The 122,680-nt window shown below is 43.1% G+C and overlaps 3 protein-coding genes and 1 long non-coding RNA gene across 5 annotated transcripts; all 4 read right to left on the reverse strand.

Annotated features, from left to right (window-relative positions):
* Window positions 1-40,462: 40,462 nt before the first annotated feature.
* On the reverse strand, window positions 40,463-56,447 carry LOC126993948 (receptor-type tyrosine-protein phosphatase H-like). The gene is made up of 5 exons (XM_050853176.1): window positions 56,414-56,447; window positions 52,988-53,580; window positions 45,166-45,291; window positions 41,659-41,817; window positions 40,463-40,477 (listed from the first exon to the last, which is right to left on the reverse strand). Exons 1-5 carry the CDS (start codon window positions 56,445-56,447, stop codon window positions 40,463-40,465), a joined length of 927 nt encoding a protein of 308 aa, XP_050709133.1.
* Window positions 56,448-59,576: 3,129 nt separating this feature from the next.
* On the reverse strand, window positions 59,577-61,166 carry LOC126993949 (tyrosine-protein phosphatase non-receptor type 18-like). The gene is made up of 2 exons (XM_050853177.1): window positions 61,034-61,166; window positions 59,577-59,696 (listed from the first exon to the last, which is right to left on the reverse strand). Exons 1-2 carry the CDS (start codon window positions 61,160-61,162, stop codon window positions 59,577-59,579), a joined length of 249 nt encoding a protein of 82 aa, XP_050709134.1. The 5' UTR covers window positions 61,163-61,166.
* Window positions 61,167-61,794: 628 nt separating this feature from the next.
* Window positions 61,795-65,226, reverse strand: LOC126993940 (uncharacterized). The gene is made up of 3 exons (XR_007748588.1): window positions 65,116-65,226; window positions 63,799-63,886; window positions 61,795-61,872 (listed from the first exon to the last, which is right to left on the reverse strand). It is a non-coding gene; the product is annotated as an uncharacterized LOC126993940 (long non-coding RNA).
* Window positions 65,227-75,241: 10,015 nt separating this feature from the next.
* Window positions 75,242-121,654, reverse strand: LOC126993939 (angiopoietin-1 receptor-like). 2 transcript variants are annotated; one of them, XM_050853168.1, is made up of 22 exons: window positions 121,489-121,653; window positions 117,382-117,457; window positions 116,910-116,982; window positions 109,651-109,793; window positions 109,448-109,497; window positions 108,960-109,097; window positions 106,564-106,692; window positions 104,093-104,353; window positions 103,322-103,453; window positions 102,982-103,173; window positions 100,311-100,436; window positions 98,951-99,054; window positions 96,399-96,582; window positions 95,715-96,026; window positions 93,876-94,102; window positions 93,630-93,696; window positions 90,142-90,320; window positions 87,598-87,800; window positions 84,411-84,567; window positions 82,045-82,159; window positions 78,475-78,613; window positions 75,242-75,586 (listed from the first exon to the last, which is right to left on the reverse strand). In XM_050853168.1, exons 1-22 carry the CDS (start codon window positions 121,544-121,546, stop codon window positions 75,460-75,462), a joined length of 3,192 nt encoding a protein of 1,063 aa, XP_050709125.1. In that variant the 5' UTR covers window positions 121,547-121,653; the 3' UTR covers window positions 75,242-75,459. The 2 variants fall into 2 exon arrangements, with proteins under 2 accessions (XP_050709125.1, XP_050709126.1); XM_050853169.1 differs by lacking the exons at window positions 93,630-93,696; window positions 93,876-94,102 and having other exon boundaries at window positions 121,489-121,654.
* Window positions 121,655-122,680: the final 1,026 nt, after the last annotated feature.

A 122,680-nucleotide genomic window follows, 5' to 3' on the forward strand; every position in this document is an offset into this window, starting at 1 on the left:
ACCCTAAATCCTCTCCTAGGTTTACCACACAGCTACCAAGATATATTCTGGAAAACATGGCCCCCGCCAGCGATTCTCCCCACATTATCTATCTCAAAATAACATGCAGGGGGTTAAGTGATCGCTGAGAGTACCTCAACCCTCTGGAGTGCCTTGTGCACTCCATCCCTGGCGTACAAGGGATCCTCCCTGGAAACTTCATATCTCATCTCTTGCTAATTCTTCTTCTTCGAGGTTAGATGATCTGTATCGTTTCCACCAGTTTTTTTCCCTTCCAACTGCTATCCATACACAAGGGCCTGTCCGCCATCGTATGGAGTATACATCTCATGTGTGAAGGGTCCCCCACACACAGCCCTTTTGGATCGAGTCAAAGGCTCTTCGTTACACCAGCTCTCCTTCTCTTACTGACAGTCCTATATACGTCTTATACTCAGCCACAATGTTGCTTCTCTTTCCAACTCCTATCGATATTTTCATGCTGACTGCTCTTCTGAACTTACTAGCTGCATGGCTCCACCCGTCCCGTGGCTCCGTTGCACACGACTTTCTACTCTAGCTCAGCCCTATGCTATCCAAATCCTTTATTAAAGAGTTAACCAGCGTCCTTAATCTTTCATCACTTTTGCTGATAACCTCTGGAACAGCTCTCCTTTGTCTGTATTTCCACTTGCCTACGACTTTAACTCTTTCAAGAGGGGAATATCAAGACACGTCTCCACCCGAAATCGACCCACTCTTCCGGCCTCTCGGTTTATACTATTATTGCTGAAACAGCGATTTGCGGGCTTTTTTGTGCTTTTTTTGTATGCCCTTGAGCTGCTTCCATCGCTGTAAAAAAGAAGAGCCAGTTGTCAATGAAGAGCCGTCCAATGCGCCTGCAGTGGGAGAGCGATGGTTGAGAGGTCAGTGTGAGGCGGGCTTCAAGTCAAGTTTCAAGTTTTAAGCTGACAATATTAGGCATCGCCGAGTGGCCTATGACTACCCGCATCCTCTCCTGAAGACCACCTCTCGACCCAAACTCTAGATAAATTATCTTAAGAAGATCAAGCAAGATGGCACCACTACAAACACTTGCCTGCGCCATAACAGGCTGGGGCGGACCACCAGACCCCAACAAGAAAGCCTACTGGCGTCATAGGTAGAACGTAAAAAAAAAAAAAAAAATATGAGGTCCGGGAGCCAGCATGAGCCAAGCAAGATGACGCCACTATAAAACACTTGCCTACGCCATCATCAAAGAAGCCCCGACGACAAAAGCCGAACGTAAAGTCCCCCAGGTTTCCTCGGGGAGCTATTTATTGACCATCTCGAATATAAGGACGAACAAAAGACTGCAGGATGGAGGAAGAGTTACAAAACAAAGCAAAGAATAACGAAAAAAAGAAAAGGATGAGAAATAGAGGAAGGAAGGTGGAAAGGAGATGAGGAAGAAAGAAGTGACGGAGGAGATCTGCCATAATTGAGGGTGATAGGAAAGAGCAGGTGCTGGAGGCGAGAGAATGAGAGGAATGTTATGAAAGGAGGATATGAGACGAGAGATTCAGTGTGTCAGGGGAAGGTTTTAGGGGCCAATACGTCAGGGGAGGAACACGGAGGAGAAAGAGGAACACGAGGACGGGGAAGCTGAACAAGAAAAAGCAAGAGGAAAAGGAAGACGAGAAAAAAAAGAACCAAAGAAAAAGAAAAGGAAGAAGAAGAGAAAAAATATGAATGGAGAAAATTAGGACGAAAGAAAAAAAGAAAACCAGCAAAGAAAGGAAGTTGAGAAAAGAAAAAAAAAGTAGAAAAAGACAGAAATAGAAAAGGAAATGGAAAAAAGAACAGAGAAAAGAAGAAATGAAAAAAAGGAAGATGAAGAAAAGAGAGGAGGAGAAAGTGGAAGAGGAGAAGATGAAGAGAAGATAAAGAAAAGCGCAGGCAAGAACACAGACACAGACCCCGGCGAGACAAAGGTCATACATAATCTGTAAGCTGAGCCGAACATAAAAAGGACAAATAGACAAAACAGTCCACCAAAGTTACGGCGCCATTACATAAACATTCACTGTGTACAATACCACTGGGGGCAGGCACACACACACACACACACACACACACACACACACACACACACACACACACACACACACACACACACACACACACACACACGGCATTACTAATCAACAGGTACACGCACGAATATCACTAAACACATTGACTCGCCGGCCAGCCAACTTTTCATGGGAAATAGTTCGGTGGAGATAACATAAAACGGTTCATGCATGCCACGTTATTAGCACGGCCCGCTCGTGATGTGTGGCCGAGTGACGTAACCACCTGCAAAACTACTGCCTGCACACACACACACACACACACACACACACACACGTATTTTTATTGTGGTTTATCTTTTCAAACTTGCAAGTGTTTTTTTTGCCGACTCTTTCATTCTTCTTTCATTTCTTTTTTCTTCATCTACGTTTTCCTCTTCTTTTCCAAATTCATCTTCATTATCATGGTTTCATATTTATTTTCTCCGCAATTATTATCTTCTTTCCTTCCTCTCTCCATATTGCTAAATCTTCCTCCGTCCCCTTACCTGGCGGCTGCTTCCTGTCGTTCTTCCCTCTGGGCGGAGCGTCCCTGCGTCTGGAATGAGAGTGGAATGTTATAAGGAATGAAAAGAAACATAACACGTCAGGTCTCGTGTGTATGTGTGTGTGTGTGTGTGTGTGTGTGTGTGTGTGTGTTTGTGTAATTCACCACGGCCTGATCACGCGTTGGACTCGTAATCGCCAGCCGGTACCCGCCCGACATTAGCGAGTGTTCTTCAGGGGTACTGCCTCGTCATAATTTTGTTATTCATCTCTACCTTATGTTCGTCTGCCTCCCTCTCCTCGCTCTTTTTCCCCTTCCCGTTTTTACTCTTTTGCTCCCGTTAAGTAACCTCATCTTATCCGCTGATATATATACTTCTCCCTCCGTTTGTTTCTTAGCTTCGTTCTCTTACGATCTGCACCAATTGTTTTCTTCCTTTTCCTCCTCCTCCTCTTTCCTATACTCTTTCTTTTCCTCCTCCTCCTCTTTCCTCCTCTTTCTTTTCCTCCTCCTCCTCTTTCCTATACTCTTTCTTTTCCTCCTCCTCCTCTTTCCTACTCTTTCTTTTCCTCCTCCTCCTCTTTCCTCCTCTTTCTTTTCCTCCTCCTCCTCTTTCCTATACTCTTTCTTTTCCTCCTCCTCCTCTTTCCTCCTCTTTCTTTTCCTCCTCCTCCTCTTTCCTACTCTTTCTTTTCCTCCTCCTCCTCCTCTTTCCTATACTCTTTCTTTTCCTCCTCCTCCTCTTTCCTCCTCTTTCTTTTCCTCCTCCTCCTCTTTCTTTTCCTCCTCCTCCTCTTTCCTACTCTTTCTTTTCCTCCTCCTCCTCTTTCCTCCTCTTTCTTTTCCTCCTCCTCCTCTTTCCTACTCTTTTTTTCCTCCTCCTCCTCTTTCCTACTCTTTCTTTTCCTCCTCCTCCTCTTTCCTATACTCTTTCTTTCCTCCTCCTCCTCTTTCCTCCTCTTTCTTTTCCTCCTCCTCCTCTTTCCTACTCTTTCTTTTCCTCCTCCTCCTCCTCTTTCCTACTCTTTCTTTTCCTCCTCCTCCTCTTTCCTATACTCTTTCTTTTCCTCCTCCTCCTCTTTCCTACTCTTTCTTTTCCTCCTCCTCCTCTTTCCTCCTCTTTCTTTTCCTCCTCCTCCTCTTTCTTTTCCTCCTCCTCCTCTTTCCTACTCTTTCTTTTCCTCCTCCTCCTCTTTTTTTCCTCCTCCTCCTCTTTCCTATACTCTTTCTTTTCCTCCTCCTACTCTTTCCTACTCTTTCTTTTCCTCCTCCTCCTCTTTCCTACTCTTTCTTTTCCTCCTCCTCCTCTTTCCTCCTCTTTCTTTTCATCCTCCTCCTCTTTTCTCCTCTTTATTTTCCTCCGCGTGCTCTTTCCTCCTCTTTTCCTCCTCCTCCTCTTTCCTACTCTTTCTTTTCCTCCTCCTCCTCTTTCCTATACTCTTTCTTTTCCTCCTCCTCCTCTTTCCTCCTCTTTCTTTTCCTCCTCCTCCTCTTTCCCTATACTCTTTCTTTTCCTCCTCCTCCTCTTTCCTCCTCTTTCTTTCCTCCTCCTCTTTCCTCCTCTTTCTTTTCCTCCTCCTCCTCTTTCCTACAATTTCTTTTCCTCCTCCTCCTCTTTCCTCCTCTTTCTTTTCCTCCTCCTCCTCTTTCCTACTCTTTCTTTTACTCCTCCTCCTCTTTCCTACTCTTTCTTTTCCTCCTCCTCCTCTTTCCTCCTCTTTCTTTTCCTCCTCCTCCTCTTTCCTACTCTTTCTTTTCCTCCTCCTCCTCTTTCCTATACTCTTTCTTTTCCTCCTCCTCCTCTTTCCTACTCTTTCTTTTCATCCTCCTCCTCTTTCCTCCTCTTTCTTTTCATCCTCCTCCTCTTTCAAATACTCTTTCTTTTCCTCCTCCTCCTCTTTCCTACTCTTTCTTTTCCTCCTCCTCCTCTTTCCTACTCTTTCTTTCCTCCTCCTCCTCTTTCCTCCTCTTTCTTTTCCTCCTCTTCCTCTTTCCTCCTCTTTCTTTTCCTCCTCCTCCTCTTTCCTATACTCTTTCTTTTCCTCCTCCTCCTCTTTCCTACTTTCTTTTCCTCCTCCTCCTCTTTTTTTCCTCCTCCTCCTCTTTCCTATACTCTTTCTTTTCCTCCTCCTCCTCTTTCCTACTCTTTCTTTTCCTCCTCCTCCTCTTTCCTATACTCTTTCTTTTCCTCCTCCTCCTCTTTCCTACTCTTTCTTTTCCTCCTCCTCCTCTTTCCTATACTCTTTCTTTTCCTCCTCCTCCTCTTTCCTATACTCTTTCTTTTCCTCCTCCTCCTCTTTCCTCCTCTTTCTTTTCCTCCTCCTCCTCTTTCCTCCTCTTTCTTTTCCTCCTCCTCCTCTTTCCTCCTCTTTCTTTTCCTCCTCCTCCTCTTTTTTTCCTCCTCCTCCTCTTTCCTATACTCTTTCTTTTCCTCCTCCTCTTTCCTACTCTTTCTTTTCTTCCTCCTCCTCTTTCTTTTCCTCCTCCTCCTCTTTCCTCCTCTTTCTTTTCCTCCTCCTCCTCTTTCCTCCTCTTTCTTTTCCTCCTCCTCCTCTTTCCTCTTTCTTTTCCTCCTCCTCCTCTTTCCTCTTTCTTTTCCTCCTCCTCCTCTTTCCCTATACTCTTTCTTTTCCTCCTCCTCCTTTTTCCTATTCTTTCTTTTCCTCCTCCTCTTTCCTCCTCTTTCTTTTCTTCCTTCTCCTCTTTCCTCCTCTTTCTTTTCCTCCTCCTCCTCTTTCCTACTCTTTCTTTTCATCCTCCTCCTCTTTCCTCCTCTTTCTTTTCCTCCTCCTCCTCTTTCCTATACTCTTTCTTTTCCTCCTCCTCCTCTTTCCTACTCTTTCTTTTCATCCTCCTCCTCTTTCCTCCGCTTTCTTTTCCTCATCCTCTTTCCTATACTCTTTCTTTTCCTCCTCCTCCTCTTTCCTCCTCTTTCTTTTCCTCCTCCTCCTCTTTCCTCCTCTTTCTTTTCCTCCTCCTCCTCTTTCCTACTCTTTCTTTTCCTCCTCCTCCTCTTTCCTATACTCTTTCTTTTCCTCCTCCTCCTCTTTCCTCCTCTTTCTTTTCCTCCTCCTCCTCTTTCCTATACTCTTTCTTTTACTCCTCCTCTTTCTTTTTCCTCCTCCTCTCTTTCCTCCTCTTTCTTTTCCTCCTCCTCCTCTTTCCTACTCTTTCTTTTCCTCCTCCTCCTCTTTCCTCCTCTTTCTTTTCCTCCTCCTCCTCTTTCCTATACTCTTTCTTTTCCTCCTCCTCCTCTTTCCTCCTCTTTCTTTTCCTCCTCCTCCTCTTTCCTATACTCTTTCTTTTCCTCCTCCTCCTCTTTCCTCCTCTTTCTTTTCCTCCTCCTCCTCTTTCCTCCTCTTTCTTTTCCTCCTCCTCCTCTTTCCTATACTCTTTCTTTTCCTCCTCCTCCTCGTTCATACTCTTTCTTTTTCCTCTTCCTCTTTCCTCCTCTTTTCCTCCTCTCCTCTTTCCTATACTCTTTCTTTTCCTCCTCCTCCTCTTTCCTCCTCTTTCTTTTCCTCCTCCTCCTCTTTCCTCCTCTTTCTTTTCCTCCTCCTCCTCTTTCCTATACTCTTTCTTTTCCTCCTCCTCCTCTTTCCTACTTTCTTTTCCTCCTCCTCCTCTTTTTTTCCTCCTCCTCCTCTTTCCTATACTCTTTCTTTTCCTCCTCCTCCTCTTTCCTACTCTTTCTTTTCCTCCTCCTCCTCTTTCCTACTCTTTCTTTTCCTCCTCCTCCTCTTCCTCCTCCTCCTCCACTATTTTGACCTCCTCTTGCACCACCGGGCGACGCAGAAGTGTTGTTTTATAAAGTCTCCGCCTTGCAACCTCCTCCTCCACCCAGTGACCTTCCATCCAAAATTTCTGCTGCAGCCTTTTTCCGACAGATTATTGACGACAAAGTTCAATATTCCTGACATGCGTGCCGCTCTCTCTCTCTCTCTCTCTCTCTCTCTCTCTCTCTCTCTCTCTCTCTCTCTCTCTCTCTCTCTCTCTCTCTCTCTCTCTCCTGATATACAAGATAATCAGGTATTGGGTGAGGCGGTGGAGGTCATTTAGTTGGTAATTAGTGTCTCAAAGAGGTGCCACGCTCAGACGGGCGCCTGGTGAGCGGGAAGGAGGGAAAGGTGAAAGGGAGACGGCGGCGGCAGACGAAGGGGTGATGGGTGAGCGGTAGGACGCGGGGAGAGCAGAAGGGCGGAGGATGGGAGATCAACAGCAAGGAGGAGGAGGAAGGGGAGCACGAGACAGCGAAGGGAAGAGGGAAGATGGAAGCGGCGGAAGGAGAAGGAAGTGAAAATTAATGTCAGGGGTAAGGTGGAGGCGAAGGGAGAATAAGGAAAGGAGAAATAAGGAATAAGGAAAATAAGAAAAGAGGAAGAGGAAGCGGAACACGAAACAGCGAAGGGCAGAGAGAAGATGGAGGAGAAAGGGACTCGACAACAAGAAGGAAGGGAAAGGAGAACAGGAAACGGCAAAGGCCAGAGGGAAAATGGAGTAGTATATAATTATGGTAAAAGGCGGAACGAGAAGGAAGCGAAATTATGTAAGTTTAGGCGAAGGGAGAAGAGGAAAAGGGAAGGGTAGAAGATTGGAAGGATAGACTTGGAGAATAGTGAGGTGGGTGTATACGCTGTGGCTGCGCGTGGCCCCGGTGCTCATCTCTGAACCGCTGGCCTTTGTGACTGTTAGGTAAGAACTCATTACCCGGGCCAACACACACACACACACACACACACACACACACACACACACACACACACACACACTCATTGCGTAGATCTTATTTGTACTTTGAATGTTTTTAGCCTTATGGCTGCTAAGATATGAATAAACCATATATTATTATTATTATTATTATTATTATTATTATTATTATTATTATTATTATTATTATTATTATTATTTTTATCATTATTAATACACACACACACACACACACACACACACACACACACACACACACACACACACACACACATACACAAAGGCAATATATAAAAAAGCGAGGCATTCAGGTAAACAATAGACATTCTGATCCCATTGTGGGGCAGCGCAGGTGTGATGCTCAACCAGGTAACGACGTGTTATTGTATTATGCCTAGATAGGAGAAGAGAGAGAGAGAGAGAGAGAGAGAGAGAGATATACCCCCCCTCAAAAAAAAAAGAACTGCCTTTTTTTTGTTTGGGGGGGGGGGGAGGTAATGCCAATCCTGTTGACGAGGGGCCGACGACACAAAAATAGCCAGCAGAGTCACTACGACAATGGATAAAGAACACTTCCAAGCTGATCTCGAACGTTTAAGTGGTTGGGCACGAACATGGCAGATAAATTTCAATATTGAAAAGTGCAAGGTTATGCATATCATAATAAAAAACGATCGTATTCATTATCAAATTAACGGAGTGCGACTTTCTGAAGCCAGCAAAGAAAAAGATCTTGGAGTAATAATTTCGAACGATCTTAAACCGAGTCAACATTGCACAGAAGTAGTAAAAACTGCCAACAAACTGATCGGATTTATTGGTCGTACATTTGAACACAAATCAAAAAAAGTAATATTGACACTGAACAATTCGTTAGTTCGCCCACATCTTGAGTATTGCGTTCAGTTTTGGTCTCCCTATTACAGAAAATATATAGATAAACTCAAGAGGGCGCAGCGTCGAGCTACTAAAATGATCCCTAGACTGCGAAACAAACCGTACGGAGACAGACTTAAAGAACAGAACTTATTCAGCTTATCAAAGCGCAGGCTAAGAGGTGACCTTATAGAAGTGTTTAAAATTTTCAACGTTAATATTCGTGATTATTTTACAGTCTCTCAATCAAGTTTAACAAGAAACAATGGATACAAAACAACGAGGAAGCGTGTCAACTCAAATGAATCAAAACACTTCTTCAACCGTGTCGTCAATGTATGGAATGGTTTGCCTCAGAACGTCGTCGAAAGCGAAACTATTTGCACTTCCAAAAACCGACTTGACAAGTATTTAGAAGCTAAGCCGAACATCCGCTATTTTGCTCCGGTCTAACAGAAAGTAGTGTTAGCTTAGTTGTCGTGTATGATCTTCCTTCTGTCCATGTAAAATTCCATTGTAGGTTTTCTATACTACATGGTATTCTTCCTTTTCGTGCCGGCCTCGGCTGGAGGGACTGGTGGGAGGGGAGGAGCCTTCGCCTTTGCTGTCCTGTGTCACTGACTCGTAAATTAGAGTAGATGGTTAGCAACAACAAGCAGCCTATTTATAGTTAGGACCAAGAGGTTTGTTGCTGTTTGCTTTTCCTTTGTACTTCTTTGTCCTCCTCCTCCTCCTCCTCCTCCTCCTCCTCCTCCTCCTCCTCCGTGTATTCCTCCGTGTACTCCTCCTCCTCCTCCTCCGTGTACTCCTCCTCCTCGTCCTCCTCCGTGTACTCCTCCTCCTCCTCCGTGTTCTCCTCCTCCTCCTCCTCCTCCGTGTACTCCTCCTCCTCGTCCTCCTCCGTGTACTCCTCCTCCTCCTCCTCCTCCTCCTCCTCCGTGTATTCCTCCGTGTACTCCTCCTCCTCCTCCTCCGTGTACTCCTCCTCCTCGTCCTCCTCCGTGTACTCCTCCTCCTCCTCCGTGTTCTCCTCCTCCTCCTCCTCCTCCGTGTACTCCTCCTCCTCCTCCTCCTCCGTGTACTCCTCCTCCTACTCCTCCTCCGTGTACTCCTCCTCCTACTCCTCCTCCGTGTACTCCTCCTCCTCTTTCTCGTCGTCGTCGTCGTTTCCAGCACAGTATACCTGGAGGACACGAGAAACAAGTTAGCTCCGAAAGCCTTCAACTCTTGTTTGGACACCCGCTTGTCTCCTGTTTTATTTATCTCTTTCTTTGTTTGTCCCTTCCTCTTGTCTTCTCTCTTTTTGCTCTATTACTCTTTATTTATATGTTCTCTTTCTGTTCTCTATTACTCTGTTTTTTGCTAATAGTCAGTATTGTTTTTGTTTAGAGGTTTGGTTGTTTTCTAGTAATTTATTTTTTTCTACTCTTTCTTTTTTGTAATTACGTTGATACTCGCATGCTCTCTGTTTACACTCCTCGTCCGCTTTTTTTCCTTTTCTGTTCTTGTCTCCACACTCATTTTCTAGTTGTTCTTTCCTAGGCGTACTCTAGTTTTGTCCATTTCAATAGCCCTATATTTTCTTCCTTATTCCTCGTAGTACCCCTCCTTTTGAATTCTTTTGTTTCCATTTCTTCTCAGACAGTCGGTTTTCTATTTCATTTATCAGCTTTTTTAATGACGCGGACACGACTGCCCTTCCTTTCATTATTTTTTACAGCTGGTTTATCCCTCTCATGTTTTCCTTCTTCTTTATGAGCCCTCGCCTTTACCCTCTCCATTACATTCATCATCCTTTTGTTTTTTCCCTTACACCCCAAACACCGAGCCATTTTTCTTTCATCTGTTTTTGTTCTTCTGCATTTTCTTTTGCGCCGATCAAACCCTCACTTGAGTTTATTCTTTCTCTTTATTTTTCACCCCTGAGTTCTTTTTTTCTGGTGTCTTTTTTCCCCTTGGCACACATTGTTTGTTAAGCTTCTGATCCTCCTTCCCTCGTTCCATCGCCCTTGTATCAGAGAAAAAATAATTTGAAAGTGGGAAGAAAAAATGTTCCAGCTCGGCGTTTTTATCGTCGTCATTTTACTCTTGATACTCTTTAAAACCCACTAACTTAACCGGCTAATTCAACCCTCACAACCCACAAACACAACCCATTCACTTACCCCACTAATTCAACCCCCACTAACTCAACCCCCACTACCTCAACCCCCACTACCTCAATCACCAATAACTCAACCCCCACTAACTCAACCCCCACTAACTCAACCCCCACTAACTCAACCCCCACTAACTCAACCACCACTAACTCAACCCCCACTAACTCAACCCCCACTAACTCAACCCCCACTAACTCAACCCCCACTAACTCAACCCCCACTAACTCAACCCCCTCTAACTCAACCCCCACTAACTCAACCCCCTCTAACTCAACCCCCTCTAACTCAACCCTCACTAACTCACCCCACTAACTCCACCCCACTAACTCCACCCCCACTAATTCAACCCCCACTAACTCAACCCCCACTAACTCAACCACCACTAACTCACCCCCCACTAACTCAACCCCCACTAGCTCCACCCACAAACTCAAGCTTCAGTTTACCAATACTCGAAGCATTTTTCACATCTATGTCACTCTTTTCATGGTCTGCAACTTACCCAGCGAGTTTTTTTTATCTTTTTTATTTACCTTTTCCCTGGACACACTCGGCCCAGCCTTTATTACCTGTTATTTTACTTTTTTCATCCCTTCCGTGTCCGCCCCTTAACCCTCGCGGTGTAAATAACGTTGTAACATTTTTTTTTCCTTCCTCTCAGGTGTTACAGTTCCCACTCTCAGCCTACATCTCCCCCACTCTCTCCTCTCCCCGCCCTTCCCTCTCTACTTCCTTCCCTCTCTTCCATGTCTCCTAATCCTGCCGTCCTCCGTCCTTTCTCTTCCCTGTTCAAGCCTTCTGTTTCTAGTATTACCATTCTTACCCTCCTTCTCTCTCCCTCCCTTCTCCTTCCCTCTATCCATCTCCTATTCCTTGATTTTTTTATATTTATATTCTAGTTCTTTTTATTTGTTTTCTCAATTACACACATTAATCCAGTCAGTATATTTGGCTGTCTCGGTTTCCTGTCCTTCACAGTACAAACATTTCCTTCATCCATTTTGTTGTTGTTGTTGTTGTTCATTCTTTCCTGATTCGCGACTTTATTTTTTTTAATTTCTACTTTTTTTAATATTCCATTTTTTCTCCCATGTAATATATTAATCGTTAGGCGTTAACCGCCGATAATGTTTAATTTATTAGAAACGCTGACAGGACACTTCCGTCTCCTTCACGCCGAGGAACTGGGCGGTCCAGAACTACGCCCTACTTACGCCGAGTTTGGGAAGTCCCGCACTGAGCTTACGTCGGCACCGAGTGTGATTTACGGCCACTCGGCGATGCTCGAAGCAGTCAGCTGACAACACAGCTCGGACGGAGGACAACACGTTTATAATTTTGAACCCCTTCATGCTGCCGTAAAGGAGGCGGACGTAAAATTATGTTATTAGTGCAAGAAAAGGAAAACTAGGTTAGAATACTTATGGAGTAATGATGAGTTGAGGAGTTTATTTGGTTTACAGGAGTTACGTAGCACCGCAATTTATTACTGAAATAAGGAAGGAAAATAACTCACTTTTACCTGTTTATTAGAGTATGCTATAGTACGATATTCTTTATGGTATGTACTTGAGGCTATCAGACAGACGAATACATTTTTCCGGGGTTGCAATGGGGAGTAGACAAATTTTATGATCTCTGTGGAAAGGGAGAAGAAGCAAGCAGCAGAGGAGTCAATTTTTCACGAGGTAAGAGGCGAAAAAACGTTCTGGGTTTTGGTGAGGGAGTAAGAAAAATGTGAAGAACATTTTTCCTTGGTGGAACAACGATCGAAGGGATACATCTTATGGCTGGGAGGCCCGGCGAGGAGTGACACATGCATCTTTCAAGCTGAGGGAAGGAAGGTGAAAGTTGACGAGGAGGCAACAGAACTTAAATTGTTTGGGTAGGATTGTGATAGTTCAAAACTCTTAGGTATGTACACTAGGTCCAAAAGCCATTGGTGTACTTATTAGTCTGAACACTGAGACCATCGATGCTAGACACAGGGACGTGCGTGTGGTACAAAAAAAGTCATACCTATCACCGAAAGACGGCGCTCAGCCCGTGCAGTAATAGATTTTGGAAATGGTGTACAATCCCTCTGATCGTCTGTGTTCTTATTTCTTTAGGCTTTTCTAATACTGACGAGGGAAATGGAGAAAGCTGAGGATGAAGATTGTTAATGTTTTCCGGGAGAACACTTCCATTTGTTCGCTCAGATAAACTTGTCTGAGCTTTTAACATTCAAAACAAAGCAGAAAAAAATTCCACTCGGCTTCATGTTCTTGGGTAGAGCGACACGTTGCCTGGCATCAATATCCGCCCACTCCTGCAGCAGAGTAAGCTTCGCACCTCATAATCTGCTCCCAGTGACAATTTCCTATTTTGGTCAAATATATAAATTAAAAGGAGAATGACTAAGGACGAGGAGAGAGAGAGAGAGAGAGAGAGAGAGAGAGAGAGAGAGAGAGAGAGAGAGAGAGAGAGAGAGAGAGAGAGAGAGAGAGAGAGAGAGAGAGAGAGAGAGAGAGAGAGAGAGAGAGAGAGAGAGAGAGAGAGAGAGAGAGAGAGAGAGACCGCTCTCACCTGTTGATAAAAGGAGATAGACGAAGGTGCTTCAAGGTGCAGTGAGCGGTAGTATTCATAATTACAAGAGCAGGCAGCCCCTCTGTGATCACGAGCAAACATACAATATAATTATATTTACTGAACAAAGGGGACGAGTCAAAGCGATTAAGTGGGGGATTAAAGGCAGGCTGACTTAATTACAGGAGGCTTGGCGGTGGGGGTAAAGGAGGGGTGCCATCACTTTACCGGGAGCATATTCTTTAAAGATAAACGATTAATAATATACATGCATATATATATATATATATATATATATATATATATATATATATATATATATATATATATATATATATATATATATATATATATATATAGATAGAGAGAGAGAGAGAGAGAGAGAGAGAGAGAGAGAGAGAGAGAGAGAGAGAGAGAGAGAGAGAGAGAGAGAGAGAGAGAGAGAGAGAGAGAGAGAGAGAGAGAGAGAGAGAGAGAGAGAGAGAGAGAGAGAGAGAGAGAGAGAGAGAGAGAGAGAGAGAGAGACAGATAAATAAACATATATAGATAGATAGATAGATATAGATATAGATATTTGATGAGCCCATTGCGCCGGCAGGTCTCCAGCCGTTAGTATCGCCAGCAAGTCAAGTATTTTATTGCGTTGCAGTCCTCTCATGGTTCATGCCGTCACCCGGATCTCAATTTATCCAATTGAGAGAATTTCGCTGAAGTCCAGATTAACAGGTGCTTATCACGACAGCATTTGGTTTGTCTTCGGCCGCTAGGCGATGACCGAAAATTCTCAGTTTGTAGCGGGGGGCGGAATTTGAACCCAGGTCTCCGGGTCACTGCACCGCACGCTGACCACTCAGCCGCCTATGTGTACCTATATGAATGTACCGTCTTTTCCACTTGGCACTTTTGAAACTGAATAAAGATAGAACACTGACCTTGAAACAAGCTAATATTGTGCTGTTCATTTTATTTTACGGACACAGCAAAAGACATACGATTAAGTACTTTTCATTAGTCGCCAAAAATATTTGGCTACTCACAAGATAAACTTATGCGAGGAATTTTATTTTTTCTTGTACTTCCTTCAGCACCACTGCCAACAGGCTTCTTTGATCTGGACTGTTGACTCCTTATCGAGGATGTATATAGAAGGCAAATGAAGCAAGAGCGACACAGTACAAGCGTAAAGGCTCGACAGACTCACACGGCCCAATGCAGACACAAAATGTTAAGGAAGAGAAATCTATTGCACTAATTGTCGTGAGGCTTAGTAAATTTGTTTTCACTTTCCTTCCCTTGCATTTCGTTCATTACTCTCCCCCATCGCCTTTCCCTCACTCACTCACTCGGTATAGAAGGTTACAAATCATGTTTAACTGGACGTGCACACACCGTGGGATCAGCCGTGTGTCGATTACTCGGCCACAGTGTCAGTTCGGTAAAGCAGTCAGTCACTCACAGTCATTCATCCACTCAAACACCCAGACAGACCTGACATTCCTAATCCGACAATCAGTCTGTCTCTAACTTTCTCTCGCTCTATTCCATCACTCCCTCCCTCACTAACTTGTCCTCCGAGATTCTTCACTTCCCCTCTCATCCTTGATACTACCAACTGCCTTTCACGTCAACCCTTTCCCTTTCCCTCCCTCCCTCTATCCTTCCTATCACTATGTTCAATCTCCTCCGTCGGTTCAAACTGTTCACTCTCACTTTCTCTCCCTCTATCATCGCGATCACTCTGTTCTCCCTTTACTGTTTCAAACTTTCCACTCTCCCTCCAACCCTCTCTTCCTCAGAATATATCTATTTCTCCCTCTCTTGTTCAAAATATAGCTCCCCGCTGTTCTTTCAAACCCTCCACCCTTCTAACACTCCACTCTCAAGTCCTCCTTCCGTCTCTAGTACTAAGGTCATCTATTCCTTCCTCCCTCCCATCCCCTTCCAAACACCCTTCCTTCCTCCCCTCATCCATTACGTTTCTTTCTCCAACCCTTTCAAGTTCCCACCCACAAAATATAATGTATTATTAGTATCAGGCGGCCTTGTCATGTATCCGCATCCGCAATTGTGATGAAGTAAATATCCGCATCCGCATTCGCATCCGCACCACACACAATGAGGATGTGGCGGATATACTTTAAACATTACAGTCACAGACTCAGTGCAGTTTCTCCACCTATCAACTCGACACAATCTTCCAAACATCTATCCCCTATTCTTCGACAACACTCAGCTGTCACCTTCTTCAACACTAAATATCCTCGGTCTATCCTCAACTCAGAATCTTGACTGGAAACTTCACATTTCTCACTAAATGAGCTTCCTCGAGGTTATGAGTTCTGTATCGTCTCCGCCAGTTCTTCTCCCCCGCACAGTTGCTACCCATATAGAGGGGCCTTGTCCGCCCTCGTATGGAGTATGCATCTCACGTGTGGGGGGGCTCCACTCACACAGCTCTTTTGGATAGAGTGGAGTCTAAGGCTCTCTTCCTCTTACTGATAGTCTTCTGCCTTTTAAATTCCGCCGCTCCGTAGTCGGGTCGGAGGTAATTTCCATCGATACCCGTGGTTTTCGAGGTCCTCAGCAAGACCATATCATGCCTTTCCTTGTCTTTTCTCTCTCAAAAGCTCTAGTCCTACGCGATAGAGCCCTATTTTGTTCCTTAAATCCAGCAAGCTTGGCAGCGCGGCTCTTCTCGATATTCACAATAGTCTCCCCGAAAAAAGGCTACTCCCTTGGTCTCGGTCATTCTTTAAGCAAACCTCTGCAGCTCAGAGAGTTCGGCGGTTGAAGGCACCTCACAGTTCTACAAGGTCAACAAGAGTGCTGACCACATAAAACCAATTTGAAACTGTGCATACTGAGGAACAAACGACGCCATTCAATCTCTTGAGGTGGAACACACGTTGGTGGTATCTTGAGTCTTCTTGATCTGACACGAATCTTAACATAGATTTACATAGAAAATCAGACCACACAGACCCCATGGTCCAGACTTGGTGGTCTGTCCTTAAACCTAAGTGATTTTACATTAATCAGAAGACTCCAAAACGGTGCACTTCTACTCTAGTTGATATTAAGTTGAAGGAAGTGACGGTCGAGCTTATTTTTGAAGGAGTCAATCGTGTTACACTGGAACACTGATGGTGGAAGCTTATTCCATTCTCGCACTACAACGTTGGTGAAGAAAAATTTTGTGCAGTCTGAATTTACTTGTCTACATCTGAGTTTTACGCCATTGTTCCTCGTGCGCAGACTGTCATCGATCATAAACAATGTTGATCTGTCTACATTCGTGACACCATTAAGTATTTTAAAACATTCGATCAGTTTTCCTTGGAGGCGACGTTTCTCAAGAGAGAACATGTTAAGGGTAGAAAGCCTTTCTTCGTAGGATTTGTTGCGCAAGGAAGGGATCATTTTCGTTGCCCGACGCTGAACACCTTCTAATTTAGCAATATCCTTTGCATGGTGGGAGACCAAACTGTACCGCATATTCCAAGTGGGGTCTGACTAAACTGTTGTAGAGCGGGAGTATTACATCTTTATTCTTGAATACAAAGTTTCTTTTAATGAAGCCCAACATTCTGTTCGCTTTATTTGCTGCATCGATGCATTGCTGTGAGAATTTGAGGTTTGACGCGATTTTGACCCCCAAGTCTTTGACGCATTGAACGCTTTTGAGTTTAACGCCGCGCATTTCGTATTCGAACTTCTTATTCCTCGTTCCAACTTGAAGGACCTGGCACTTGTCTACGTTAAAGGGCATCTCCCATCTATCCGACCAAGCTGAAATTTTGTGCAAATCTTCTTGGAGGCTTTGCCTGTCTTCGTCAGTGAGAACCGAGTTACCAATCTTTGTGTCGTCTGCAAATTTACTAATGCGGTTAATGAGTCCAACATCCACGTCGTTGATGTAAATAATGAAGAGCACTGGGCCAAGGACCGAGCCCTGAGGGACGCCACTAGTGACAGGCGCCCACTCTGAGTTAAATCCGTCAATCACTACTCTTTGTTGTCTGTTGCTCAACCAATTCGCGATCCATTGGTTTACTTGACCGTCAATACCTATTTGCTTTAATTTGTAAAGTAATTTATGATGCGGGACTTTATCAAACGCTTTCTGGAAATCAAGATAGACTACGTCCAGTGATTTGGTTACGTCATAAACAGTGAAGAGGTCGTTATAAAAGGTTAATAGGTTTGATAGGCAGGATCTTTTGTTTCGGAAGCCATGTTGTGAGTCCCCAATCAATGAGTGGTTTTCAAGGTAACTCACAATTTTGTCTCTAATTATGCCCTCAAGTAGCTTACCTACAACCGAAGTTAGACTAATGGGCCTGTAATTACCTGGTACTTTTTTGTCTCCTTTCTTGAAAATCGGTGTCACGTTAGCCTTTTTCCAATCTGAAGGGACGATGCCTTGTCGCAAGGACATATTGAATACGGTTGTGAGGGAGGAGAGTATTTCGCTCTTCGTTTCTTTCAGCAGAGTTGGATATACTTTGTCAGGTCCAGGACTTTTATTTGTTTTAAGTGAATGGAGAGCTTTAAGGACTTCATCGGTTGTTATTTCAAAATTAGGCAATGCATGCTCGAGATTTACAATAGTACTGGTGTTGGTGGTAGCGAGAGGAAGACTGTTATTATTAAACACCGAGGAAAAGTAATTGTTTAAGAGGTTTGCAATGTGTTGGCTGTCAGTCACTAGTGCACCGTCGCTGTTTGTTAAAGGTCCAATACCACTTTTGATCGCCTTTCTGTTGTTTATGTAACTGAAGAAAGATTTCGGGTTATTTTTACAGTTAGCTGCAATATTTTCTTCATATCTACGCTTTGCCTGACCTACTAGTCTTTTTACTCGTCGCCTGGCATCATTATAAAGTCTAATGTTTTCGGGCGTGCTTTGTTCTTTCTTTAACCTGTAAAACAATTTTCTCTCATTGACTGATTGTTTAATTTCGCTATTAAACCACGGTGGGCTTTTATTAGTGTTAATTCGCTTCTCGCACAAGGGGACGAATGTGTTCTGCTGAGTGAGTAAGTGATTTTTAAGGCTTAGCCAGGCTTCCTCTACGTTGCCGTCATCTGTCGGATTTCTACGAAGTAAGCTCTTTTGAAATTGGGCACCTTTACTTTATTTTCAGTCACTGATGATTGAGCTTTAATGTCGACGCGCACTAATTTATGATCGCAAGAACCGAGGTGTTCTCCTACCGTGACACTACTGACAAGGTTATCTTGGGTCGTTATAACAAGGTCGAGTATATTATTTTGTCGAGTTGGCTCAGAAACCATTTGGCTTAGATAATTTTCTTCTAGAAATTCGATCATTCTATGTGACTCGCCTTCTGTACCTGACAGTGTCGCCCAGTCGATATGGGGGAGGTTAAAGTCTCCTAATATCAGTGAGTCGCTGTTATTAAGTGACTGCCTTAAGACGCTGTACATTTCAAGGTCGTCATCGAGTGATTGCCCGGGAGGTCTGTAGGTGACAGATATATTTAAATTGACTTTTGCAATGTTTACTCGCACGCACAAATGTTCAACGTTACTGTTTCCCGGTGTTTTGTCAGTGGGTTGCAAATAGCTTTTGACATAAAGGGCGACGCCACCGCCTCTACGGTTTACACGATCTTTGTTGAAGAGTCTGTAGCCATCTATGTTGTATTCGGAACTTAAATCAATATTTGTGGTGTCGATAAATGTTTCGGTTATAGCAATTATGTCAAAATTTTCTGTTAAAGCAAGGCATCTCAGTTCATCAAATTTGTTTCTTAGGCTATGCGCATTGAAACTAAGGATTTTTAAGTTATCTAGAGGCTTGGTAATAGAGGTGGTGGTACTTGCGGGATCACGGTTACGGGTTTGTTGTGATGCACGGCGTCTATTTACACGGGCGGGGTGGAGGGACGTGGCCGTGACGCGTTTTTTGCTCGGATGACACGCACTGCTTCGTTGAGGAAAACGCACTGCTTCGTTAAGAGTTATAACAACATGCAAACATCCAATAGAAAAGAATTCTGCACTCAAGTAAACCCTGCAGTTTTCAAGAGTCCTCCAACACACACACACACACACACACACACACACACACACTTTCTTCCTCTTCTGCGCGTTCCAACAGTTCCAACAGTTTCCTATATTTTTCATGTTGAAAGATGCATATTATTTTTTCACATAAAGAACAATTAGTATAATTAGTGAGCATATTGACAACTAATGGCCAGAATTTGCTAATCATTAATTGACGTTCTCAACAAAATAATTTAACTGTTCCATTCCTGGCTGAGTGTGCGTGTGCTTATGTGTGTGTGTGTGTGTGTAATTTACCACGCTCTGACCACGCACTGGACTTCCGATCACCAACACGATATTGCCCTTCTTTCCCATGTTGGCTCAATCGCAAGTTGATATGGGCGTGTCTCTTTTACGCCTGCACTTTTGGACTCATTAACTTTAAAATATTCAAATTACTTTAGCATCTTACGTCTGGTTTCCCTCACTGTACGGTATTGTTGGAGATTTTTTATGCTGTATAAGTGCCTTTTATATCGCCACCCAACGTTATGATTCGACAATAATAGAATGCTATCCTTAGGGCCGCTTTCACAGTCATTTTGTTTGTTTTGATCGTTGCCAATGGCGGCGATCGACGCTATAGTGTTTCCACGTCAAACTGGCCGATGGGGTAGTCGGCTGCGGGGTTAGCCTAGCTCTAAATCCCTGTTTCTACATTCTCTAGTTTGGCTCCAAGCAGTGTCACCCATAAACCACGCCTCGGCCGTGTCTCCTCCCACAAACCTGCGTATGACTTGACTGGGTGTATGTAGCCCAAAACTGCTTTCATCACCCAAATAACTGCCTACATATATGGTTATCGTTTAAATGGTTAATTATTGGTGCTTCTTGGCAACAGTTATGGGCCAGGAAACCGGCAAATATGCGGCTCTGAGTACGATAATCTGGCAACCGTGGCCTCGTCCCTTGTGTGGGCGCCCGTCAAGGCTGCCACACGACACACGCTAACCTGCAATGGCTCCCTCTAATCATTGCCATTTTTATCATTATTATTTTTTTCATTATATTACTATTGCTGTTGCTGGTCTTGATGTTGCTATCAGATCCAACCGCGAATCGAAATGGCATCGTTTTCAGATTGGTGTGGTCCTTGTATGTAGAAAAAAAAATCATAAATGATTTCTTATTTTTAATTATTTCAGTTTAATTATCATCACCATCAATACCAATAACACTACAACTATTCATCATATTTATGGTCAATCGTACCATCATATTCACCGTCATAGTCATCTTCATTATGAAAATGCCATAAAGCAACCAAAGCAACCGTAATGAGATGTATCATCGTCAGGGTCGTATTATAAGACATTTCGCCGCCCAAGAACACCTATTTAACAAGGCTTTCTTAGGAGTTGTGGGCATTTCCAGTAGTTTTATGACCCTGGTGGTAGTGTGACCCTTCCTCTGTACCGTGAACCTGAAGAAACGCTCATTTGACAAGGCTTTCTTAGGAGTTGTGGGCATTTCCAGTAGTTTTATGACCCTGGTGGTAGTGTGACCCTTCCTCTGTACCGTGAACCTGAAGAAACACTCATTAGAACCCGATTGACCCCCTCTTTGACCTTTAAAAATAGCTGATGTGAGAAGCGAAAGTGTCTTATGATACCGACCTCAGTGTCATCACCGCCATCATCATCATCATCACCATCATCATAAGAGGGTTGGGGTCATGGCAGCAGCAGCCTAAATGAGCCGCCGCCTCGTCTTGAACACCAAAGGCACCAAGACGGGCAAGGCTGGGCCACGTGCAGACACGGAGGCGGAGATCAAATGGCAAGCGTCACGTCGGGGAGTGCGGCGGTGTGAACACTCGCTGGTGGCCGCCGCGCGCGTCTGCTGTTTGATCTTGCCTTTGCCGCACCAATGCCAGATTCTCGTACTCAGAGCCCGTATTTACCGGTTTCTGAGCCACAGCTATTGCCAAAAAACACCAATAATTAGCCATTTTAACGATAAATATATATGAAGGCAGTTGCTGGGGTCGAGGAGGCAGTGTTTGGGGTCGGAAATTGGCAGACATAAGAGGCTGAGTACGACGATCTGGCAACGTTGCTTTGCCGCCAGAACTGAGCAAAGTGTCGACTAGATAGGAGTTGACGTGCACCAACCATCACTCAGCTCAGGTACAGAAGCCCAAACAAGCGCAAACTCCCACACATACCTACATTAACCCCACGGTCAACTATCTGCTTTGGTTTACAGTAATGATAGAGTAAATGAAGCAGTAGTGTAGTTAATTAAAATGCGAATGGAAGTTCCGGGCAGTGATTTCACAGATATAGGAATGAAAAGGGTGGATGGTGGATGAGTGCTTTTCAGGATATGCCGTGACTGCCTCGGATTGTTTCCTTATATATATTATCACTGTCTATCCTTCCGTATCACCTTCCACTTCTGAAAGGACACGTCTTTGTTTCCTCCGCTGGTTTATTATTATTTCCACCTTCACTTTGTGCCACGCTCTAGATCCTGAAGTGGTGATCGTTACAAGGGCGGAATTCTGTTGGAAGTAGAAAATACCAACGCCAGCAAATGACACCGATAATATTACAGGCATGAAATGAACGGAAGAAGAAGAAGACGAAGAAGAGGAAAAAGGAGAAGAGGAAAAAGAAGAAGAAAAGGAACAAGAGGAAGAAGAAGGAGGAAAAAGAAGAAAAGGAAAAAGAAGAAGAAGAAGAAGAAAAAGAAGAAGATGAAAAAGAAGAAAGAAAGAAAGAATGAATGAAATGGAAAATAAAAAAAATGAAAAACAAAACAAAACAAAACATAACAAAAAAACATCAGAGAAGAATAAAGAGACAAAAAAATTAACGCAGAAAAAAGCCATCACTAACCACAAAGAACAAACTAAGGGCACAATATGACACAGAGGAAGCGTCGGATATCGAACCCGGTTGACAAAGCAAAGAGAGAGAGTTCGCCGGCGTTACCACTCGAACCCTAAGTGTGATCGGCGCCCCAAAGAGACCTTCGTGGCGTGAGGAAAGGGAGAGGAAAGGTGAAAGAACGCATGAATGGGAGGCAGGAAAGTGGAGGCGCTGAATGAGGTAAAAGGGCAGAAGATCACCACCATCATTACCACCGTCATTGTTGTCTATATACTTCCTATTCGGTACCAACTCATTTTTTACTACTGCTACTGCTTCTACTTCTATACTCTATCGACTCGAACTTGAGCTTTTAGGCGAGGCTCAGGGAGGTCACACGTGGCAACACCCAGATGCACAGACGAGGAACCAGAGTTGTATGATATAGGTTGAACATAACATTAAATGACTAAAATTCAATATTGAAATGAAATAAAAAAGACACAACCACTCAACTTTCCAATCATGTCCAAGACCCAGGATTACGAAGTCGAACTGTGTAAACCCCTCGAGACCCTGATAGATGAACCGCTGATTCACTGTCTGTTTAACCCCTTGACTGCGACTTTCCAACCAGAAGACCTCACCAAGCTACAAGAATGGAACAAAAGTGGCTGTTACAATTCAATGAAGAAAAATGTAAAGTCCTGCATCTTGGGAGGGATATCTAGCACACCAATACCACATGGGAAACACTCCACTATCCACCACAGAGACAGAGAAAGACCTGGGACTATATGTTACCAGGCTACCAGAAAAGCCAAATCCGTGTCAATCGCAGCGGACGGGTAAACTACTTTGTCACCAACGAGCTGCGTGTACTCACAGTCAGCGTTACCAGATTGTCGTACTAGGCATACTTTTTTCGTCTGCTTGAGGCCCAAAACTGTCGAGCCTACACTGATAACAATATACATTTACAATTGGAGTTCAGATGGTTAATTGTCGATGTTTTTCTGCAATTGTTATGGGTCAGAAACAGGAAAATACGATGTTCTGAGTACGATAATTTGGTGACGCTGCTCACAGTACGGAGCGGCTTCTTTTACGGAGGGGACAGGCTCCGTGTGGCGACGAGGCTAATGAGGTACATCACCGACGCCCTCTCGTGCCCATCCTGCAAGGTTATAACCAACAAAGGTATAAGTTAACCCGTACGCTGCGAATGGCTCTGCCTCTGTGGTGGATAGTGGAGAGTTTCCCATGTGGTATTGGTACGCTGGATTTCCCCTCCCACGGTGCATGACTACATTTTTCTTCATTGAGTTGTAGCAGACACTTTTTGTTCCATCTCTGTAGCTTGGTGAGGTCTTCTTGTAGGAAATCCGCAATCAAGGGGTTAAGGAATCGACGTTTTCTGACGGACAAGTGACGATTATGACAAGGCAGCTGACACCAACATGACAGATGGCTCCCGGTGAACTGTCAATATTCTAATTTCAGGAATTCCCGGGCATTGACAGTTATTGGCCCCGTTCAGGTTTCAAAATACCAGGGGCCATTGTTCAGGTTCAGGTTCAGATAGATTGCGGAAGTCTTGCCTCCGAATCGGCACTTCCTGATGTGGTCTTGATATAATGGTCTCGTGGTCTGGGTCTTATATCTGATTTAGCTTCACTATATTGATTTTATCTTTTTCTCTCGTATTTCCCAGAATTTATAAATCGTTCTTTTACTTGTTCAATCACTTGCTCATGAAAAACTGTTGCAGGGGGCAATTTATTCAGTGAGTGGCGTGTGGGACTGGGGCCTGATGACTGCTGCGTTCTTCCTGTTCCTATAAGCTCCTGACAAAGACTGCCGCACCACCCTTTGAAATCATAATTGTGTCAACCACTGCATTTTTTTTTCATTCAGACGCTGCTACACTACTTACGTTACTCTGATGACCCACCATGAATAAATTACCTCTTTGCATTACTGAATATTTTTCCAACTGTCATTGCGTATCGTATAAAACAAGAACATGACAAAAGAAAACACGGGAACACCTGCTCACATATCCACGAAGAAAACAATAAGAAAATTAAAGAGAGGATACCAAGGTTCCCCGACCCATCATCATCTTAATCAATACTATCATCATCATCATCATCACCATCATCATCCACCCACTCACCCACCCACCATCTTTTCAATAAACTCAGGCAAATCTTAACCGTAAGATTCAAAAGCACCTTTCCACTTCTGACCTTCTATCTGATCGCCAGTATGGGTTCTGCAAGGGGCGTTCTACTGGTGATCTCCTAGCCTTCTTAACTGACTCTTGGTCATCCTCTCTTAGCCGTTTCGGTGAAACTTTTGCTATTGCGCTGGACATATCAAAAGCTTTTGATAGGGTCTGGCACAAATCTTTGCTTTCTAAACTACCCTCCTACGGTTTCTATCCTTCTCTCTGTACCTTTATCTCCAGTTTCCTTTCTGACCGTTCTATTTCTACCGTGGTAGACGGTCACTGTTCTTCCCCTAAATCTATTAACAGTGGTGTCCCACAGGGTTCTGTCCTATCTCCCACTCTTTTTCTGTTGTTCATTGATGATCTTCTTTCCAAAACGAACTGTCCTATCCATTCCTACGCCGATGATTCCACTCTGCATTACTCAACTTCTTTTAATAGAAGACCCACCCTTCAGGAACTTAACGACTCAAGGCTGGAGGCTGCAGAACGCTTAGCCTCAGACCTTACTATTATTTCCGATTGGGGCAAGAAGAACCTGGTGTCCTTCAACGCCTCAAAACACAGTTTCTCCACCTATCCACTGACACAATCTTCCAAACAACTATCCCTATTCTTTGACAACACCCAGCTATCACCTTCCTCAACACTAAACATCCTCGGTCTATCCTTAACTCAAAATCTCAACTGGAAACTTCATATCTCATCTCTTACTAAATCAGCTTCCTCGAGGCTGGGCGTTCTGTACTGTCTCCGCCAGTTCTTCTCCCCTGCACAGTTGCTGTCCATATACGGGGCCTTGTCCGCCCTTGTATGGAGTATGCATCTCATGTGTGGGGGCTCCACTCACACAGCTCTTCTGGACAGAGTGGAGGCAAAGGCTCTTCGTCTCATCAGCTCTCCTCCTCATACTGATAGTCTTCTACCTCTTAAATTCCGCCGCAATGTTGCCTCTCTTTCTATCTTCTATCGATATTTCCACGCTGACTGCTCTTCTGAACTTGCTAACTGCATGCCTCCCCTCACTCGACTTTCTACTCATGCTCATCCCTATACTGTCCAAACCCCTTATGCAAGAGTTAACCAGCATCTTCACTCTTTCATCCCTCACGCTGGTAAACTCTGGAACAATCTTCCTTCATCTGTATTTCCTCCTGCCTACGACTTGAACTCTTTCAAGAGGAGGGTATCCTCCCGAAACTGACTTATCTCTCGGCCACCTCTTTGGATTCTTTTTAGGAGCAGCGAGTAGCGGGCTTTTTTTTTTTATTAATGTTTACTTTTTTGTGCCCTTGAGCTGTCTCCTTTGCTGTAAAAAAAAAAAAAAAAAATTGTTCTTTAATATGCACTAACGAGAGGCAACACCAAGGTGGGTTTAAATTTTTTTTCACTTTCCTAAACCACTTTTTGCATGTTTTTCCATTATCTTACAATTGCTTAGGATTTTTTAAGCTCATAAAAAATAAAAAAAATCGGCCGGCACCACAGACGGGTCCGGGGTTGAAATGGCCGTCACCGCGCGGGTTAATCTTCGTTTAATCATCTCCAACAAGAAGGTATACTCAGGCTCTTTATCACTGCGCCGCTCTCTTAAGTCCCTTCGAGGTTCCTTCTTTTATAACCTGATTCTACGAAAGTTGAATTCCGCCTAATGCTCAGCGCTGATTGGTTCAAGGAGGGGTGAGGCGGGGCGGGGCGGGGAGCGGAGGGAGAGGAGTGGGGTGGGATGGAGTGGGATGGGGCAAGACTGGAGTTCGGTGGGGTGAGGAAGGAAGGGATGGAATAAAGTGGAGCTGAGGAGTGGGGTGAGATCAGATGGCGTGTGGTTCGGAAGGGAAGTTGTGGAAAGTCGGAGTAGGGTGGGAGGGGTGCCCCACCACAAATTCTTCTCATCTCACGGAGAGAAGCCACCATTAGCTTGTGACGTCATCAGGCTGTAGCGGAGTACAGCAGATGACAGTACCAGTATTTACCATGGTATTATTCTAGTGTTTGCCCATACTCACCCCTCGCAACCAAAATTGGCCTGGGGGCCATTGAGACTGCGGGGAATGTGGTGGTAAACATGAAATGCGTCACAAATGCATAGTTTTTGAGTTATGGGGGGGTGAAAAATAATCTAGATGTAGGGAAATTCCTTACAATTACTTAAATGTAGGGAAATTTCGTACATTTCGGGATTTTTTACAACGTACGGAAACCACGCAATTTTACTCACTCCATACCAAAGACGGTTCGAGGGGGGCGAAGCCCCCTGTTACAGTATTAAGGTCATAATGAAGCATCTAAACGGTAAGTAATTTACGTCATAAGAATCTTGCAACCGTCATATACGACTAGGTATTCACTTACTGGTAGCACGTACGAACATGTTAAGCAGGTTTGGTACCATGTACAAACGCATGAAGCAGGTTAGTGACGAAGCTTCTTCGGAGGAGGACGGGTCTGGTGAAGCCGTCGGACCATTTTGGTGTCATAAGAACGCAAGGAGTCTGCAAGAGACCGGTTGGCCTATACAAGGCAGCTCCTGTCGTCAGTAATGTAATAGCTATTGTTGAAGAAGGGGACGTAAGCACTTCTTTCAATGTCCCTCAGTTAGCTGTTAGGTCGTAAGGTTCGGTTGGGGTACTTTAAGAGGGCCCCCCCTTGGTTAGCAGGGGGGTCGAGGGTGGCAATGCCCCCCCCCCCCATTAGCAGGTCATAAAGTTTGGTTGGAGTAGTTTAAATATGCTCCCCCACCCAAATACCCCGACTTCCTGCGGGTCCCCCAAGATCGTTGGGGGAAGGGGCTGGATCTGGATCCGCTACTGGCGCCGCCTTCATATTATTGTTGAGGGACATTTATTTTGTTTTTAACTATGATATATGGAGGCGTATTATCGTATTCTGGAGGTGTGGAGTCAATATCCACAATCACCTTGTATACTGGGAACACGAATCCGTGAAGCAGATTCAAAATGCGGTCAGTCGGGATTCACGTGTTCGAACAGCACGGGCAGGAGGTTCGAGAGCCTGCACTTGCTTTAGAACCCACAGTACTGTTTAAGGCACGGCGTTAGATGGATCACGGCTAGCCGGTGGTTTTTCTTGTGTCGGTGATAAACAATGAAGATACACCGTGTTTGGTGCCACGGACTCTACTAGCAGGAAAGAAACCTTGCGATGAGGTGACAACCTAGTGGCACCAGTGCTAGAGAGAGGGCATGAGTATGGTGTTGGCGGTTTTTGTGGGCGCTGATGGCCTCTGGCGCCACGCCAGACCGGTAAGGTGAGAATCGTTTGGTGGGTTCACTACGCATCTCTCCCAAAACAAGCTTGGGGATCCAGTGAGAATGCGTGGTTTCCGTATGGGGGGCACTAAATTCGTCGCAAACATTCATTTTAGTGGCGGTAGGAGGAAATATCCCTAAAAGTAGGGAATTTCCCGTGATCATGTGTGACACACACCCAGAGAAGTTGGAGTTGTTTTCCTTCAGCACAGTTGGAGGAAAAAGGCCCAGTGTGACACCAGCTTGAGACCTCATTCCCATTGTTTTCTACTCTGAGCACTCTCATCTTGCGGTGAACAAAAGGAACCCATGTACGCATCTTTGAGTTCTACAAACAGGATGCTCCTTCACCAAGTCACCGCTCGTAAACCAAGGCATTTTTAGTGATTTTGTTTTGCTCATAAATCATAACACTTGTGAACTAAAGCACTCGTAAACCGAGGTATTACTGCATCTGAATCTATGTTATCACTGCTATTTTCTAAATATATTTTACTGGATACATAACTACTGCTTATTTCTTCCTTGTAGTGTTGGCAAGGACGATGTCAGGCCTGGGCTTCTGTTTTCTCACTCATCCAAACGGCAAGCCCAAATGGAGAAGAAAAAAAGTGTGAGAGATGGTACCAATCAACATAGGTTCAAGTCCATCAAAAAGGTACAAGAGGAGAGACTTGAGGAAGGATTGAGCACTGCTATCAGTCAGAACAACAAGGGCTTCTCTATGTTACAGAAGATGGGATATAAGCCAGGCACAAGCCTTGGCAAAGAAAGTAAGCTGCACTCATATGAAAGATGTATTGTATTTAAGGCGTCTGCTAAGATATTTTCTCTAGAAATTCTAAGCATGTGGTACACTGTATGGGCATCCCAAGCTAAAGTCTGGGAGTACCATGTATAATTTTGAAAGTAATATCCATTGTTTGTCTTGTTGTACAGGTTGGAAATAGCAGATATAAATTGTGAAGTGACAGAAAGATAAATATGGGAGGAAAAGTGATGTGGCTGTGAGGAACTTTATTAAGGTGGGTAATATAGAACTGGGAGAGGGTATGGCAGAATTACTCAGCATGAAACTAACAATGAGAGGGAGAGGCAAGAGAGACATCACAGTGGTGTATGCCCCTCCAAAGACAAAGGTATGTGGTGAAGTTCATCGTGACATGCTGACAGCCATTCTTAACACCTACCAGTATGAAAAGTTATAGGAACTAGTGAAGTTCATCGTGACATGCTGACAGCCATTCTTAACACCTACCAGTATGAAAAGTTATAGGAACTAGTGAAAAGATATTTTTTAGGGACTTAATTGTAAAAAGGTGTGCTGGGAGGAGTGGGATGTAGGAGTAAATGAAGATTTGTGGGGAACTACAGTAAATCTTCAAATAATGTTGCAGCATTCAGCATCATTTCATTTTAATGTCACTGAGAAAAAATACTTTGAAAAATAGAATAATTGTAAAATTAATGATAATCATACAAATTTACAACAATAAACAATGCGGGTTGAGAATCCCTCATCCAAAATTCCTGGGACCGAAGGTGTTGCGGATTTTGTGTTTTTGGGATTTCAGAATATATTTATTTGAATCAAAATAAAATGAAAGCTGATGATGTAATTACAACAGTTACGCCCACGCCCACATGTCCACGTAATCCTTCCTTGCCCACGTATGGATCTATAGGTGAACTTAGGAAATATGTATAATGCCGTAAAACAAGGAAAACATATACAATTGTCCCTCGCCATATCGCGGTTCACTTTTCGTGGTCTCACTGTATCGCGGATTTTTAAATTGTATATGTCTAATTTCATATCGCGAATTTTTCGCTATGTCGCGGGATTTTGCGGTACAGAGGTAATTTTATATATTTATTGTTTTAATTGTTTTTGCAGTAAAATAAGCATTTTCGAGCCTAAAATTTTGAAAACAATGTAAAAAAATAAAAATACTAATTAAACATATTAAAAGAATATTAAATCGAAATAAAATACGTAATGTACAGCAGATAAGTAGACAAAGACTCGCACGTATGGAAAACACAGCTACGGCCGCTTCCCCTTGAGCTAGTTTGCCCACGGGAGATCGTATACGGCACGCTATTGGCTGATGGATGGGAGGCGACCAACCGGAGCACTGTGTTCTGTATCCTGGGTGCTGATTGGCTCAGCGACTGTAGCATTTGTTGGTTCGTGAGTGGTTAGCTCGGAGACAAAGGGAGAGTATGTTACAGCTTGCTACCGTTAAATGCTATGAAAATTGGAGCTGCCAGGTTTGAAGCAGAATGCCTTTGTTTTGCAAGAAATAAAGCAATGTGAGCAATTTTTTCTTCGCAACTATATTTTCTTCCAGAATTATTTGAATTATATAAATTAAATATTGTAGTACTATGCCTCACAGACTCTCAGCAAATGAAAGCTATTGCATTTCTGTCTCCTTCATGCCAAGGGATTGGAAAGCTCAGTGCTGTAGTTTACTTAGAGCTTATAGAGTCCCTCCTTTTGCGAATATCTCTGGAGGGATTGGGCTTCGGGACTGGATTTATTTGGCCATATGCTAGGTTTATGGTCCTTTTCATGATTTTTATTGATGCACAATGATCAGTATTCTGCAACACTTTTGAAAAATTGAATAATTTACTACCTCAAAGTAGAATTAATTGTTGATCATTTAAACCAGAGTAAAATAAGCAGTTTATTTACTAAGTCTTATAAGGCACCGTTATCGCACGCAGGATTATCATCTGCCAAATAATATGGGTAGTGTGACTTTAAGAACATTACTTTAGGTAAATATATTTGTTAAGAGATTCTAATGGTGAAATAAGGGTCAAGGGACAGAGTCCACCTATTCGTATATCTTACATCACTAACTACACTTGTAAATACCATGAACACAGGTTAACATTAACACCTTAAACTAACATGCACACATGGCAATAAGTAGCACCAACAACATAGTAATTATTTCCACCCACACGGGGAAACACAAACTCCACCATTCCACACCTTAATTAATCCTAACCAAAACTAGTGAGTGTTTGCGCTTATCCGTAGGCTTATACGTAGGCGATACTTCTCAGTCCGAGTGATTGCTTTGTGGAATAGCCTGCCAGACAGTTATTTTGTCAACATCCTTAACTGCATTTAAGAGAAAACTAGCAGAGTACCTTGGTCAAAGATTATACGAATATTAACCCCTACATACTAATACCAATGTATTCTCATATATAATTTCATATGATCTCATTTTCAACTATAGCTCCTAAACACTCTTGTCAAAAAACATAACTCTAAATTACTTTATTTTACTTACAGAAATATAAATATAAATACTTATTTCACTTATATATGTGTTGCCTTCAGCTTCGATCCTCTGTTTTAATATATTATTATCAAGTGAGCTTCATAGTTGTTAGGGTGACAAGGTTAAATTATGAGGTTTATTCACATTACGTTGGTATATAATGGTACGTAGCGAGCTTATGGAAATTAAGTAATAATATTATGACAACTCATTATTCTGTTGGTAATGGTAGCGAGCTTATTGAAGTTAAGTAACTATTATTTACAATTCATCATTCTGTTGGTAATGGTAGCGAGCTTACTGAAGTTAAGTAACTATTATTTACAATTCATCATTCTGTTGGTAATGGTAGCGAGCTTATTGAAGTTAAGTATCAATCCTAATTAATAATTATCACTCATCACTCCTATTCACCTTAAAGGGCTCACTCATCTCTTCAGACTATTACAACTTTTTTTTTTTTTTTTTTTTTTTTACAGCTAAGGAGATAGCTCAAGGGCGCAAAGAAAAAAAAAGAAAAAAAGGCCCGCTACTCATTGCTCCCGAACAGAGGTTAAAGGAGTGTCCAAAATCAGAGGTTAATTTCGGGAGGAGAGGTGTCCTGATACCCTCCTCTTGAAAGAGTTCAAGTCGTAGGCAGGAGGAAATACAGATGGAGGAAGATCGTTCCAGAGTTTACCAGCGTGAGGGATGAAAGAGTGAAGATGCTGGTTAACTCTTGCATAAGGGGTTTGGACAGTATAGGGATGAGCATGAGTAGAAAGTCGAGTGCAGCGGGGCCGCCGCGGGAGGGGAGGCATGCAGTTAGCAAGTTCAGAAGAGCAGTCAGCGTGGAAATATCGATAGAAGATAGAAAGAGAGGCAACATTGCGGCGGAATTTAAGAGGTAGAAGACTATCAGTATGAGGAGGAGAGCTGATGAGACGAAGAGCCTTAGCCTTCACTCTGTCCAGAAGAGCTGTGTGAGTGGAGCCCCCCCACACATGAGATGCATACTCCATACGAGGGCGGACAAGGCCCCTGTATATGGACAGCAACTGTGCAGGGGAGAAGAACTGGCGGAGACGGTACAGAACGCCCAGCCTCGAGGAAGCTGATTTAGTAAGAGATGAGATATGAAGTTTCCAGTTAAGATTTTGAGTTAATTAAGATTTTGAGTTAACTATATAGTAGATATGGTACACTGGCCATAGCTTAAACACCTAACCGTTGCTAAATAACAAGCTACCCTAATCAGGGTTCCATGATACATAATTGTTGCTGAAAAATGTTTCCTACCACCAATATGTGTTCACAGGGATGATCATGGAAGCAAGGTAGTCGTGGGGGTTCAAGACACCAAGAAGGTGGTCATGAATCCACACAAACATTGGACTATACAAATGACACTAAATATTTCTCCTTTTCTATTACTGAGTTAATCATGGGATGAGACATTCGTGCGGGTCTAAGATACCAGAGGGTGATCATGGATCGGCACAACAAAGGGGAACTTTACATATTTTACTACACAACAAGGGGGTAACCGCCCAGTCAGTAGGGGACCTGCGTAAGGAGAGGCGAGAGCTCGACTCAGTTATCCATTATAGGTATAATAATAACATTGTAACACACTAAATAATCATGGTCTGTAGGAGTTAATTTCACACGTACCTGCGTAAGGAGAGGCGAGAGCTCGACTGATAGGCGGCTCTCAATGTTTTCCCTACTCGCCTCCTCCTCCCCCCTTTGGCGTGGCTGCCGGCTAAACAAGCTTACCGAATGGTGGTTGTAGTTACAGATACTCGGCCTGTTCCACTAACTCAGGAGTTCAGAGACAGCTGTTTCTCTCTCCCACGTGACTTAGGTGAAAAATTCCTCCTCGTCGTTCCCCGTGAAAGAAAAACCTAACTAACCATCATCGGCACCTTCACGCTGAGTCAGAACCATGGGATGCTGACCCATCACTGGTTCGTCTGTCTGTCTGAATGTCTGCCCTGCCGCACCATCACATGATTCACAGTTAATACCTTAATTATTTAAGATGATCGATTGTTCTGGGTTTCCCCGCATTACATATACATATGTCAATGTATTTTATAACTAGTCTTTACTTACTGCAATCAACACACATTCCAGCAGCGGCTTAATAGTTTTAGTGCTAAGAGTAATTATGCAAATATGCATTCTGCTGGCGTGTTGGCACTTGTGGGGTTCCCTTCTCGTAGAATCCATCTAGGTAAGATCCATTGTTACCCCTGAGAATGACACATATCACGTACCCTTTTGGCTCCTCCTTCCTTCCTCTCTTCACCCCCCCTCCCCCACCCCCCAGCCCCCTGGCTTGTATCTCTATGCGACCCAGGCCCACAGATTCGTAGCTAAGGATGTTAACCACAGCACCATGGAGGCAGGTCAAGGGCATAAACAAAAAAACAAAATCATAAAAGCTAACCAAGCACTGCTCCCTCATAAGAAAATAGAATGAGTGCCCAGAAGGTCAGGTTAGGTCAGGTCAGGTCAGAAATGTCTTAGTGATGATTTTTCTTCTGATATCTCATATCTTGCATGTCAAGCCTGCCTGGTGGGCAAAACGCTTTCATCATACTATTGCTAATCTGTCTTGGTTGTACATTGTCTATGGATGTAACCTTATGGAGTAGGTACCTCCTTATACAGAGAGCTGATGCTGGAAAAAAATATCTGGTAACTTTCTTGGTAATAAGGTTTACTAAATACGTATGTGCATATATATAATTCTGCAATGTAAAACTTTTTTCAAGAATGTTACATTTTCCTTGAGCTCCACTGTCATCTTACTTAATATTCTAAAATGAGCAGGTCTGGGTGTCAAAACTCACAATCATCGGGTATAGTCAGAACGTAATAAGATTAAGGAGCATATTTGGCGAGACTATTTGCAATGAAAGACCATTTATGTACGCACTGGTTCAACAACAGTCTGACAAATGCAATTCTCTTCTGCATTTCATTCATTCACCTGCATTCCAGAAGCACAATCAGGCACTCAAGCACATGCCTTAAGGATTCTCAGCTCTAGCCCTCAGTCTCCTAAACTGTTTGAACAAATACAGCTAAACCACAAATAGGGTGGGCAAAGGGGATGCAAATTCCTAGCACCATTATTTCAATCAGGGACACTATTCAATAATGTGATAGTATAAAATGAGTGAAATAGTACAATGAATCAGTAACATACATAATATTAGTGTAAACCAAACAGATGCAGGCAACCCTCGTTACTCCACTATTCGTTATTTGATATTTCATTCATTTGACATTTCAAAATACCTTCCCTTTTTAGCTGTTTCGACATTCAATCCCTGATATTTTGACAATTATTTTCAAATTCATCAGTAGATAATAATTTTTAAATTGCATGCCTGCCAGCCAGTCCTGCTGGTAACTAAGGTGCTGTTTGGTGTGGAAGACAGACCAAGCCTGTCTTGAACCCCTGTCGTGTGATTCACTAGAATACTTTGTCTTGCTCAGCTGACATGGGGGGATAGGGGAATAGATGGGCCAACGTTATTTATCAATTTGTAATAAGGACAACACATATTAATCTACTAAATGTCCTGTTCACTAAAAAAATAAGAAATGGCATCAACCAACTTTACTGTTGCTGCTGCTGATAAAGTGTACGTGTGTTTATAATATCTTAATGGGAGGCCACAAAGTAGACACCTATATATCTTCTTTTATCCTATTCTATTTATTTAAGATATACAAAACAAACAATAGTCTTAAACTTAAATGAAAGGTTAAGAAGATGGAGATACAGTAACCATACAGGGGGACCCTGTGTCCAGAATTTTTCTAAATAGCGATTTCAAGTCTAGTGATAGGATAGAAACGTTCCCGAGTTTCAGAGCTAACGAACAAAGGCGTGGAACTAGTAAATATTTTCAATGGCTGGGAAGAATGAGTGGGCATGTTGCATCAAGATGACTCGAGGAGACTTTGTGCGTTTAGTTGTTTGAGAAGGGTGGACACCTGATCCCCGAGTTCAATTAAGCTATTGGCCATACAATGTTGTGCAATGTTACACAACAGAGCTGACAAGTCTTACCAAGATGGCGTCAAACATCCCGCCAAATCGGACAGGGGAGGGAGGGTAGGCAGTGAATGTAAACAAAACAGACATAGTTATAAGTGTGGCCATTGTTACCTCTTCTGCATCTTTTAGCCTTCTATGAGTGTTTCGTTCAACTCTGAAGTAAAGGGTTGCCTATAAGAGCTGATGGGGAAATATTATGAAAAAGCTGTGGTGTGGGATGCCATATTTGTTGGGATGACCACAGGAGTGTGATGCTGATGCTGTTGCTCTGCTTAGCCCTGCCAGCCCTGAGGACTTTACTGGGTTTCAAGATCATGAGCTGCTGCAATGTGAGACGAGTGTGTTGCCGAGGAAGGCTGCTGCATCCGGCTGTGCAGGAGGGTGACGATGGTGTTGGGGGCGGGGCGGCCTCTCGGTAAGCCGATGCACAACTCCTAACTTCTTTTCAATAAGGAGCACAGGGAAAGCTTTTAATGGTGAATTTTTATCAACTTTGCCTATTCGTGGTAATGCTGATATGGAATTTAAATTTAGTTATTAAAAGCAGGTGAAATAGAGCAAAAAAGTCAGCTTTTGAGAAGTTCCAGCCTGTTTTTATTTTTTACCATTCAAAGTTTGCCCCCAACCAGCAGTTTCAGAACTAGCAAACTTTTGTCTCTTATTATCACTTGCAACAGGGCCCCACTATACATGGAAAACACGATGACATATTAGGAAAATTCTTATTCATGCAAAACCGTATAAATTGGAAAAGGAAATCAACATACAAAATATAGAAAACATGAGATGATAAAGGTGATTGCAGCACACAAGCAGTGAAGGTGAAGAATGCAGAAAGAAGTGAAAGGAGGAGCCTCCAACACTCATCTGATCTCATCTGGATCAATGTGATTTGCCAATATTTAAAGAGATATTCATAGGCATTGCTGGAGAACACAATGGCACTGAGTAACTCTGAAATTTTCCTGAAGTGTTGTAGACCTTGTAAATGTGTGTTGTATTTAATAACAAAGTGATAAATAAGGTTGATTCATCTCCCATCAACCTGTCAACAGAGCAACTTGCAAACTGGAAGTACAGATGAATGTATTGAATTTTTCTTTCTTATTATTATGCTACATATAGAGTATATTAAGAACATTCCTTCTGTCTAATGAAAAAAATTAATGTAAAAAAAATCATAAAAAAGAAGTTAGGTCAAAGAGAAAGTCAGCAACATAATCTCCAATATTTACATGAATTATTAAGAGAAAAACTGGGTTGTTATTGAAAATTTCCCTATTTCACCATTTTCATTGAAAAGCAACCCTGTTGAATAGCAGGGGTTGTCTGTACTAGTTTATTCAAACTGGGTATGCCAGTACTACCACCAGGAACTACCAAATACATCTACTATATACAGATATACAACCTCTACCATTTCTAAGCAACTAATTACACTTTAATGCATGCATAAATGTCTGTTGCTCATTGAAAGTTCCCATAGTTTGAAAACTCTCGCAGGTACATGGCAGCACTGGTGTACAGCATAGAAAACTGCTCCTGAAAAGGCAAGAAATGGCACTGATGTAAGTATAACAACACAAATTTTACCATCTTATTCAATATACATACATCTTAGGCTATATATGATGGAAATAGCTTCAGGAAAAATTATAGAGGTAATGTAAAGTACAAAGGGTAATATGTTACAGTCTCAAATATGCCAAGCCTTTCATGTCTTCACGGAGAGCATTAATTTTGGTTTGGAGCAGGAAGCCGTAAGAGAGGGAAGGAGCCAGTAAGGTCACTAATAAGTGACATTGTAAAGAAATGGATGAAATTGTTTATGATTTTCGTTCGTAGGGAAGTGACCTTCAAGGGGGGGGGGGGGGGGGCACCCCTGCCCTGTGAAACTCCCCCGGTCATTCTGGTAATGCTGGCTGACCCCAAACTAGCCATGTCATTTGTAATACCAACACCCGAAGATTCTTTTATCCTAAGCCCTTTGGGTTTGACTTGTAATATGGCCAAGAGAGAGGATAAACTAAACTGACAAAATGTTTGGCCTGGGTCATGTATGGTGGATCGGCACATGTCACCATAGAACCCAATTTACTCTAATTTGGGGTTGTGCAGGTTGGACAATACCGGCTGTACCAACCCAGTGACACTGGATGCATTTAGACATATATGGATATGCTGAAACGCACTGATTAATAGCATTTATATAGCTTACCTCTGAGATATACAGAGAAGAATACATGTTGCTGTATCCAAATGTGTCTTACTGGAAGCAACCAAAAAATATAAAGCTTCACTCTAAGATACACGAGATTGAGGCTAAGGACTGAGTTCCCTATAAGTAAATTTGTTAAAAATCACTCATTAGCATCGTCATAATCTGTCCCTACCTTTGCTGGAAATGGAGTCACTGATGATAATAATGATAAATGTAGATATAAGGTACTCAGATGTGTTAATACTGAAACCATTAAATATTTAAAGTCATCATGCAGCTATAAAAATGCATAGTGAGGTTGGTGAAACAGCTTAACGCACCTTACTGACAATGAACTGCTGTCTGGCTCTCTGCAGCTTCACCACCATCCTGTAGACATCCACCACTTGCTCCTCCTGAAGGTGTTTTATTATCATTGCCATGCCCGCTACCAGTCCACAGCCTGTTACGCCCATAGGCGGATCTAGGGAGGTTTCCTGGGGGGGGCCAAAGAGGATAGGGGCGCTTTGAATTTTTGGTGAGAGAGATAGGCGAGCGAAGCGAGCCCAATCAGCTGGTTTTTGAGATTTTGAAGTATTTTATGTGCTTTTTAAAGCACCATGAGCAAGGCCTTTCAGAAAAAATCCTGTGTTTTAACAATAAGTGTTTTGCTATTTAGAAAGTTCATTTGATATTTTTTTCACAAGAAGATTGAAATAGGTAAAAAAAAAATACTTGCTAATCAAAAATATTTATAGAAGTAAACATCAATAATAGTTAATGAAAATTTAAAACATAAATAATTTTACTTGCAAGTTTTCATACTTATAGGCCAGGGGGAATAAAAAATAATACACAGGCCTATACTGCTCCAACACTCAGGCTTTACTAATACTAAGCAGTACAGTCGGTACTAACCTTAAAAGAGCATAGAGACTATCATACCCGAGGCCTGTTCCGAGGCACCAGGCAGGGCTTACACCACCCAGGACCCTCCCTGTGTGATGGGTGTACTTCTGTATTACTCGCCAAGTCTGCCCCGTGCCCGCCCCGTGCCCCGCCCCGCCCCGAGCATGGCCGGCCAGTCACCCTGCCGCCGCCGAGGCCAGAAAATGACTGCGAGGTGTCCGGTATTTGGGTCAGGTCCATTTTATCCGTGTTGGGGGAAGACCCTTTCCGGAGGGTAGCCATTTTGTATATTATTGAGTGTCTCCCTGAGGTGAGGCCCCTGACCCCTGGCGCCCACACACGCCCGTCCTGGCCCGGTACTCACGCTAGGGACGTGTGGCTGCACTGGCTGGCATGGCGCTGTGTTGTGGCGGCCACTCACTTTCTCCCCTCCCTGCAAGGTTGGACTGGTCTGACCGTCAGAAAGCTAATATGTGTTCAACAGCTCAGCTGACTGGCAGCTCAGCTGATTTATTATTAGTGTTGTCATCTATCACGATTATCACTAAATTAGATTGTTGGAAGCGGTAAACTGCAGATCCTTGACAAACCATTCAAAATTTGTTCGCTAAACTGGGATAAAACTGAAAAAGCGCTACATATAGAGCAAAATCGAGATTCTTTAACACTAGAACAATACGATAAGCTCTGCTTATTTGGTCTCCTAGGGGCGCCACCATAGCTCCTAAGGGCGCCACCATAGCTCCTGGGGGGGGCCATGGCCCCCATGGCCCCCCCCCAAATCCGCCAGTGGTTACGCCGTTAATGCAACAAGGAATAAATAAACAAATCTGGAAACAGGATGATATGGAGAACATTCATAGCCCAGGTGAGGAAATGACAAAGAATTACCAACAACATTTTACACTGTTCATGAGAGAGAGAGAGAGATTTACAAAGATTTACACAGAAAATCAGACCACACAGACCCCATGGTCCAGACTAGGTAATCTGTCCTTAAACCTAAGTGATTCTACATTACTCAGATAGCTCCAAGACTTTGCATTTTTATTTTAGTTAATTAAGTTGAAGGAAGTGTCGGTCGAGGTTGTTTTTAAAGGAGTCAATCGTGTTACACTGGACCACTGAAGGTGGGAGCTTATTCCATTCTCGCACTACAACGTTGGTGAAGAAAAATTTGGTGCAGTCTGAATTTACTTGTTTACATTCAAGTTTTGTGCCATTATTCCTCGTTCACAAAGAGTCATTGATCATAAACAATTTTGATTTGTCAACATTCGTAAAGCCATGAAAGTATTTTAAAACATTCGATCAGTTTTCCTCGGAGGCGACGTTTCTCAGGAGAGAACATGTTAAGGGTGGAAAGCCTTTCGTCGTAGGGTTTGTTGCGCAAGGAAGGAATCAGTTTTGTTCCCTGACATTGAACACCTTCTAATTTAGCAATGTCCTTTGCATGGTGGGGAGACCAAAACTGTACCACATATTCCAAGTGGGGTTTGACTAAATTATTGTAAAGTTGAATATTACTTCTTTATTTCTGAATAAATAGTTTCGGATAATATTCACGAAAGGGTAGCCTACTCTGGCAAAGTTAATACGGTACTTACAACACGGATCCTTTTTTAGTCCCTGAATGCAGTGCAGTAACAAGTGCCTTCTGGAAAATAGAAGGGTGGCAAGGGGGGCGAAGCCCCATAAATGAAGTATACTTTGTGTCCATACAACACATTGCTGTATTGGTTTTCCATCGCAAATGGAAGGGGATCGAGGGGGGTTTCGCCCCCCTCTTAGGTAGGTTATGTAGTGTTAGGTTGGGGTAGTTCAAATTCATTTGGCGCTCTGTGTGGGGCAGCGGAAATAACGCAGTGCAGGACGGAAAATGGCATTGGCAGTCCAGCCGGTGTTGCGAGAAATACCTCCTCACAGAAATAAGTCGCTCTGCTGTTCAATACGCATGCTATGGCATCATCCCTTGACGAGAGCGCATAGCTTGTGTGCTGCTCCCCCCATTGGACAGTGTCTGAGAAAACCGCCATTTTCTCGAAGTGTAAGTTTTTGGTATTTCAAGTGACACTCCTCCCTTAGTTTCTTACCTATGATAAAAATGATGGTATCATATGAAAGCTAAGGAAATGACATCTTTTTTGTCCATAAAACATTTTGTATATCACTCTCAGTCTTGACTTTATATATTTTTTTTTTCTTTGTATCGAGGCAAAAAATAATCTTTGAGTTATATATTTTTTCATGAAAATGATGATACATAGTCCAAATGTTTTATGGACAAATTGTAGCATTGGGTGTAAATATTTTGTTGACCAGCAGTCAGAGGCGTACTATTGAAAAAAAAAAGAGCAGTGTATCATAGAATTAAACTTTCAGGTTTTTTAAAATTACATTATAATAATAGATATCAGAAAAAAAACATTTTGAAGAGCCAAAAAAGAGTTCATGTTCAAGAGCAACAGGCGGAGGGTCCCTTTAAGCTAAACACCTGCCTCAGGATCACATGCCTACACAGACACAGCTTAAGAAAATCAATTATTTCATCATGCAAAATTGCCACGAGGTGAGAAAGCCTGACACACACAAACATATGCAGAACTTTTAAAACCTACATATGTGAAGGAATATAATCCTTCACAATATAACTAAATATCAGGGAAGGAGCACAAACTGTGAAGTAAAAGTCCCTATATGAAGCAACTCTTGAACATGGCCAAACAAAGTAGTGCTGAGAACCTGCTCACAGCACAAGAGAGGTGGTCCAGCCTTGGCACTTCGAGGGACCTGCAGCAGCTCAGCAACAGTCAGCAGCAGGAAAGGAGACGGAGGCAGTGAGGAGGAGACTGGCCACTGACTACCCTGATACACATGAACACGGTGCATCCCCCATCCTTCTGTTGAAGAGAATGGAGGCGATTAATGTGTGTGTGTGTGTGTGTGTGTGTGTGTGTGTGTGTGTGTGTGTATTTACCTATTTGTAGTATACAGTGCCTGAGCTCAGGTTCGGTCAGTCCTGTCTTCCAATATATATTTGTTCAGCTCTTCCATCACTTTATGGGCACTGGCCACTTCAATAATGTCTTTGCTAAGTCTATTCCATGTATCCACACTCTTGTATGGAAAATTGAACTTCTTTATGTCTTTTAAACAAGTTCCCTTTCTCAATTTCTTACTGTGTCCTCTTAGTTGCCTCCTCCCTTCTATCTCGATTAAATCATTTCTATCCAACATGTCCCTTTCACTCCTATTCCCGTATTATAATTCCTCTTTACTTTCTCTTCTTTCTTCGAATGTTGGTAGGCCCAGTTCCTCTAATCTAGTCACATATGGCAGGCTTGATAATTTTGGTACTATCTTAGTTGCAATCATTTGAATCCTTTCAAGTTTCCTTAAGTCCTTTTTCTTGTGTGGTGATCATACAACTGCCACATACTTTAGACTTGATCTAATCAATGTTGTTATTATTTTCTTCATCTTGTCCCCATCCAAGTAGTGAAATGCAACTCTATCATAGAATTAAACTTTCAGGTTTTTAAAATTACATTATAATAATAGATATCAGAAAAAAACATTTTGAAGAGCCAAAAAGAGTTCATGTTCAAGAGCAACAGGCGGAGGTCCTTTAAGCTAAACACCTGCCTCAGGATCACATGCCTACACAGACACAGCTTAAGAAAATCAATTATTTCATCATGCAAAATTGCCACGAGGTGAGAAAGCCTGACACACACAAACATATGCAGAACTTTTAAAACCTACATATGTGAAGGAATATAATCCTTCACAATATAACTAAATATCAGGGAAGGAGCACAAATTGTAAAGTAAAAGTCCCTATATGAAGCAACTCTTGAACATGGCCAAACAAAGTAGTGCTGAGAACCTGCTCACAGCACAAGAGAGGTGGTCCAGCCTTGGCACTTCGAGGGACCTGCAGCAGCTCAGCAACAGTCAGCAGCAGGAAAGGAGACGGAGGCAGTGAGGAGGAGATTGGCCACTGACTACCCTGATACACATGAACACGGTGCATCCCCCCATCCTTCTGTTGAAGAGAATGGAGGCGATTAATGTGTGTGTGTGTGTGTGTGTGTGTGTGTGTGTGTGTGTGTGTGTGTGTGTGTGTGTGTGTGTGTATTTACCTATTTGTAGTATACAGTGCCTGAGCTCAAGTTCGGTCAGTCCTGTCTTCCAATATATATTTGTTCAGCTCTTCCATCACTTTATGGGCACTGCCCACTTCAATAATGTCTTTGCTAAGTCTATTCCATGTATCCACACTCTTGTATGGAAAATTGAACTTCTTTATGTCTTTTAAACAAGTTCCCTTTCTCAATTTCTTACTGTGTCCTCTTAGTTGCCTCCTCCCTTCTATCTCGATTAAATCATTTCTATCCAACATGTCCCTTTCACTCCTATTCCCGTATTATAATTCCTCTTTACTTTCTCTTCTTTCTTCGAATGTTGGTAGGCCCAGTTCCTCTAATCTAGTCACATATGGCAGGCTTGATAATTTTGGTACTATCTTAGTTGCAATCATTTGAATCCTTCCAAGTTTCCTTATGTCCTTTTTCTTGTGTGGTGATCATACAACTGCCACATACTTTAGACTTGATCTAATCAATGTTGTTATTATTTTCTTCATCTTGTCCCCATCCAAGTAGTGAAATGCAACTCTAATATTCTGCAGCAGTTTATATGTTTCTCTGAACATCTTGTTTACCATATTTCCCGCAATATAAGACGCACTTTAAAAAAAAAAAAATCAAAAAATCACCCTGCGTCTTATACCCCGACGGTTAGGTTTTGGTAGGCCTAAGGTACGAAACCAACACCCAAAACACCTCCATTTGACACAACAGTTCCCAGATGTCCCCAGAATGAAATATACCGTATTTTGCGGTGTGTAACACTTTTTTTCACTCAGAAAATGCCAAAAGGTTACTCCTGCGCGGAATATGCCGAAGGTACAAATTTTGATTGATTAGAATAATGAATAGTATGATGCAATAAAAAAAGGAAAGTGTGAATATGCAGAAGAGAGGAGGAGGACATGACCATACAGGTCACAAGAAGAAGAAGATGCGCCACACGTGGGAGCCGAGGCGCGTCGTGAACACGAAACACAACACACAACACCCCCGCGGCGCATCAGTCACCAGTGTGCCAGTACCTGGGCGGTGATGGTTAAAGCGGCTATTACACGGGAACAATATTGATGGAGCAGGGTGCTGCCTGACATGACTGCTCGGCAATCGTGGGGCGGACTTGGGCGGATTAGTCTGGAGGTATTTCTGCTGTGCAGCGGCCCAGTCAGCTGACGTTTACTGTGATACATGTTCGAAAGATCGGATATCCGTGGATGACTAAAATGTTCATTGTAAACGCATTTTTGTTTCTCATTGTAAAAATAACTGTACTAAAAGATATGATTGAAAAAAATATAATCAACATCTATTTCTATTTGAAGTAGGTATACGGTCCCTGAGAGTCAAGATCAAGACCAAAATTGCCCATCGAACGTACGTAGCATACCCGTGTGATTAGTTCCCTCAGTAGCTTGGCGAAAGTTACCGCCTGCACACAGCGCAGTGAGTGAATCTACCAACCAACCCTTTTGTTTACCATTTCAAAGCCACAGCTGCTCGGGGTAAGAGCAGTGTACTTCTTCAACCAACAGTGGAACACTTTGAACACAGAGAAGGGGACAAAGCAACATACGGTATCATATTCATAATTGTAAGTAAGGTGGCCGAATGTAATACTGCATACACATTAAATTCCGGGAAAATGTGGAGTTTAAAAAAAAATCTAGATATATCTTGCCAAATTATAGGTGTGTCTTATATGCCGGTGCATCTTATATGGCGGGAAATACGGTATATGCTTCTCAGGTGTCAGTGTATATCTTGTGTTATAATTCCTAAGTCTTTTTCTTCCTTCACTGCGTTGATGATTGTCCCTCCCTTCTTATACACTCCACTTGGTCTATTTTTATCCTTGCCCATTTTTATTGTGTGACACTTCTTTTCACTGAACTCCATTTCCCATTTTTTACTCCATTCATGTATATCTCATTTAAATCTTCCTGCAGCTAATTACAATCATCCTCATCTCTTATTTTTCAAAGCAGGTTGGCGTCATCTGCAAACATACTCATGTAACTCTTTCCTTTTTCTGGCATATCATTGATATGCGATAAAAACATTATCAGCACTAAAACTGATCCCTCTGGAACTCCACTTGTGACCGTTTTCCATTCTGATATCTCATCTTCCATCATGGTACTCATTTCTCTGTTTTCAAGATAATTTTTCATCCATTTTGTCATTTTTCTCCCCTATCCTCCTCTATTTTCTAATTTCCACAGCAGTCTCTTATGTGGAACTTTATCAAATGACTTTTTAGGTAAAAAAATATGCAGTCTGCCCATCTGTCTCTCTCCTGCACTATATTACTCTTGAGTAAAAACATATTAGATTTGTGACACAAGATTTACCTTGTCTGAATCCAAAATGGACTTTCATTTATTATTTTCTCTCTTTCTAGATGGTCTACCCATGGTCTTTTAATTATTTTCTCACACAGCTTGCACATGACGCTTGTTAGAGAAACCGGTCTATAGTTCAGAGGCTCTTTTTTATTTCCGCTCTTATATAATGAGACCACATGTGCCCTTTCCCACTGTACTGGGACTTCAGTCCCGGTCTTGACTGATAATTTTTAGATCACATTTTTGTGCTTGTTCTGCTGAAAGGGTTAATGATTAAAAAATAAAGTACATGAACAAGGAGTGCTGGAGACTTCTGAAATGGCCACCCCATCAAGGGGAGTTCTCCAAGAAAAAAAAGAAGAGATCAGGGCTATTGACAGATAAATGGATATAACACTACAAGAGGAGAGCAACAACAAAAACAACAACTACAACTATGGGAAGGCATTGACCGAAAGGTCAGTGTGCGGCTGTGATGAGCCCGAGGATCTAGGTTCGAGTTCCTCGTTACACGCTGACAATTTTCAACCATCCCCAAATAGTGGAAGATTACCCACATGCTGCCCAGATCTTCAATCAACTCTAACTTCAGCTACTTGGGTAAAGTGGAGCACTGGGAGGCCAAGCAAGAGTCATATACTATGGCAGCCACTATAAAAATTTGCCTTTGCCACTAATGGGCTGGGGCCATCCACCAGGCCCCTCAAGAGAGCCTACTGCTGCTTTAGGCAGCACCTCTGAGAAAAGAAGAAGAGAAAAAAAAAAAGAGAAAAAACACCACCTCTACTACTACTACTAAATCACACCAAGCTACTGCTGCTACTACTATTACTACAAAACCTAAAAAGTCAACAACTGTAACAACCACCTACTACTAGTTAAGTCAATATCATTGCTCACCTTTGAAGTAATGGTGAGGACGGAGTGCCTCAGCCAGACGCCATACTGTTCAGTCTGCTCCACCTGCAGCTGATAGTCTCCTACCTGCCACATCTCAGGGGCGTGCAGCATTGTAGGGAACTCGCCCTGATAACAAACATTTGAAATTACTACTATATAAGTGTTGCTGGAACAAAATGAGGAAATACATGAAAATATATGTGTAGCTTTGAGAAAGCAAGGCTAGAAAATCTAAGGGATACTTCAATATATTGTTGTGCTCCACTTGTCTACCCCTCACACAGGCAGACAGGTGCTCTCCCAATTACTTAAACTGGGCTCGCTATGGAAAACACAGTGCTCCCACGAGGCGGACAGCAGACACAAAGACACTCCGGCGGACACACTCGCACACACCCACAGAGCACACAGCGAGGCACAATTAAATACAGGGCGGACTTTCTTGGGATTTACTAAGCAATAGAACGTTGTACAATCCTTATAAGTCCAAGGGGGAGGCAGTCAAGGCACAAATCACAGGCGATTAAGTCCTAAGGCACAGAGCACAGGCGAGCGCGTCCTTTGTCTTCTCTCCGTCTCCACTCTTCCTCGCCGCATGGCGTCCCTCTCCAGCCCGCCCCCTCAACGGGGCCGCAGGGAACCCTCATTACGTCACGTGGCGCCAATTACAATTTAAACTAAGCTAAGCCTTGGCGTAACACTACCCCCCCCTTAAGCGCAGGCGACCCGCCTCGCCAACTTAACAAAACAAACAAAACATAACTGGGGTCTGGGGAACTAAACAAATCAGTCTGTATCAAAATCTGTAAGCCATCCTGGCCTCCTCCTCTCACGTCTTGGTCGTCGCGGTGGAGGTGAGGGCGAGGGAGAGGCAGCGGGCTGGTCCAGGTCACCAGCAGAGCCGGCCTCCAGGTCGGCGTCTCCACCTGCCTCCTCCTCCACATCATCCGCGACCTCGACGTCCACCGGGTCAAGTTCTGCCCGGTCCTCCTCGTCACTACTGGGGTAGTCAGGGTCCTCCTCAGCGCCAGTACCCCAGGAGTAACGGCCCGGCCCATGGTAGCGCCAGAGCCGGTCAACGTGGACGACAGAGGAGCGTTTGCGGCCCCTCCTGATGCGGTAGGTGACAGCGGACAGGACTGCAATCACCGTGTAGGGCCCCTCCCAGGGACTCTGCAGCTTCGGTGATAACCCTTTCTTCCGGCGAGGGTTATGCAGCCACACTCTGTCACCCACCGCATACCTCACGTCCCGCATGCGGCGATCGTAGTAGTCCTTCATCGCCTGGCCTGCCACTCTGAGCTTGCCGCGCACCTGGTGATGGACCTCGACCAGGTTCTCCTGCAGCGCGGCAGCGAAGCCAGAGGTGACAGTCGGCAGGCCCACGTCCGGCAGCCGCCCGTCGCCAGATCCACGGGGAGTCTGAGCTCGCGGCCAAACATAAGACGTGCGGGTGTAGAGTCAGTGGCCTCGTGCACAGCGGACCGGTACGCCATCAGCATTGCGGGCAACTTGACGTCCCAGTCCTCCTGGTTTGCCCCGCAATGCGGCCAACTGCTGTGCGAGCGTCCGGCTGAACCGCTCCCCCAGCCCGTCCGACGGCGGGTGGAGGGGCGTCGTTCAGGTCTTCCGCACTCCCAGCAAGTCGCAGCACTCACGGAACACACGGGACTCGAACTCACGGCCCTGGTCTGAGTGCAGCTCTGACACACCGAACCGGGTGAAGCACTCGTTTACTAGGACACTCGCCACTGTTTCAGCCTCGTGGTTCAGGAGCGCATACGCCTCAGGCCACTTCGTGAAGTAGTCCATCACGACGCATACGAAACGGTGCCCCGGGGCGTCATGGGCAGCAGGCCAGCAATATCTACAGCAACCCGCTCCATTGGCGCCCCACGCTGTACAACTGAAGCGGGCCCGATTCCGGCGTGTGGGGCCCTTTTCGCACTACAAACGTCACAGGCCCGACACCACTCGGAAACGTCGTTCCGCATACCGACCCAGTAGAAGCGCTGGCGGAGACGTTTAAGGGTCTTTCTCGCCCAAGTGGCCACTAAGTAACACCGGCGTGCAACTCCCGTAACACCTCAGAACGATTTGCACTGGGTACCACCACTAACCAGGCGTCTCTGCCCTCCGCCTAACACCTCCCAGCGCTTTACTAGCACTCCCCACCGGTCCAACCGCAGCGTCTCCCACTGGTCGACGAGGGCACTTAGTGGCAGGACTCTCCGCCGACACTTCCTCCCACCGGGGTCGCTCCCCGCTGGCCCTGAGCCAACGCACTACAGGAGCAAGAGCGGGGTCTGCGCTCTGTGCCTCACGCCACCGGTCGTTGCCTTCAGTGGCGTTGGCAGGCACTGTTAAGCGTCGGCAAACAGGGTCAGGGTCCCGACGCGCCTGGTGTGAGTAGCTTGCCTCACACGGGCTCTGACTCACGGCGTCAGGTCCTTCAGGGACGGAATGTGAGCTACCTGCCTCACACGGGCGTCGAGTCACAGGGTCTGGGTCCTTGCTAGCACAGTGAGAGCAACCTGCCTCACACGGGCGCCGGCTCAAACTATCGGCGTTGCTGTGCACACGACCCGGGCGGTGAACAATCCGGTAGTTGAACTGCTCGAGCCTTCCCAACCACCTCGCCAGCTGACCCTCCGGCGCCTTCAGTGTTTCAACCACTGCAGGGCAGCGTGGTCGGTCCGGACGGTGAACTCAGCGCCGTAGAGGTACGGCTGGAAGTGCTCGAGACTTTTTACTACTGCCAGCAGCTCCTTCCTGGTCACGCAGTAGTTGCGTTCAGGCCTACTGAACTTGGCGCTGTAGTAGGCCACCACGTGCTCCCTTCCATCCTTCACCTGCGACAAGACAGCCCCGATGCCCTCCGCACTGGCGTCGGTGTCAAGCAGGTAAGGGCTTCGGGTTGGGGTACGGCAGGACCGGCGCCTCCACAAGGGCCCTCTTCAGGCCGTCGAACGCAGCCTGGCACGCCTCGTCCCACTCGAAAGGCACTCCTTTACGAGTGAGGCGGTGTAGGGGCGCCGCGATGGTGGCGAAGTCCTGCACGAAGCGACGGTAGTAGGTGCACAGACCCAAGTAGCTCCTGACCTCAGCTACGTTAGTGGGCCGAGGCCAGTCTGCTACTGCCGCCACTTTCTGCGGGTCTGTGCGCACGCCGTCCTTGCTGACGACATGCCCCAGGAACGGCACCTCGTACTGGAAGAGGGAGCACTTCTTGGGGCTGAGCTTGAGGTTAGCCTTCCTCAGGCGTTGCAGGACCTCCTCCAGCCTCCCCAGCTCCTCCTCGAAGGTGCCTCCGTAGACGATGACGTCGTCGAGGTAGATGAGGCCGTCCTCCACTGCAGGCCGTCCAGCACCCGCTCCATCAGACGTTCAAAACAGCCAGGGGCGTTGCAGAGGCCGAAGGGCATGACATTAAACTGCCACAAGCCCTGCCCGAAGGAAAAGGCTGTCTTCGGCTTGTCCTCTTCGGCCATCTCCACCTGGTGGTAGCCCGACTTCAGGTCGAGCGTGGAGAACCACCTCGCCCCTACCAGCGCGTCCAAGGTGTCGTCGATCCTCGGCAGGGGGTAGGAATCCTTCACAGTCACGTCATTCAGTGCCCGGTAGTCCACACAGAAGCGTTGTGTGCCGTCCTTCTTCTTAACCAGGACTACCGCTGAAGACCACGGACTGTCGGACTTCTCGATCACCCCTGATTTGCCAGGTCGTTGACGGTGCGCTGCATCTCCTCTCGTCGGGCAGGTGCGATACGTCGAGGGACACTTGATGGGCGCGCTGGTTCCAGTGTTGATGCTGTGTTTCACCAGCGACGTGCGGCCCAAGTCCAAGTCGCCCCGGCTGAACACGTCTGAGTACTGCGTCAGGTGTGGCGCACCCTCTCCGCCTGCGACTCCGTCAGGTTAGCGGAGCCCCTGAGCGCCAGGTCTTCAAGGAAGTCAGGCAGCACTCCTCCGCAGGCGTAGACGCACTCTTCGACGGCTGTTCAGCTCGCTCCACCTCTTCACATGTGCCTAGTCTGGCACCAGCGGGTAGTCGCCGAGCCTCGTCAGAGAAGTTAGCAACGAGTACTGTCACTAACTCCTCCCCCGCTCCCACGAGGCTCCTCCCGACTGCCACACCGTCAGTCAGGTGCAGGTTTTCTGAGGGTTCTACTATGCCTTCCGCGTCGTGCATCACCCTCGACAGTCGACACTGGACTCGTCGCTCCGTCCTGGGGGCAGGTGCAGTCGCTCGGCCGTCACTACCTCGGCACAACCGACTTCCGGAAGCCAGGGCACCTCTTGTCCGTGCACCCACATCCGCTTCCGTCCAAAGTCGATACATGCGCCAGTCTGCACCAGGTAGTCAAAACCGAGCAAGCCCTCTTCATCCAGGTCGGCGGCGTACACTGGCAGCCGCTCTTCTGCGCCGCCCACGCCGACACGAGCCACTACAGGCCCCTGGGTGCCACGCAATGCCCGTCACGCCGCACAATCTCCGCGGGGCGTCTGGGAGCCGCTCAGCGTCCAGCAACTCGGGGCGCACCAGGGTCTTTTCAGCCCCGGTGTCGACTGTCAGGCGGCAAGACTTACCGTCTACGTTGCCCTCCACCTGCACCGACCGAGTGGTATGGCGGCATCTTTCACAATTGGGGGCGTGTCGACCTTGGCAGGCTGGGTAGTCGCCCCCTTGTCCAGCCCGCTGCTGTTTCCCGCCTGCGCCACTTGCTTCGGCTTGGGGCAGGCGCTGGAGCGGTGATCAGACTTGCCGCAGTCCTTGCAGCAAGTCTGGAAGCCCCCAGACTTCGGCCGGTCGAGGGAACGCGTCCTTCGCCCCTCGGACACCGGTCGCGTCTGTGCCCTTCTCACCGCAGCCCCAGCAACGGCCGCAAACTCGTGGCTCGTCTCCCTCGACGCCGCCTTACGCTCGACCTTCGCCTTCCGGCCTCGCACGTCGTTCCGAGGCTTGGCGTAGTCAGCGAGGCGGCTTGACGTCTTGAGAAACGCCTCGAACTCCATGGCCCTCGCCAAAGCCACCTGCAGGTCACCAGGGTGGGCTTGCTTTACGTAGATCTGCAGCTGGTGGTCCTGCAGAGCATCTATGAAGGCGTCACGGGCGAGGACGGTCGTCATGTCTTCACCAGCAGCCGGATAAGCCCGCCTCACAAGGGCCTCCACATCTTGCGCCAGTTGTGACAGCGTCTCGCCCTTCTGCCTCGCCCTCTTCTTCAGCTGAGCCCTGTACACCTCAGCCTGGTGACTGTGCCCAAAGCGGCGCTGCAAGGCTTCCGACAGGCTGGTAAAGGAAGCTTGCTTGGTGGCTGGAAGGTGGCTGAGAATCTCGAGTGCCGGGCCCCGCAGCGCCGTTGCCAGCTGCAGCGCCTTTTCTTCCTCAGTCCACCCTTGAGCTGTTGCGAGCATGACGAACTGAGCAACGTAGGCCTCCCAAGCTACCTTGCCGTCATACTCAGCCGGCTTACGCCTGCGGTGGTCGTGGGAAGGAAACGAACGAGCAGGGTAGAAGGCAGGCACTCGGGGCAAGAAAGGAGGCAGGGTAGGGTCTAGGTGAGGAGGCGAGGGTGGCGGGCTGTTTGGCAACAGTGGCGGGGCCGCCGCTCGCGCCCCGCCGCAGCCCACGCCAGCCGCTGAGCCCCGACCGTGACCCCGGCCAGACACGCCAGGCCCGGAGGCTCAGAGAATGCACTGCGTGGCCTCAGCGAAGCTTGACACTGCCCCAATCACACAAAGGCTCACTCTGCACTTCCTCTGGGGCAGCACACGGCAGCCTGCCTCGCCTCAAACCTTACCTCCGCACCTCACCTCTCAGTGCCTCTAGGCCCCTCTGTAGCTCACCCCGGACCTCCTCGCAGGCCTGATCGGTATACTGCCGTGCCTCCTGCCGCACAGAAGCCAAACTTGCTTGTAGTGCCTCCTCAAGCCTGCTGGCCTGTGCCTCAGGCGCTCGGCCTGCTCACGGGCCTGCTCCTCAAGCCTGCTGGCCTGTGCCTCAGGCGCTCGGCCTGCTCACGGGCCAGCTGGTCTGTGCGTGCGGCCTGCTGTGCCTGCTTTTGACCTTGAAGCGTTATTTCTTGCCTCAAGCCAGCCAACATTGAGGCAATTAACTCCAGCTGGCCAGGCTTAGCGTCTTTATCAGCCTCAAGGTCACCACTACCCCCACCACTCGCTCCGCCAGCCGCACCGTGCTCGCCGAGCTCCATTGTGCCCGAGGCGTCACTCTTTGTCTGCCCGTCCACTCACAGCACAATTTCCATCCCACTCCTGACACCACTGTTGTGCTCCACTTGTCTACCCCTCACACAGGCAGACAGGTGCTCTCCCAATTACTTAAACTGGGCTCGCTATGGAAAACACAGTGCTCCCACGAGGCGGACAGCAGACACAAAGACACTCCGGCGGACACACTCGCACACACCCACAGAGCACACAGCGAGGCACAATTAAATACAGGGCGGACTTTCTTGGGGTTTACTAAGCAATAGAACGTTGTACAATCCTTATAAGTCCAAGGGGGAGGCAGTCAAGGCACAAATCACAGGCGATTAAGTCCTAAGGCACAGAGCACAGGCGAGCGCGTCCTTTGTCTTCTCTCCGTCTCCACTCTTCCTCGCCGCATGGCGTCCCTCTCCAGCCCGCCCCCTCAACGGGGCCGCAGGGAACCCTCATTACGTCACGTGGCGCCAATTACAATTTAAACTAAGCTAAGCCTTGGCGTAACAATATTAATTTCATTAAGTAATGAGGGAGAAACTTCTTCAATAAAAAGCATGGAATATTTGTGTAAAAATTAAATTTAACAATATTATTTTCGGATTTCATGGACCAGATTTTTCACTGTCAGGCATATTCATACATAAGGGGCCTCAAATTCCTGTGTCCTGCACACTGAAGGTAACAAATGTGCTCTCCTCAGCAGACTGTACCTTTAGTGATAGGGACAAAGAACTAGACCAACAATATTTACATCTCCCTGGGCTTGTTTTCTTTCTCTCATATGCTATAGTAATTGGGTCCGACAGTGGATTGGTTTGACTTGGTTCAGCAGAAACGTGTGCAGTATCTAACCCTGCAAAGGTTGGGGTATCGATCATATGTTAAAGAGGGAAATTGGTTCAGATTCTGTTCTAAACCTCCCCCATATATCTTAGTTCATTGATATAACCGCACTTCTTGACCCCATGTGGTAGTCAGACTCTCCTTTAGTCCTCCTGGCCATATGTGAAGGTCCTGGGCACATATTCCAAGCTTCTGTAATCAGTTTTGCAGAAGGAACTGAGAGACAATCAGCACGAGATGCACGGGCAGTTGCACTCTTTCTTTCTGTTGCCCGACTCAGTTCTGGGAAATGCTTTGTCATAAGGTACTGATATTGGCTTTATTAATCAATACCATCACAACCCTATCAACACAAATTTTGTGATGAGCAGGCAACACAAAATATTATTGCAATAGTGTTGTGTTTCCATGAAAATGTTGCACACAATGTCTGTCTTCAGTCATAGCATCATTTTTTTTGTGCTGTAGCTAAGGGATTGTTTGTTCTGTCATTGGAAGATGTGCTGAATTTTGAAGAAAATGTACCTAGAATTACATAGAAGGTCAGGCAATGCAGACTCTATTGTGGTGGCCCAAGATAAAGACTCCAAAAGGCCTTGGCTATGGGGATTTCTTTGGTTCGATGCTAGTGTCCACCTTCCCATCTTGAGGGCCTGGGTTCAAATCCTGGGCAGAATGTTTGGAAATTAAAGATGCTTTGATAAACATGTACCAGCAAATACATCTATATTTACAAACATGTTCATATATACCTCTTTCTGGTCCTCCAAGCTGTTGATGAAGATAATTAGAGTACATTCTGTCTCAACCGCAAGCCTCCAGAAATTGGCAACAGTGTCTAGCAGTGGGTGTTCTGTGGCTATAATGAATTTCTGCTTGTCTAGGAATGGCACACGTATAGCATTGATGTACTGAGACAACTCTGCATTCAGTCCAGCCTGGGGTTGAAGATAGAAGCGGCTAGAGTCAGATGGTAGGATTGACGGGTTGCGATTGAGTGGCTGACAGATTGGCAGGTTGGAGGTAGTGTAGGTGAGTGATGAAGGAAGAGCTTTGGCCTTGGCATACTGAGTCCTGGATGAAAGAATGCATTTATCCAGATGGTTTGACAGGTAGTCTGTAGACACATTTGTTTTCCTCCCAAATAAGACCTCTTCCAAAATCTCTAGGCTGAGATTATATTGAGCTTCATTCTCCACTAGGCGAGCACGACTCATCCTCAATCTTCCAAGAACTTCAAGGGGACTTAAGTAGCTCTTAAGGTTCAGCATTTCATACATCATCAGCACCTGCAGCACTGTGCCAGTCCGTCCAATTCCAGTAGAGCAATGCACAACAGTTCCCCCTGTTGAGAAAGAAGGATTGTGTGGATATTTTTACAATCAACGTCATATAAAATAAACTTAAACACCTGCTAACAGATGCAAAAATAGTTAGGTAAAGGTACATTATTTCTATTTTCATTATTATTATCATTATTATTATTATGGATATCCATGAAAGGGTATATAGATAAATTAAATAATTGATGTACATAGACCCAAACAGAGTCCCTTCAATTAGCAGCCAGAGTATGAAAAAAATGTGACATTAAAGTAAGAAGATTAAGAAAAGGGGAGATGAAAACAATACCTACTGAGTTAACAGGAGGATGTTAACTATTGCCTTAACCCTTGGAGGCTGGGTGATGTACTACTATGTCTTCTCCTTACTTTAATGCATAAATGACTGGAGGCGGCTATAGCCACTTTACCGGGTGAGGGCTGGAGGCGGTTACAACAGCCTTGCTATTATTTATGCCAAATTTAGCTTCTTTTCGCTAATTTTTGTAATTCACTCATTGAGAACTCTGCCTGAGAATTAGTTTGGCTGCTCTGTGAGTCTCTGCTCTGCTCTCACCACGGCAAAAAGCAGTGGCACTGACTCCGACGAGTCTGATTTCCTGCCCGCCTTCGGACCTCAACGCCACACGTATTACCTGCCCGCACTTGACCACTTATTACACGACTTAGTGAGATTGGAATAGGACAGGAACTCGAGAAAGCTGTTCTCCTTGTACCTATCAAGTGATCCTGAGGAACTCCAGCTAACTAGCATAGAGAGAGAGGATAATGATAATACAGAGAATACTGAGAAAGATTTTGCTCAGCATATATATATATATATATATATATATATATATATATATATATATATATATATATATATATATATATATATATATATATATATATATATATATATATATATATATATATATATATATATATATATATATATATATATATATATATATATATATATATATATATATATATATATATATATATATATATATATATATATATATATATATATATATATATATATATATATATATATATATATATATATATATATATATATATATATATATATATATATATATATATATATATATTTATATATATATATTTATATATATATATATATATATAAATTGATCTGGATAATGCAATTAAATTTTTTTTTCTATACTAAAACATTATAAAACATCAAAAATAAGTAAAAGTAACTACATATGTACTATATTAACACATTTAAAATTGATAAGAACAGTTAAAATGAATATGCTTTCTAATACGTATTGCCGAAATAGCTTGTAACGAATAGATCAATGTATTAGACAAAAAACATTAAACAAACTCTCAACAACACCACGTCCGCACCTTCGCCCCAGCAAGGACGTAGGTGCGGCGAACGAACAAACTACTGCACGACTACTCTCACACCGTACTCTCAAGACAACGACACAAACACGACTCCCCTCTCCACTCCATGCCACATTCCCCTTCCAACATACGAGTTGTGCGATAATATGAGTCATCATACTGTGTCTCCACCTGCACGATGCATCAAGGTCACACTTGCAAGCTTGCACAACCATTCACAATCGCACTCTGCAACATTCACAATTCAGATCTGCAACGCTCACAAGTATCAACATACACTGGTCCAGACAAGGAGACACACAGACAAACATACAATAAAACATTTACATCACATGTTTTAAGCGTACTACTTTGTTTAGCGTAGCGTGTGTTTGTTTGGTTTCATTGTTTACATCGTCAGTCGGCGGCAGTCGCGTCACACACTTCACACTGGGCAGTCGCATCGCGTTCTACCTGTCCATACTAGCTACATGTGTTCTAATGAGAAAATAAGAACCAAGGTGCAAGATCAAAGTGATATTCATCCAAACGAGAAAGCAAGACATAATGCCGACGATCAAACTGGCGGCGATCAAAATGGCGGCCATAAATCCGGATTATCCGAAAAATCGGCTTATCCGAAAGAGGCTTCCCCCCTTCCATTTCGGATAATCGGGGTTTTACTGTATATATATATATATATATATATATATATATATATATATATATATATATATATATATATATATATATATATATATACTATAGTGCAACATGTGTTACTTTTAGTACTACAGTTTCACCATATCTACAGTCCATATTAGGCTACAATGACTCTCACACTTCACTGTAGGGCATAACAAGGCTGGAAAGGTCCGCTAACCACACACAATAGGGCCTGTATGGTGTGGAGGGAGCTTATATTATAGTCTAGCTTGGGTAAATAGAGCTCAGCGCACCCGTTTTCATTATGACTCTAGAAGAAACCATCCAAGTGAATCAAGAATGAGTTCCGGGAGGCAGCATGAGCCAATAAGCATAATTGGTGCCACTATAAAAATTGCCTGCACCATGACGGGCTTGGGCCGACCACCAGGCCCCTGAAGAAAGTCTACCGGCGCTACAGCCCGAGACGTAAAAAAATAAAAATAAATAAGAAAATCACAACATACGGAAAGGAGAGAAGCATGCGCTTGATGGACAAACATACGGCATAGGACAAGTGTTGCGTACTGCTTGTTGGTGATAGTTCTAGTGATGCTTCAATACTACAACCAAAAATCACATGCATGAATAGAATTTTGATGCAAAAATACTGCAAGCATACATATAATAACTATACATAAAGCAAGGCCTTTCTGTGGAGCACTGAGAACACCTCTTTAACCAAATTGGATCATCCTTCTCCTACATTCTTTTAGTCTGTTTTGCTCTTGGTCTATTTAAAAAAAAAAGGCTATGGTAGGACTAGAAGGAAAGAAAACATACCCTCACTGTGGTAGGACTGGAAGTGGATGAGCATCTGAGCTATGGAGTAGGCCTCAAAGGGTATGCCATGGTCAGGCCACTTTTGGTAGTGGTAATGCTGCACCTGGCGCACCTCTTCCTTCCATTCCACCTGTATCAAACAGTTAAAAAAAAAAAAAAATTGCAAGATCAATAAATAAACTTATCAATGACATCATCATAAGTCAATTTACACGGAGTGGTCAGCATGCAGACGTGGTGGTCCCAATGACCCGGGTTCAAGTCCAACTGCAAGACACTAACAATTCTCAACCATTGCTGAGTGGTAGAAGGCTGCCTATCTACATGCTGTCCACATCTACAGTGAACCCTAACTTTAGCAACGGGCAAGAGGAGCACCAGGAGGCAGCATAATCATATTAATTCAGCCATTTTAAATAAAATTCGCCTGCTCCATTATAGGAAGCACATTAGAAAGAAGTCATGAATAAAAGAAGAACAAACTTGGTGAGAGGAAGAAAATTAGCCTTGGATTTGCATGTTTATACCAAATTTAGGAGCTATGTACAAGCTTGCAAAAGAGTACTGGTGGCCTGTGCTGACACGAGGGATTCTTTAAGATCTTTTCTTTCACCTCGTGCCAACCTAGTGCTCAAACTGACTCAAACCTGGGTCAGCAGTGACTTTCTGGCACTCATTTGCACTTGACTGACTGGGGTATCAAGTCATGGCACCACAACTACAGAGGTCATACACTGGCACTTGAAAACTATCAGCATAAGTAAGACTTTCAGGGGAGGCGGTGGCTGAATCGACAGAGTAACACCACCGCGTTCAGGAGGACGCGAGTTCAATCCCCGCCCGGTGCCACCAAGCTGGGATTTTTCAGCCGCCGCCGAGTGGCTTAAAACTACCCACATGCTGTCCAGAAGACCACCTATCAACCCGGACTCTAGATTCTAGGATTAAAGATGAGCTCCGGGAGGGCAGCATGAGCCAATGCAAGATGGCGCCACTATAAACACTCGCCTGCGCCAGAACGGGCTGGGCCGACCATCAAGACCCACCGGGAAGAAGCCTTGGGCCGACCATCAGGCCCCACCGGGAAAAAGCCTACCGGCGCTATAGGCCGCGACGTAAAAAAAAAAAAAAAAAAACCTCCTATGTTGACCCCCTTTATGTTGACTACTTGACTATCCCTTCCCTATACAGCTATTCACATAAACATACTGCCAATTGCTGATGCCAAACACACTGATCCTTGAGTTCCACCATTCCAAAACCTGTAGCTGGATAAAAGCTTTTTTTAAGTTTCTTTACATTATGTCCTTCTTTTAACTACTTTCATTACAAATTAATGTTAATGTTTAAGCAGGTGCTCTTTGCCAGCTGATACACATGACACCTGAACATTTGTGTCAGGAAAATGCTACATGTACATAGAAATTGTTTTGTTTTAGTGGGGTGAGCATGTGCCGGAAAGAGGGAGGGAATCGGCAAGGAAGGATAGGAAGTAAAATGAGCTAGAGAAATAGATGTGTGTGTGTGTGTGTGTGTGTGTGTGTGTGAGAGAGAGAGAGAGAGAGAGAGAGAGAGAGAGAGAGAGAGAGAGATTTCTCAACACACACACACACACACACACACACACACACACACACACACACACACTCCCTCTCTCTTTCTCCCATCTGGAAACTATTTAGAGACGCTTGACAGTCAGCGCCTCAAGGGGACCTGAGGGAGAAGAGCGACGCTGCCATATTTTGTCTCCGTGAATGACAGCTCGTTTGGTGTTCTCGAGGCCATTGGACTCGACAGTACATAAGTTCCAGTTGAAATGCTCAGTGTAGCATACAGTAAGTTATACACAGTCCATGATCTTGAAGGACCTGCAGGGGACTCATCCAGCTGGCTCATCCATCTCCCCCGCCGCTTCATCAACTCACGAATAAGCAGAGTTAAGTAGGAAGGTGGGGTAAGACGGACCCCTGGGGTGAGATGGACCCCCACCTCAAATATGAATTAAAAAGGGCATGATTAAAATTGATGCCGCTAGATGTCCTCAACATCAACTGTAACTCACGCGGGTGCAACCGGAAGCCAGGTTCAGTACCGCATTTGCGCTCGATGTGGAGGTTTGTGTTTTTGGACAGTGCTGATGTTATTTGGAGAAGGTAAGATAATTATTTTTTTGCATTGATATACTGGTTGTAATGATTTAGTAATCATGCTGCATATAGCCAATCGTTTGTGCATTATAGGTATGTGCCATAAAATGATATATCAAACATAGATGTTTTATTAAAAAATGCATAATGCGAATATTTACGTATGGGGTGAGATGGACCCCGAGGGGTCCATCTCACCCCATACTCTAAATATTTTACAAACACTTAGCATTTTCTTTTTTTTCCTTGTAGATGCCCCGGAAATACGTGAGGATAAGTATTAGGGGGGGATGGAATACAGAAGCAATGCAGAATGCAATATCTGCAGTAAAAGAAAAAAAGATGGGTGTGAAAGTAGCCTCCAAGGAATTTAATGTTCCCAAGACTACTCTGCGTCGCCGTGTTAAAGAGAAAAATAAGATAGCAACAGGCTCAACAAAGGTAAGAAACTGTTTAGCATCTTCAAAACTTAATTATCTTGTGACGGGGTAAGACGGACCCCTGGGGTCCGTCTCTTACCCCGTCATTTTTTTTCGGAAACAATAAAAGTTACTTTTTTATTTTAATCATAGTTTAAATTTTTCCATCAAATAACCGTGCCTAGGTTGCGTATTGGAATCATAAGACCCTAAAGTACCACCACAACCCCTAAAACATTAAAAAAATATCAAAATGTGGCTTATAGACCCATTTCTTTCTTAAGGGGTCCGTCTTACCCCACCTTCCCCTACGTACATGAATTATTTTCCCATGGGGTTTTCGGGAGATTAATATATCGCCGAATCCCCTAATGTTATTACGGATCTGTAGTATTAGGAAAATATTCCTTGTATCACTCTCCAAGCTGGTTCTCCAACACTTGGAACCACATGAGTAGTAGTTCAGGCTAGGGAGTGCTTTCTTGATTTGAAGAGTGTCAACACCTAGGATATCCACCTAATTTTTATCTGTGAAGTTAAATATTTTTCGTACATGAGCCTGAAGGCAATTTTGGTATCAAGAAATACAACAGATGACTAACTCACTGAGATGGATGACACAGTGAAATGAGGCAGGTGCTCCTGGTTGTCCACCACCACCTCAAGGCCACTGAAGTTCAATGTCTGTCCAGGAGTATAGTATTCCCCAACCTTCCTCTGTAATAACAAATTTCAATGAGACATACATAAGAGAAGACTGCTCTTGTCTCTGAACTTATTAAGTGAATAATCTAACATTTGTTGACATTGGGTCTTTCAAACTACAGAACTGAATTTTGCTTTTACTGTTATGATTATTATATTCTTTTCTCTTGCCTTTCCTTCTGCTTCTTGAAAGTGAATGCATGAAAGTAGAATGCATCCCTTTAACTCTGAAGTCCCAATAAGCTAGACTAATTCAGTGATTTAGAGTAAACATTCTATTAATCAAATCTATATTTTGGATATCAGATAAATCAGACTCTTCCAGGGCTTCGGACACAGCATCTGCAAATTTTACCAAAATCTGGAATATATGGCGCATCAGGACGAATGTTGTAAATCAGTCGAAGATGATGTTTATAGCGAGGAACTTGGCGTGAATCTGGACTGTGTCATTTCAAAACAAAGGCTGCCTGTCTCTCGCATCCCTTCTGAACCCTCACTGGTGTAGGGCAAGAGGAATGCAGCCGGTCATGGGTTTCTTTTATTTTTCAAGCATATAGACACACACTGGAATAATTAAATTAGTTTTCAAATGCAACAACAATTTAGATTTATGTGCACAGATGTAACTCATAACTTATTCATCTGAAACTAGCTTCCCTGACAGGTGTGGTGCTTCTCAGACTTTTCTGTTCCATGCTTTGTTTGCAGCTGCCGCCCTTACCGCTTTCATCCTGCCCTCGTGACCCCATTGCACCAGTCAGTACTCCAGAGACATATAAATTTATGTTCATACAGCCCTGCTCTACTTGAGCTCCCCTGTGGTGTCTTCATCCTCTATGCAAGAATCAATCAGAATCGCTGGTCAACTCTGGAACAGCCTCTCTTGGGTACGCATGGATTTATAAAAAAAAATAATAATTTGAGTTGTCAGCTGTTTTGGATAAGGTCTCTCCCCAATTAGTCCAATTTATGGAGGGCTTATTGTACTACTACTACTACTTTTATATACTTCTTTACTAAAGAACGATAAGATCCTTCAAAGACAATAGTTACCTACTGAAATTGTCTTTTCATCTCCAATTCATGTAAATTGTCTATGTCAACTGTGATTTATGTACAAAATTTAACAACAACTTTATACTAATTTCAGGAAAACAATAGAACAAGGACAAAGGGTATTTTTAGCCAATCTCATCTGCCTCTAAGATAAACCATAGATACTAGGGAGTTTTCAGCCAGATGAATAATTTGTGCTGAATAAATTCATCCAACACATTGTTGTCTCATTTTGCTGTCGGCCATGCCAGCACATGGCACAGACCTCGGGAAACCTTCTGATTACCTACCTTGCCATTCTCAACAAAATTGGCCACCATAATGATGACATTAATTTGCTGCTCCATCACCATCCTCCAGAAGTCTGCAATGGTGCACACTTTAGCATTCTTGGGCCCCTGTGTTGCGATGTAGCGCATGTTGCCATAGCCCTGCCAGTAAAATTAAGATTTGATTATTTGTAAAACCTGTGAACCAAAATTTATCCTGCAAATGTATTCTAACAACATGAACCCATGAATATGACTCCGGCTCAGGCACATTCACCAGATTTTATTTTTTCTATACAGCTAGTCTACCTGCAAATAAAATGTCTGGTGGCAATTTATCGTTGCAGATGTTTATATATATATATATATATATATATATATATATATATATATATATATATATATATATATATATATATATATATATATATATATATATATATATGGCGCCACTATAAACACTCGCCTGCGCCAGAACAGGCTGGGCCAACCATCAGACCCCACCTGGAAGAAGCCTTGGGCCTACCATCAGGCCCCACCGGGAAGATGCCTACTGGCGCAATAGGCAGTAACATAAAAAAATAAATAAATAAAAAAAAAATATATATATAGATATATATATATATATATATATATATATATATATATATATATATATATATATATATATATATATATATATATATATATATATATATATATATATATATATATATATATATATATATCATAAGACTGTGACACTCCTGGCAAGGAAGCAGGACTGGGGCTACACAGACTCACCGGCACATGGTTGGCATTGATGTAGTCTGAGGACGGGTCGCCATCAAGCCTGGAGAGAACCACCCGGGTGTCATCAACTGCATCAGGGAATTGCTGTTAGCCTAAGGAAACACCTTTTTCAAGCAAACGCCAACATATGATTTAACCCGTATGCTTCAGCTCACTTGAAGCTATGATCGAGTGACTAAGCAACGGCCAAATGAACCACATAATAGACGAGCAAAACAGATGGAATGTACATTAGCGTGCTCCTCACATACCCACGCAGCTGGTAGTATTCCGATTGAAGTGGCACGATTGATATTTGGAAGGCCTGTGAAGGGTGTTTTTTATTCCCTACTTCTCTTACTACTACAAAGTACTAGGCTACAGTCTACAGAATGTCCTTCATTAACAAATCAAATGTATAATTTCTTGATATCTTTTAGCCCTGACTTCGTCATAGTGTGTAGTGAATACGTTGTCATATTGTAAACAATGGCCTAAAGCAAGTACCTTCTCTTTCATCCTATTATTAATCCTGGGATGTATTTTTATTATTTGTAGGTAATACATGGCCATGAGAAAGAGTGACCATAAGAATAACTACAGTAAGTTGTGTTAATGCAAATGGAACTTGTTGCATGCTAAAATAAGTTAAGAATAGGACACGGTGCAAATGAGGGGGGACAGGTGTACTTGTAGTCAGGAGATGCACTTCTGAGCGTATAGTGCCTGTGTAAACATGTGAATACCAGCGGTTGCCAGTTACTAGGGGTATTGCTGTATTTCCCCGATCTTGCCACTTAATTCTACTTCTTCAAACTTTGGTTCTTCATTATTATTTAACTTGTGAAGTAATTCTTTGACCTATGTGTCTTTTTATCTTACTGTATTTTCGGTGGTATCATCTTTTACTCCATGTATAATTGTCTTTTTTTCTTTTCTGTGGCATTCCTGACTATTGAATCCTTAGGTTGAATTACTTTAATCACCTCCTTATCTGTGTTCTCCCTCTGCTCCACCTGTTGCTACATCAATATCTGTTGAAAAGGCATCTTATGTTTCTCTTATTCCTCTCATATTTTTAACTTCATAGCTCCATTCTAATTTCTCCTTGATTCTTCATCTTCTGTCTTTAATTTCTCAATTTCCTTCTTCCTGCTCTCATTAATCTTATTAAGGTACCCCAGAACCTGAGGTTTCTTGGAGACAATAATGAACTCAGCATTGTTGAAGATTTGGCCATTGTTTAAGTTTTGATATTCACTGTTCAACAGTTTCATAATTCACTCTCCCTTTCCCTGGAGACAGAACCATTTATCTAGCAGCCCAAGTACCCTTATACTATAATAAACATTCCTGCATGAAGAGGTGGCAAAATACCCATTGTTTCCTGACACTGCTTGCTTGTACATATTGTCCAAACAGTGGCAGACTACCGTGCATGTGTATATTAGTCTTTATTGAACCTATTTCATGTATTTATTTATGTAAACATACAGGTAATGTGTTCATCTTAGCTTTGGTAACAAATTAGATACAGTAAAGTCCGCAAAACACTGTTAATATTTCATATAAGGGGTTTTAGGTCACTTGATATATGAGCCAAAGAACACATCCATATGAACACTAAGTTCGTTGTACGATCGTTTTGCTGTACAACTGTTTTTCCAAGACTGTAACCCAATTTAAAAGTGGGAGGTACCTGCACTGATTTATCCCCCTTCTTAAATATTGGCACAATATTAGTCTGTTTCCAAGTTGCCACTACTATTCCAATGTCAAAATTTCCCAAAACTACTGAGCAGTTGTTCAGAAATTATATATCTATCTTCTTTAGTACATGCAGGAAGATATATAGCTTTTTGAAGCTTATATATCTCTTTTAATGGCTGCCATTGATTATACTAACGTCACATAGCATTTCTTCTTCCCTTTCCACAAACACTTACTGAAACATTAGTAATACACAGACCGTCTCACCATCGTGTGTGAGTGAAAACAGTGAAGGTGCAACTCACATGTGGGGTTGTTTTTGTAGCGGTTCTTGCCTCTGTGTTCCGGAAACAGGGCTACCACCATGCTCTTGTTTAAGGTTCCTGGCACAGTCTACCAAAGGCAATAAATGTCTTATAATCAAGTCAGGAATACATTTTATAAGTAGTAATTACTCACCATTCACCTGTTTTTTTTCAGACATGCACTCTATGTACCATATTTCCCGCCATATAAGACGCACCAGAGTATAAGAGGGCACCTCTAATGTGGCAAGGTATATTTAGAAAAAATAGAAAACTCCACATTTTCCCTGAACTTAAGTAATTAGCAGTAAAATATTGTCAAATTTCATATAAAAATAAGTGTTAGTGAATGCAGTGGTACCATGTCAAGCTCTATGTTGTGCAACTCACTCAGCACCAACTGAAAAAAAAATCCTATGCTAGGGTATTAACACCATGTAACTGGTTGAGGTGAAGAGGGCATTACTAATTCAAAAGTTTCCTTATCTGTGCCAAGCAGTGACCAACTCTTGGACACCAATTGAACACTGAACTACTCAAACTGTTAAATTAAAGCACAACCAAAATATAAAAAATATCCAAAACAAAATTAACTATATCCCTTGACTGATAATGTAAATTTCTTTGGTGAACTATGAAGGATAATACACACCCTGGGGTCACATTAATTTTCTAAGGGAGAGCTTCATCATACGACATTTGTATGAGATTTTAGACAAAAAGTGTCTTACAGGCTACTCCTATCACTACAATTTCTGGCTGTTACATACTATAAGTAACAGCAAAATTTTAGGAGCTGCAACTTTCACAGGTAATGGCTAATGTGACACTATCTTCTTATATAAAATCCATCATAAGAAATTTCAATACAAGGTTATTTAATTTTGACAATAAAAACTAGTTGGGTGCCATAACTATTGTTTTCACATCTGATAAAGGAGAGCCAAGCAAGAAACTATATTTTTTTTCCAGTCATGCAATATGAAACTAAGATCTAGAGAGTGGTTTATTTCATATACAGGATAACTTGTGCAAATTAACACTTTATAGCAGCCTTAGTGACCTTTAATATAGCTAAAGCACAAATATATGTATGGAACCCCTAAGATCATTCCTTTGTTTGGTCCCGACAGACAGCAAGAAGCACTCATATCTCACCTGACTTAAACAGAAATCTAAATATTTCCACTCCATTAAGGCTAAATAACTTCAGTGTGCACTTCAAGGTACTTTGTAAGATGCTTTAATATACAAATTTACATTTATGCATTCTTACACTTAAGATTTGTGAATTTCATAAAAGGCAGCACCCCTTACCCTAAAATCATCTCCAATCTCCTTTGAACCAATCATCTTGTTGAGATAGGCTTTCACTTCTTCATATGGCACTTGACTTGTAGTGGCTGGAGATGGTTGTGGATTCAGGTTCTCATAAATGGGTTCATCCTCTATTTTGTCCTGGAAGAAGGTAACTTGCTTTGATTGTTAAGCAAAGTTATCAGAAATCATTCTTTCCTGATCATGTAATTAACTGAATCAGTAAGCCAAGTGATTCATATTTATGTTACATAGATTTACATAGAAAATCAGACCACACAGACCCCATGGTCCAGACTAGGTAGCCTGTCCTTAAACCTAAGTGATTCTACAATAATCAGATGGCTCCAAAACGTTGTATTTCTACTCTAGTTAATATTAAGTTCAAGGAAGTGACGGTCGAGCTTGTTTTTAAAGGAGTCAATCGTGTTACACTGGACCACTGAAGGTGGGAGCTTATTCCATTCTTGCACTACAATGTTGGTGAAGAAAAATTTTGTGCAGTCTGAATTTACTTGTCTACATTTGAGTTTTATGCCATTGTTCCTTGTTCGCAAAGTGTCATCAATCATAAACAATTTTGTTCTGTCTACATTCGTGAAACCATTAAGTATTTTAAAACATTCGATCAGTTTTCCTCGGAGGCGACGTTTCTCAAGAGAGAACATGTTAAGGGTGGAAAGCCTTTCTTCGTAGGATTTGTTGCGCAAGGAAGGGATCATTTTTGTTGCCCGACGCTGAACACCTTCTAATTTAGCAATGCCCTTTGCATGGTGGGAAGACCAAAACTGTACCGCATATTCCAAGTGGGGTCTGACTAAACTATTGTAGAGCGGAAGTATTACATCTTTATTCTTGAATAAAAAAATTCTTTTAATGAAGCCCAACATTCTGTTCGCTTTATTTGCTGCATCGATGCATTGATGTGAGAATTTGAGATTTGACGCGATTTTGACCCCCAGGTCCTTAACGCATTGAACGCTTGTGAGTTTAACGCCGCGCATTTCGTAATCAAACTTTTTATTTCTTGTTCCAACTTGAAGGACCTGGCACTTGTCTACGTTAAAGGGCATCTCCCATCTATCCGACCAAGCTGAAATTTTGTACAAATCCTCTTGGAGGCTTTGCTTGTCTTCGTCAGTGAGAACCGAGTTACCAATCTTTGTGTCGTCTGCAAATTTACTAATGCGATTATTGCGTCCAACATCCACATCGTTGAAGAGCACTGGACCAAGAACCGAGCCCTGAGGGACGCCACTGTTCAACCTGCCCTTCGAAATGTGAAGTTATCTCAAAACATAGACTCATGTGAACCTGTGTGGTTTTCTTTTATTTATTCCCATAAAATGCATTTGAAAACTCTAAGGTTTCATCATAAACGGCATTGAAAAGTATCTGGGTTAATCTTTGTACCCTTATATAAGGCAGTAGGCATCCATTTTTATGAACTATGAAAATTGATATTTATGACCTTATTGTAAGAATGATCACTATGGAGCTAATACTTATTGACAGATAAGTCAGTCAGTCTCTCTCTCTCTCTCTCTCTCTCTCTCTCTCTCTCTCTCTCTCTCTCTCTCTCTCTCTCTCTCTCTCTCTCTCTCTCTCTCCTTCATTTTGAAATGAATGGCTCCAAACAGACTTACATGTGTCAATCTTATTCTAATGAGGGCTCTCCACTTTCCTTGAATTTTGGGAGCCAGTTCAAGCTCAGGAACTGTTGGCAATTCTGCACTACCTCATTATGTCTTCTTCACTCTAATTCTTCCAATTCTTACCCAAACTACTATTACAGTACTCTTACCCTCCTCACCCCTCAATCCTCATTCATCTTCTCCACATGCTCAAACTGCCTCAACTACTCCATTCTCATCACAATACACAAAATATTTAGCAGGAGACACTGAAGTAACCAATATCTATCCTAACTTCCTAATAATGAGCTGTTAATCTTTGGTTTCTTGGCTTGGAGACAAAGTTAATCTGGGTAGGTATAAATAGTGATTTTATTAACTCCTTATTTATGAATGTCCATGATAGGGAAAAAATAAAGAATTATGTAGAAATGTAGCTATTATGGAGCTTACTAATGTCAGGATACTAAGCATAACAATAATTTTACATCACCAAATCACCCTCTGCGGAGTGGAGCTTTCCCATGAGATACGCTTTGCCACGTCACGCCGTCAGTAGCTTGCACGCCGCCGCGCTGGGCAGACATTCGCTGTGCGGGTTCTTGGATTTGGCTTTTTCCCTTTTCAGGTAAGGCCACGTCTCCTGTTACGCAGGGACAGTGCCTACTACCCGTTATCCAGTCCTTGGAGCGGGTAGAGCCGTTCGAGTGGCTATATTTCAAAGTGTGGCAAGTGTTTTGAGCTTAAGGCTCGGTATCTGTTTCGCAGGGTGGCGGCCATGTCTACCTCTGGAGAGGAGTCGACCAGCCCGTCCTTGGGCTCTCCCACAGACTACAGGAACAGCAGGAAAACCTCCGGTCACGTTGAGGGAGGTGGTACTAGTAGTATTTTCTCCCGTCATGGAAGTTTGAGAGAGGCACTCCGCTCACCTGGCCGTGTGACGCCAGGGGCTACAGGTGCAAACACGGTCGCCGCCTCGCCACACATACCCACCTCACAGGATGCCGCCCCCTGGGACATGGTTTTCAAGGCTCTGGCGGAGTTAAGAGGTGAAGTAAAACAGTTGAAAGCGGACAGACTGCCTTCTGCACATAAGCCGAGTCGAGTGAATGATGGAGCGAGTACTTCTCAAGGTACGCATCTCACTGATTCACCTACCAGTGTTTTTTCGGGGTTCCCCGTCTCTGGCTGTGAGGAAGGTGCTTTCACGGAGCAGGCCCCTGGTGACAGCGTGTTAATGCATAATGCTAAGGTTTTTGGTCCTCCGGACACTGCCTCTGAGGACATTGATCAACAGGTGGCCGAGATGGTGAACTTTGTTTTCCAACGGCATGCGTGGGGAGGACCACAAACTCATTTGCGAAGATGATGTGATCGAGAGACCAAGGAATTGCCATGCCCTCGCTCCAGTGGAATGTAATCCGGAGGTGTTAGAGGCACTTAGAAGTGATGCCAAGAAGACTGACTTCCGTTTGAAGGAAGTCAACAAGGACGTTTTGAGGGCAGCAACTATCATCACGAAGTCTCTTTTAGCGCTAGATAAAGTTGTTCAAGATGAGGGTCATCCAGTGGTAGCCCATGAAGTGGGCATGATTAACGGAGCATTGGCCTTGTTAGGCAATGCTAATTACAAGAACAACTTGGCAAGGCGATCTGCCATGAAGCGGGAGATCAACCAAAAATATGCACATCTTTGCTCAGACAAGGTGCCAGTTACTCGTTTCCTGTTTGGAGATGATGTTTCACATTCTGCAAGACAAATTGAAGAATCCGAAAAATTGAAAAACAAGATCACAACAAAGAAACCCCCCTCTACATGGAGATTCACCGGAGGAAGAACAAGAGGTTACTGGGGTTCGACTTCACACAGTGGCTTCTCCAGGTTCCAGCCTTATGGACAGCAGAGGCTCGGGTATCGGGGTGCTCAACGGCAATCCACCACTCGCCATGACACTGTTTCAAAAAACGCCAAGAGCCGGGGCCAACACAGGCCCCAGCAACAGTAGAGGCAAGTAAGGTTTTTGAGGCTGGCAGACTTCACTATTTTATAGATGAATGGCGTAAATTTACCAGGGACCCAGTCATTTTGGATATTGTTGAAGGTTGTCACCTGGACATTAAGGTGGATGACATTTGCCATTTGTTTTCAGGAGAGTTAGAGTATGTTTTCAATGAGAAAGAGAAAGGTATAATTTCTGAGGAGATTAACAAACTTTTAGAGCTTAAGGTCATTAAAGTTACACAAAGAAAGAGGGACCAAATTGTTTCTCCCATTTTCTTGAGGAAAAAGAAGAATGGTGAATACAGAATGGTGCTCAATTTGGAAAAATTAAATAAACATATACCCTACAAACATTTTAAAATGGAAAATTTTGAACAGGTCATCAGGCTGATTAATGAAGGTGATTTTTTAGCTTCAGTAGATCTGAGGCTGGTGGTTAATGGTTTCACGAATGTAGACAGATCAACATTGTTTATGATCGATGACACTTTGCGCACGAGGAACAATGGCGTAAAACTCAGATGTAGACAAGTAAATTCAGACTGCACTAAATTTTTCTTCACCAACGTTGTAGTGCGAGAATGGAATAAGCTTCCACCATCAGTGGTCCAGTGTAACACGATTGACTCCTTCAAAAATAAGCTCGACCGTCACTTCCTTCAACTTAATTTTTTTTTTTTTTTTTTTACATTGCAGCCTATTGCGCCGGTAGGCTTCTTCCCGGTGGATCCTGATGGTCGGTCCAAGGCTTCTTTCCGGTAGGTCCTGATGGTCGGCCCAGCCCGTTCTGGCGCAGGCGAGTGTTTATAGTGGCGCCATCTTGCATTGGCTCATGCTGCCCTCCCAGAGCTCATCTTTGATCCTAGAATCTAGAGTCCGGGTTGATAAGTGGTCTTCTGGACAGCATGTGGGTAGTTTTAAGCCACTCGGCGGCGGCTGAAAAATCCCAGCTTGGTGGTACCGGGCGGGGATTGAACTCGCGTCCTCCTGAACACGAGGCCGTTACTTTGACGACTCAGCCACCGCCTCCCCAAACCAATATCCCCAATATCAACTAGAGTAGAAATGCAACGTTTTGGAGTCTTCTGATTAATGTAAAATCACTTAGGTTTAAGGACAGACCACCTAGTTTGGACCATGGGGTCTGTGTGGTCTGATTTTCTATGTAAATCTATGCCTACTATTCAGTTAAGATTGCGGAAGAGCAACAACGTTTTTTATGTTTTACATGGCAAGGAAATATTTATCAGTTTACATGCCTACCTAATGGTATCTCTGAAGGGCCTAGGATTTTCACCAAGTTGATGAAGCCTGTTTTTGCAGCTTTGAGGGAGAAGGGATTTACTATTACTAGTTTCATTGACGATTCCCTTATTTGTAACAGTTCCCTGCCAGGATGTCGCACAGTCATTAGGGACACTATTGACACCCTTAGACAATTAGGTTTCTGTATTAACGAAGACAAGTCTGTTTTGGTCCCCACAAAGCATATTGAATATTTGGGTAACATTATTGACACGGAAACTATGAACATTTCATTACCAGCACGCAGGGTGGATAAAATAGTAAAAAGTTGCAAGGAACTCATGTGTAAGAGTAAGGAAAAAATTCGAGAAGTGGCCAGGGTCAATGGCCTTCTGGTGGCTGCTGTCCCAGCAGTTGAGTTGAGAAAACTTCACTACAGGAAGTTGGAGGCAGCTAAAATTGCAGCGTTGCATAAAGTGAATGGGGATTTTGACCAATTTATGACCATCACTGATGACATGAAATTGGACCTAAGCTGGTGGTTAAACAATGTATCAGCACAATATAGAAAGATATTCAGGGCAGGTACTGAAATTAACTTGTACACTGACGCTTCCAACATAGGTTGGGGAGGCCACCTGAACCATCAGACTACGAGTGGAAGTTGGTCATTAGGTGAGAAATTACTACACATCAATTCTCTAGAGCTTAAAGCTATCTTGTTTGCCCTTCAAGCATTCAGTCATGAACTCAGTGGGAAACATGTTAAGGTATTTTGTGACAATACTGCCGCCATGACCTACGTTAATGAAATGGGTGGTACGAAATCACTAATTTGTAACAATATATCCACTTTGATTTGGGACTGGTGTATAGAGAATAATGCATGGGTCACGTGTTCGCACATTCCGGGCAGAGACAACGTTTTGGCAGACAGTGCCTCTCGCAAAATTAATGATAGGCACGAATGGAAACTCAACGAGCACATTTTCCGAGATCTTTGTGACATTTTTGGTACCCCTTCCATTGACTTGTTTGCATCCAGACTTAATAAGCAAGTTTCGTTATTTTGTTCATGGAAACCAGACCCAGAAGCACACTGTTTTGATGCTTTCTCTTTAAATTGGGTACAGTTTGAACTTTTTTACATTTTCCCCCCATTCTCTCTAATTGCTAGGTGTCTTCAAAAGATACGTGCAGAACAGGCAAGGGGGTGGATGGTTGTGCTATTCTGGACGTCTCAACCCTGGATGGGAATGCTGCTCGGGATGCTAGTCGATTACCCCAGGCTAATCACGAGCAGGAAGAATGTGCTGACGCACCCATCTCTACCAGGTTCGCACCCTGTCATGAAACACACAAGACTCATGGCATGCTTACTGTCAGGGAGACCTTACGAGAACAGGGTGTTTCTGCAGCAGGCGCGGACATCATACTTGCCTCCTGGAAACCAAGCAGTGCAAAACAGTACCAACCACATGTCAAAAGGTGGAAGCAGTTTTGCGCTAGATGGGACACCAATTTCCTTAATCCCAATGCATCCAACATCATTAACTTTCTGACCGAAACATTTAATAGGAATGTGGGATATGACAGCATTAACACAGCAAGGGGTGCCCTTTCATCACTGGGCATTGTAATTGATGGATGCAGAGCGGGGAACCACCCGCTAGTTAACAGATTTATGAAAGGGGTCTTCAACCTAAGAACACCCACACCCAGGTATACTGAAACATGGGATGTTCAACCAGTTTTACAGAAACTAAGATAAATGTATCCGTTACAGGACTTGCCATTAAAGGACCTAACTCTAAAACTCGTCATGTTGATGTCACTCACTCTAGCAGCCAGAGTACAAACTTCACATTTATTAGTGCTTCATGGCATGAACATAGGCAATGACTATATTTCCATTCAGTTGGGTGGTAATATCAAGCAATGTAGACCTAATTTTAATATTAAAAGGGTGAAATTTCAGGCTTATTCTAAGGATGACAGCTTATGTGTATGTAAAACTTTGTTAGAATACATGGTAAGGACCCAAGATCTAAGGCAAGGTGACAAACACAAGGATGCAAAATTGTTTATTAGCTTTAGCAAACCGCACAACGCGGTTTCCAAAGACACTATTGCGCGTTGGATAAAATCAATGCTTTGTATGTCTGGTGTAGACACAACTAAATTCAAGGCAGGCAGTGTAAGGCCGGCTGCGGCATCGAAGGCCAAGGCTTTGGCGGTGCCAGTGACATGTATCATGCAAAAGGCTGGTTGGTCAAGGGAGACCACATTCGCAAAATATTATGATAAGCACATTGCAACAAATTCAGATCTATTTCAGGATGCGGTACTAGGATAAGCTGGAACTTATGGAATGCATAACATGCTTACATTTCATTTTTCATGTTAACATAGGTCGAAATTGTTCTGTAAACTACACTGTTAAGTTTGTATTCATACAAGTTACATGGATATCATGTATATGTTTATGTAATTAAGATGTCAGTTGATTAAACTTATGTTCAATGAAGGGATTGATTGTGTTTTAATGTTCCAAATTCTATACACTATCAGAGTCCGACACCCCCATGGCTTCAAAGCCTCATGGGAAAGCTCCACTCCGCAGAGGGTGATTTGGTGATGTAAAATTAATAAAGTACACGAGACTTACCTCTGGTCAGTTGAAGTGTGCTTGTAATTTTACGAGACAAATCACCTCTGCTGGAGGGGAGCTTTCACATGCCCACCGCGCCCTCCCATTTCTAAGACATTACAATAATGCAAAGTAGTTTTAGGTTTATTTCATGTGAGTGATCGTATACTTCAAAGTCTGACAGCGTGACGTGGCAAAGCGTATCTCATGTGAAAGCTCCCCTCCAGCAGAGGTGATTTGTCTCGTAAAATTACAAGCACACTTCAACTGACCAGAGGTAAGTCTCGTGTACTTTATTAATTTTACCAACATGTACGTACTTCTTTTATGGTCCCCCTGTTTGTGGTCACCAGAGGCCCCATGACTGGGGTCATGTCTTGCAGTGCGTGATCGGCAGTGATTTTCTGTTCATCCTCTAAATGAAACATGAGAAACCTGATTTTCATTGTTTATTTTGGCAAATGTATCTTAATTAACCTTCCTATGTATTTCCACATCTGTTATTCATCGTTCCCTACCCTAATATTTCTCATTGATGGCTTCACTGCTTCATAACTGAAGTGTCAAAGTTATTATTTCAATTACATATTTCTTGACTTATATGATGACCAATTACTGTAACTTTTAGATAAAATAATGTATTTTGTTTTTGTTGCCATGTACATACTGTTACGAATGTGCTGTATGTGAATGATTGTATGTGTAATGTGATGAAAATTGTAGCATGATGCAATGTTAGCTCAGCATGGTGCAACTCTACTTGTTGGGACAAGAGAGACAGAGGGGAGCCCTGGGCCACCGGCCGCCGGGCAGGAAGTGCTGAGTCGGCTGTTGCGAGCAAGGGTGGCTGAGGGGCAGTTGAGAAGACGCGTGTCTGGGCTGAGAGAGTGTTGAGCTGTGTGCTTCCGGTGTGCGTGTCTGCCGTGCCCCTGTACTGTGCCTGACTAACTGTTCTGTGCCCTTGAAAGTTGCTGTACTGTGTGAGGAACCTGTCATTAAACTAGAACTTAGTGTTGCACGTGTATCCTTTGTGCCCCGCCTCGTTCCCTCCTCCCCTCGGTGTTCGGTGTGGGCCGCTGTGAGTGACTGGTGCCCGTGTGGTTGTTCTGAGGATCACGCCACCTGCCGTGGATGGTGGGTGTGGGGGGGGCAGGGCCGGATTAAGCTGGTGGGAGGCCTGGGGCCTACTCTGGTGGGAGGCCCCCTTTCCAACTCCCATTGCATACACCACAAACTATAGTCTAATTAATCTAATGGCCAAAATAGTGCAATACTAATTAGGTCGGTTTTATTTAGGAAACACTACAATGGGACTATTCTTCCGATTATCAATATCCATAAATTCAAAATAAAATACAATGGGACTATTCTTCCGATTATCAATATCCATAAATTCAAAATAAAATGCAACGGGACTATTCTTCCGATTATCAATATCCATAAATTCAAAATAAAATACAATGGGACTATTCTTCCGATTATCAATATCCATAAATTCAAAATAAAATGCAACGGGACTATTCTTCCGATTATCAATATCCATAAATTCAAAATAAAATGCAACGGGACTATTCTTCCGATTATCAATATCCATAAATTCAAAATAAAATACAACGGGACTATTCTTCCGATTATCAATATGCATAAATTCAAAATAAAATACAACGGGACTATTCTTCCGATTATCAATATCCATAAATTCAAAATAAAATACAATGGGACTATTCTTCCGATTATCAATATGCATAAATTCAAAATAAAATACAACGGGACTATTCTTCCGATTATCAATATGCATAAATTCAAAATAAAATAAGCACAAGTTATTCTTACTTTTTTTTTTTTTACATACATACAATTCCAGTTACTCATATGAATATAATAATATAACTATCACATAATATAATACCTCATTCTTTCATATGTAGTTACATGTTAAGTCAGGATTACTTTCTTGACACTTTTCTGGATTTTTTCATTGCAAATTCACTGATGATCTCGTTGGAGTCCAGTTCACACAAGATATCTGACTCGAGGCTCATCATAGTCAGATTTACCAGACGTTTCTGTGTCATAGATGTCCGTAACCTGTTTTCAATTAACTTTAGCTTTGAGAAAGAGCGCTCCCCACTGCAGTTTGTCACCATTAGGACAAGGTATATTCGCAGAGCTATCTCTATGTTTGGGAAAGTGTCCTGCACACCCTTGTCCAATACAAGTCTATGCAGGAAAAGCTCAGTGCTGACATCTGTTGGCTCCTCATCTGTGAATATATTAGCAAATGTGACAAACTGGCACAGTTCCTCCTTAAATGTTATATCCAAGTCATCTGGATATGATCTGATGAGTTGCTCTGCTGCGTCGCAAAGTTCATCTGAAGAAAGCCTTTGCAGATGTCTAAAAAAACTAAATTTACTTGATATCTGTTTGTATGCTTCCAGACGTTGACCGAGAGAAGATACAAACTGATCAATGATAGGCAAGAAAGTTTGTGTTCTGTATTTTTCAGAAGGGCCACTATAAACCCGGGGATACAAAACCTACGCCTGCTTCCCTGGACTGTCCAGGGAAGCAAAAGAAAAAAAATCGGGGAAATATTTTATTTTTTGTTGGTTTTAATGGTTTAATTAACATTAACATCACACAGCTGGGCCAATTCTCTCTTATTGTCGTAAGAGAAAATGGACCATCCAAATTGCATGGATTACCATGGTAACAAAAGAAAGGAAAACGTGCAGGCACTTGACTACATGGTACTGACACTCGTTTAGTTATGATTACAATACTAACCTTATTAAATCAAAATGTATTGTTTAAATTGGTGGGAGGCCCCCTCTTGGTGGGTGGCCCGGGGCCCTGGCCCCTTGGCCCCCCCCCTTGATCCGGCCCTGGGGGGGGGGTGGCGTAACAATACCTTTGCCAGCTGGCTGTCTAGAGTAACTGCAATGAGGAAGGAAAGACTAGTTGTAAACACTTACTGCTATCATGAATACTGGTTATTGTAGTAATATATTTTCTTGGCAATATGAAACCCTTCTACATTGCAGATGTTGGCAAAACTGCCATAAACATTATTCAGTGATGTCCAACATATGCTTATTAATTTTTCATATCTTTAAATATGTCTGGGTCCCATCCAATATTCTATTCTGTTCATCACATTTAACTTCTCACACTGGCCAGGTAAGGTGCCAAGTTTGAATATTAGAAAACAGTCAGAAGAGGAGTGCACTGCACCACTGGTTCTGTGTAGCCTGCAAAATTAGGTTTGGGAGTAATGAAAATCAGTATAGTGAAGGAAACTTTGGATTTATGAAGATGACAATCAGAGATTAGACAATGGAATGTGGGTATGTCAGTATATAAGAGAGCTTGGAATTATGAGCAGTAAAAATCAATCTTCTGGGAAACATAATATGATATGTTACTTTGAACATTAAGTACTAGAGGATGTATGGAAGACGCTGCTGTCACCTGATCCCTTGATTGAGCCATCAACCCTGGGCATGTCTTGCACTCGCTGATATCCCCAGTTTGGAATGTGGAGTGACTTTTTACCCATTTTCCATTTTCAAAATTTTCCCCCCTACAATAAAGTAATGAAACAAATTTTGACTCCTTGATGGCGCCTTCAGTAGACCGATAGATATAAAATCAATTTTTTTCTGAATGTCTAAATTTTGGCATTTTCTCCAAATTTTTATATTTCTGGATTTCTGTATATTTCAGCTATAAATGTATACGAAAATCACTGCTTTTATAATACATCTTAACCCGTTGACTTTGGATTTCCTACAAGAAGACCTCACCAAGCTTTTTTTTTTTTTTTTTTTAAGGAGGAGACTCAAGGCACAAAAAAAAAAAAAAATAAAAAAAAAAAAAAAAAAGCTCCTAGAAAAAAAAAAAAAAAGAATCCAGGTGGCCGAAAAGATAAGTCGGTTTCGAGGGAGGAGAGATCCTTACCTCACCTCTGAAAGAAGGAAAGAGAGATGGAGGGAAAGAGAGATGGAGATTGTTCCAGAGTTTACCAGCGTGGGGATGAAAGAGTGAATGCTGCTAAAGACTTGCATAAGGGGTTTGGACAGAAGGGGATGAGCATGAGTAAGGTCGAGCGTGAGAAGCCAGGGGAGGGGGGAGGTTGGAGGGGGGAGGGCAGTCAAGAGCAGAAGAAGAGCAGAAGGATATAAGATATAGAAGAGAAAGAGGCAAAGGAGGGTGGCGTGCGGAGAATATGAAGAGAGAGGAGATGGAGGAAGAGAGAGAGCTTGAGTGAGTGAGGCCACATGCCTCCCTCTGAGCTGTGTGAGGAGATCCCCGCCATACCCCCACATGATACTAGGGCTCTCATACAGGCAGACATATGCCGACAAGAACTGGCAGAGAGACGGAGCGGAGAAGAGAACTGGCGAACGCTCAGCAGAACGCCGAGATTTAAGTTTCCAGATTTAGTAAGAGATAAGATTTTGAGTGAGATTTTTGAGTTGGATTTTTTGAGAGGAGGATTGAGGAAGGTTTAGTGAGATTGTGTTTAGAAAGAATAGGTGGTAGTTGTGTGTGAAAGGGTTTGGAAGATTTGAGAAAGGACATGCGTGTGAGGTGGGAGGGTGTTGAAATTGCAATGGAATTGATGAAGGAATGTTCTTCTTTCTTCAGCCTTGGTGCCGTTCCAGTTCGTTAGCCTCCTGAAGAGCAGTCCTTAAGTTCTGGTTGTTATGTAAAGAAGAGGAATCATCTATTAGAGGAAGTTGTGGAATACAAAAGTGGGATCAAGAAGATCATCAAAAAAAGGAAGATCATCAATGAAAGACAAGAAAAGACTAAGAAAACAGAAAGAAGTGGAGATGGGACAAGACAGTACAGATCCACCACGAAAGAACATGTTAAAGAAAGGCAGAAACAGAACGGTCAGCAAAAAGAACTAGAACCGTAGGAGGGGAGAGAAAGGATAAAAGAAAGAAGGGACCTTAGAAGGAAAGAAAAGAGTTAGCCCCAGCATGCAAGCTAAAAGATTCAAGAAAAGCTAAAGTTTCACCGAAAAAGCTAGTTAGAGAGAAGTAGAGGTCCCCGAAGAAATTAGGAGATCACCCAAGAATCATAGCGGAAAAATGGTAAGAGGCTTCAAGTGGATTAATCTTAAGGAATGGATAAAAAAGTGGCTGCTACAATTCAATGAAGAAAAATGTTAAGTCATGCAACTTCATCATCATCATCATAATTTCGTTTAACGTCCGTTTTCACTCATCCTGCGTGGTTGGATGCTTTATGGCTCTCCTCCATTCTACTCTGTCTTCTGCCCATCGCTCATCCAGTCCCATCAATGCCAAGTCTTCCTGTATACACCTTCTCCACGTTTTCCTAGGTCTACCAACTGGTCTCCTTACTTTAACCTTCAATCTCTCCTAACTCCCAGCACTGTATTCTCCCCAGCTTTCTTTACATGTGGATGACTATAATCATCACCCGGGGTTAGGGACTTTTCTGGCCACGACAACAATAGTCATCGCCTGGGGTTAAGAAGATAGATGATCAAAGCAAGTAGAGAAAGTAGAGAAAAAAGCTTCAATGGCAGACATTTGTATGGAAAATATCAATCCTCATTTCATTTGTTGTTTTAGGAGGTGACTTAATGGATTCAGATTTTGTATTGCGGGAGGTAGTAGTTGGAGACTTGACCCTCCAAAATAGTTTAATATTGATGGAACACTCATCAAAATGATTGCAAGATTTTCCTTGAATTCACAGCCTGCCTATGTGGGAAAAAGATCAGGTGATGATGATGATGATGAATATCTAAAGTAACAATACACTGTATGAAGAATGGAACTTACCAAAGGTATGCCAGCAGTCCAAAGAGGGGGAAAATCAATAACAGCAGCAGCAACAACAGCAGAGGGTCATATGAACTTATATCCGTGGGCTCCACAACCACCCCTCCATCCAGTATCACAAAGGAGTAGGTTTTCTCTCCTGGAAAATATTATAAACAGTTAGTTTCTCATCTGCTCTCATTCTATTTGAACGGAACTTATTTCAAGGAATGGATGAAGTCTCCATCTTTATCATAGTAAAAGTACATTAATGAAAATCCCAAATGTCAGAATATCCCAGATCCAAAAGTTCTGCTGGCTGCAAAAAAATAAAATAAATAAATAAATAAATAAATAAAATCACCCATTAAAGCCACTCTTTATATTGTATAATGTCAGTAGATGCAGAACCTGCACGTGACTGCAATGGTGTTCTAAAAAAAATAAAAGGTAATAGCTGGAGGAGGAGGAGGAGGAGGAGAGTAGGAGGAAGGGAGGAGGAGGAAGAGGAAGAGGATGAGAAGGAGGAGGTGGAGGGAAGAGGAGGAGAAGGAGGAGGATTGCATAATGCCTTTTTTAATTGGAATTTTCTTGCTTTTCCTGAGGACTCCAATGGTTGCCCTGTCTTTCTACATAACTCCTAACACAACGATTCATCTGCACCACGTCACCTGAGTGCCGTATGATTGTTGAAGTCAAATCCTTTTCAGCCCATGCAGTGTCTGGGTAGAGAAACAGGTCATGACAGGTTGTGTTTTTTTCGCATTGGTTTTATCTGCCTCAAAAACTCTCCAGAAAATTAAAAGTCCATTGGAGTATATATTATCGTGTGATTACTCGAAGTGTTGCTTCCTTGCGATTCTTATTTCCATCATTTTCCCCTGTCTCAGAGGTCAAGATGTCATACAAAAAAATCAGAAATTTATTTATAGTTTTTTTATGCTCTTATTATGCCTCTTTTACACGTTTTCCTCATGTATATAATAAATATGATAAATACATATCTCTCTACATAACAAATACATAGAAATATATGAAAAAAAATGAAACATAAAATATCTGGATGTTCAGTCGGCAACAGCGGACGGCACAAGGCGGAGTTTACGCTGCCGCAAGGCTGAAATAACACAATGCTGTCTCCAATCACCAGTTCTCATTTCCAATCATTATGAACTAGAGGTGAATGGGGGGAAGCTGGAGGAGGAAGAACATTTCTGTTATTTGGGAGATGTTCGGGACTGTGAGGCAGGAGTGGAGAGGACAGTGAAAGCGAGAGTGGCGGCAGAGTGGTTAAAGGGGAAGGAGGTGGCTAGTCTGCTTGTGAATCGTAGCATTCCTGTAAAGAGCAGAGCAGCTGGGGTGTACCAGTGAGACGTCTTCTGTTTTGAACACAGATCGGCTCTAGATCATTGGCCCAGATCTGAATCTGATCTGGATTCGCTCTGGGTAAATAGAATGCAGAGCGACAGATCAAAACACACACACACATAAGAACATAAGAACGCAGGAGTCTACAAGAGGCCGGTAGGCCTGTACGAGGCAGCTCCTTTGACCCTAAGCTCCCGTGTATCTAACCCCACCTAATATCGCTGTCCATGAATTTATCTAGTCTATTTTTGAATGTGACAATTGTATTGGCACTCACCACATGACTGCTAAGCCTATTCCACTCATCCACCACCCTGTTAGTAAACCAATTTTTGCCTATGTCCCTGTTGAATCTGAATTTATCCAGTTTAAACCCATTACTTCGTGTCCTACCCGGTTCTCTTACAAACAAAACCTTATGAATGTCTCCCTTATTAAAGCCCTTCATCCATTTATAAACCTCGATCATGTCTCCACGCACCCTTCGCCTTTCTAGAGAATGCAAGTTTAACTGTTTGAGTCTTCCCTCGTATGGCAAGTTTCTCAACCCCTGAATCATCTTAGTCATCCTCCTCTGCACCGATTCTAACATTTTGATATCCATTCTATAGTAAGGTGACCAGAACTGAACCGCATAGTCAAGATGAGGTCTAACTAATGCTAAATATAGTTTGAGGAAGACTTCGGGGCTTCTGTTGCTTACGCTCCTTGAAATAAATCCCAGTACACACACACACACACACACACACACACACACACACACACCACTCCGGTAGCTCAATCAGTTACAGCACCGCGCTGCAAAGCTTCACCGCCAAACAGTTGGTGGTTGGAGCCCCGCTCAGGCCAGATTCTCTCCGTTGACTAGGAGTGGTTACTGTCCCCCCTTGAGCAAGGGGGATGGGGTATGTGGTGTGTGAGGTCCTGGTAGTACCCAGAGATCGACGATAATGAGCACTTGCTCACGTTGGTGTGGCCTAGCTGTATATCTCCCACAATTCCGTTGTGTAATACTTCTATTTTACATCTTTACTGCCAACAGAACCCTTTTTGCAACATCATCTTATCTTATTATATGTTCTTCACTCATTATGGGAGGTGCTCTTGAGTTGCATACTTGAAATAAAGTCGGAGAGGCCGAGTGTAACAGCATGAGAGCTGGACGCGGGTGTCGTCTGCTACAACCCACCTCGGCCTCTGGATCAGGCAGATCAGGATCAGGATCACCCAGATCATGAGAATCCAGATCTCAGTGGTAAATAGAACACGGGTTCTCCAGCCAGATCAGTGATCTAAAACGGATCCTTATAAATAGAAGAACATGAAGAAGAGCAGAAACATGGGCTCTAACTAGAAAACTGATGGAGGTATTGAGAGCAAGTGATCGCAGAATGCTGAGGTATATGGCGGGGATCAGGTGGCAAGATATGGTGTCCAGTGCAGATGTAGCTAACAGATGTGGAGTAGAGGACCTGGAAACAGTGCTCAGAAGGGAAAGACTCCAGTGGTTTGGACATGTGAAGAGAGGAGGGGAGGATACAGTGCTGGAAGTTTTGGAGAGATTAGAAGTAGAAGGAAGGAGACCAGTTGGTAGGCCTAGGAAAACGTGGAGAAGGTGTATACAGGAAGACATGGCATTGATGGGATTGGATGAGCATCTTGCAGAAGACAGTAGAATGAAGGGGAACCATATATTAAGCGTCCAACCGTTCAGGAAGAGTGAAAATGGACGTTGAACGAAATGATGATGATGAAAATCTATATTCAAGGCTTTACTCATTATATTTTCAAATAGTAAAACTGTATACAGTATGTAGACATAGGAAAAAAGCACTCACAAAATATGCTTGAAATTTTGCAACAGAATTACACTTACCTGAATTTTCTCAATAACTATGCATATATATGAAAAACATTGCCTTTATGAGTTCCCAGTATCTTCCTCAATACTCCTGCATTAATGAATTAAAGATAAAACAACATAAATGACTGCAGCATAACTGTTTAGAAGGGCAAAGGTATAAGTACGTACTAAACACTTCCTTTAGAGGTACGTACTTGTGCGTAGTAAACACTGTACGGGTTAATAATCAATGAAATCCATGCATTTGGGTTTGATACAATCGGTAGGTATTTTTACAAATTGGTTAATAAGGTGGATATGGTCAGTTAAGTCTGTGAAAATAAGAGGGTTACTCTGTACAAATTGCATCAGTTACTCACCGAGCAACTCATTCACCACCATGAGGCCAATGGTGTAAGTCTGGCCTAACTTTAAGGGACAGTTGAGAAAGTCACCGTATTTTTGGCCATCTCCCAACACAAACTCCTTACCAGCCTGCAACACAGAAAATGATGTATCAGGCATGGCAAAATACCAATAACTCCTCACCACACGGCAACATATAAAAAGACAAGCAGACAGATATCAGTGTACCAAATGCCAGCTTTTGTCATCTATGTCAACATAAAATGATTCACGTGCACGAAGAGGACATGTAGGGCAAGATGAAGAGAGGGTTAGTTAATCACATAACTGTAGGCAAAATGCTAAAAAGAAATATATCAGATGTCAGAGTAGCCCATGAAAGAGCACATCATTATGCAGTGGAAAAAACAACACCAAAAAAGCAAAAAGTGTAATTTTAAAAAGTGACATATTGATAAAAAAGCTAATCTCTCAAGAGAAAAGCTACATGAAGCACAAATGAATAGCAAAGACTATGGTTAAGTGACTGAAGAATACATGTTTTATTGCAGCCATAACACTTGACTTAACTAATGGGTAATGTGGAAGTAAAGGATAACAACCATTAACAAACTCGTAGCATAGTTCATAACAACGGTGAGCCTGGCCAGGAAGTCTTACGGCGGATTGGTCTGGCCCACGGTGTTATGGACTCGCTCAACACCAGTATATGGCGTTGTCGATACCTGTGCAGAAGAACAAAGATCCGGATCTTCAAGTCCCTTGTGCTCCCTGTCTTACTCTATAGTTGTGAGACATGGACACTAAATGGGGACTTGGAGAGGTGGATTGATACCTTTGGTAATAAATGTCTACGCAGAATCATGGGATATCGCTGGAATGACATTTTTTTTTTATGTCACAGCCTATTGCGCCATTAGGATTTTTCACTGGTGGGGCCTGATGGTTACCCCCAGCCCGTTGTGGTGCAGGCAAATGTTTATAGTGGCGCCATCTTGTTTTGGCTCATACTGCCCCCCGGAGCTCATCTTTGAGCCTCTCTTTGGAGAGGTAATCTAGAGTCCGGGTTGATAGGTTGTCTTCAGGGCAGCATGTGGGTAGTCTTAGGCCACTCGTCGGTGACTGAAAATTCCCAGCTGTATGGCGGCCAGGATTCGAACCCGCGTCCCTCCTGGATCTCCTGGACATGGCGCCGGCACGCTAACCACTCAGCCACCGCATCCCCATCGACTACTCCGTGAGACTGATTCGACATATATTACCTGCATAGTCTGTCAACGCCAACTCTGGCTATACGGGCCCGTGACATGTTACCCTGAAGCTGACCCTGCTCATTGGGTTTTCTCTGTAAGAGACAATCCTGAATGGAGGAGGCCAAGGGGACGCCCACGGAGTTCGTGACTTGAACAAGTCGATAGATCCTGTCAGGAGGTACTTGGGTCGAAAAGGGGGCCTGAAGGGGGCCTGAATGGAGACTCGCCCGGAGGGACCCCCGTGCTTGGCGTCGTAGGGTGGGCGAGGCGAAGCACCCCCCGGCGTATGCCCCCACTGATTGATTGATTGGCCTGGATGTGGCTATTCTTAAAAAAAAAAAAAAACTTTGTGATCCGGGGCTATTCATAAAACATTCGGGGCTATAGCCCCGAAAGTCCAGGCCTTACTACGCCACTGTGGTCACCAAATCGAGGTTGCACAATAACGGGGCTCAGCCTTTCTGTTAAGACAAGGGGTTGGAGTTCAGTGCTGTTGATGTCACTGTCTTCAGCACTAACACCACTTTTGAAGCTTGAAAAAGTCAGTTTCAGCTCTCTCCCAATTGTGCTCACACTGAGAGCTCTTTTGGGGGCAAGAGGAGGCTTATGAGAGTCAAGGTCACTGTCTGTGGACACTCGGGTGTTTAATCATACGCGAAAGAAACAAAAAACTCTCCTGTCATTGTTACAGTCACAGAAACACTGAGAATGGCATAGCTATGTTGTGTGGCAGCCTATGAGTTACGCTGACCCATAAAAGCCCACGCAAACTTCAAAAATACGGCAGAAAAAGGCAGATCGAATAAAAAAAATCAATCAAAATTTGTACCTTTGGTGTATACCGCATAGGGGTAACTTTCTGGCATAGTTTAAATGAAAAAGGTGCGCATTATATACCGCAAAATACGGTATATGATAAGTGTAACTGCTAATTCTTAATGAAGTTATTTATAAAGAAATCATGCACAAGTATTGAGAGCCTCAGACCATTTCGTAAGCATCCTTTGACTGTTTACTTTAATAAACATAATATCGTGATTTGATCAAAATGATATAGCAAAAGTATGAAAGAAAAGAGCGGAGCACAAATAAGATTTTCCTTTTTTCATCACTCTACACCACTGTACCTCATTCAGTTCTGCAGCAATCCACACCTGCGCCTTGCACTGGTCTTCACCCAGCGAAGAATGCCTCTTCTTCCTTGTCTGCCGCTGCTGTGTCTCAAACAGTCTGATGATCTTCTCAGTCAAGTTAAAGTTTTGCTGAACAAACACAACAAGGGACCTGGGAAAAATATCCATGAAAAAAGATACAATAATTTCTGAATAATCTAGTTTTCTAATATAAATTAAAAGATGTTTACACATACTGCATATACATATATATATATATATATATATATATATATATATATATATATATATATATATATATATATATATATATATATATATATATATATATATATATATATATATATATATATATATATAAATAAACTTCTCTACTCAGATATTTTCAGAGACTGTGACTGAAAATCATTCTTGCAACCATTTATAAATAGCTTATATTCCTTTTTTTTTTTATAGCGTGGAACAATTTCAAAATGGTTCTAAATCCTTCTTTTCTTCTATGCAACAATTTAGAATAGACCCATAAAAATCCCTGATAAAGTTAACAGAAGCTAACTGTTACTACTACTACTACTTTTATTATTATTACTACTGCTACCATTACTACTACTACTATTATTACTACTATTACTAGTACTACTATTACTACTACTACCACTACTACTACTACTGCTACTACTACTACTCCTTTAAGTTTTACTACTACTACTACTACTACTACCATTACTATTGTAATGCCCTTAATTTCACATCACTAGAACTCTACATGAACAAAGTGTGTAACGAAACACATGAGAAATTAATCCAGACAAGAAAAGGCTTTGCCAGGGATTGAACCCGTGACCAGCGAGACGGGAAAGCTACTCCTTAATCATTTGGCCTAAGAGGTACCCTACTTGCAGAGTGACTTATGGGAGGCTTGCCCATAACGCAAGTCAGCTGCACTACAATACTTCTGTTACTACTACTACTACTACTACTACTACTACTACTACTACAGGTTGAGAATCCTTTATCTGAAATTCCAAAATCCCAAAACCACCAAAATCTGAAAGTTTTTTTAATGCTGACATGACGCGCTTTTTTATTAATTTTATTTATTTATTTATTTATTTTTTGTCGCCACCTCACGGGTGGGGACATGGGCTATATGGGGGCTGTTAGGGTCAAGTGCGTACGTCCCTCCAAGGAGGGACCACAGACCCTTGCCGGGTGACAGCTCATGAAGGGGATGGGAGAATGCCGATAGACTGACTATCGGCTGACGTCAGCCTAGCCAACCAAGTCAGTCTTTCGACGAGGACCGGCGTGTCTCTTTGTACAAGTCGAAAACGTGAGCGTAGGTTACCTTTGTTCGCGAGTGGTCAGAGCGGAAAACAATGGGAATAGTCTCAGTTAGGGTTGCCACCTTGAGCTAAAAAAAATAAGGAACGCAACATCCCATTCTCCAATACAGAACGAATCCATATTTTAAGGAACGGATGGCACAACCCTAAAATTTCTCTAGCCTGCCATGACTGACAGCCACTGCCCGCTGCTGGTGAAGGCAAGGGGGGAGGAACGTTACGACGCTCATTTTACACGTATTTCAGGACGACCCTTGACAAACATAATTTTATGGACTGGTTTTGTGGCTCACCAAAACTGCGGTCACTACAGTTTTAAAATACTGAATTTTATCTGCTTAACCATTCAGACAGCCAAATACGAAACAAATGGCATTTGTAAAGTTATATTTGATTAGTTTAAATTTACTCGGCACGCACGCAGTGTGTGGCGGCGGCCCAGCGCAGGATGGGACGTGGCGGCGGCGGTCCACTATTAGCGGGTCGGTGTTGTGAGAAATACCTCTTTGCAGAAATACGTCGATCTGCTGTTCAATACGCATGCACAGAGGGGGAATAAACACCAGGAAAAACATTGAATTGCCTGGTTGTGTTCTAGTTTGTCCACTTGTGATATTTGTGAGCAGTGAGTGAAATATAAAACTGTAAGCAAGCTCAACCTCTCTGCGAGTTATTTTGCGGCTGCAGCGGTGGGCGGCGGCAGGTGAACAACAGGCAATTGAAAAGTCAATCATTTAGGGATTTCCAGAGAAAAATACTACCTCCATAATAAACAGCATCATATCTTGTCCACAGATAAGCAGTCAGCATCTTGAAATTAGTAGGCGTAGCCTCTTGAGAATAATCCCCTATTTCAGCTTTCATTTTATTTGAATTCAAATAAAAATATTCTGAAATCCGAAAAAATCCAAAATCCGAAACACTTTTGCTCCCAGGAATTTCAGGTAAGGGATTCTCAACCTGTACTATGACTCCTGCTACTACTACAACTACTATTACTACTACTATTTTGACTACTACTACTACTACTAAAACAACTACTACTACTATTAATAATATTAACTATAATAAATACAATAATATTTATAATAATTATATCAATAACCATAATAATTATACTGGTTATAATAATAAATAAGATAATGATAGTAGATTTAATGAAAATAATAATAAAAATAATAACTACAAATAGCAACAAGAGGATAATAACAACTCAAAATAATAACATGATAGTAATCATAATAAGTATAATAACAAAAATATCAATAAGACTATATAATCCCTATAGTGTAATGTATGTGGCTGATATGGGGAGCCAAAGTCCTGACCATTGTGCACATGGGAACACATGGTGGTCACTCATGGCCGCAGGTGGGCGAAAAATACGCTGTTTCATCACCTCACTGTGGAGAAAATGATACCTAGGAAGCTAGTTGTCTTTGAATATCGCCGATGAGGGATTCAAGCAACAATGACACATATCATAATTGTACTGCTTCAGTAGTTTATCTAATTTTAAGAGGAAATCACCACAATTTGAGCAAAAACACCAAGACAGTGTGCAGGGCAACCGTCAGATCCACCCGGCCTGAAAGGATTAAACACTTTCAAGAGGGCTTTTTGCGCATCTATAATTGAATCCGATGCTCTCTCTTGGCTACTTTAGCAGTTCTCTGTTAAGGAGAGAAGTGCTATAGAGAGCTTTCCTTATTTACTTTTTGCCTTTGACTGATGTATTTTCTGTAAAAAAAAAAAAAAAAAATGCTAATCATTCAAAAATATTTTAATGAAATCTCTGAGCTTTACACGGACAGTATATAAACAAGTAGACTTACCTGTTCCCATCTTGATCGTGGGTGATGACAGGAAGGCGGAGAGTGACAGTAGAATTAGTCTTCTTGAGAATGCTGGGGGCGGCAGGGGGGGGGATGGGCAAAGGCTTTGTGGCCACAGGTTGCCTCCAGCGTTTACCGCAGAACTTGTTGTTACAGCAGTATGCTTCTGCCTCATATTTTTTTCCTTGCTCCAACCCATCAAACTAGAAGGGATTAATTTTTAGCATGATAAAGAAATATACACAATGAAGGTAGGATGGGGCAAAAGTAAAATATAATCACCGATAACTTTATGGAAAGATATTTGGAAGGGCAGTCGAGTGACACAAAAGTTGTCGCAGGGTTAATGGTGGATCAGAATTGTAAAGACAGCATGAGAGAGAAGATCCACAAAGACCAGTGCGCCCTTCTCTTGGTATTGCGCCTTTCACTATCGCCATTCACTGCTATCATGCACATCCATAAAGCTGCCATCCTTGTGCTGTCATGCACCTGGAATGCGATATCATGCACACAAAACCTGGGTGCGTTAATTGGTGGATTTGAGTTACCCGGGCCATGCGGTACACAGCAGTTGATTAATTTTTGGTGCTACATCATCAACCATCCTCGCTCAATGTTTGGTCAATGCTCCTCCTATTCTCCCGCTTACTCAGTCAAGCGGGCATCTCTGCATGAACAACAGTGAAAGCTGCCCTGCGCTTGGTTGATGAAACAACCACCACATGTGCAACGTTACACAACGAAGCGAACAAGATGGTGTTGATCTGTGTTTGTAAACAAAGGAGGCGTTGTAGCTATGTGGGTGTGGCCAGTGGGTGCAGCCTCTGCTGCATCTTCTTACATTCTACGAATGTTTTATTGACTACCAATGCTGTTTGTGGTAAACAGTCCCCTATAAGAGCAGCTAAGGGAATATTGTGAGGGAGGTGTTGTTGTTGGTAGCCATTTTTGTAGCAATCAGCTGATTGACTGTCCAGTTTGGATCATCCCTCAGTTGCAGTGAGTTGTGCGGCTAACAAGTGAACTGAACCTGTTTTTGTGTGATAACAATGGCTGAGCAGCGGTGCAGGAATCCCTTAACTATCACTGAGCATGATAAAGTGGCATTGTAAGTGTTTTAATAAATATACTATGCTGGGACAGTGTTTGGTGGGAAAATATGTCCAAAGAGAGGTATCACAAACTGTAGGAAAATCAGCTGGCCAATAACCAAATGAATTACTCCCATTGATTCTTATATTCAGGTAACAGGCCTTTCTGCTATCATGTGCAGTTTCGTAACCAATTAGGCATGATAGCTGGGGTATGGGTGTAGCTATGTGAGTTTGGTAAAGGCAAAGTCGGAGGCATACGCGCTATAGTTCCGTGTGGCCTCGGTGCTCATTGCTGTCGCATTGGCCCTTGAGCCTGTTGTGGGAGGAGTCATACATCATGGCAGATACTATAAATAAAATTAGCCTCTGACACTAACGGGCAGGGGCCGTCCATAAGGCCCCTCAAGAAAGCCCACATGTGCTACAGGCAGCACACTTAAAAAAATTTAAAAAAAGTAAATTCGAGCCCCAGATCGGTGCCATTATTTTGAATGCCGGATAAACGAGGTTCTACTACGGTAATAATATAGTGTATAAAAACACAAAGATTGCACACTATAGCACAAACGTAAGCGGACACGAGCACGCTGGTGCTACCTCTGCGACTGTACAACACGGACTGAATGCGGCATCACACTGGGCATTTTCCTCCATCTGTTGTAGCTAGGAGTAACCGCAGTTGCCCGTGCACCCAACCAGGAGCAAGTTTGTCTACGTTGCGGATACAGGCAACCGACCTTGGTCGTGTGTGATGCACACCCAGAAAAGTTGGAGTTGCTGGTTGCCGGTTGATCTTTGGGGTGGTGGCATCATTAACATTTCAGTAACACTCAGCTATGGAGAAGTCTAGATCTTTCAGCATATTTTTTTCAATATTCATCCTCACCTCAGCTCAACTCATTCAGACAGAGGAAGAGACCCTGCACCCTTCCCCGAGCATTACACTGGTGGCTTATGCGGTGTGATATTTCCACATAGGGTGCCTGCAGAAGCTCAATCCCTGTGTAAATCAGCCTTCCTCCCCCGCCTCCCCTCAAGTAAAAACACCCAACACCACATAAAATATGAAGAGCGCCATGCAGCTCTCATAGTGCACATCCAAATGCTATTGTTTATTCTACATTTTAATTTTCATTGCAGAATTAGATAGTTCGGTGCACTGCTTTTGTCTATTTTTGGGTATTTGTTGATTTTTTCCCCAGATTTGCCTGGATTCAACTGAAAAAAAGCTAAAATAGACCCTCGGGATGTCCAGACTATTGGATGCCAGATTATCAGACTTTTACTGTAGTTAGCTTGCAAAGTAACACTTAGATATTGGGCAAAACTATTTAGCATATGTACATAATATCTTATTAAAGAGGAGAAAACATTTTCTGTAAAGTTTTGAATTATAATGAATTAAAAAGCATTTGTATTTAAACAAATATGAATTTTGATATTTTACCATAAAGTTCAAAGTTTGAGAATCCAGGTTCAGAATGTCATTGCATTCCTCTTCTTTGGAGGGAGTGAAGGAGATACAGCAGTTCCTGAGTGTTCCGCCATGGTAGCTGGGCAGTTCTAAGGTCAAGTTAAGCTGTTGGTCTCCCTTTCCAGCTGTGGTGACATTTGGGGGACCAGGCTCTAAAGAACAAGAGATCGAGGTTATCCTCAGCATGGTTTATAAATATAGGGAAAAAAAATATGAGGTTACTGTTCTTGGCATATTACTAATAGCTCAGATTGAAAACAAGTTGCAAGAGGTAACATATATACGTAATCTGCACTTGTGTATTTTTGTATCCTGATTCCCACTTCACTATCTCAACCCTCACACGACCTCTGTGTGTCACGAAACACACAAGAAATTAATCCAGACACAGGAAGGGTTTTACTAGTGCAGGATCAAACCACTGGTCTCAAATATAACTGGATTGATAAACTCCGAGCAAATCTTGAGTCCCGCAGCCGCCATCTTTAAATTTCCATAGACCGAGGTATTTATATAAAAATTCCGGCATCAACGCTTGCTGAGTGGCAGTACGATGCGATAAAGCACTTCCTTACGAATTTATTGAATTTTCCAATGCCCTAACTACTAGCTTTTCATTCGTTTTCGTCACCAGTCTCCATATGTTGGACAAAACAAAGCTTTTTCGAGTTATATGACAGTTAAATCCTCTATACAGAATATGTGTTTTGTTTCAAAGTACTATTTCATTGGATTAGGAAAGAACAAATGCTAGAGTTCACTAAAAATGACCACAAAAATAATGTCTTCGTGTAACATTAATCTTTGTTGCCCATTTAAATGATTGTCAATATTCTAAATCTATGATATAAAAGAGGATCAGTATAACGGGTAACTACAGCATGCTACACTAACTAGCTAATTACACGTAGTTGGGACTGAGTTGTGTGAAACAGTCACAGTGTTGGCCACGGTGAAGATTTTGTGTGAATTACAAATGCAGTCGACCTTGTTTTCATTGGATTGGAAAAGGTTAATGTTATAATTTACAAAAAGAAAAAAAAAATATTACTGCATGTAATTAGCTAGTTAGTGTAACATGCTTTAGTTACCCATTTAAATGTTTTCTCTTTTAAATCTAAGATTTAGAATATTGATAATGTAATCTTTTTAATGGGCGACCAAAAGAAATGTTGTTACACGCAGACATTATTTTCGTGGTCTTTTTTTAGTAAACCCCAGCACTTGTTTTTTCCCAATCCAATGAAATAGTACTTTGTAACAAACACATATAATCAAATATGGTATCTAGAGAATGTAATGGTTAAATAATGCAAAAAAATGTTGATTTGTGCAACATATTGAGACAGGTAATGAGTGTTTTTTCACATAAACAAATAAAAAGCTAGTAGTTAGGGCATTGAAAAATTAAATAAATTTGTAAAGAAGTGCTTTATCACATCCTACTGCCACTCATCAAGCTCTGATGCCGGAATTTTTACATAATTACCTCAGCTTTGGGAATTCAAAGATGGCGGTTGTGCACTTCAAAGATTACTACCTGGCTAGCACAGAGAAAGCCAATCCATTTATATTAGTGATCAGTGGATCCAACCCGCTACCGGTGAGATAGGAAAGCCACTTCTTAACCAGTCAGCCAAAGAGGTATACCCCCACTCACAGTGTGTTTTGGAGGCTTTCCCCTCAGGTGGGTCAGGCACTACATTTTCATTTTGCCATAAAACAGTAAACTGAACATATAACAGCGGCACTGTAATCATCACTGTGTTATGATGCGTTATGACCCGTGCGCTGATTTTAACAGCGAATGTGAAGAGGGTATTTGAATCCACAGCCCTTCACAGCTCTTTAATTATAATTATTTGTGAGTCTTCATTGTGGGATGTTTTAAAGATTTATGGTGTGGGAGGAAAACTGGTTAGTGCAATAAAGCCTTTCTATGAGGATGCATCTGCATGTGTCAAAATTACTGGAGAAACAAGTGAACATTTTGAGATAAAAGTGGGCTTAAGACAAGGGTGCGTCATGTCACCATAGTTATTCAGTATTTATATGGACGGTGTTATTAGAGAAATTAAGGGCAAAGTTGGAGAAGTTGGAGTAAGACTGTTCGATGAGGGAAGGAAGTGGGTACTGAATTCGATACTGTTTGCTAATGACACGGTGCTCATTGCAGAAAATGAAAGTAACCTACAAGATTTGGTCAGTGTTTTTGATAGTGTCTGTAATAGGAGAAAGCTGAAAGTAAATGTCAACAAAAGTAAAGTGATGGTTTGTGAGCAAAAAAAACTGCAAAATAATTTTGAATGTTGAAGAAATAGAGGAGGTCAATGAGTTTAAGTACCTTGGATCAGTTATGTGTAAGCATGGTGGTATGGAGGGAGAGATAAGAGAAAGGGCATTGCAAGGAAGAAGGGTGGTAGGGTCTTTGGGACGAATCATGAATGGCAGAAGTGTGAGCATGGAGGTAAAGAGGGATTTGAGAAATACAATAATAGTACCAACCCTCACATATGCAAGTGAAACGTGGGCCTGGAATGAAAGTCAGAGGTCTAGAGTGCAGGCAGTGGAAATGAGTTATTTGAGGAGTGCTTGTGGTGTGAGTAGAATGGATGGAATGAGTAATGAAAGTGTGTACGAGCGTTTTGGAATGTGTCACAGGGGTGAAGGGAAGAAGTGTGGAGTGGTGGAAGAAGTGAAGCGACAGACCTTAAAGTGGTTTGGCCACATGGAGTGAATGGAGGAGAGTAAGATGACCAGAAGGGTGTATGTGAGTGAGATAGAGGGAGGGAATGATAGAGGACGACCTCCAGTGAAATGGAGGGATAGGGTGCAAGAGTACGTTAGGGAGAGGGGGGAAAGATCTTTGAGAAACTTTGAGCAGGCAAGGAGGGAGTGTCTGGATAGAGAAAGTTGGAAGCTCTTCTGCTGTGGCCATCCCCTGGTGGGAGCTCCTAGGAGCAGGCGTCGATGAAATGATGAATGATGATGATCTTCATGAAAATACTTTAGGAGAGGTTTGTCACAGGGCTACAGAGTCTATTTACATGATATATTTAACTTTGCTTATATTTTCAAAAATATTAGTAATTGAAAAATAATGGTAACGTGACTACTCCAGTACTTTAAACCAATGTCTGCATATACTTTCAGGGGAAAATGTAGATGAGACATGCAAAGTAACATTACAACAAACATATTAGGTCCATTCTGCCATAGCTCCATTACACTTTTAATGGGAGTCACTAAAGGAAAAAAAGTTTTGGAAACATACAAAAAAAAAAAAAAAACACAAGTAGCTGATGTAACCCAGACATTTTGCGATTTTTGTTTTGCTCGTAAATCAAAATGCTCATAAACTAAGGCACTCATAAACCAAGGTATTACTGTGTTTGTCACAGAAAGAAGTGCATGCATTAACCAGATACATGTGATAACCAATGAAGGTTTCTCATACTCACCTATTTCTTCAAATTTGAATGTGAAGTTGTATCCATAATCAGTGCCACCATCATTTTTCTGTTCAATCTTAAAAAAAAGCATTTATTATACCTAACAGAAATCTTTAGTGAATCAAAATACTAAGTATACAATTCATTTCTTTCTGTGCAGAAATTAAAGACTAAGAAGTATGACTTGAAAGTTAACTTTCCACATTCATACTCTATGACAAGTAGTGCATGCTTCACCAACACTTTACTACTTACTTTATAATTATAAACATTCCCCGGCTCCAACCCTGTGATGTAGTGACAACGATTTGAAGCTGAAGTGCCACAAGACTGCAGTTTCTGCCATTCAGTCTCACTGGTCCCATTTCTTGCAAAACGCCACATTTTAATTTTCCCATTTGATGGACAAGGATCATTCCATTTCAGCTGAATAGCAGAGTCAGACAGGAAGATGTGGGTCACATTCACAATGGGAGGAGGTTCTGAGGAAGAAAACCAAAGTTAACCAGCTTGATGGTACTGAAAAGAAACCACTATGGTGATTCAGTGTTAAAATAAATGATCTGAGACTGAGGGTGAAGGAGGGTTCAGCAGTGAGAGGTTGGTATGAAAAGACGGAATGCATGAACAAGAGAATGCATCCAGACTTCCCTCCGATCCAGAAGCTCCAAGATGCATGCATAGGACTAACATAATAAATGAATGTATCATTTCACTGCTGCAGTTGTTTTCCTGCATGCAGAACAAGGTTGGTGTGATGTTATCTGGTAGTTTTGACTCCAACATATTCCAATAGTTTTGTATGTATAGGGCAAGGAAAAAATATTAACCAATCCAGTAATAAAATCAAACCAGCCTTGGTTTGGAAATATTCATCTCAGTTCAATATTTTTTTTCAGATGCTTCCTATTTTGCAAACTGCCCATGAGTGAGAGCCTTCATTTGTTCACATTCCTGGATCTCTCTCTCTCTCTCTCTCTCTCTCTCTCTCTCTCTCTCTCTCTCTCTCTCTCTCTCTCTCTCTCTCTCTCTCTCTCTCTCTCTCTCTCTCTCTCTCTCTCTCTCTCTCTCTCTCTCTCTCCCAGTCTTTATGCTGCCCTTCTACTGAGTCCAGTGCATGTCTTTTAGCCAGTCCAGCTACTCAAGGTCAGCACCTGGTCACACACTTTGGTCAACACCTGTACTACTGCCAAACTGGTTTACTTGTTCCTGCTTTTCTTGCACTATGCTAAACAAGTTTGAGCACAATGTTTCTTTGCAGACCCCTAAGCCATGGGGTGTTTTTGTGTGTAAATAAGTCATTCCTGTGTTGCACCTGTGGGTAGCATGGGAATTGGGCATTCTAGGTAAAAACGTGTCCTCTCTCGGGAGAAGTCTTTCCTAGGAAAGAGGTCTGGTCAGTGCTTTTTGACAGACTATTCTGTCTCCTATATAATTAGCTTTTCAAAGCAGCTAGGTAGAGTACTCATAGACTTGCCTCCTCACCAGCGGTAGTCAACCCGTAGCCTTCCCAGCCAAGTGTGCCTCGACCTGCCCTGACTTATGGCCACTTACTCTGTACATTCTGCATGTTTCGTACTTAAGAAGAAAACATACAAAACACACCAAAGCTTTTACTCATGTCTTGCCTTACCTTCAAGACATGCCATTGCAAGGATCAACGTACTCAGATTTTATCCAATATTGCATAACCATAATAGATCATCCTGCAATCTCAATCTGCAATGTATCACCAAACTGGTGATGGGTAAAGGTAAGTCTGGGTCCCTTTATGGTTGCCAACGACAGCAGGGGTGCATCATTTATGCTTAACACTCATTTTATCAGCGACAAATTGAGAAATGTTTGGAAAGCATAAATCTTGAAGTGCACCTCGTGTCACAATGCAGTTGAAAAACAGATGATGAAAGATGTGGCGTGTTGGTCGAGGCACTCATTGAATGCTTTTGTTCTACACTGCTATATATATACCTACTATATAGAACACAACACAAGGTCCAAGTTTCAAGGGAGGGAAAGCTATGATGTCACTGAGCCTTTGCAATCTAAACTAAAATGTTTATCGGGTTGGTGAGAAGCGCTGTGGAGACTTACCTCTGGCATTTGTGGTGAAGTTCATGTTTCTTCTGTCTCCAGGCCCAATGCTGTTCCCCACTTCTGCAGTCACTTGATACGTCTCACCATGTAGATAGTCAGAAAAAGATGCGTTTGCTGTAGTGTCCGAGAGTTTAGTGAAATTTTTCAATGTGGTGAGAGGGTCTGAGCAGGCCAGTTTGGCGTGAAGAGTGAAGGTGACTGTTGCACTTGCCCCAATGTAGTTTTCACAGCCACCAGACACATTGACGAAGCAGGTCAGAGTCTTCCCAGCATCAACACATTCAAGACTTGTAATGTTTACACTGGGCACTGACAAAAGAGAACCTCTGTGAGCATATTAAAAGCTATTAATATAGCAAGATTTATGTTCTATAGTGTTACTACATACGTAGTACTTATTACCATTACAAATTAGAAAGACCTGTTAGAATGTGATATTATGAGACCCATTGCCTGTTACAGGAGGATGTGATGTGAGTTTAGTAAAATGTATCACATGAAGTAATTATGTGGTGATATAAAAGAAAATGAACAAGCATATTTTGATGCGCATGTACTTCATTCTTAAAACAATAGAATACATAGAGGATGTTCAAATATCTATATTATGTAAGAATTGTCGGTGTATTTAGGTCCATTTGTTGGAAAAAACGTAGCAGGGCTTTGGCTGCCCTATATTACCCTCAGGGAGTGTGACCACCATGGAGCAGCTGGGGCGCCTGCGGGCCTTGGGGGAGCTTGCCACCACACACACATTGTAGGCTGCGTGTTGCAACAAGGCGGTGGTATTGTACTCAAGTGTGGTGAGAAGGTGCTGGTGACGCCTCTCCGTGTCATTAACCCGGCAGTCATGGCGGTGTAAAAGCTGTTGGGTTGAAAACATAATATGAGCTGGATAGGCTAAGCACCCTTTGTAAGAGCAAGCTTGAGGATCCAAATGAAACATAGAGATGCTTGCTGACTACTACACCATGAAGGCACTGTGTGAGATAATAGTTTTGTTGGTCGTGAAGCATGAAAACCCATTTTTGGTGGACAAGGAAAGGCTAGTGTTCGTTGGATACCTAAGGGTCACCCTCCTCGATGGATGATCTCAGATGCAATTGCCAAAACACATACCTCATTTGGAAGCTTTGCCTTCCAAGCTACACGAGGTGAAAAAATAATAAAATGATCTTCAGGCGGGCAGGGTTTTTTTTTTTTTTTTTTTTTTTTTACATTGCAGCCTATTGCGCCGGTAGGCTTCTTCCGGTGGATCCTGATGGTCGGTCCAAGGCTTCTTTCCGGTAGGTCCTGATGGTCGGCCCAGCCCGTTCTGGCGCAGGCGAGTGTTTATAGTGGCGCCATCTTGCATTGGCTCGCTGCCTCCCCCCAGAGCCATCTTTTGATCCTAGAATCTAGAGTCCGGGTTGATAGGTGGTCTTCGACAGCTGGGTAGTTTTAAGCCACTCGGCGGCGGCTGAAAAATCCCAGCTTGGTGGCACCGGGCGGGGATTGAACTCGCGTCCTCCTGAACACGAGGCCGTTACTTTGACGACTCAGCCACCGCCTCCCCTGATGAGGGTGATGAGCATTTGATCATATCTCCTCTCTTACTAAATTAGCTTCCTCGAGGTTGGGCGTTCTGAATCGTCTCCGCCAGTTCTTCTTCCCCGCACAGATGCTATCCATATACACAAGAGCCTTGTCCGCCCTCTTATGGAGTATGCATCTCATGTGTAGGTAGGGGGATCCACACACACAGCTCTCTTGGACAGAGTAGAGTCCTAAGACTCTTCGTCTCACCAACTTTCGTCCTCTTACTGACAGTCTTCTATCTCTTAAATTCCGCCGCCATGTTGCATCTCTTTCTATCTTCTATCGATATTTTCATACTGACTGCTTTTCTGAACTTGTTAACTGGATGCCTGCCCCCCCTCCCGCGACCCCGCTACACTCGACTTTCTACTCCAACTCATCGCTATGCTGTCCAAATCCCTTATGCAAAAGTTAATCAGCATCTTCATTCTTTCATCCCTTGTACTGGTAAACTCTGGAAGAATCTTCCTTTGTCAGTAGTTTCTCCTATGACTTGAATTCTTTCAGGAAGAGAGTATCAGGACACCTCTCCTTCCGAAATTGACCCCTCTTTTGGCCACTCTTCTAAACTCTTTTTATAGGGACAGTGTTTTGCGGGATTTTTTTCATTATTTCTCATTTCTCTTTTTATGTCCTTCAGCTGCTCCTTTCCTGTACAAAAAAAAAAAAAAAAAAAAAAAAAAATCCATTCTTCATATAGGACCCACCTGAGAGGGAGGCTTGGAGCAGAGCTCTTCAGGAATCTTTAAGCAGGTCAAAGGTCATTTGTGTTGAAATGGCTCTCAACAGGCCCCCCGCTAGTTAGTAAGTAGTCCTCTGCGAGACTCCTGACATCTCTCTCTCCTTGTATTCCGCTCTAGTCCTAAGCGACAGAACCCTATATTGGTCTCAATTCCCAGCAAGCCCATGGCATTGTGACTTTTCTCACTGTTTCCCAGCGTCTCCTCGAAGGCAAAACCACTCCTTGATCTTGGGAGCTCTCCAATGCACGCCTTTGAAGTCTGAAGTTTCACGTTTGAAGGTATCTCACAGTTCTACAGAGTTCTCAACGGTCTTGAGCACATTGGGCCGATTAAAGATTGTCACTGCATAATACTCATGGGCCAAAAGTCAAGTCCTTCAGTCTCTCGATATGAAACAGTGACGTAATCATACTGCAGTATTACATCTCGAGATTCTTCTTGACCTGACATGAAGCTTAAGTGATGCAACAATAAGCCTAAGGTCAATTCCAAAGAACTCTGCACCAAGTCAAGCTGTGTGCAGCTCAGGTCTCTGGCACCTAGGACCTGCAATTCTCAACTTCCTGGATCTTGCAAAATTCAGAAGGAGAGAGCTGCTGGTATTTCTGGTACCTAAACCATGGAGAACTAACACATAACTCAAAGCCAATTCTGCCAGTGCCAGTAGTAGCATTAAGTCCCCCAAGACAATGAATGTGTCTTGGGTGGGGGGGGAGGGGGCACTGGTCTAATACAGAGTTGAGTTTGACACAGAGCACCTTCTCTGAAGTTTCACACATCAGTAGAAGCCTGCACTGCAACAAGAGACCGAGTGTGTAGCTACTTCAGCCTCACTTGCAATTTATGCTCACAAGAGAAGGATGAAATGCATATATAGGTACATAACCTTAAGAGAGAGCACGTACGACTTACCTCGTGGGAAATGAAGTAGTAGGTGTCTTTGTCAGTGGAGGCTTTCCAAGAGGCCGAGAATCCACGGTGGAGAGGGGTGAGACTGACATCAGGGGAGGGCATATCTGCCAAACAGAGGAGTGGGAAAGGTAGAGCGGAATGCCGATTTACAAAGATATGACAAAAGAGTAAACATAGTGAACCATGAATATGGGTTCATTTGGATAATGATAAATGGTCTGTGATAACATGAATAAAATAGTACAAACAATGAAGCAAACAAAACATTTCTTTTCACTATCTGCAGCACATCACCAGCACTGATTTCTAAATCACCATTATGCTTGGACCTACTTCACTCTTCCTTCATCCTCTTGGTTACATGCAATACTCAGCCTCCCTCTCTCAGAGTGGTGTGCTGGCCACTTTGGTTTCACTCCCTGGCTGCTTATTCCTTTAGCATCATTTCTTTTGATCATTATTTCCTTTGTTTCATTACCTTAGCTATACTATGACATCCTACTTTTCCATTCTACTTACCATTTTCTTTACCTTTTGATTGACCAACCTTGTAAATTTGTAAGTTTTGCTTTCTTTTGATCTATTATTTTCCTAAGTTCGTTTTTTCGTATAACTTTTTTGTGAATGCATTTTTACGTTCCTCTTATATTTCGCTTTAAAACCATTTCCCGTGGCTGGCATAGAAATACTCACCCAAGGCAGCATCACAGATCATCCGCTTCACAAGAGCATTTTTGTGTAGAAGACCACAACAGAAAATTAAATATGGGCATAATTATATTACGCTACCCAGAAGTCAACCCAGCCCACCAGGTTGTATATCTGTACGAGACATCCAGTGTGATAAGAGGGCGCCCACAGTGCTCGTGGACTGAGCAGGTTGGTGGGTTCTGTCAGGTCTGCATGGAGACTTGTTCATAGGGATCCCCGGGATTGCGTTGTAGGGGGGAGGCGCAAAATGAGTGCTCTTATCCCTTTTACAGCTTAGTTATTGTTGACTTACGTAGTCATTCATAATGTCTTCTCCGAAATGTTTGTTTACCACTGGCCTTTATGACTCTTCATAAGAACACAAGAACAAAAGAACGTAAGGAGTCTGCAAGAGGTCGGTTGGCCTATACAAAGCAGCTCCTGTAAGCCTAGTGAATTTATCCTCCTATTCTTGAATGTATCTATTGTGTATGTATGTATGTATCATGCAGGCCAAATCTTTAAACTATTTTATTATTATTATTATTTTTCTTTTTATATTTTATGGAGGTGGGAAGAGGCTGAAAAATAAACTGGTGGCTGGCATTACTTTTCTCACCTGTTCCTCACCCCTGCCTGGGCACCACCCGGTAAACACAGAGGCACGCACCTTTCCTGCAGACCTTCCCGCGCTGGCAACCCCGTACGCAGGTTCCCGAGTCAGGGTGGCACTTATCATTGAGACAGTTTTGGCACTTCTGTTCACAGTCCGCACCATAGTGACCAGCGCGGCACTCTGGAAAACCACCACAGCCGACACTGATTAGTATTCTTACCTCTTAAACAATGAGGCTCAGCACCCAACGTAACTTCACCATCGTCGTTATTTCCTCTACTTCTGGTTCCAATTTTCTTGCTTGAATATACAACAACAACAACAATGGTGACACCTCCTCCTCCTCCTCCTTCTTCTCCTCCTCCTCTTTTTCCTCTTCCTCTTCCTCCTCCTCCTCCTCCTCCTCCTCCTACTACTACTACTACTACTACTACTACTACTACTACTACTACTACTACTACTACTACTACTACTCCTACTACTACTACTACTACTACTACTACTACTACTACTACTACTACTACTACTACTACTACTACTCTACTACTACTACTATTATTGCTGCTACTACTACTACTACTACTACTACTACTACTACTACTACTACTACTACTACTACTACTACTACTACTACTACTACTATTATTGCTACTACTACTACTACTACTACTACTACTACTACTACTACTACTACTACTACTACTACTACTACTACTACTACTAGTTTTTTCTACTGGTGCTGGTGTTGCTTCCGCTACTGCTACAAGGTACTTTTTTTTTTTTACAGCAAGTGGAAAACAAAGACAACAAAGACATAAAACAGCCCACTAAATTCTGCTCCGAATAAGAGCAGAAGGAAAAAGAGGCCAAAAGAAAGATCATTTTCGGGTGGAGAGGTGTCTTGATACTCTCCTCTTGAATGAGTTTAAGTCGTAGGCAGAAGGAAATACATACGAAGGAAGGCTACTCCAGAGTTTACCAGCGAGAGGATAACAGAATGAAGACGCTGGTTAACTCCTGCATAAGGGATTTTGGATAGAATAGGGATGTGCAGGAGCAGAGAGTCGTGTGCAGCGGGGCAGTGGGACGGAGGGAGGCATGCAGTTAGCAAGTTCAGAAGAGCAGTCAGCATGAAAGTATCGATAGAAGATAGAAAGAGATGCAACATTGCGGCGAAATTTAAGAAGTATGCTAGTAAGAGGGGGGGAGCTGATGAGACGAAGAGCCTTTGACTCCACTCTGTCTACTACACATGAGATGCAGGCATACTCAAAGTGAACCCAACACTATGGACCGGAAACTTGCCCCACCCTTGTCATTAAGCCGTGAATTTTGGAAAATCAACCGTTTTGGCGTGAATCGCCATAACTCTCTTATTTCTTGGGCTACAGAAATGTTTTTGGTATCAACCGACGGCAAAATGAAAGGGCAATATGTTTTAATAAGCGACTGTGCTAAAAAAACGACTGGAAAGGGTAAAACAATCAATAAATTTGCAAAAAATATAAAAAGGCTAACAGACTTGGAGAGGCAGATTAATGCCTTTGGTAATAAGTGTCTACGCAGAATCATGGGATATCGCTGGAATGACTTTGTGTCAAACCAGCGACTACTTCGTGAGACTGATTCGACATATATTACCTGCATAGTCCGACAACGCCAACTCTGGCTATTCGGGCAAGTGGCACGTTACCCAGAAGCTGATCCTGCTCATTGGGTTGCTTCTATAAGAGATAATCCTGAGTGGAGGAGGCCAAGAGAATGCCCACGGAGTTCCTGTCTTTAGCAAGTAGATAGATCCTGCCAGGAGTTACTTGGGATGAGAAAGGGGCCTGCATTGCGACTTGCCCGGGGGACCCCAGGGATTGGCATCATGGGGTGGGCGAGGCGACGCGTCCCCCCGGCGTATGCCCCCATTGATTGATCTGTCTGAATCACATTGACACACATCTACTGCATAAAAACAGTATGTCTGTGTCTGTGTGATCCCATCCCGTCTTTGTGAGAGAAGCTTGTCCTTTTGTAAACACGACTCATCTTGTTCACACGACTTTCTGAGTTACTAAGTGGTATAAGTATTTATCACGAACATATTTCCGCCAAAAGACGAGGTTGATTCAGTTGATGTATGTGCATAGTTAATGCATATATTACAGAAAGCCTGATTAAACTCATCTTTGCATCGTTATAAAGAGATGGCGAGAAGAATTTGTGACTGTCAGGTTTGCAGGAGAATGGCTTTGTTTTGCAAGACATAGAGCAAAATGAGCAATGCTTTCTTTTATCATTATATTTCCATGAGAAATTATTTTCATCTTTTTAATTATATATTGTGGTGAATTGCCTCACAGCTGTTTTAGACAAGCAAATGAGTGGCATTGATTGTATTTTGGTCACCTTCCCGCCGAAGCACCGGATACAGTGCTGCCATCTACCAAAATTTAGCTTAGAGAGTACCCGGTCACTAGATGGCGTCGTGAGCGCTGCCATGTGATGAGGTTTGTTAAGAAAGATGGCGTCAGGAGTCAGGAGTAATAATAATAATAATAATAATAATAATAATAATAATAATAATAATAATAATAATAATAATAATAATAATGACAGTAATGATAACAATAATAATAATAATAATAATAATAATAATAATAATAATAATAATAATAATAATAATAATAATAATAATAATAATAACGCACACACACACACACACACACACACACACCTTCTGAGCAGGTCCGACCAAGCCGATAATGTGAGAAACCTGCGGCACAGGAACAGCCATACGGATAAGGCTGGCAGATGGTGAGTCCTCGACAGCTTCTCTCCCGCTCCTCTTCCTCTCCCACCTGAGTGCCACGCAAGTCTTGGCTGCAGCTGAACTGACACTTATTTCCGAACCATCCCGCTGGACAGGCTGTGGCGGGCGAGAAATGTTTGTGAAGGCGGTGGTAGTGGCGGTGCTTACAATAATTATTAACATGCCTCTCAGGACAGATGGGCCGTCTCCCTGGACACATCGGTAAGGACACACGTCATCTGTGCCCTGCTGAGTGGTGCCTTACCGTACTGGCAGGTTTTCCCGATGAAGCCCGGCGCACACACACAGGTCCCCAGGTGGCTGTGGCACTGGCCGCCGTTGAGGCACTGTGGGCATGTCTCTCGACATTTTGGGCCGTAGAGATCCTTACGGCAACCTATTGGGACGATGGCGTGGAAAGATAATGGGGTTAAATGTTAAATTAAATATTAGAAATAAAATAATATTCAAAAGTAAAAAAAAATTAACGTGAAACTTATGATATTAAAGCACTCATTCGATTTCTTTATATCATGTTTTGATGATTTCGTGACATGGTATTCATCTCAATAGTGAAACAATCCATTATAGGCAGATTATATGAGCCAAAATGTTACTACAATGAAAAGTATTTAGTTTTATGAAAATACATATTTCGGAGTCACAGCTGGGCGTCGGTTTTAACATGATAAGTACAAAAGTAACTCGTACGAAATCGGGTTTGTGCTAAAGCGAGGTGTTGTTTAGTGGAATCTATTAAAAGAGTGGTACTGGAGAGAGAGAGAGAGAGAGAGAGAGAGAGAGAGAGAGAGAGAGAGAGAGAGAGAGAGAGAGAGAGAGAGAGAGAGAGAGAGAGAGAGAGAGAGAGAGAGAGAGAGAGAGAGAGAGAGAGAGAGAGAGAGAGAGAGTCCTATTTTTCATATAACCAATCAGGCAGACAGGATGGTGTACAGACATGGAAAAGGGAGAGTAAAATCAACATGTAAATGACTCCTTTTCCTAAGAAGGCGGATCATCAGCCTGCCGAGGAACGCACCTCTTATCATCCAGTCCATGTTAGCCCAATGTGTATCTTCTATGTTGATGGATGTGTCTCTGAAGGTGTAAATTCCTGCATTAGAGGAACTGGCAGATTTGATGGAGAGTGGAAGACTACCCGGGACCCAATTTGTATCAGGGAGTCGCTGGAACAGGACGTCGACAGGTGATAGTTCAGTTGGTTCTCTTTTCATCAGGGCGAGAGAAATTTTGTCTCCCAAGCTGACTCTCAAGGTGGCTACCCACGACTGGTACTGGGCTGAGGATGGGGAGAGAATACAGTTACATACACCACGTCACACACCTAAGACTCTTGTAGGGGAGAGGAGGGGAATTCCACTCTTCGAAGCATGCTAATAACTGACATATTCGGGAGACTAATTTAAGGTCGTATTATAAGACATTTCGTGGCCCAAGAAAACCTATTTGACAAGGCTTTCATAGGAGTTTGGGGCATTTTCTGGAGTAGTTTTATGACCCTGGTGGTAGTTTGACCCTTCCTCTGTACCGCGTGAACCTAAAGAAACACTCATTAGAACCCGACTGACCCCCTCTTTGACCTTTAGAAATAGCTGATGTGAGAAGCGAAATTGTCTTATAATATCGACGTAAATCTCTTTCTCAACATACCACCCGGGATTTGAACACGGGGCCTCAAGACGGGAGGCGGACACTAGCATCAAACTAAGGGGAACCCCGTGGCTGAAGACCTCTTGGAGTTTCTGCGCGTCTCGTGGCCATACACGGCTTCCCTTCTCCCATTTACATCAGTTTCTTTGTGCTTTGACCTCTAGGTTTATGACGCAATTCCTTTCCAACGCCGGGCATCACAACACATCAGACAACAATAAACATAGGTTTCCTTCATATACACACATACATATACATATTTCCTTCATATTCATATATAGCTAACCAGCATCTTCATTCCTTCATCCCCTTCACCGGTAAACTCTGGAAACAGCCTTCCTTCGTCTGTATTTCCTCCTGCCTATGACTTGAACTCTTTCAAGAGGAGAGTACATATATATCAAAACACCTCTCCACCCGAAATTGACCTCTCTATTGGCCACTCTTTACTTCTATCTTTTTTAGGAGCAGTGATTAGCGGGCTTTTTTTCTACTTTTTTTGTTGTTGCCCTTGAGTTGCTTCCTTGCCTGTAAAAAAAAATACACACAAGCACGCAGCTCTACACTTATGTACATAATCACAATCAATCACATACATTCATGCACATGTATAGTTACGCTGGATAGAAAAAATAACATAGTTGCAGCACAAGCAGAATTACCAAATATACCATACCAACACTGAGGCACACAAGCGCTCGTACTTTCCACTCACAATACGAACAAGCTTCTCCAACATATTTGTAAGTACCTCTACTGATCTGTAATAATAAAATTCAAGTTCTGTAAGTTGCCCTGTACGCTGGAATCTTTTTTATTGTTCACTGCTTCTTGAACTTCAAATAGTGGTCAATTTTCGCATCAAAAATACATTGAACGCATTGCAGAAGTGGAGGAAGTGAAGAAAAAGAAGCAGAAGAAAGAAAGAAAGAGGAAAATGTTAGAGAATAAAGAGTGAAAAGAAAGATGGAGACATGGAAGAGCAGGAGACGGCAAACCTACTGGCTTATAACAAGGCTGCATAATTTTAGGAGGAGGAGGAGGAGGAGGAGGAGGAGGAGGAGAGAATAAGAGTGAAAATGAGGCAAAGAGCTAGGAGAAGGAGGAGGAGGAGGAGGAGGAGGAGGAGAGAATAAGAGTGAAAATGAGGCAAAGAGCTAGGAGAAGGAGGAGGAGGAGGAGGAGGAGGAGAGAGTAAGAGTGAAAATGAGGCAAAGAGCTAGGAGAAGGAGGAGGAGGAGGAGGAGAGAATAAGAGTGAAAATGAGGCAAAGAGCTAGGAGAAGGAGGAGGAGGAGGAGGAGGAGGAGAGAGTAAGAGTGAAAATGAGGCAAAGAGCTAGGAGAAGGAGGAGGAGGAGGAGGAGGAGGAGGAGAGAATAAGAGTGAAAATGAGGCACAGAGCGCGGCGAAGTAGGAGGAGGAGGAGGAGGAGGAGAGAATAAGAGTGAAAATGAGGCAAAGAGCTAGGAGAAGGAGGAGCAGGAGGAGGAGGAGAATAAGAGTGAAAATGAGGCAAAGAGCTAGGAGAAGGAGGAGGAGGAGGAGGAGGAGGAGAGAGTAAGAGTGAAGAGGTAAAGGGCTAAGGAAGTGTGTGTGAGGGTTTAAGGAAAGGAAACACACACGTACGCCCCCCCCCCACACACACACACCATACACACGAGAAAACTGAAAGTACAGAAAGTTTATTTAACTGCTGGATGTAAGGAAGGCCCTGGGGGAACAGGATATTAAGGATAATTAAGAAATATACACTACCACAAATATGGAAATACAACTAGGTACACACACACACACACACACACACACACACACACACACACACACACACACACACACACCTTCAGGGTATTGCACCACTGCCAGCACGTCCTTGTCTCTTCGGCTGCCCAGGAGACGCACGGCATTAACGTTGCTCTCTTTGTTGAAGTCGAACACCAGTTTGGGAGAGCCGTCGCCTGAGCTGTTGTCTAGGTGAATTATAGTGCCAGTTAGACCATGGTGGGTGCATGGCTATAACAAATACAGCTAGACACCTGCTGGTATGTAAAGGTGGATTGAAGCAACACCAATGACCTTGACATGAACATGGATTACAAACTTGGTCTTCAGGAATAGTAATGTCGGAAACTTGCCTCTAGCTTCAATGAAAACTGGAACACTGATTTCAAGGATGAATTTTATGGCATTACTACGTGACTAACAATGGAATGCATGAACTGAAATGGTGGTAGTACAGGTGACTTAAGACTTATTTTTGGGCCCAATTATTGATATGATAATTAGACCATCAAGATTAGTGAATAAACTTGTTCAAAACACAATAACGTTAAACCTAGAAAACAAACACGGCCCGAGTGGTAGGGTAAGGTGGGGTAAGATGCCCCCCTGGGGTGAAAGGGCCCCCCTTGGTTTTGTCTTTCTTTCTTTCTTTTCTCAAGCAGTCACATGATCAAGTAGGCAACGCCAACTCTCTGTGCTCACAGGAACTACTGGAGTCAACAATGGACAGTTGCTCTGGCCACAAGGGGACATTTCTTCTTTTTGACTAATTTCTTGTAAGTTTAGTGATTTTAATGATACCTAATTAACGACAAAGAACTGTAGAGTTAGCCTGATGGCTATGGATAGTTGCTCTAAGATGTCTAGACCATATTGCATGTGATTATACTCTGTCTACTTACTTGTAGGAAAGATGGTGACATTTTGTGTGTATATGAGTTGCCAGGGTAAGAGGCCCCCTGTGCCTTTGGGGTAAGGTGCCCACAGGGAGGCCTTTTACCCCACATGTGGGCCTTTTACCGCATGATCAACAAAATGGCAAATGGCCTTGTTTGGTGTGTGGGGAACTATTTGCTAATAGCAGACCTTAAAAAAAATGGGTCCAGTGTCAGGGTTGTAGAAATTGGCCACATGCAGAATGCACAACTGGAGTAGGCCTAGATCTGTACGTATGTCAAAACTGCGAGTCTGATTGGGCATTACAGTATTGCTATAAATAGAATTTGTTGAAGTTTTTGAAAGGCATCCATAAGTGAACACTTTTGAGTTTGATACTATAAGGAAGTTGGTGTTTTTAAGTGTTTCAGATATCAATATTCAAAAGAAAGGACATATTTGATCAAATTAATTGAATATTTAGTTTCATATATTTTTCATGAAAGTAGATGTTCCTTTTGTTACAAAAATTCAGAGGAAAGGGAAGCTTGTCTAATATTACTAGTCTAAAAGAAGGGGATACCTTTTAGAAAATTAACTGTTTAGTTTTACATTCTGTTCATTAGGAGACACAAATTTGATTGTGTTCCTATATTTCACATCAAGAGAGATTTATAGGTATAGTTTTCAATAAGGGAATACATATTATATTTTTATAATGTAAAAAACTATTTTCCTTATGTTTCTGTGAGTTTTATTATTGTAAGCCAGAGTGGGGTAAAAGGCCTACCCAGTGGGCGTTTTACCCCACATGCGGGGTAAGAAGCCCCTTTTATTTTTTTTTTTTAAATTGTCATTATAATAAGGTGTAAATCATAATGAATGCATATAATACATACCACAGATAGGCCTTAGCCTAAGATTTCAACAGAATTTTTTTTTTTAAATTCTATTGCAAAAAATGTGGCAACAACAGGTAATCTCTCTTAAGGGGGGCAACTTACCCCACCTTGCCCTATTGCACGGCATGAAGAAGTTGGCTGATGCTGACTGTTACTACTAAAACTACTGATGGTGCTGCTACTATCACTACCACTATTACTACTATTCTTACTCCTACTCCCATTACTACTACTACTATTACTATTACTTGTAGTAGTAGTAGTAATAGATATTACTACTACTACTACTACTACTACTACTACTACTACTACTACTTTTTTTTCTACTACATAAAAGATACCTCCACCCATGTTTATTTTCACTACTATTCCTATTACTACTACTACTATTCCCCTATTATTACTACTACTACTACTACTACTATTCCCCTATTATTACTACTACTACTACTACTACTACTACCATTAATACTACTACTACTACTACTACTACATACATTAATACTTACTAACAATCAATATAATACTAATAATAATAATCATAATAATCATAATAATCATAATAATAATAATAGCAATGATAATAATAATGATAATAATGATAATAATAATAACCCAAAAATACCGCTTCTACTGTTATGACTGGTAACACTTCCACCACTTCCAGTTCATCTTACTTATCTCGATCTTTGTGTAGTTCCAGCTTCGGAGACTGGTGGCAGAGATGGTAGATTTCTGATCTTGCGAGAAACAAGTGAAGCGAACGACAGACCCAGAACCACCATTGTGAACCATCAACACTTCATCCACCGTGTCTGTGGATTGAGCGAAGACCGAACATGTTGATTTACATACGCTAAAAAAAATAATCAACCACACCCCACACCTGCTGATCAACCACACCCCATACCTGCTGACCAATCACACCCCACACCTGATGACTCTCTCTCTCTCTCTCTCTCTCTCTCTCTCTCTCTCTCTCTCTCTCTCTCTCTCTCTCTCTCTCTCTCATCTGATAGACCTCGCTTGCCTGAATATCCCCTGAGTCTTGTTCAGAATTATTTCCCTTTATAATTAGTACAGAGTTTAGGCGGCAAGGATAGGCCAGGTAAGTCTGTTAAATGAACCACTCACCTGTCAGCCACCTTTCACACACGTCACTTACCAGGCTCCTCCTGCACTAGATTTTGCACTCTGAAAACAATGCCATCATTTCTGTGGAAAGAGATCTGTGTCAGGTCAGTCATCACGGAAAAGTAATAGTGGATATAGTATCACTGATAATAAAGAACTGATCACAAAATGGCCTTTTAGCCTTCGTGTAACTACGTATATCTAAGGAAAATGGCTACCACGACAAGATCTTACCTTTCCTTCGTCTGGGAGACTATACGGTTCTGGCTTGTACCGAAGACCTCACGAGCCCTGCCTTTGAGCCGTGTGATGGTGACATTGGTGCCCAGTCTGGTAACAACACCTGCATGCAACGCAGCCAAACAGATGTCCGATTCCTGGGGGAGGTGGAGGATAAAAAGAATATGAGAGTTTTATACCTATCATGAAGGAGTTAAAAAAATTGAATGTTTAAAGTCCTATTCACACTGAGAGAGAGAGAGAGAGAGAGAGATTTACATAGATTTACATAGAAAATCAGACCACACAGACCCCACGGTCCAGACTTGGTGGTCTGTCCTTAAACCTAAGTGATTTTACATTAATCAGAAGACTCCAAAACGTTGCATTTCTACTCTAGTTGATATTAAGTTGAAGGAAGTGACGGTCGAGCTTATTTTTGAAGGAGTCAATCGTGTTACACTGGACCACTGATGATGGGAGCTTATTCCATTCTCGCACTACAACGTTGGTGAAGAAAAATTTGGTGCAGTCTGAATTTACTTGTCTACATCTGAGTTTTACGCCATTGTTCCTCGTGCGCAAAGTGTCATCGATCATAAACAATGTTGATCTGTCTACATTCGTGAAACCATTAAGTATTTTAAAACATTCGATCAGTTTTCCTCGGAGGCGACGTTTCTCAAGAGAGAACATGTTAAGGGTAGAAAGCCTTTCTTCGTAGGATTTGTTGCGCATGGAAGGGATAATTTTCGTTGCCCGACGCTGAACACCTTCTAATTTAGCAATATCCTTTGCATGGTGGGGAGACCAAAACTGTACCGCATATTCCAAGTGGGGTCTGACTAAACTGTTGTAGAGCGGGAGTATTACATCTTTATTCTTGAATAAAAAGTTTATTTTAATGAATCCCAACATTTTGCTCGCTTTATTTGCTGCATCGATGCATTGCTGTGAGAATTTGAGGTTTGACGCGATTTTGACCCCCCAAGTCCTTGACGCATTGAACGCTTTTGAGTTTAACGCCGCGCATCTCGTAATCGAACTTGAACGTTCCAACTTGAAGGACCTAGCACTTGTCTACATTAAAGGGCATCTCCCATCTATCCGACCAAGCTGAAATTGTGTGCAAATCCTCTTGGAGGCTTTGCCTGTCTTCGTCAGTGAGAACCGAGTTACCAATCTTTGTGTCGTCTGCAAATTTACTAATGCGGTTATTGAGTCCAACATCCACGTCGTTGATGTAAATAATGAAGAGCACTGGGCCAAGAACCGAGCCCTGAGGGACGCCACTAGTGACAGGCGCCCACTCTGAGTTAAATCCGTCAATCACTACTCTTTGTTGTCTGTTGCTCAACCAATTCGCGATCCATTGGTTTACCTGACCGTCAATACCTATTTGTTTTAATTTGTAAAGTAATTTATGATGCGGGACTTTATCAAACGCTTTCTGAAATCAAGATAGACTACGTCCAGTGATTTGGTTACGTCATAAACAGTGAAGAGGTCGTTATAAAAGGTTAATAGATTTGATAGGCAGGATCTTTTATTTCGGAAGCCATGTTGTGAGTCCCCAATTAATGAGTGGCTTTCAAGGTAACTCACAATTTTGTCTCTAATTATGCCCTCAAGTAGCTTACCTACAACCGAAGTTAGACTAATGGGCCTGTAATTACCTGGTACTTTTTGTCTCCTTTCTTAAAATCGGTGTCACGTTAGCCTTTTTCCAATCTGAAGGGACAATGCCTTGTCGCAAGGACATATTGAATACGGTTGTGAGGGAGGAGAGTATTTCGCTCTTTGTTTCTTTCAGCAGAGTTGGATATACTTTATCAGGTCCAGGACTTTTATTTGTTTTAAGTGATTTGAGGGCTTTAAGGACTTCATCGGGTTTTATTTCAAAGTTAGACAATGCATGCTCGGGATTTACATTAGTACTGGTGTTGGTGGTGGTGGTGGGAGGACTGTTATTATTAAACACCGAGGAAAAGTAATTATTTAATAGGTTTGCAACGTGTTGGCTGTCAGTCACTAGTGCACCGTCGCTGTTTATTAAAGGTCCAATTCCACTTCTGATCGCCTTTCTGTTGTTTATGTAACTGAAGAAGGATTTCGGATTATTTTACAGTTGGCTGCAATATTTACTTCATATCTACGCTTTGCCTGATGCACTAATCTTTTACTCGTCGCCTTGCATCATTGTAAAGTCTAATGTTTTCGGGCGTGCTTTGGTGTTTCTTTAACCTGTAAGACAATTTTCTCCTTGACTGAGTGTTTAATTTCGCTATTAAACCAAGGTGGACTTTTATTAGTGTTAATTCGCTTCGCACAAGGGGCCAAATGTGTCCTGCTGAGGGAGTCCGTGATGTTTAAAGTTTAGCCAGGCGTCCTCTGCATTGCCGTCATCTGATAGTTGCATATCTATTAGTTTTCGTCGGATTTCTACGAAGTTGGCTCTTTTGAAATTGGGCACCTTAACTTTATTTTCAGTCACCGATGTTTGAGCTCTAATGTCAACGCGCACTAGTTTATGATCGCAGGAACCGAGGTGTTCTCCTACCGTGACATTACTGACTAGGTTATCTTGGGTCGCTATAACAAGGTCAAGTATGTTATTTTGTCGAGTTGGTTCAGAAACCATTTGGCTTAGATAATTTTCCTCTAGAAATTGATCATTCTATGGGACTCACCTTCTGTACCCGACAGTGTCGCCCAGTCGATATGGGGGAGGTTAAAGTCTCCTAGTATCAGTGAGTCGCTGTTATTAAGTGACTGCCTTAAGACGCTGTACATTTCAAGATCGCCATCAAGTGATTGCCCCGGAGGCCTGTAAGTGACAGATATATTTAAATTGACTTTTGCAATGTTTACTCGCACGCACAAGTGTTCAACGTTACTGTTTCTTGGTGTTTTGTCAGTAGGTTGCAAGTAGCTTTTGACAAAAAGGGCGACACCACCCCCTCTACGGTTTACACGATCATTGTTGAAGAATCTGTAGCCATCTATGTTATATTCGGAACTTAAATCAATATTAGTGGTGTCGATAAATGTTTCGGTTATGGCAATTATGTCAAAGTTTTCTGTCAGAGCAAGACATCGCAGTTCATCAAATTTGTTTCTTAGGCTACGCGCATTGAAACTAAGGACTCTTAGGTTATCTTGAAGCTTGGTAATAGAGGTACTGGAGGGTTCAATGTTACGAGTCTGTTGCGGTGTGAGGTGTCTATTTACACGGGCGGGATGGAAGGACGTGGCTGAGAGTCGTTTTTTGTTGTTCGGGCGTTACGTACGGCGTTGTTGAGGAGCCTTCCAAATCTGGCTGCCCCGATGGGGGACAGGTGTATGCCGTCCCTTTGGAAAAGTCTACTCTGGCCGTAGAAATCGTTCCAGGCGTTAAAGAATTCGACGTCAAGCTCTCCGCAGAGAGTCTGCAGGCGGTTGTTGAGGCTGAAGGCCTTACTGTAGAAGTCGCCCTCATCCCATGTCCGTGGTAGAATTCCTGAAATCAAAATATTAGGGGATTTAGTCTTATACTGCTGGATGAGCCTACGGTACTTGTCCAGCAGTTCCTCAGACCGGTCGTGGTGACGTCGTTTGTACCTGTGTGGAGAACAAAGAGTGAGTCATTAGAGGCCACAGCGGAGACCTATTCCATTGCAGCTTTTATGTCGTCAACACCAGCTCCAGGATAACAGTAGTTACGCCTACGACGGGGGACTCTGCCACAGAATTCAACCACCTGATGGCGAATCATAGAGTCACCGACCAAGAAGGTGCTCTGTTCCTCGTCCTCCTCCTCCAGTATGGCAAATCTGTTGTAGCAATGAGGAGGATAAATGGCTCTAGGGGCGGGTCTGGCTCCTCCTCTCACGGGGGTGAAGCATTCAGCGTCAGCTCTACCGGTTCCCTGTGACGTGCCTTCTTCGGAAGGTGGCTGGGCATCGAGTGCAGGTGAGGAGGGTGATGAGGCGTCAATTGCAGGAGGGGCGACGATGTTGGCCTGGATAAACTCCTGCAAGGTATCAACAGTACTTGTTAGTTCGGTGATCTTCTTCTCGCCAGCCGTCAGCCTTTCGTCCTGTTGAAGGAGTCTCGTTTCCATCTGCTGAGTCAACAGGCAGATCTTGCAGACGGTCGATCGTCCTGAGAAGAAATGACCAGAGAAGTTTCCTGTGCAAGTCGAACATTTCTTGAGCGCCATCTTGGTAAGGAGGAGGTATCTATATATTTGCTTTGCTTTTTCTTTTTCGTAGGGCAGAGGGACGCGTGCGTGAATAAGCGAGAATAAGTGAGAGAGAGAGAGAGAGAGAGAGAGAGAGAGAGAGAGAGAGAGAGAGAGAGAGAGAGAGAGAGAGAGAGAGAGAGAGAGAGAGAGAGAGAGAGAGAGAGAGAGAGATGGGAAGGCGTAGGAGGGAGATAGGGATGGAGGGAGGAAGAGGGCGAAGGAAAGGGGGGGAGAGAGAGAGGGTGGGAACGAGATAGGGAGTGAGGAAGGAGAGACAGAGAGGGCAAGTGGGGGTAGTAATGAGAGAGAGAGAGAGGGGAGGGGCAATGGAGAGGGAGGCGAGAGAAGAGGAGGAGCGTAACGCGAGGGAGGGAGGATTACTGGTCTCTGGGGAATAATCTGGTCAAGTCAGGTCAGGTAGGTCTGAACACCTGCGTAGGAAGTGGCGTCGGAGTGGAATCTGGAAATATATAAAGAATTGGCGGAAAGAGTGTAACACTGTGTTTTGTGTATAGGTGTATATATGTTTTACAGGGCGCTACTGCGAGAGGGTAGATACAGGCGGAGAGAGGTAGTAAAAATAAGGGCAACACTTAATCCTGTCCAATGAAGCACGTGGTCGCACAGCAAACAGCACACCTCTGCGGGCAGCTAACTCGGTTGACAATAAGCAGTACGCAGCACGACGCGAAATAGCACACGGCACACAGCACAGCAAGATCTACAGTACAGTTCAGTACAGCACACGAGGGTGGAATCGCAAGCGAGAGGTCACGGAAGTGGGAGCGCGTGCGGTTTGACCTCTCGGGGTGAGGGCAAGGCGCTGACTGATATGAGAGAGAGAGAGAGAGAGAGAGAGAGAGAGAGAGAGAGAGAGAGAGAGAGAGAGAGAGAGAGAGAGAGAGAGAGAGAGGGGGGGACTCAACATGGAGGCAGTCACAGAATATACCAGCAAGTCTTCTCAACCTCGCACCAAAATTCTCCTCTTCTGCGCAGTGAAGTCACCCCACCAGTCTAAACCTGACCGCAGGTGTAGACGATCTCGTGTGATCCATTTTCTTTGATTTCGATGGGTGACTTTAGCATTTAGGATTAAGGTACTGAGGCAGTCACACAATTAATGGGCATGGGTAAGAAAAGACTGCGTAGAAGTGGTTGTTACAGAGGGTGGACAGGAGAACCGTTCAACAGAGGATGATTGCGGCGGGTAAGAATATGTCCAGAAATACTTGGATAAGAAGGTTCATTACACACACACACACACACACACACACACACACACGTTGTGTGTGCCGTGGCGCAAGTGGTTAGAGCGCTGCGCTGTCAGGCTTCACGGTCTGACACGGCGGCGGTTCGAGCCCGCTCAGGCCGGATTCTTTCGCTGACTAAGAGTGGTTACTGTCCCCCTTGAGCAAAGGGGGATGGGGTGTGTGGTGTGTGAGGTCCTGGCAGTACCCATAGATCGACGATAAAGAGCATTTGCTCACGTCGGGAGGGTACCTGATTACGAGTCCAACACGTGCTGATGCCGTGGTGAATTACACTCACACACACACACACACACACACACACACACACACACACACAAGAAAACTGAAAATGTTTCAGTATACCATGAAATATCTCGTTTCCTCTGTTATTCTCCCCCTGCTCCCTCTATCATACTGCTGCTGACGTCATTATCTGCGCGTGGGAAGACCTGGTATAATATTCTGTTGATCTTGGTGTGAACGTTCTCGCATGTTTTAACGCCGCGGCAGAAAACGCCTCGTGTGAACAGGGCCTGAGTCCTGGGTGGGTGAAGGAGGAAGGAATGGGTGAAAAGAGGAGAAATGGAAGCAGTACATATATTCCTAAACTGAAGGAATAGTAATTAAAAAGGGAATAAAGAGTAATCAAAGGTTGGGGTGAGGAAGAACTGGGAGACGTTGGAGGAGGGAGTGGTAGGAAGACGGAGTGGCAAGGTTGAGTGGGATGAGAGTAGAAGGATGGGGTGGGAGAGAGGATTGAGTGAAAGGGAGTGGTGGGAAGACGGAGTGGCAGGGTTGAGTGGGATGAAGAGTAAAAGGATGGGGTGGGAGGAAAGAGTGCAAGGATGGGGTGGGAGGAAAGAATGCAAGGATGGGGTGGGAGGAAAGAGTGCAAGGATGGGGTGGGAGGAAAGAATGCAAGGATGGGGTGGGAGGAAAGAATGCAAGGATGGGGTGGGAGGAAAGAATGCAAGGATGGGGTGGGAGAGAGGAAGGAGTGGAAGCAAGTGGTTGGAATTCGGAGTGGCAGGGTTGAGAGGAATGAAGAGTGAAAAGATGGGGGTGGGAGGAAAGAATGCAAGGATGGTGTGGGAGACAGGAAGGAGTGGAAGGAAGTGGGAGGAAGGAGTGGTTAACTGAAGTGGACTGGAGGGGTGGGAGAGTGTGTAAGGAAAGAGAGAGAGGTTGGAGCAGGATAAACGAGTGGAAAGGAAAAAATGTGAGAAGCATAATTAATGAATGGTTCACAGTCAGGTCATTACTTAAGGTTACATGAGTGCTCCTGACCGGTCTATATCAAAGGATAATTAACTAACACCTACATCATTATCCTCCTGCCAAAACAAACGATGCCAAAACAGATTTTAAAGAGAATGAGCGGAGTCAGTAGTGAGCTCTTTCAGTCACACCTTGATCATATCTGTTGGAAAATACTCGGAAAAGACGCCGCTGATATGTTCGTGACATTTCTAAATGATATTCAACGTGTGTACCGATAGAGGCTCTGATTATTTTTTATTTAACGTACTGTTTAGCATTGTTGTATGATTATGTATTTTTAACTTTGATAGGCTATTTAGCATTTTTCATAGTTAAGTTTTGATGATTTTCATTGGTATCATATAATAATAAAACCTTTAATCAGCACTATTCAGCTAGTTTTCATTATCCTGCAGTGTAAGGTTCCTGTAGTGAGGTAGACTGCACGCTGAATTGTAAATATTGTGGTAGACCGCACGCTAAAGTAGAAAGGGCAGGGTAGACCGCATACTAAAGTACATGTAGCACCGATTACTTACCCCAAAATAGTTTCCTGTTCCAGTAACTTTTCCACTCCTTTCGTTCCTTACCGAACATTCCTCTTCGGGGCATCTGAAAGAAAAGGAGGCAAGAAATTTATCTCTCCTCGTCCCCTCTCTGCTTCCAGCCGTCAGTCAGGTCTAATTTTAATAGCCGTGAATGTTGATGAGCAGGACTGACAGCAATAGACAGACTTTGCACTCAAACAAATATCTTATTTCTTGTGTCTCGAAAGAAAGGAATCTAGAGATGTTAGTGGATCTGGATCACGACGTAAACATACAGACAGGACATCGAAGCTTGCACTGTAACAACTTTTTCCTTTGTGGACAAAATAGGTTTATATAAATGAGTGTAACTGAACTTAGTAAACAGCAACAGAGTACCTAGGTGTGCACCCTACCTGTCCTCTCCCCAGTAATACTAAGTGGAGATTTTTTCTGATACAAGCAGGGCGTGAGACAGACTTACGAATAATTCTTTGATTCTCCATCATGAAGCTTCAACTGGGCGAACTTATAGCAGGATGGGTTGTTGCCCTCAGTGACTGAAAAGGAGACAGTGAAAGATGAAATGAGATGAATGACAGGATAAGTGCCATAAAGGCTTCATTACATCGTGTGCCCATATCGACTCTGGCAACAAGGGTTTAATATCAGAGGGAAACCGGAGAATGTTGTAAAATCCAATGCGCCATACATGTAGTCTTTCGTACAGCCTATGTACACGAATTTTTATGAAAGACTTTCCCAGGCGTACGGTACACTATAATATAGTAATATCACGTAAGCCTTCTGATGGGCGTCCAGCGTCACACACGGCGGGGCGAGATCAGACCCAGCGATGGCTTGCCCTTGTCTGAATGGCAGTGATGAAATTGGGTTTTACTTTATACAAATCTAGTTCTGATATTAAGGCGTACCTGTACTTGAAAGATGGACCACCAGCTGGTGTTCGTCCCTTGAGTTTTAGCCACTAATATCTGGCTGTTATCATTTATTCTCAGCAAAACTCTACGGTGGCTGTTCACTACCACGTGTATCACATCACTATATTTGCATACAGTGTCATCGCCATTCTGAGTAAGCCGACACGTGGAGTGAAGTCACAGGGTACTGTAGTAGTAATATCATCTTCCACACATTGTGCATCATTTACAGCTAAGGACAATAACGGGGCGCAATATGGGGAACCTTCAAGTGGTTTGTACACTTCCCAAACCCAACACCGGAACACGTTGACACTTGTGTCCATGTCATGCTTCCATTTCCATATCAACTTTAGTTACGTATTACGTAGATTCACATTTGATTAACATCATTTCGTTACTTTTACCCTGGCTTCTCTTTGATATTACAATATACATAAAAACTTTGCTAATTAAATCTGATGAGTGTGCCATCTTACACCTGGCCATTCTTTAAGGTTTGAACATGCTCAGTGTCAGTCAAAGTATGATGGAGTGTGGGCGTGTTATAATGAGATGTGGAATATTTTCTTTATTGCGTAAGGGGGTGAGAGCCGAGCGGTGAGGCAAAGGGTTGGTCTCGTCTCATAGCCGCTTATTTAGGCTCTAGTCTGCCGATTGGTATAGACAGATGAATAAGTAGAGGAGGCTTGACGCTCCACCAGTACCGTTTCTGCCTCGGCGCGGCCATGGGAACATAAACAGTCATCTCTCATCTCGCGTGAACACTTTCATGCGTGATACCCACAGGCCGCCTCGCCAACAAGGCACGGCGGAAACACTGTTTTGCCGGGGAAACTAAATTGACACTTATTTTTGTTACCACTTAATTACTTTATAACTTTTTATAAAGGCTCTAGATACCTTACCCGCTGATTCTCTCTCTCTCTCTCTCCCCCCGTCTGTCGGTTGGAGTCGAACGAGAGGAGACCGTCGCCGGTGTCTTTTAAATTTATCTAGAACGGACGCTTAGCATGTGTGTGTGTGTGTGTGTGTAATTCACCACGGCCTGATCACGTGTTGGACTCGTAATCGCCAGCAGGTACCTTCCCGACATGAGCAAATGCTCTTTATCGTCGATCTCTGGGTATTGCCAGGACCAAACACACCACTCACCCCATCCCCCTTGCTCAAGGGGAAACTGTAACGACTCTTAGTCAACAGAAAGAATCCGGCCTGAGCGGGCTCGAACCGCCACCCTGTCAGACCTTGAAGCCTGGCAGCGCAGCGCTCTACCAGTTGCGCCACGGAGTGGTGTGTGTGTGTATGTGTGTGTGTGTGTGTTCGCGCGTATAAAAGCGCGCACACACACACACACACACACACACACACACACTAACAGATTACAGAGACTGTAATAAAAAGCTTTTAACATTTGGAGAAAAATACCGACTCCAAAAAAATCATTATAATAAAACCTATCAAAAGGTAACCAAGGAAACCCTAAATTGCACTGGCAATCTGTTAATTCAATACTCGGAGGAACATGATAAATAAGTAAATAAATAAACATGAAACTAAGTTACAACCTTTCCGTCCTGATATTCTAAGTAAACTGAATGATCACTTTTTGCAAACTGATAATAAAATAAGGCAGACACATGATGATGGCCACGTCTAGCTCTTGAAGACCTCCATCAAGTTATAAGGAAACTGAAAACCATTCACGCGCCCTCAAGCAGAGACCCCTGCATGGTTATGACGATATATCACCAAAGTGCACATTCACCTTGTCATGTGCTCCACTCGCTCATTATATGAAGCCTCACATTAAAGACTGCTATTTATCCAGAGAATGAAAAAAATGCTTAAGTTATGCCTATATATAATTCGAGGAGCAGAGGTAATACTTATCGATCAATTTCCATTTTTCCAGCATTTAGTAAAATATATGAAAACGTAATTTCCATGCGTTTGATAAATTACTTGCAAAGAAACTATCTGCTCCCTGAATACCAACAAGGTTTTGCGGACAAACAGTTCTGCTGAGTCTGCATGGTTGCAATTTACCAATCTCATTTACGAGTACCTAGTGAGAAAGCAATTTTAGCCGGGGTATTTGTTGATCTGTCAAAACTTTTGGCTCATTGAATTACCGCATATTGATTAATAAATTAAGACCGAAAGGGTTTAGGGGTGTAGCATTGCAACTATTTGAAAGTTATATCATCAACAAGTCGCAATTTGTGAAATGTGATAAATCTATTATGTTCTATAATAAATGCTGAAAGGTGTACCACCGGAATCAATTTTAGGACCACTGCATTTTCTTAAATGCATTAATGACATATTCAATACTGGGGGGGGGGGGGGGAGATTGCTCCCTCTTGCACGAGGGAGCACGGGCCTTTGCCAAATGCGGCCCGTAGCAGGGAGCCGACAGACCGACTCTATCGGCGATCGAAATCTAGCCGACCAAGTCGGTCTGTCGACGAGGACTGGCGTGTCTCTGTCAATACTAGGCCTAAATTCAAATCTACCAAATATGTTGATGATACTAATCTGTTATTAGCAGATAAGGATATGCATAGTTCACATTCATATATGATTAGAAAATTAAATCCAATCAATCAACTGATAAAAAAAAATTAAACTCATTGTTGCCTGAACTATTTATAGTGACAGCATTTCTCAAAACCGATCTATGAAAAATAATCTTCCTCCGCTGCTATTCGAGGGTGAGAGTTTTCAATGTGTCACTCATACAAAATTCCTTGGTGTTCAAATCGACGAAAACTTAATCTGGAACTATCAGATAAATGATGTACTGTTAGAGCTACTAAGAACTATTTATGTGGCTTAATGTACAGGATTCGCGATCACCTCACAACAGAGTCTATGATCGGCAAATGTTGTACATTGCGTAATCCTCAGCTTGCTTATTGTGTTTCAGTTTGGGCTTGTACTGGGCCTTCCTTTTTGAATAAATTATATGTAGCACTAAACAAAATTTTAAGGTACATTTTTTGGGGTGTAAATTTGGTTCGACAGCATTAGTATTATCAACATAAATATTTTCTTTTGTAGTCTTCGAAAACATTAAAAACTCTGAAGGAAACAGTTTTCAAATAATAGATTCCACTTACAGAACAAGAGGTAATAACGTTGATATTGTTTGTCGAAATTTCCGGACAACTCTTTTCAGAAATAGTGTTCTGTGTTCTGGCCCCAATTATGGAATAATTGTATCAATACTGCCAGCATTTTTTCCTTCAGAAGAAACAAAAAATGTATTTGCTCTTCACAATGCAGAGACTATATTTTATTACACTATTTGTTGCTTGGTTAATTTGCATATATATATATATATATATATATATATATATATATATATATATATATATATATATATATATATATATATATATATATAATTGCTTTTATTGCGTAATTTGTAAATTTAGTGTATTGCCTTCTGTATCACAGCAGATAAACAGTAACTAAGGTTAGGTCTGTCGGGGAGTTTTGGCAAGACCGACTTTGACAAAGATACATTTTGTAAAGTGAATGTTTATAAATATAAATATATTTATGTTCATGGTAATAAACTTACACACACACACACACACACACACACACACACACACACACACACACACACACACACTTACCCTGCACCAGCAAAGTCAAACAGGCCACCACCACCACCACTATCCTCATCACCGCCATCACCACCTTCACCACCACAGACAACTCAACATGCAGACGTAACGACAGCTCCACAAACACTACAGCAAGACTCCTAAGAAAGAGCTGATAAATTAAGCTTCAGAGGAAATGGTACCCATGACCTAATGAGGAGAGAGAGAGAGAGAGAGAGAGAGAGAGAGAGAGAGAGAGAGAGCAACGTCAACACAAACGGAAACGAAACGATTCTCTCTCTCTCTTAGCAGGGCTGAGAGAATACAGGGTCGCACACGCACACACTTTTATGATGAGGGGCAGGGCTAGAGGCTAGACGTCACAGAGTGGGTTGCTCTTGCCCCCCCTCTCTCTCCCTCTCAGGGTCTCTCTCTCTCTCTCTCTCTCTCTAGAGCTCTCTCTCTAGAGAGCTCTCTCTCTCTCCCCTACCCCCTCCCCCTCTCTCAGGCTTCTCTCTCTCTCTCTCTCTCTCTCTCTCTCTCTCTCTCTCTCTCTCTCTCTCTCTCTCTCTCTCTCTCTCTCTCTCTCTCTCTCTCTCTAAGCAGCAGCATATTACCACACTAATATTGTAAGTAATAAAATTCTTATTGAGGACCTTGATACTTTTTTACAGTCGATATTATGAGAATATTCTGTCAGTTGACATTCTCACTGCACAAAGGATATGAAAGTGGTAGGGGACTAGGGGTCACATTTAATGATACCACTATCAAAAGTAACAAAACACTGGTGCATACTTCGGAAAAGGCATAATAATATGTTAGGAGCAACATCAGTGCATACTATTACAGTTCACAGACAATTCATCAGTATTCTTATGTCCTCATAACTTTTCATCCTGACCAATCAGGATCTTCCTTTTGTTTTTCTTTGCTGTCTTACTGTCATGCTTTGGCATGACAGTGGCGCACACCCTCACAGTTGAACCCAGACTGGCCGCGGCAGCCACCTCGGACTCTTCCCTGCACGCACCCTGTGACGTCACGACCTGCGCGGCCCGGTGGAGTTTTTGGTGGCTCCTTGCGCGGACCCTGTATTCTCTCGGCCCTGTCTCTTAGGGCCGTATTTTAAGACAGCATCGCTTCTCACATCAACTATTTCTAAAGGTCAAAGAGGGGATCAATCTGCTTTTCATGAGTGTTTTTTAAGGTTCATGGCACA

This window comes from Eriocheir sinensis, unplaced genomic scaffold (genome assembly GCF_024679095.1).
Source record: "Eriocheir sinensis breed Jianghai 21 unplaced genomic scaffold, ASM2467909v1 Scaffold7, whole genome shotgun sequence".
NCBI lineage: Eukaryota > Metazoa > Arthropoda > Malacostraca > Decapoda > Varunidae > Eriocheir > Eriocheir sinensis.

Excerpts from the sequence above, each read along its gene's own strand:
- LOC126993948 (XM_050853176.1), bottom strand. The coding sequence starts at position 56,447 with ATGCTCATCCACTTCCAGTCCTACCACAGTGAGG. Across the intron at positions 53,581-56,413 it reads CCAGTCCTACCACAGTGAGG|GGGGAACTGTTGTGCATTGC; the intron begins GTATGTTTTCTT and ends CTTTCTCAACAG. Across the intron at positions 45,292-52,987 it reads GCTTGGAGGACCAGAAAGAG|GGCGAGTTCCCTACAATGCT; the intron begins GTATATATGAAC and ends GTTTGTTATCAG.
- LOC126993949 (XM_050853177.1), bottom strand. The coding sequence starts at position 61,162 with ATGCGCTACATCGCAACACAGGGGCCCAAGAATGCTAAAGTGTGCACC. Across the intron at positions 59,697-61,033 it reads ATTTTGTTGAGAATGGCAAG|AGGAAGGTTGGGGAATACTA; the intron begins GTAGGTAATCAG and ends TTGTTATTACAG.
- LOC126993939 (XM_050853168.1), bottom strand. The coding sequence starts at position 121,546 with ATGGCGGTGATGAGGATAGTGGTGGTGGTGGTGGCCTGTTTGACTTTG. Across the intron at positions 117,458-121,488 it reads TTTGACTTTGCTGGTGCAGG|TCACTGAGGGCAACAACCCA; the intron begins GTAAGTGTGTGT and ends TCTCCTTTTCAG. Across the intron at positions 96,583-98,950 it reads ACTACTTCATTTCCCACGAG|CTTTTACACCGCCATGACTG; the intron begins GTAAGTCGTACG and ends TCAACCCAACAG.